Source organism: Phocoena sinus, chromosome 5, assembly GCF_008692025.1.
Source record: "Phocoena sinus isolate mPhoSin1 chromosome 5, mPhoSin1.pri, whole genome shotgun sequence".
NCBI classification, from domain to species: Eukaryota; Metazoa; Chordata; class Mammalia; order Artiodactyla; family Phocoenidae; genus Phocoena; species Phocoena sinus.
Window position 1 is genome coordinate 64,397,765 of NC_045767.1, and position 121,896 is coordinate 64,519,660.

The 121,896-nt window shown below is 41.5% G+C and overlaps 2 protein-coding genes and 1 long non-coding RNA gene across 8 annotated transcripts in view; 1 reads left to right on the top strand and 2 right to left on the bottom strand.

Annotated features, from left to right (window-relative positions):
• LOC116753863 overlaps positions 1-4,783 on the bottom strand; it is a 6,295-nt gene extending 1,512 nt beyond the window's left edge. Inside the window, exon 1 of the long non-coding RNA XR_004349889.1 lies at positions 4,718-4,783. This is a non-coding gene — a long non-coding RNA (uncharacterized LOC116753863). The remainder of the gene's footprint in view (positions 1-4,717) is intronic.
• Positions 4,784-46,018: 41,235 nt separating this feature from the next.
• LOC116753948 (uncharacterized protein C10orf95-like) lies at positions 46,019-77,302 on the bottom strand. Its single transcript, XM_032631976.1, has 5 exons — positions 77,253-77,302; positions 76,933-77,150; positions 76,031-76,735; positions 48,136-48,221; positions 46,019-46,055 (listed from the first exon to the last, which is right to left on the bottom strand). The coding sequence occupies exons 1-5, from the start codon at positions 77,300-77,302 to the stop codon at positions 46,038-46,040; spliced, it is 1,077 nt and encodes a 358-aa protein (XP_032487867.1). The 3' UTR covers positions 46,019-46,037.
• On the top strand, positions 75,942-112,664 carry KLF3 (Kruppel like factor 3). Of its 6 annotated transcripts, XM_032631804.1 has the most exons (8): positions 76,212-76,346; positions 85,974-86,035; positions 91,882-91,977; positions 95,328-96,384; positions 100,094-100,583; positions 101,267-101,417; positions 106,345-106,505; positions 108,671-112,664. In XM_032631804.1, exons 4-8 carry the CDS (start codon positions 96,334-96,336, stop codon positions 108,850-108,852), a joined length of 1,035 nt encoding a protein of 344 aa, XP_032487695.1. In that variant the 5' UTR covers positions 76,212-76,346; positions 85,974-86,035; positions 91,882-91,977; positions 95,328-96,333; the 3' UTR covers positions 108,853-112,664. The 6 variants fall into 6 exon arrangements, with proteins under 6 accessions (XP_032487691.1, XP_032487696.1, XP_032487695.1 ...); XM_032631801.1 differs by lacking the exon at positions 95,328-96,384; XM_032631802.1 differs by lacking the exons at positions 76,212-76,346; positions 95,328-96,384 and adding an exon at positions 84,501-84,832.
• The last annotated feature ends 9,232 nt before the right edge of the window (positions 112,665-121,896 follow it).

Here is a 121,896-nt window from a genome sequence, read left to right on the forward strand (position 1 = left end):
ATAAATAAATAAATAAAACACTTGGTTACACGAAGGGGAAAAAAATCCTATAAAATGCTTGAATGTTTGTGCTATTATATCAGAGAATGTTTACCAATATTCCTTTAGGCAATACCTCCTTGTTAGTTGTTCTATTCAGTTAATAAGTATATATCTGAAGAAGACATATTCAATCAGTAGTTGTGCTTAATTCACTCCCGAGCATTAAGAAGACTAAAAGTGTAAAATTTCCAGAAGTTAAGGGCAATAGAGTGGAAAGTCAGAATGCTTGAATCTGAGTCCCACTTTTATAGCTTACTAAATATTTGATCCCAGGGAAGGTACTCGGTTATTCTGGACTTTATATTCCCCGCAAGGACATTAATAACTCCTACGCTGTCTTCCTCGCAAAAATTTTGTGAAGATAAACTGGTCTGTAAGAAGAGGAAGAAAGTATTACACTTCTATAATGCTTACTTGCCAAGCACTTCACATATTCACTCATTTAATCCTTACAATAATCCCATTTTACAAGAAATCACATCACTTATAAAAGGTGGAGCTGGCACTCAAACCGAGGCAGAATCCATGCATCTACCTCCATATGATAATCAGTTATACAAAGGGCGCTACTAAAATGTTTCAATGCATTAAATGGGGGGAAGAACTTTCGTTCACCTTCTCCCACTTTTAATGGAAATATGGTGAGGGGAAGACCAATGTCTGCAATATTTTTAGTGCATGTAATTAAAATGATTTTCCTAGGTTAATAGCATTAAAATTTCACATTTTGTGGTTTTCTCACAAAGTTATAATGCTTTGGACTTATTAGACTTAAAAATATCATGTATTTATGCAACAATTCCACATTTTCCTCTTGAATTTGCATTCCAACAAATTAAAATGATTTTTCAATATCCCGGCAATACAGAGCGCTGAACTCAAGGGAATCTAGCATCTCATGCTTTCTGCCTGCCTCTATAAAGCAGGCAAAAACTTGAAAACCAGAGGCACCAGCAAACTTCCAGCCAACAAAGGCAGTCATTATGTTTTCTGCACTTAGGAGCTTTTACTCTGCCAGGCAGATACAGAGAGTACTGATCTCCTTCCAAGTCCCAAACCTCTTCACTTCCTCTTTCTCCTTCTCTCTGTCTAGGGCCTTTTGAGCGAGATGGCCAATAAGCCCCTTGTTTCCCATCTCTGCAGGAACAACTGGGTGCTACTCTCAGTGTCCACCAAACCATAAGTCCTTTGAGGATACAGGAAGACATCCACCAATCTCAAGATCAAACTGTGACAAAAGGAAATCTGCAAGCAAAGGAGAGGCTGCCCACCACCCCGTTCTCTTATAAAAATGGCAGAATCTCTGGGGAGAGCAAGCAGTTTACTTCTGCGTGGTATATATACTTACCAAAGGTTCAAGAATACTTAATCTTACGTTTAAAAATGCTCTAATTGTATAATAAACTACACTATTAGGAATTGGGTATTTTGATACATATTCTCTCTCTGAAGTTCATAGTAATCCTTCTATTCACATTAGTAGGAGCCAGCGATAGGATTTGAACTCATGTCCAGCAGACTCCAAGGCTCCTGCCCTTTCCTTAACAACAGACTGTCCCTGATGGATTCCAGGGATCACGGAGTAGTCATTTATGATCATATTTTCTTAATTAGTTTATTCTACATTCTAAAATATGTGTAATTCTACATTTTCAGGCAAACAACACAAAAAAGATCTAGAGAATGGGAGGAGGGAAATTTTTTTCTTAATTTTTCAGGCTTTAATCATGGAAAGCAACACATCCACTCCAAACACACTCTCCCCCTTTGATTTTGTGACTCCTGTAATGTTTCCCTGGCCCCAACTGGTAGGAAGGGGCAATTGGGTAAACCCAGAGAGGGCTGTCAATAGATAAAAAATCAACTGGAAAGATCAGTTTGAAAATAAAATGGTTGAAGATGGCATTGACCACTGGAAAATCAGAGTAGCCGTCTCTTTTTAACGTCTCAGCATGCTGTCCTTTAGCCTATAATTTGCCCGCATTGTCCAACAAAGTAGGAACGCCCCAGGGAACAGGACCTTATCACCTCTCTTGCCAACCTCTCTTGCCTTGTCCCTACTCCCAAGGACAAGCCAGCGGAATTCAATCCCAAAGATAAGAGTTTAGTCCTGCTACCTCTGAACTGGCCCTGGGCCAACACAACAACCCTGGCATCTGTCGCTCCCCTCCACATGGCTGTTTCCATGAAGAAAACATTCCTCATCATGCAGTAGGAACTGGGTCATCACAATTAATAACTCACCAGTTAAAAGAATGGGCTCTGCATTCTCTTCCAAGTGTGAGGGTATCCTGTGATACAGGGTAAAGTGTCCACAGCAATATTCTTCCTCGACAGGGAGGTGGTGGGGTGAGGTGCTCAATCCCCAAGAAAGTTCATCAGGAAAAGGCCAGCTTAAGAGTATTTCATGTTGCCCAACAAGTCTAACTTAAATCAGGAGTGGTTAATACTTGTAGGTATAATATCTATCATTAGTTATTCAGGAAAGCAACATGGGAAGTCACTACCAGGTCAGATGGCCCAAAGCATGCAAGTCAATTAAGCAGCAGAATGAAGGTGACAGGAGGCAAGAGTGTTGCCCAAAGAAGTTGACATGCCCAGCGTGTCTGGATACGAAACAAGCCTCCTGATAGCTGAACGTGTTTTGAAATACTTGTAAACTACTTGGTTAAACATCTCTCATTCTTGTGATAAACGGAAATTACCAAGGAAAAATATACTAAACCACTCAGCCAAAATAAAACGTGATGAAGAATGGTAGCATCCCCAATACTGAATGCCCTTGGAGCTCTTTGATCTGTGCTTTTCTAAGTTTGGCTCAAGGCCCCGTTAAAACCAAGGAGTTCATGTTTGGGCCAATAAATAGAGCCAATAAAAGTCACTCTTGGACCAGGAATGGGTGGAACCTAGGTCATTAATGGTGTTTGATGATTGTGAATGCTGACAGTAGTACTGCTAAGTATATACAGCTCCCTTTACACCCTAGATGAGAAGGGCCAGTCGCACCTAAGAGAGAAAACAAGAGCAAAACCTACCCCGAGCCCCAGCACTGAAATTTTATTTGACAAATATGCATTGAGCATCTACTAGGTGCCAGACAGAGCTTAAGCAGGACGCATCCACAGATGAATAAGAAGTAGACCCAGCCCATGAGACTCCAGACTAGAAGGAAGTCAGTTATGTGCCCCCAGCCATGATACAGGTCAGACTGTGATGAGGGCTAAGCAGAAGAAAGAGTAATTAACTCTACGTGGAAAGATTCTAGAAGACTTTACAGAGGAAGTGCTATTTAGCTGAACCATAAGGAATGAGTGAAAAAACCAACAGCCAGAAAACGGTGGTATTCTGAGCAGAGGATACAAGCTAAGTAAGTCGCAGAAGAGCTGAGGGGCAGAGGCAGCTGGGGAGAGAGTGCTAGAATTCTGACATGGAAGGAATTCAAGGCCTGAGGCTGGAAAGGTAACTCAGGACAGACTGCAAATGGTCTGTGATGACTTGTGACACATGCACTTGACCTTATTTTGTAGGCAGGGAATTGTAAGCATTTTATATATTTATATTTAATTTTTAATTTTTATATTTGAAATATTTATATTGTCAAGTGATTCTTAGGAGGAACTTGAATGCATAGAACAAACAGACGTGATGTTTTATTAGTGACATTTTTTTTTTTTTTTCCACACCGCGAGGCTTGTGGGATCTTAGTTCCCTGACCAGGATTTCAACCCGCGCCTTCGGCAGTGAAGGCACACAGTCCTACCCACTGGACCGCCAGGGAATTTCCTACATTTGCTTATTCTTATATCAACTAATGAGAAAAAATATAATCGTTTGCACATCAATCAAGATTTTTTTTTTCTAGTGCAAGTGACAGATAACCCCATCCAAACTAACTCAGGGAAGAAAAAAAAAGTGAGGGAGGAGAAAGATTTATTGACTAAATCAAGAAGTGTTTCTGGGATTCCAGAATCAGTTGACTGAGGGGCTGAAGGAATACCATCAAAGCGGTCTGTCCATTTCTCATCTCTGTGTCCCTCTCCATGGAGGGGCACGGAGAATGGTGGCTGCTCCATTCTCAAGATGAGCTTCCTCCCTGTGGCAGTCCCTGGCAGATCCAGGCTTATAACCATATTCACAAGTTCCAATCTCCTTCCTAACAGGACCCAACACAATCTCAGAACTAAGCCTCAGTGGCCTGGCCTGACTCACATGCCCATCCCTGGCCCTGTCACTGCGCCATGGACCATGGTACACACTGAATGGTCACAGTGGGTCCTGTGTCCCCCCAGAGTCTCCATGGACTCAGAGGGGAGACAGATGGTCTCAGAGGAAAACTGAGGTGCCATTACCTGGAGAAGAAGGAAAGATGCTGGGCAGGTTAAAATAACACAGTCTACTCTAATTTGCAAATAACATGCAAACATTTTAAAGTTGGGTTAAGGAATGACAATTGCAGGCTTATATCAGCCTTAACATCTAGTTTGCTTCTGTATTTTATTTTATTTGCATGGTATTGAGAAAATCCTGATTCACATAGGTGAGCAGTTCCAAATAGTAACTTTTTCAAACAGTGTACCTGGAACACTTAGGATACTCTTTAATTAAATTTTTGCCAAAGTTTAAAAGCAGGCTGTAAGTTTGAGTAATACACAATTCCATTTCAAAGTTTACTTACCTAAACTGTGAAGAGGCTCCTCTGCTAATTTAAGTGTTCGCTGGGAAGAGGTTTTTCAGATATACCTGCAGCATGTGATGAGAAATTCAACAATATCATTTTCATTTATTTTTTATTTATTTTTATTGAAGTATAGTTGTATAATATTATACAAGTTACAGGTGTACAACATAGTGATTCATAACTTTTAAAGGTTATACTCCATTTATAGTTATTATAAAATATTGGCTATATTCCCTGTGTGGTTCATTATATCCATGTAGATTATTTTATACCCAATAATTTGTACCTTAATCCCCTACCCCTATGTTGCCCCTTCCCTCCCCTTCCTGGTAACCACTAGTTTATTCTCTATATCTGTGAGTCTGCCTCTTTTTTGTTATATTCACTAGTTTGTTATATTTTTTAGATTCTACATGTAAGTGATATCATACAGTATTTGTCTTTCTCTGTCTGACTTATTTCATTTATAAGTCAGACAAAGACAAATGCCCTCCAAGTCCGTCCGTGATACTACAAAGGGCATTATTTCGTTCTTTTTTATGGCTGATTAGTAGTATTCCATTGTGTGTGTGTATATATGTATGTGTGTGTGTGTGTGTGTGTATATATATATATATACCGCATCTTCTTTATCCCTTCATCTGTTGATGAACACTTAGACTGCTTCCATATCTTGGCAATTGTAAATAATGCTGCCATGAACATTAGGGTGTGTGTATCTTTTCAAATTAGTGTTTTCATTTTTTTCAGATATGTACCCAGCAGTGGAATTCCTGGATCATATTAGAGTTCTATTTTTAGTTTCTTGAGAAACCTCCATACTGTTTTCTATAGTGGCTGCACCAATATACATTCCCACCAACAGCTCAGGAGTGTTCCCTTTTCTCCACATCCTTGCCAACATTTATTTGTGTTCCTTTGGGTGATAGTCATTCAATACCACTTTTTTTTTTTTTTTTTTTTTGCTGTACGCGGGCCTCTCACTGTTGTGGCCTCTCCCGTTGCGGAGCACAGGCTCTGGACGCGCAGGCTCAGCGGCCATGGCTCACAGGCCCAGCCACTCTGCGGCATGTGGGATCTTCCCGGACCGGGGCACGAACCCGTGTCCCCTGCATTGGCAGGCGGACTCTCAACCACTGCGCCACCAGGGAAGCCCAATACCACTTTTTTTAAACTCAGATATCTCAGTAACTGTGGTTCAAAGTTTGAACACAGTAAAAGAAATGTTTTGCAATTTGAGTCACAATTTTAAGTGTCATCTTAACTGCTGACAGGTTATCAACAATGGTAGGCGAGGTGATACTGCAGCCCCACATGGCCAGACTGAACTCATTCAGCTTGTTAAAAAGCAGCAGCAAGCTGATGCAACTCTGTTGTATCAAAGCACTGTTTTGCTAAGTTTCTTTTCAGAAAAATTAATTAGTGAGTTCTTGTCTCATTTGAAATAGGAAAAATAACTCCTTGCCCTAAGACAGTGGATAAATGTTACCAGGAAAAAAATGCTGGCACTCACAGCCTATTATGTTCCAAGTAGCTTTGGAAATCTGAAATTTAGAGATCATGTCCTATTAAGCTGACAATGTAGACAGTACTATTAACCACTGTTTAGAAGATGCTATCTCCTTAAGAGCTAAGCCTTCTCTACTCAACCTGCCTGTGCCTTTTCTAAAATCACATTTCAGCAAAGTAGTTCCTCAGCACTTTGTAGCAGCACTGTGGCCATTCTACACTGTTTTATTTCTCTTGGTGTGGATGGCATGCTTCCTTTCCTAGACTGAATGCCCCAAAGTGCTGGGGCTTTGTCTTATTGTGTGCCTTCTCCCCATAGAGCTTAGTATAACATATACTATGAGCTTAGTGTCATGTCTGATATGAGGCAGACTAGATAAATGTTATATATATTTTTAAAAGTGTTTTTAAGTTACAACAAAATTAAAGGAGAATATTTGTCTAGCCATTGTTTCGAATAAAATTTGTGAGATTAAAAGGTTTGATACCTTTATTGATAGCAGACAAAACAATAAACCAGAAATGTACTTCCTTTAGAGAAATGTTCTCTAATTGAGCTCCCTGTGTTTTGAAGTCTGTTTTGGGCACATGCACGCTCATACTCCTCACCAGGCATTCATTCATGAAACAATTAGCATGTACACACTACGTGATACTGTATGTCCTACTTGCTGAGGATGCTTTAAAAAGGCGTAGAACACGGTCCTTGACCTCAGGAGTTTAGTCAGGAAGCATCCTAAAAACGAATCATCATAATGCCACCTGATACGTGCCATAATAGAGATATGAATATTACGTGCTGTTGACGAGGCTCTTTCAGGTTGCCAGGAAAAGAGGCGTGCTCTGGTGACTTGGGTGAACGTGGTGCGTTGTAAGGATACATGAGGAAGTGGGGAAGAACAGGAAGCAGTTTTAGCAGCTGCCTGCCGGAGCTGGGAGTGTCACTCAGGACATAGTATACCTCCAGCCACCTGTTTTTCTTGACATTGCTTCAGCAGTGGGCATCTGTTGCTCCCTCTCTATTGCTCTGCCAATATGGTGACTCAGCTACACTCTGCCTCTGCTTTCTCTGCTTGTACCGCCAAATACTTTCCGTATTTCTTTTCTCTACTCCATTGCTCCTGTTTTGTTGTGGCTCCCACTGCCGTGTAGACAGGACTTTTAGACTCCTCTCTGGGTGTCTGCCCATTTCTGCCCAACCTTTTGGCTTAGTCCCCCCAATAGGTCTCAAATTCAAATTGGGTGAAAGAGGCTTTGTTTGATTGGCCAGTCATCATCCAGGATACAGTGACCACGTTGGTTGGAGTTCTTGCATCAGCCAGTCTCATTGGCTACTGGACATCTCAGGTACAACTGCCTTTGGCTCAAGCATCAATTCCCTGTTCAGTCCACTGTAGCCAGGGAAGCAGGGCTCCGGTTTACATCATGTCAACCCATGCATAGAGCACCGTCTGCAGCAGCTTGCGTCGCAAGAGGGTGTGGTTCATCCTGGCATTCACATCAACTGACTTCTCTGCAGGACAATGTCCTAGTGTATTGTTTGCCATCTTGAGTCTGACTATTTCAACTGTTCAACTTTTTACAAATAATGTCAGACAAAATGCTGTAACAATTATAACTTGTTAGTACATTTTGAAAAGTTATTTTAAATACATAAGAATTAAGAATATTTGAATACCCCGTAAGAAAAAAAATAGTTGAAAAAATTATATTTATAAGAAGGAGTATTATACAGCCTTCCAAAGGATCATGATTTGGAGAATATATGATGACAAAGAAAAATGCTGACTGATGTAATGTTAAATAAAAATTAGTACATATAAGTTATATAGTATTATTAGTGAATTAATTATACATTCAGCTCTGAAATTGAGAGAGAATAAACTGGAGAGATGAGTTAACAGGAACTCTGGATGGTGGGGTGATGTGTGCGTTGAAAAGTTCTTTCATATGCATTTTTGTATTTCTCAACATTTCAAAGGTAAAAAGAAACAAAAAACCACACAACTATAAGATACATAAAGCAGTATAAAAGACCACCCTTACTTAGTAGGTAAAGCCCATAAATTGGTTTGACAAAAAATACAAGATCCTTTGGATCCTGCTTCCAGTAAAAAGTGAGATTTCCTTTCTTATTCATGACCCATAACAGCTAAGAAAACAAAGATGACAATGAAATCAAAAGCATGACAGAATAATGGGATACATGGTGGCTAATTATGCATCCTGTGCTGTAGTATTCTTAGGAGGATGTCTGGGTTGTCAAAATATAGTTCCTGCTTGCCCCAATCATTTATTCATAGACCACAGTGGAATGGGTTTCAGGGGATGCAAAATGGGAGACAGCGAGTCTGTGAACAACTGTAGTCCCAAGGGACAAAGTACTAACAGGAGATAATGTGAAGGAGGGCAAAGGCCCCCAAAAGATGGCTAATTCTGCCTGTGAGAGTGAGGGAGGAATTTAGAAAGTTGCTGACATTTGATGTGAGCCTTAAGAAATATTAATTCAATTTTTAAGGGAGCTGAATAAAGGGCGCCTTACTTCTATTCCTGAATTCTAAACTGGAATAGAATAGAAGCATGAAACAGAAGAATAGGGTAGGTGGGAGACCAAGCTATCACCTTTACTTGGTGAAGTTGATAGTGAAAGATAAGGCTGTCTGACTTCAGGTAAGTGGATTTCCAATTCTAAACCCGGAATTAGACAGATTTATCCATGCGGTCACCAGAAGTGCATTACCACACAGGCTTTCTGATGGAGGGCAAGACTCCTATAAAACCTACAACAGGAGAATCAGAGCAGAATACATATTCTCAGCAGGCAGGTTCACCACCACCACCACCACCCCCAAAAAAAGGAGAGGAGGAGGCTGAAATATAATGTGCTCTGTGCAGCGGGTTGAATGGTGACCCCTTCCCCACCCACTCACCCCCCACCTCAAAAGACGTGTCCGCTCAGAATCTGTGACTATGACCTTACTTGGAAAAAAGCTTCTTCACATATGTAATTAAAGATCTTGAAATGAGATCATCCTGGGGTAGGCTGGTCCCTAAATCAAATGGCAAGTGGCCTTAAAAGAAAAGGGCAGGGCTTCCCTGGTGGCGCAGTGGTTGAGAGTCCGCCTGCCGATGCAGGGGACACGGGTTCGTACCCCGGTCCGGGAAGATCCCACATGCCGCGGAGCGGCTGGGCCCGTGAGCCATGGCCGCTGAGCCTGCGCGTCCGGAGCCTGTGCTCCGCAACGGGAGAGGCCACAACGGTGAGAGGCCCGTGTACAGCAAAAAAAAAAAAAAAAAGAAAGAAAAAAAGAAAAGGGCAGACGACAGAGAGAAGATGGTCAGAGATTGTAGTGATGCGTCTACAAGCCAAGGACCACCAAGGATTTGGGCGACCACCAGAAGCGGGGAGAGGGGCACTGGACAGGTTGTTCCTCAGTCTCCAGAAGGAACCAAACCTGTCCACACCTTGGTTTTAGACTTCTGGCCTCCAAAACTGCAAAAGAATAAACTTCTATTGTTTTAACCTACTCGATTTGTGCTAATTTGTTACAACAATTCTGAGAGACTAATACACTCTGTTTCTTCTAAACTCAGCCATCTGTGAGTAGAGAGAGGAGGGAGAGGCCAGATTATTTCCCTGGTGGAGCTTTCTCCACATAAAAGGAAATATTATGAATGGGAAAGACACATCTTCCCCTAAAATAATAATAAAAGTTGCTAACATTTTTTGAGTGCTTGTCATACCAGCTATTGTTTTGAGTAGTTTCATAAAGAATACAGTAGAGGACTGTGGACAGGAAGGGACTTCCAAGCCAAGGGGAAAACTCTGTGGGGTTTTCCCAGCCCATACACTTCCTCCTCTGTTCCTATATGACTTCCACCCATTTCATGGGCATTTGGTCCAGGGCTGCTGGGATTTACAACCTTGGGTCCCACATCCTCTATTCACAGAGATAGGAGAGCGTTTGTTTAATTATAAAATTTCTGTAAATACCATATAATGCTTATGAAAAAATTGACGTATTAGTTTCCAGAGAAACAGAACCAAAGGCTGCTAATTTAAATGTTAATCTGATCTTAAAAATATCTTCACAGCAACATCTAGACCAACGTTACACAAAACAACTTGTGTGCCATAGCCTAGCCAAGTTAACACGTAAAATTAACCCTCACAATGGGCTTCTTTTCTTTTTTTTTAATTTATGTTTTCTTTTAAATTGTAGTAAAATATATACAACATAAAATTTACCATTTTGATCATTTTTAAGTGTACAGTTCAGTGACAGTACATTCCCATTGCTGTGCAGAAGTTTTTTCATCTTGCCAAACTGAAACCCTGTGTCTATTAAACAGTAACTGCCCATTTCTCCTCCCCCAGCCCCAGGCAACAACCATTCTACTTTCTGTCTCTATGAATTTGACTATCTAAGTACCTCACAGAAGTGGAATCATACAGGCTTTGTCCTTCTGTGACGGGCTTATTTCACTTCAAGGTATCTTCAAGGTTCACCCGTGTTTTAGTGTGTGTCAGAATTTCCTTCTTTTTTATGGCTGAGTAATATCCCTCTGTATGTTCATACCACGTTGTGTTTCTCTGTTCATCTATCAATGGACACTTGGGTTGCTTCTACCTTTTGGTTATAGTGCATAATGTTGCTATGAACATGAGTGTGCAGATTTCTGTTTGAGACCCTGCATTCAATTCTTCTGAATACCTAGAAGTAGAATTACTTGGTCATACGGTGATTCTGTTTAATTTTTTGAGGAACTGCCATACCATTTTCCACCGTGGCTACACCATTTTACTATGATCTAGTCAGCACTTTCAAACTGGTTTCAGGAGACAGGATTAACAGTTGCTTAAGGTAACACACACACATTAACGCTCAGACTGCAGCCACACACCCACCTGAAAGTGAACAAAGCATTCAACAAGCAACCAAAACAAATTGCGGATACTGCAAGTTGACTATCCAGCCTTCTTTCAGTCTTTTTTCTTCCCTAAGAGAATTCTAATTTTATTCAGTCACTTTTCTTTCCTCTACAGTGTCATGTGCCTCAGGGGAAACTAACCTCAATTCCAGGAATGGGTCTGATTGGTCTCAGGTGAATATTGCCCTGTCAGGAGTTAGGCCGTCCTTAGGCATGTGGCTCAATTTGGACCAATAAAATGAGAGTGAAATTGGTAGCGGGGCTTCTGGAAAATTGTGCCTCATTCCTGGGAAAGTACCGTAAGAAGAGACCCTTTCGCTTCTTCCTCTAGACCTTGTCATTTCTGCATGTAATTCTTGGAATTGCTATAGCCAGGCCGTCACTAACATGAAGGTAAAGCCAATATCCACCATGGAACAGTGGAAGAGGATGTAGGTCCTTCATGTTAACATCACTGAAATGCTGAATTAACTCACTCTGGAGCCCATCCTACACACTTTGGTCTACTCGATGACAGAACACGCTGGTAAAAATATCTGGCCTTCCATGAAAAAGTAACGTGGTTATAAATATGTGAATCATGAAAACACAGAAAAGGATAAAGGAGGACAAAATATAAATTGCTCACTATCCCACTGTATTAGTCAGGGTTCTCGGCTGCGAGCATCAGAAACCAGCGCTGCTTCATTTAAGTAGAAAAGGAATGTGTCGGAAGGATTATTAAGGAGCTGACAGATCCAAAGGCAGGAGAACCAGTATTCCTTCCCATGGGATCCAGTACCAAGCTCATCCCAAGGTACAAGATGACACCAATGGAGTCAGAAGCACCACAGCCACTGCCACCATCATCGTTTCTGCTGTCACTAGCACCGCCCCCATCATTGTTCCACTATCATCACCTCCACTCCCACTGTGATGATCTGCTTGCTGACTGTCCAAATGTCAAACCATGGCTGGGACTTGAGGATGCAAGTCAAGAGCCTAGGGAACCAAATTTAAGGAGGCACATACTCTCAGGGTCAGACGAATGCAAATCAGCACTTCCAGGACTTTGAAAATGCATGCCTCCTTAAATTTTATACTCTAGCACCCTATATGCCTCACTTGCCTCACCTTACCCCAGGTCCTGTGTCACACACCCAAGTTTTGAAGTTTCAGGTGGAAGCTTCAATGTACAAGCCCAGTTCATATGACCACACCCTGGTTGCCAGGCGGGGAGCAAGGAAGGGTTTCCCCTTTCAGCTTCCACAGACAACTAGGGCAAGGTACCCTACCAAAACTCAACACAATGGGGAATTGCCCCCAACCAGGAATCACCTCCAAGGTAATCATAGTTAACACAGTTTGGAGGCAGTGCTTTCAGGCTTTCTTCCATGCATATACACTGGGGGTGAGTGCAAAAATTGATTTTATATTTCTTAGTTTTTTGTTCTTAGAAAAGAATATTCTAGGGTGGAATTTACCCAAGATTTTCTCCTAAACAGCATCGTACCCTGGTGTCTGAACTATATCACCCCTGCAATATGTGACTCTGACATAAAAAAAATTAAGTCAATCATATGTTAGATTTACACTCTTGTTACTAATGTTTGATCATGGACCAATTACCCAAGTTGTTAATTCTTTTCTAAAATCATTGTGGTTTGCCTTTGAAAGTCCTGTCATAGATATTTAAGTTGTTGTAGGCAACAGGATTGACAGCCCCAAACACCCCATACCCACAAGCATGCTCTTGGTAAAATCCTATCAAAGGATCAAAATTCTATAAAAGAAACCCAGAGTGTGGGATTCACTAAACGTGCTGGCTGATTTCACTTTAAAAGTGTTACTTATAGAAAAAGGAAAAGCTTTTGAAGTGTAAGCGGTTTAACACAGAGAGAAAAGAGATAGTCAAACAAATCATAAATGGAAGGAAACTGTAGAACAATGCGATTTTCAAACTTGCTTTTCGGGGTAACTTCTTTTTTTAAACTGTGTTTACTTTAAATGTACTCAGTTTAATCTTTCTCGAAGTATGGTCAGAAGTCACTTTTTAAAAAAAATTCACTTTCTTTAATGGTAAAAAAAAAAATTACCCAGGCCTTATCTGCAGGTTTACTTGTAGTTTTACTTTGTCTTCATAAAGCTGATTCAGCTGACAGTTGCTAAGGTGATGGCCTTTTTACAAGACATTTTATTTATGGAGCATAGTTAAAGGAGAGGCATATTTTACTTGAGACTTTCTAGAAAGACGATACTTGCATTTGCCATATATGTCACTCCCGGTCAAATTGGAAACACAGGAGAACTAATAGATATTGTTGTGACTTAATTAAATTAAGGACAAATGTACTCTGTAAACAAAATCTTTAAGGTTTCCTAGCTGGTGGCTGTTTTTTTCATCCCTTTACTCTTTGACTGCTTAAGACTGAAATTCAGGCTTCACCAGTGGCCTCTAAGATTTAAAGAAATATATTTTGTATTACATGGCTCAAGAAGCAGACATAAGTAGTCAAAATAAGAATCACTTTTTTAAAAAATCACTTAACAAGAGTTTTTTTTTTAATTTTTGTTTTCATTTACTTGAAATTTCCTTGAGTCAAAAACTTCCTACTAATTGAATTAGTTTTATGTTTGCACAGATGTTTACCATAGATTGCTGTTGTTGTTGTTATTAAAGGAATCACTGAAAATGGTAAGACTATCCAGAACGATAAACCCAAAGCCACTTTCTGGGTAGAACTACTTGCCCTACATTCAATGTTGCTAAGCCTCTGTATTTCTTGAGGGAAATATATGCATAGCTCACCACCTTTAATTCCCATCTTCCTACCCAAAAGCTACTAATATGACGTTGATAGGCAGACCTTTTCAATCTACTTATCCTCAGGCACAGGCATATGATGTAATGGGACAAAACAGGAAGGCTGCAAGGGCTTCTGGGTAGGTTTTCCTCACTTCTAAAGGAGACACAAGACAGAGCCATTCCATTTTTCTCCTCTGGACTTTGCCATCTATAAGTAAAGGCTGAAACTGTCATGGACAACTTGTTAAAATGTGCACAAAAACCGAACATGCTGGGAACACAGAGTGGAAAGCTGAATACAATAAAAAGCTAGGTCCATGATGGCATTGCTAAGCAGATGAAATAACCCTGTAATCACTTTTCCTCCAAACTTCTTATTCTGTGAGATAATGTATCCTTATTGTTTAAGCAACTTGGAGTTGAATTTTCTGTTACTTAAGCCAAAAGCACCCTGACTGATGGTGACAGATTGCAAAAATGGCCATAGTTCTTCACCCCTCCCAGTTATCTACAGCCTATGCAAAATGCAGCTTGGCCTCTCCTTCTGTCAGGAGGCAATTTCTCTACTCCTTGAATCTGAGCTGGGCTTGTGACTTGTTTTGGACAATGTTGAAAAGTTCAGAGCCTGGGCCTAAAGAGGCTTTGCATAATTGTCTTCTCACTTATGGAATCCTGCTGCCACCACATAAAAAAGCCCAGGCTAGCCTATGGAGGAGGAGAAACACTGTGGAGAGTAACTCAGTTTTCCCAGCCACCTCTACTGAGCCATCAAACTGTCCAGCCCTCACCAACCCACGAGCTGATCACAGATACATAAATGACCTCAGCCAAGATCAGCCAAGCCAGCCCAGACCAGCCTTTCAGCTATCCCAGCCCAAACTGCCAGCTACAAAACCAAGCATTAAATTAGTGGTTGTTATTTTAAGCCACTATGTTGTGGGATTATTTGTCCTCTAGCAAAAGCTAACTGATACATGGATAAAAGTAAAATTACAGATTGTTTCTAAGAACAACAACTTCCCTTAACCATATGTTTCATTAAGCAATCTTTGAATATATATCTGCCTTGGTATTAGAAAGGATACATATGTGTGCTGTCAAAATTAAGTCATTAAATATATAGTTCATGTAAGACTCTTGCACAGTTGTGGAAATGGAATAACTGAAGACAATACTGGCATCCTACCTTCACTACCTATTTTTGACCTGTTGTAAGGTTATCCCTATTAACTGCAGAGGAAGAGAGTATCAAGAAAGGGTGCATGGGGCTTCCCTGGTGGCGCAGTGGTTGAGGGTCCACCTGCTGATGCAGGGGACGCGGGTTCGTGCCCCGGTCTGGGAGGATCCCACATGCCACGGAGCGGCTGGGCCCGTGAGCCATGGCCGCTGAGCCTGCGCATCCGGAGCCTGTGTTCCGTAATGGGAGAGGCCACAACAGTGAGAGGCCCGCGTACTGAAAAAAAAAAAATGTATGGGTGGGGTTTAGTAGCAGTATGTTTACAGGGAAAAAAATTATATAAATTCCATACTTCTGTTTGTTAACCATAAAGTATGTATGTGTTCATCAGTGCAATAACTGATGCTGAAGGGATTGGTCGTATATAATATTAAAAACTATATTTGGTTTTGCAGTGTAAAAAAAAAAAAAAGAAAGAAAGGGTGCACAGAATCTGAAACCATTTATATATGGCAGCAGAAAACCATCTTTGCATATATCTACAAACCCAATATTTCCTTCCTAATCCCTTGGGAGGGCATTGAAGGTAGACTGCATTCTTCATGTACTCCCTAATCAAATGCAGAACTAGGCAACTTAGAAACCTTCTGAATAGTGGGGACAGCCAACATGTAATCAAATGAATCATGAAATCTTAGAGCAGAAACTAGCCTCAGAGAATACCTAGTTCAACTTCCCTACACAACACAGTCTTCTCCATAACATCCAATTCCATTCAGTGATCATTTACTGCGCCCCTCCTGTGTGCAAGTCACTAAGCAGCAGAGAATACGAGAAAAGGAAGGCACATCCCTGCCTTCTAGGAGATTACTACCCAGTAGGAAAGATAAGGTACTTACAGATGAGGTCCAAAAGCAAACTGTTACAGAGACTTAAATACTAGCTTTGGTGAAGTCAAAAGGAAGAGCAATCTCTCCTATAGCAGAAGTAGGAAAGAGGTGACATTGGATATGGGCCTTGATATGAATTGAACCCTTGACAATGGAGTGGAGGAGGAAGCCTCAGATGGAGGAAACATGGTGAGCATAGATATGGATGGGAAAAAACAATAGACCAGTGTATCAGGGGCATCAGATACTGAAAATAATCTTTAAGCATTGATTTGGTGAACATTCTGGACTTTTACCTTCCAAACATGTCCTTCTCCTGTTTTCTTCATGTAAGTAAATGGCATGTCCATTCACCCAGATGCTCCAGCCCAAAGCTAGAAGGTGTCCTTGATTTGTTTCCTTCCCTCCCTCAAACCTCATATCCAAACTAACACAAAGTCCAGTCAGTTCTAACCACCAAGATACGTCTAGAATCCAGCTCCTTCTCACCACCTCTATCACCACCAGCCGAGACTAGTCCATAGTTTTCCATAGCATCCTCCTCATTTAGCTTCTTTTTATTTTTTATTTTTTGCGGTACTCGGGCCTCTCACTGTTGTGGCCTCTCCCGTTGCGGAGCACAGGCTCCGGACGCGCAGGCCCAGCGGCCATGGCTCACGGACCCAGCCGCTCCACGGCATGTGGGATCTTCCCGGACCGGGGCACGAACCCGTGTCCCCTGCATCGGCAGGCGGACTCTCTCAACCACTGCGCCACCAGGGAAGCCCGTCATTTAGCTTCTTACCTCCATTCTTTAACTCCTTCCAGTTTATTCCCCACACAGTAGCCTGAGTGAGCTTTGTAAAATGTAAATTATTTCATATCACCCCCTCCAGTAATTCCTCTCCAGTAGTTTCCTGTCGCACGGGGGATAAAATCCGAACTTCTTACCATAAAATCAAAACTCCAAGGGCTTGTAGGATCTGACTTCTGCCTTGTCTGATATCTCCTACTGCTTTCCCACTTGCCCCTATGCCTCAGCCACACTGAGCCTTCTTCAACAATTCGAGATCCTTCTCTCCTTAAGGCCTTTGTAGGCTCTATTCCCTCACCTGGAGTGCAGATCCATGGCTTGTCCTCTCATTTCATTCAAGCCTCTTCTCAAATTTTCTCTCTCCAAAGATGCCTTCTCTGACCATCTAAAAGAGGCCCCACCTCCATCACCCTCTATCCCTTTAACCTGTTTAATTTTCTTATCATCACCTGCAATCACATTTTATATTCACTTGTTGATTTACTTCTTGTCTGTATTACTATTAGTTTCCTATTGCTGTTGTAACAAATTACCACAAACGTGGTGCCTTGAACAAGGCAAATTTATTATCTTAGAGTTCCGGAGGTCGAAAATCTGAAATGGGCCTCAATGGGCTACAATCAAGATATCAGCAGGGCTGTGCTCCTACTGGAGAATTCGTTTCCTTGCTTTTGTCATCTTACAGCAGCCATTGCATTCCTTGGCATTTGTCCCCCTTCCATCTCCAAAGTCAGCAATGGCGGGTCAAGTCCTGCTCACATGGCATCACTCTGACACTCATTTTCTGCCTTCTTCCATCTTTTAAGGACTTTTGTTATTACATTGGGCCCACCTGGATAATCCATAATATTTTAAAGCCATTTTATTAGCAACCTCAATTCCATCTGCAGCCTTAATTCCCCCTTGCCACGTAACCTAATATATTCACCGGTTCCAGGGATTCAAACGTGGACATCTTTGGGGGGACATTATTCGGGCTACCACCCTCCATACATACTAGAATATCAATTTCACTGGGGGCCAGAACCAGGTCTTTGTCATCATTCTCCTGCACCTGGCAATTGGTCCACATATGTTTGTTAAATGAATTCTTGAATGCAACGTACTGTTATAAGAGCTTTATATGTATCATCCCAATTTCATCTTCACAACTATTCTATGAAGGAAGAGCAGTTATTATCCCTTTTACATTTGAGAAAATGGAGGCCCAGAGAAGTTAAGTAATTCGACTAAGGTCACATAGTAAGGGCCAGAGCCCAAGGCATAAACTAAAGCAAACTCTAAGGCCTTTGCTCTAACCACTGTACTACAACTCCTTCATAAGGGAGTCATGGAAAAGGAAAGGTGCGCCCTCCTAGTATCTGCCTTGAATAAACCAACTGGCTAGTCTAAGTGGAAAGCTCAGGGAGAATACCATCCTCCTTCATACAAGACTATGGAGTCTCTGTCTTGCTACAACACATGAAGACAAACTCAGTAATTTGAGGGGAAGCTTATTTCAGTCTTTCCACCAGGTCTGGTTTTGCTCCAACTAATTACAGCTACCCACAGATTCCTGAGGATACGTTCAAGCTGAATGCAAACTCTTTTGTTTTTCCTGAGTGGGCCTCCCACGTAGAATCACTGTCTGCTTTCTTACTGTGGTGAACTGGATTGGGCATTGAAGAAACTAAAGGACCAACACCACGTTTGCTTCAAGGCTAGATCAAAGCCAGCCTCAGCAACCAACTTCTGTAGCCTTTCCTCTGAATCTCACCCTAGTCTTGCCCAAAGACCAAAGACTCCTCCACACAGACGATACCCAGTGACCCCAAACTCAGAACCCAGAATGCTTCGGAGGAGGGAGAGTGAGAGACTCTTATAATCATTTTCCTCCATTTCTCCCCAAATTTCCATCTCCCAGGCCAAGAGAGGGGGTGGGTGAGGCATTTTCTGTTTGATGAATACCAGGGCCCCTCCCTCAGGAGTCTGGGAAGGAGAATGGAGAGTGGGTTGCCAACAGTCAGTACTTTTCTTTTTCTGGCAAATAATCCAGAAAATGGATAATTCCCACAAACACAATCAAGTTAGCAATCCATGTACAATTTGGCAATATGCTTGTAAGTCACATAATAACTTAAATTGCTTGTGGGATTTTTAAAGGAAAAATTACTAATTTTGATGTTTCTTGGAGACAAATTTTTCAAAGAATTTTGAGGCAAAATAAGACTAAGGTGAAAGTATTATCTCTAGGTCTGTGTCATAACAGCTGCTCTGAGTACATTATCTCCCCTTTAACGACCCAACTACCATACCCACATATCCTCTACCTATCTATCTACCTATCTCTCTCTATATCTCTATTTATCTCTCACAACCTTCTCAACCATGTACACATATCCATTTATATAGACACATACATACTTCCTCCTAGTTTTTCGCTATTATCCAGGAATTCTCCCAGCCCTCCTCCTTCATGCTGACCTGCTCTCTACTCCACAGATAATTCCACTCACATAATGACAGCACTGGAATTATCCAGTTTGATTATAATTATTCAATTATTCATTGAATGTTGTCTATGTAGAGTGTTATCAGTTCCTACACACAAGTTGGTATCCCAGCTCCAACACTTACTATCTATGTGGCTTCAGGCAAATTATTTAACTTCTCTGAACCTCTGTTTCTACATCTGAAACTGGCATAATGATGGTACATACCCTGTGCTCAGTACTGAGCATCAACTATGCACCTGACCTCATTGTAGGTGCTAAGGATACAGCAATAAAAAAAGATGAGGGACTAAGCCCGTGCACCACAACTACTTGAGCCTGCACTCTAGAGCCTGCGAACCACAACTATTGAGCTCGCACCCCACAGCTACTGAAGCCTGTGCACCTAGAGCCCGTGCTCCGCAACAAGAAAAGTCACCACAATGAGAAGCCCGAGCACCATATCGAAGAGTAGGCCCCACTCACCGCAACTAGAGAAAGCCCGCGTGCAGAAACGAAGACCCAACGCAGCCATTAATTAATTAATTTTTAAAAGATGAAATCCCTGCTCTCAGGACACTTACATTCCAGCAGGGGGGAAATGAGTCTCAAGTAAACAAAAAAAGATAATTTCAGAGAAGTGCTATTAAAGGTAATACACAGTAATATGATATAAATTTAATGGGAAGGTGACAGCCAGCTTCAAAGATGGCCCCTGATGACCATCACCTCCCAGTGGTCCCATCTTTGTATACATACATACACAGGTCATTAAAGACATTGCAGGTTCTACCCTGCTCTCTCTTGGATCACTTACTCTTGGGGAAGCCAGCTGCTGTGTTGTGAGAACATTCGAATGGTCTCATGGATAGTACTATGGCAAGGTGGTGATGAAAGGAGCCTCTTGCCAATAGCCAGCGCTGACCTTGCCAATAGCCAATGTCTACCTGCCATGTTGAAAGTGATGACTGCAGCCCCAGCAAACTCATAAAAGACTCCAAGCCGTAACCAGTCAGCCAAGCTGCTCTGGAATTCTGACCCACAAAAACTATGTGACTATAATTGTTTTGTGTGGTTTTTTAAGCTACTAAGATTTGAAGTCATTTGTAACACAGCAATAGATGATTAATACAGGGAGTTTTAGATAGGAAGATCAGGAAAAGCTTCAGTGAGCTTCACTGAGCTCGGGTTATTGTGAGGATTAAACAAATAAGGTGCACAAAATGCTTAGCATGAGGTCAGGCTTTTAGTACCCACTCTGTAAACATCAGCTATGTTTATTTTTATTATTTGTGGTGAGATTAGTCTTCAACCAACACCCTCATATTACAGACGAGGACCTTGGGACCTAGAGACTTTCAGACATTTGTCCATATCACACAAAGCTACTGTCAGCCAAAAAACGTCTGAGGGCTGGATCTCCTAGCTTCTGCTAGAACCTAAGCCAGACTTCTTTCTTCTTATACACTCCGTCTCTTCCTTCCTTGCACAAAATCTAAGGAGGACGTGATGAGTCTGCATACAGATTAAGACTCTACTGAGTCGGCCCTACCATCCACAGTCAACAGAGCAGGGGACAGAGAGAAAGTGAGTGTGGTGTGTGCAGGAGAAGCTATTCAATGGCTCCCGGGGGCAGTGGAGGTGGGGTTCCTTCAGAAAGCAATGGCCATGGCCAGATGAGCATTTCTGAATTGATGTGAAATGCTCTCTTCTTTACTAATCACCACTGGAAATCTAACAGCTGTTTTTAATATTTTGATGCTAATCACCTGAAGGGCCATGGGGAGGAGGAAAGAGAGGAACGCAGATTTTCTGCACAGCCCATGAGCCTACCAGTGCCTCAGCCTAAAAGGTCTTAGAACAGGCTGGCTCCCATATGCTGCTGTTCTTATCCTGCCGTGAGGTCAAGGATATGGCCCACTTTTCTCTCTTGGCGGCCGCCACACCCATTGTCTCCCTGGGCGTTCTGTCCTCCTCTCCATCCCCATGACCAGCTGTGGACTAGCACGTGCCCCCACTCCTCCCTCTTTCCTTGTAGCCTTCAAAGATAAGCTCACAGGCCCTGCTTATTTTAAAGAGTTCACTGCTAGTCACTGTAGAGAAATAGGTAACAGGCAAAGAAAATAACGAAAGACAGGGAAATTACAAAGACTACAGAATCTTTCAACGTGACCATGTCACTCCCTTACTTAAAACCTTTGGCTCACTTCCCATCACCTACGGAACAAATCCCAAGCTCTTTAAGGAGGCACACAAAGTTCTCCAAGACCTTTGTCTGCGTTCACATCTCTACTCTGTACTTGCCAGCAATGTGCCCTTGAGCAAGTTACTTATTTCCTTGTCCCTCATTTTCTTCTGATGTAAAAAGGGAATAATAATACAGGGTTGTTGTGAGAATTAAATGAGTTAATATATATAAAACCATAGGTTAGTATCTGGCACATAGTAAGTGTTCAAGAAATGTAATCTATTGCTATTACTATGATGATGATGAAGAACATCTCTGCAACCTGTCCGTTACTCCTTGTCTTACAGTTGCTTGAAGTGCCCTCACATATGTTACCATGCTCTTAATCACCTCTGTGCTAATTTGCTCAATTCCCCTGTATCTAGACAAACTTTACCCTCCCCCAAGCCTGGCTCACATCTGAGTCTTTAGAGAAGATTCTACTCAAGCAAGCCTCTTTGGGAAGCATTCTATAACCATCTTCTCATCACCACACACTGGCTCAGGTATCTTCCTCTTTTTTTTTTTTTTCCAAAGATTACGTATCAATACTTTAATTTATTATATAATGTTAATTGTTATGTTAATGTAATTTACATAATATTCTTGAAATAACAGAATATAAAACTGACCAGTGCCAAGGGTTAAGGATTGGGTGGAGGTGGAAGGGAAATGGGTGTGGGTATAAAAGGGCAATGGAAGGAATCCTTGTGGTGATGGAAACATTCTATACCATGATTACCTCAGTGCTAATATTCTGGTTGTGATATTGTACTACAGTTTTGCAAGATTTAACCACTGAAGGAATTGGGTGGAGTGTGCATAGGATCTCTCACTATTTCTCACAATTGTATATTTAAAAAAATTTTTATTTTATATCGGAGTATAGTTGATTAACAATGATGTGTTAGTTACAGGTGTACAGCAAAGTGATTCAGTTATACCCATACAAGTATCGAGTCTTTTTCAAGTTCTTTTCCCATTTAGGTTATTACAGAATATTGAGCTGAGTTCCCTGTGCTGTACAGTAGGTCCTTGTTGGTTATCTATTTTAAATATAGTAGTGTGTACATGTTAATCCCAAACTCCCAATCTATCCCTCCCTGCCCAACCCTTTCCCCTTGGTAACCATAAGTTCTCTCTCTAAGTCTGTGACATGTATCTTCTTCTATATTCCTATAACATCCTAATCATACCTCCATCAAGAATATATGTGTATGCTTTAATTATCTCGAGCTGCATAACAGCATATCCCAAAACTTAATGACTTCAAACAACAGCCATTTTATTTGCTCACAATTTTATGGGTCAAGAATTTAGGTTAAGCTTGGTTGGGTGGGTCTTCTGCTCCATATGGCATCAGCTGAGGTCATTCACTCAGCTGCATTCATTTAGTCACTGGACTGAATGGAAGGCCCATGAAGGGTCCACTCACATGTGTAGTGCCTCAGCGGTCCTCTCACATTCTTGCTCCATGTGGCTAGCTTGGGCTTCCTCACAGCATGGTGGTCTTAGGGTATATTGGCTCCTTACATGGTGGCTGTCTTCCAAGAAGAAGCATTTTAAGTGGCAAAAGCCGAAGCTGCAGATCCCTTAAGGCCCAAGCTTGGAAGTTACTTCCACCACATTCTACTGGTCAAAGCTAGTGATAGGACAAGCTCAAATTCAAGAGAAGGAATAAAAAGAATGTATAGCCATCTTGAAGTCACCATGACAGGTCCCTCTCCCAATAAGATTCTGAGGTCCTTGAAGGCAAAGAAAGAATTCTATTAGTCTTGGTACCCCCAGCACCTAACTGGAAGGGGTGCCTGGTATAGAGTAAGTACTTAACAAGTTGATGTGTGAACTCCCACATAAACATGGAAAGCTCTAGAAGCAGATGAGCTGGCTTAACAAAACCCTCAAGGCAGTTCCTCTGAGACCTGCCAAAGCCTCCCACCCATGACCTCTGCTTCTCGTCACAACCATCTTCAGTTCATTCCCAGCACAACAAGATGTGCAAGCAATGCCAAAGTCACTAATCAAGTACCAGTGTCTTTAACTGGATTTAACACAGATAAAGGGCAGAAATGAAAGAAGTTAGTGTAGTTGGAATATTCTACATGCCTATCTAAAGGAGAGATAAAATATGAAATGTATCTGTGTAAACATTTTCAACCCTAGTGCTATGGAGATAGAGAACATCCCCAACCGAAAGGACTCTCAATTCTCCCTGTTTGGGAAAAACCCTCCCCCAAACCTCATGCAAACAGCAATAAAAATCAGTGGCTAGCCCGTGAGGCTCACTCCTGAATTCCCTAAAGAAAGCCCTATTGCTTTTGCCTATGGCTCAGGGCAGCAGCCTGAGATTATAACAAGAATGCCAACCTTCCAAGACCAGGCGCCAGGGGCAGAGCCATGGGGAAGGGAGGGTATGGGGGTGAGTCAGCTCAGGTCACCAGCAATTGTATGTAGAGAGAATGTGCAGGTCTTGTCTGCAGCCAGCATGGGTACAGGCACTCAATTTTTAATTAGCAAACCACTGAGAGGAAAACAAATACAGCTTTAAATATCTGAGTAAGCAGGTCGGCTTCTCTGTTCATCTTAGTGGCCCACATCTTCTCCAACGGGATCGATCAGGTCCATTCCTAACCTGGGATTCCAAGCAGCTGGAAGTACCTGAGAGGAGCACCCACAGACAGAGCCCACCTGGCACTCAATAGAGGTAGAGAAGCAGCTCTCCTTCCCTCACTGTAGTTGGGGACAACTTGACAGAGGCCAGCCATCCTACAGAGAATCACTTATACAAGCTAGGAGTGTTCCAGATGTATGAAAAAGTGACCCATTTAGCAACTCTCTGGAATCCCTGAGAGTGAAAAGTGTTGCCCAAGTCACCATCTTGTCTTCTTATAAGGCAACCTAGGGTGTAGAAGACAGTGTGGAGGCAGAGAAAATACAGACCCCTTTTTCTTCGCATCATAAACCAGGAAGAATCCTGGCAGCTTTAACATGTAGTAAGGCAGGTGAGGGAGGGGCCATGTTTCATATTCCTCAGGTTGCCATGTTCCTTTTTCAGTGCCCTTCATTCCCCCTCAGAAACAAGGTATAAAGTAAGAGCCCCATGCCAAACATCGGTGTTTCCAACCAACAGATATCTAGTGAGCACCTACAACATATCAGGCCCCATTCCAGGCTGGAGATAGCAAAAAGAACCTAAGAGACAAGATGTCTGCTTTATTGGAATTTTCCAACAAGAAAATCAAACATTAATTTCAGCTCACGATAAGTGACATGAAGAGAATAAACTAGGAGAGTGGGAAGTGTAATAGAGAATGGCTTCTTTAAGTAGAGAACACCTCTCTGAAAAGGTAACATTTGGAGCTAGGCCTTCAGTGATGACACAGGGAGAGCCATAATCTGGGAGAGAAGAGCCCCACCAAGACGGAACAGCAAGGGCAGCCTTGAGACAGAAATGAGCTTGGTGTCTTTAAGGCCCAGAATGAAGGCCAATGCAAAAAAAAGAAACACAATGTGAGATAGACTACACTGTGCAGGGGCTACATCATGCAGGGCCTTGAATATCATAGTAAAGCACTTGGATTTTATTTTACTCCATATTCTGCCTAAATATTACTACTCCTGGTAAAGCACTACAATGCTTTATTTATCAGAGACGTGGATGCTCCAAAACAGAGGTCCTCAAGATGTGGTGCCCAGACCAATAACATTGGTATCACTCTGGGAATTTATTAAAAATGCAAACTGCTGAATCAAAAATTCTGAAGGTGGGGTCCATCAATCTGTGTTTAGTAAGCCCTCCAGGTGATTCTGATGCATGGTAGTTTGAGAACCACTGCTCCAGAGAAAATACCTTTCTAGACTGCCAAAACTTCCTTAAGAACAACACATTGTTAAAGAAGACAAGAAAATGTGCATTATATGTTTTATCTTTAAAAAAAAAAGGAAATAAAAACAGTATATTATCTTTTCTGGATAATTCATGATCTTATTGTGTGGACTCTGACATGCTCTTAGGGTCTACGAAAGCTGTTAAAGCTGCTTGTTCCTATAATTAGTGGCCTGAGATGACTATTCTTTGTGAGTTTTTGTGCTTGCTTTTTATAGCTGCTCTATAGCTTTCTTTGTTCTGAAGTATTGGCTTTACTTAATAATAGTAGAACAATGAAATAAGAAATAGACATACCCAAATATAAGTGCAAATTTTTATTAGATTCATAAGGCATAAAATTACTTTGTCAGTTGCTATAAAGTCTTCAAAATGCTTACTCTCAAATTTTGTACTTAACTTTTCTCAGACCATGGCACTGACATAAAAAACCAATGAAAAGTTTTATGTATGTTTAATTGAAGTCCTGCAGGGTGAAGACAGATAATGGAACAGAAATATGACTTGAAGAGGTAATAGCTGAGGCTTTTCCAAAACTAATTACATGTATCAATTGGCAGATTCAAGAAATCCAAAACTGAAAATAAAGTCAGACCTAGTTACTTTAAAGTAAAAGTGCTAAAGACCATAAACAAAGAAAATATCTTAAAAGAAGCCAGAGGGAGAATACAGACTGCCATCAAAGGAGCAATAATTAAACTGACAGCTAATTTCTCAACAGCAACACTGGAAGCCAAAAGACAATGGAATAACAGCTTCAAAGTGCTGGAAGAAAATAACCTTCAACTTTCACACCTTTGTAAAGTCAAAAAATCCTAAGTTGAGCCATCATAAGTCAGGAACCATCTATATACCTATTACATTATATTTATCAAATGCTCAACCTCATTAATGATCAGATAAATGCAATTAATACCTCAATGAGATTCTACTACAAACTCACCAGAATGGCTAAAATTCAAATGACTGACAACACCAAATGTTGATGAGGATAACTAGCACGTACACCGCTGGTAGAAACGTAAACTGGCATGATCACTTTGAACAACTATTTGGTGATATTTACTAAGCAGGGATATATATGTGCATTCTGTATAACCCAGGAATTCCACTTCTAGGCTTATATTCACTAGAAATGCATATACTTCCTGGAGGAAGGATATAAGTGCTTTATGTGTCTGAGGGTACGTAGTGGGGACAAGATGTTTGAAGAGATTATAAAAGTACAAGACAGTCTTTTAGTGCTTTTTCTCTGCTCCTGTGAGACTTTGAATAGAAAAGCTTTGCGACTGAATGTTTTAGAAATGCTTGGTCATCTGGGAGCCTTTAAGGTATGGGTCAGTACTCTGAATATCAGACCTGAATTCAAAATCCTGCCTTTTTACTTTTCTAGCTGTGTGAATTGGGCAAATTCCTTAACTTCCTTGGGCCTCATTTATAAAATGGAAATAGTTATAAGGCTGAAATTAAAGTGCTAACTAGTTCACCTGTTAAGATACTTTTCCCTTCTCCCAAGACAGGTACAGAGAAAAGGAACTAGGATTTGCCCAAAAGTCTGGGCTTTAGGCAAGAAGGAGTCAGGGGATCTGTGAGAGTACAACAGGTGTAAGAGTAGGAAAGATATTTAAGACAATGGAATTGGGGGACAAGAGGAGATGGGTCACAAAAACAGATTAAGAAACTACATGCAGATGCTGAGAACAGAAAGGAAGGTTGGCTTCATAGTCCTCTGAGCTACCAAACCAAGATTCTTTAAATTAACCCTGGCCAGCAATGGTCAAGTGGCTCTAGGAACGAGGAATGGAAGTGTGGTGGGACAAGAAACTAGACAAGGCATTATATAACTCCTCCTTTGTGTGCACACACAACAGGCAAGAGTGTTTTTGTAATTTCATCTGGACTCCCATAGCACCCTTTACGTTCCTCTGTTCTAGCACATGTAAGGTGACTAATAATAAGTCGCATTTCTGTCCGCTTGCCACTACACTATGAATTTCTGAAAAATAAAGACAGGGTAGTACTTGTCTTTGAACCCAAGCACCTAACAGAGTGACTAGCATAAGAGGCTTCCAATAAACACTGAATGACTGAATAGACAAATGAAAGAGTCTATGGTGTCATTTCGCTTGCAAGCATCAGAGATCTGGAACTGCACGCCACCTATGAAAACTCTCCGAACGGAGTGCACTGAATCTCCTTCCCAGTCCCCTTCGGCCTCATCCACACTTCCCCACCACCAACTTCTTCCCAATCCTGCAGGGAGAAGCCTGGAGCCTGAGGGTACATTTCCTGGCTTCTTTTATTTCACCAAACATATTCCATTAGTTAACTGATATTTACCTGAACGTTGCTTCTATTTTATTCTCCAGACCTGGGCGAGACTAGATTCTTGACAGTGACTATGACAAAACGATGTTGCCTTCCTCATGATCCGCCCCTGCCTCCAGTTGAATAACTGGGGTTAGGTCTCAAGGTAGTCCAAGTGGAGAAATACAGTGCCTGGTCCGGAAGAAGATGTCCTATCCTCAGAAAGAGCTGCAGGACTTGGCTAAGATGTACCGGCATGAACTAGGGGGGACACATGTGGGAGCGAGTTCAAGGATGATAAACAGGAGAGGAAGGAGGGGAGCAGAATACAAAGGCGAGGGAGGGGTTGTTGACTTGGGAACCCCCTTAAAGTTAGGATGACTGTATTTCTGAATGGCTCCTTGAAGCTTGGACATGATGCCTTACAGTAAGTTACAGGGAGAGGCTACAGTACAATGGCAGAAAATTGAAGAAGGGGCTGGAATGCTCAGGGAGACAGAAATGTTCGAACAACATTTATGTGAGATTTATGCTTCCTGGGAGGGTTCAGAGGACATTTCCCTGCTTTAGGCAATAAGGAGTATGTCAGTCAGGGGCAACTACATCTCTGAGAAGCTTAGAGATGACTGTCCACTGTAGGCCAGGGTGACAAGAGGTGACTCTGCCATATAATTGGGTTCCATAGTCTCTGTGGGAATGATGGGATTGCAGAATAATAAAGGCCAGAGGTCAGTGCTTAACCATCAGAGTCAAGGTGGACATAAACCACAACAAGCCCAGAGGGACAACCAGAGTGCCTCTGCCCACAAGGGTTTTGATGATGGCTAATAGACCATGGTGTTCCTGGGACTGGGATAGACGATCAGCCAATAAAGGTATTACACGATTTTATAACAAGAAAAAAAGTCAAGAGCTATCAAGGAGAATGTTGATGTGCCCATAATCTCCAGATCTGAGTCAGTTCTCAGACCCCAAACCTGGGTTCCCTTGAGAAAGGATCCTGTAATGTCTCCCACACTAGTGAAGTTTTTAGGGATTCAATGATCTAATGCATGTCAGGATATCCCCTCCCAGATAAAGAACAAGTTATTACACTTTGGGCTTACTACTACAAAGAAAGAAATCCAATGCTTGGTAAGCCCCTTTGGGTTTTGGATAAACATAACCTATAGTAGGGAATACTGCTCCAACATATGTACTGGGTGATTTAAGACATTCATGGTTTTGAATGGAGCCCAGAACAAGAGAGGGCTCTGCAGTAGATCCAGGCTGCCATGCAAGGTGCCCTTGGTTCATCTGATCTGGCAGATCCAACAATGCCAGAGGTATCTGTGATGGATAGGGATGCTGTGTAGAGTCTTTGGCAAGCCCCAATAGGAGAGCCATAGGATAGACTCCTATGGTTCCTCTGGAGCCACCTTCTTGAGAAGAGAATGAACTTCTGTTTGAAAAACAGCTCCTAACAAGTTACGGGGCCATATTAGAGACTGACATTTTTTTTTGCTTCTCTTTATACCTAATTTCTTGAAAAAATTACCTACATCTCCACTATCTCCACTTACTCTTTTTCCACTCTATTTTGAAACTACTCCAAATTAGGTTTTCATCCCCACAATTCCACTAAAACTGCTTTTGTGAATCTCATCAATGACTTCCATGTTCCAAATTCAATGACTAATTTTAAGTCCTCTTTGTACTTGATTTCTCAGCAGCATCTGACCCAATTGGATATGCCCTTCTTGAAATAGCTTCTCCCCTTGTTCTCTGGGACTTTCCTTTTTCTTCCTGTCTCACTGGTTCCTCATCACCTTGGCTGGTTCTCCTCATATCCCCAACCACTAATGCTGGGGTTCCCAAGGCTCAGCCCCAGGTTGCTTTCTGTTCCATCTATACTCTCTCTTCCTAGGTGACCTTATTCCATCCATAGTTTCAATTTCTTTTATGTGCTTCCCACTCCCCAATTTATACTTCTAACCCTATCCTCCCCGCTGAACTCCAGGCTCATGTATCCAACAGTCTATTAGACTTCTCTACTAGGCATCTGATAGACTTAATTCCAAAGCCAAATTCTGGCTCCCCTATCTCCAAACCTGTTCCTGCACCAGGCTTCCCCATCTTAGTAAACAACAGGTCTATTCCTCCAGCTGCTCTGACCGAAGACCTTGACTCATCTTTGCATCTTTCTTTCCAGGCTCACATTCCATTCATCAGAAAATCTTGCCAGTTATTCCTTCAAAACATTTAGAATCTGGTAAATCCTTAGTCTAAGTTACCATCATCTCTTGCTTAGATTATTGGACTTGCTTCCTTCAGTCAGCCTCAGGGCTCACTCCCTCACTTCTGCTCCAACTCCACTTCCTCAGAGATACTACTCCTTTCCATCTCCTGGAGCCCTCTATATTTCTCTTCCTAGCAGGTCTCACTAGTTGGTAGATTATACAACACATTAATTTTTTTTTTTTTGCGGTACGCGGGCCTCTCACTGCTGTGGCCTCTCCCATTGCGGAGCACAGGCTCCGGACGCGCAGGCTCAGCGGCCATGGCTCACGGGCCCAGCCGCTCCGCGGCACGCGGGATCCTCCCGGACCGGGGCACGAACCCGTGTCCCCTGCATCGGCAGGCGGACTCTCAATCACTGCGCCACCAGGGAAGCCCCAACACATTAATTTTATTGTCTGGCCCACCCCAGTAGATTGTAAGTTCTGGGAGAGCAATAGCTTGTTTGATTTCTTTGTCCTCAGCCCTTAGAACAGTGGCTGGAATAAGATAAATGCTCAATAGATTTTTGTTGAGTGCATGAATAAATAGCAAGTCTTTTGTAAATCCTAGGGTATAGGAGGGGAAATGTAGATAAAAAATGCTTAAGACCTATGTACACAATGGGATATTACTGAGCCATAAAAAAGAATGAAATCTTGCTGTTTGCAACAACATGGATGGACCTAGAGGGTATTGTGCTAAGTGAAATAAATCAGACAGAGAAAGACAAATATTGCATGATTTCACTTGTATGTGGAATCTAAAAAACAAAACAAGCAAAACAGATACAGACTCACAGATACAGAGAAACTGGTGGTCGCTAGAGGGAAATGTGCATCGAAATAGGTGAAAGAGATCCAGAGGTACAAACTTCCAGTTATAAAATAAACAAGTCAAGGGGATGTAATATATAGCCCAGAGAATATAGTCAATAATACTGTAATAATTTTGTATGTTACTAGACTCAGCCTGGTGATCAATTTCTAATGTATATAAATGTCAAATCACTATGTTGCACACCTGAAACTAATATATTATACATCAACTATACTTCCATTTAAAAATTTAAAATAAAAAATAGAAGTCAAAAAATTGTTTAAAAACAAATGACTAAGACTTTTGGAAGCTCGCAGTTTGGTACCCTTCCCCACAGCATAGCGTATATACCTTTGTAGGTCACAACAAATAGTTTTAACCAGAAAAGTGTAATCAAGCATACCAAAAACTGGTTTTATTGCTTTTGCTGGTCTGAACGTAGGATATTAACTTGTTTTGGAAATTTGACACAGATCCATTTGCTACAGCAAATTCAGACGTAAACACCCTAATCCACATATATTTTCTTCTTCCCTGTGAAGTCCCACATGGCCAGGTCTGGACTCACAGACAGACACCAAGAGTTTCCTAGATGCCTGAGTGCCACCATCCATCCCCCTCAAAAGTCCCCCCTACCCTCGTTCAGCAGAACCTGAAATTACACAATTTACAATTCATTGACCTCTGATAAAAGCAAGTCACGCCCCAAGGAGAGCTGCAAACAAAAGCGTTCCTGAGCCAGATTCCTTGTTGACACTGGTCTCTGGTTACACCCCAGGCATAAAAACGGAGGAAGTTCGGTCTTCAAAGCTAGTGCATCCCCACTTTTGTCTGTCCCCAGCGGAATCCCTTCCCCCACTCCATCCTCCCCATGAGGCACACTCTGGGAGTTCAAAAACACAAATGTTGCCGGGGATTTTCAGGTTACACAGGATAGATGATAGATAGATAGACAGATGATAGATAGATCGATCGAAAGTTACTTATAGGTCCCGGCTCATGTTACTTGCCTTGGCAAGGGTTTAAAGCCTTAAACAATTCCTCTCAAGTATGCCCTGCTGTGAATCCCCTTTCCTGTTCATAAACCTTTCTTGGCCCAGACCCCAGGAGTCACCTTTCAGAAGAATCTGGCCACTCCCAGCACGCCCTCTTTCAGTCTCCTCACAAAGCAGAGACTTTTCCCAAGGAGCCAGGTCCGCCCCATAGGGGCAAGGCCACCAGGCTGACATCTCACGGGTAATTACCTTGTCCCCAGAATTCCAGAGAGGGCTCTCCTCGGACCCTTCTCAGTGTCCTGGACTGTGAGTCTCCTGTTTGCTTGGGGCTGGGTCAGGGGCCTGGATGAAGCACCGCCCTCATTACACACCATCGGCAGATTTCACTCATCAACCCTGACTTCTGTTCTCTTGGCCTCACCAACCTTCTCAACACAGTGTCACAGAGCCAGGGACCAGGGGTAAGATACAGTGGTACTCGTTACTCCCAGTTTGGGCTGGTTTGGTCCATCTATGCTAACCAAACGAATCATTTTTACAGAAGCCCAGAAAGTGGAGGCCAACGTGCTAAAGGGCAAAGAGCCTGTTAGGGTCAGAGATGCGGCAGGAATCCCCACCTTACAGACCCAGACCAGGTTCCTCCTGTGGCACCAGCCTCTTCACTTACATTCTTCAGAGTTTCTCTCTTCCTGTTCCTCTCTCTCGTCCTACTATTGAACCTTCCTTAGGGAGTTTTTTTCTTCCAGAGTTTCCATCCAAACCCAGCCCACAGGCACATCTCAGTAACTTCCCCTTGTCCTCCGTAAAAGCGCACAGCTCTGCTCCCCCAGCATCCTCAGCCCACTTGTTGGGCTCAGAGCCTCCACTGCTCCCTTCGTGCCTTCATACATGTTCTGTCGTAAAGAATTTTGGAGTTCTTAAAGCATGTTTATGTACCGCACCTCACTGATGATCACAAAACATCTTGTGAAGATGGGGAAGTGGGTTCTTTTCTTCATTTTCACAGGTGCTGGGGTTGAGATGCCAAGTAAGGGTCTCGTCCACAACCACCCAGTGGGTGAGTCACAGAGCCCAGGGGTAGGGTCTTCATTCCCCATCTCCTCTCCTAAAGGTCTTTCATGTTCCATCTTGTCTCCCTCCATGGAGTGGTTCCCAGGACCCCATCCTCACCCAACATTTTCCTGTACACACATTCACTCCCCCGGACTCTGTCACCTGTCAGCTTCCAAGTTTCCAAATGTGTATATTTCTATTATTTCCTAGACATCTCCACACTTGGAAGACACTTCAGGAGCCCTATGCTTCCCTAAGTACGCCTACCTCACTTACCATAGCATGCTGTCAGCTTAAGGGTGAAGAATCTGAAATCAGACAGACCCTTATCCGTGTTCCGGCTCTGCTTCTTACCTTCAGTGTGACGTTAGTCAAGTTATTTAACCTCTGAGAGCCTCAGTCCCTTCATTTGTACATTGAGAGTATGACTATTTATCTCATGGGGCAACTGTGAAGATTAAGTAAGGATATGGTGGCACGTGGTAAGTACGCAGTTAAACAGTAACTATCATCTTTATCATCATCATCAGTATCTCTTACCTGAGATGGCAGGAGTCGCCTCATCATTCTCTTGCCCCCAAGTGTGCTACACCCCAGCTCCCCTCTACACCTCTACCATCACCCCCAGCGCCCCACCCCATGTCCAGGCTGTCTACAGGTTACCTTTCACAAATACATATGCCTAGAAGAAAAATTAAGGAAACTTTAAGGAAATGTTTGCTTCCACACAAATACAAGCAAAAGAATAAAAATTAATTAATTTGAAAAACTGAAAATTCACTACACACTCCCACTCCTCACCTCCCATCTCCCACCCCACCCCCACCCCCAAAAAAACCATCTGCAAATTCTGACCAGATTTTTCATTAGGAAACATATCACTCCCCAGATACAAATGAAACAATCTCCCACCACACCTTCGAGAAACAGACTGGGCTCTAGCTCTATCAAGCCGCTCGGTAGTCCCCAAACAGCAGGCCCTTGCTGAAGAGGTTAAGAACCTGAGCTCTGGGGTTCAGATCCCAGCTCTCCCACTCTCTAGCGTGCAGCTGTGGGCAAGCAGCATAACCTTGCTCTGCCTCAATTTTCTCTTGATTAAAATAGGGATAAAATCTGCCCCAAAACTTTCATGTGAGAATTCAATGAGATAATCCATGAAAAATAGTTGGCAGGGGGCTGCACAAAATAAACTCTCAACAAGTGCTAGGCACTCTTACTATTATTAGTGTTCATATGCCTTTTCCCTTTGTCTGTGCTAGTTCCACAGGATCCCATCGCCACCACTAGCTCCTCACTTCCTGTTTGTCTAGGCATCTGCAAGACACCTCCTCCGTGAAGCCCTTCTGGATTGATGCTTCTGAATTCCCTTTGTGGCAGGTACATATCCTTTTCTCTATAGCCCTTTTCACTCTGGCCTATCTGCATTTTTTTGCCTAGAGGTCTCCTTTACTATGTCACAAGCATCTTGAAGAAGACAAGTTTCTTGCCCATTGCAAGAGAGAAGCTGAGAAGAGAGGAAGAAGATGGTGGGGGGAAGAGGGAAGGTGGGAAGTAATGCTGATGCCTGAGCTGTAAACTCTCCAAATTTTAATGGTTTACCTTAACCAAAACTTATAATGTTAAATAGCATTATATTGACCCATAGATTCTCAGTATTATCCTCCCAATAAATATTTTTAAATATTTAAGAACCCCCATTTACATCATATCACATCTGCCTCCAACTCCACCCCTCAGACTAGAATCCATTTGAGGGAGGGTACCATTTTGGTGCCACTCTTTCCTAACATTCTCTTTTTAAATGGCTCTTGTAAAAGAAATCATTAATTGTTATGAATTTATCATATCTATTCTTCTTTATCCAAAGATCCTGGTCTAACAACAAGCTGCTTTGCCTTGGAAGAATATGCTGTGCAGGGGGAAGAACCACAGAAGCCAAGGCTGTGAGAGCTGTAAATGCACAAACCTGCACCTAGCCTCTGTGAGACTCGTAACACACACTCACAACAGATATTCTGGCCCCAAAGACCAAGACGTTTTATTTGCCATTATATATGTTCTTTCCAGGAATTAAATGCCTCATGGCAAATGAGAAAGAAATAGTTTTCCCACATCACCATCTTCTCCTCTCAACATCTCCACCAAATTCATACTTTCCACGTATCTATTAAAAATTGGGGCTATGGGGACTTCCCTGGTGGTCCAGTGGTTGAGAATCCACCTTTCAGTGCAGGGAACACAAGTTCGATCCCTGGTCAGAGCACTAAGATCCCACATGCAACTAAGCCTGTGTGCCGCAACTACTGAGCCCCGCACTCTGGAGCCCACGCGCCACAACTAGAAAGAAGCCCACACGTTACAACCAAGAGTACGCTTGCTGCAATGAAAGCCCCCGCATGCCACAACGAAGATCCTGCATGCCACAACTAAGACCCAACACAGCCAAATTAATTAATTAAAAATTTTAAATGCTCATTTAAAAAAACATGGGGCTATAGTTTATACAAACAGCCCAAAGCAAATGAGGAAAGCTCAACATCTCCTGGAAATGATACTTCTGCATTTTACAAAAACATAAACACATCTCATATCCTCCTTTGTTTGTCATGGCACCAAAGAAAGAGAGAGAGAGAGAGAAAGTCTAGATTCTGTTCATTTCAATCTGGAATGCAAATGACAGACACCAGCCTTCCCATCTCACAATGAATGCCTTGGAGAATGGTGATGTGCCAGAGGTGGGGGAAGAGCTGTTTTTAAAGAACCAAAGCAAAATTGCAGAAACTGGAACGCCCAAATGTTTGCAGTGTCTAAACTGGCCGAGAAACTGGTTTGAAAGCCCACAGCCCAAGCTTGCAGGTACCTGAGTGGCCCGGAAGTACAGAGCTCTCTGGGCTGAATACTGTGAACTGTAGGTGCAGGTTACAGATGGGAGGTTTGGCTCTGGGAACATGCCAAGTACATAACAAAACTCAGTTGAAGGGAGCCAAGTGTAAGATCATAACCCGAACTTGAATACAGGAGGCAGCGAATTCCATAGTATTTAGGTATAAAAGGAGAATTGTCATATTTTTCTTTAAGAGTTAATTTAAATACTGAGTAGGAGAAGGTAGCACCATATTTACTTTTCACTGAGTACATTTTCATGATAGGATCAGCCCTACAGAAACAAAATTCTCCTGCATGTCATTTAGTTCTCTAAGCATTATATCAGACTCAGTCCTAGCTTCATCAAAATAAAAACAGTTTAACTTTGTTTAAAGAATGTTTATAGAAACTTGTATATTTAAAGTCCAAGTGTAAAATGAAGCAGCCAGGAATATCCTAACACTAAAACAACACAGTTCTAACTTAGATCACTGTTTTGCCTATTTTAATCTCCAGATTGACTTATACTGGTGGAATGGATTGGGAAAGATGAGAAAGGAATGAATATTGATGAATGAATGATGAATATATATATTTTTAATATTATCTCATTTTAAAATGAATATTTTTTTAAGCCTTTACAAAATGCTAGGCTCTGTTGAGATTCCTTACAAATGTCTCTGATCCGTACAACAGTCCCATGAGATAGGTATTATTATTCCTATCTTACTGATGAGGATACTGAAGCTCAGAGAAGCTAAGTAACTTACCCAAGATCACACAGCCAGTGAATGGCAGAGACAAAATTCAAATGTTTATACGTAGGATTTTTCCTTGCCACATTTAATAAGAGCCTTTATATATATCACTGGATATTACAGAGAGTATGATGCAGACATTGGTATTAATGAAACTTCTTAAAGTGAAGTGATCTGGGATCAGATTTTACTACTCATTAGAGAAGAATTTCTGGGAAGGTGTTTATGTATTGTATTTTTTAACATGTCAAAATTTGAACTTGGGATTTATACTCCAATTTGCAATACTTTAAAAATATTATCTCCTCTAATTTAGAGATATTTTCACGTTTTCCTTTTTCATTTTTTTTTTTGATCTAGTTCTGGAATTATAAGTGAAAAAAGAAATCCTAATTTAGCATGTTCTCTGCACTTCCAATTTTTTTAGCCATTACTAGTAGCTCCTATATGCACAAACACGTGAGAAATCTCTAAAGTAAATTTTCAGTTTTGAAAAAAAACAGCTAATCACATCAAAGAAAAGTAGGCACTGGAAGACACTTTCTAGAAAACAGTATTAATATATAATTATTTTAGGAGAAACTATGACTCTGTTAACAGCCTCCCCCCAAATTAAATGACCTAATCAGATCACTTAGAGAAATAAGTGCTTTTCCCTGTCCTACCCAAAGCTCATATTGCTATTTAACTTGCTTTTAAACAAACAAGAATTTTTAAACACTTTCTATCCTTTAAACAAATGTTCTTTGCTTGGCTAAATGACAATGTTCCAGAAATGCCTACCACAGAAGCATAAAAAACCCTTGGCAACATTCCAGAAGAAATTCACCCTGCATAATGTGTTCCAGCAAACGCTCAATAGCTTTTCTGGTGAACCTGCTAGTTCTGTGTGCACTTGAACAGGATCTGAAAAGAACAAAAGAAAAAACTGATAGACATTTTCCTTTTTGTTAGTCTGGTGAAGTAGCCCTCAGCTCGAATGAGCAAACTTTCCAAACTTGGAAAAATGAAGACATGTATGGCTAACCTAAACCCGGCCCTGGGCTCTGATGTAAACTTTGTTTTACTACATTTGATTCCCTGAAATTCAAGTATGATTATATTGTCTGTCTTTTTAGCTAATAAAATGTACATTAGCATTTGGTTCTCTTTGGAGTGTAGTATTTGTTTCTATGAATGTATCCATTCAAATGATTAGTAGTGCTGTCATAATGAGAATGCTTTAGATTAGACATAAACTGTCGATATAATATTAAAAAGAGGGAGACTAGAGGGACAAACCTCTTCAGAACGTTTCAGAAGTGTGTTCATAATTGGCTAAGGCTATCAACTTCTCCAGATACTTATGAGAATTTCACCAAGTGCAAAAACTTAAAGATGAAATCCATTTCCCTTTTATAAAGTAAAATAGATGCAAGTTTTAATATTTTATGCCCCTTTGCAACTTTTTCTTGGGGTGAACATTTCCTACTTAAAAAATCAAATGGTTGGACATTTTACAGTCTATGAAACTGTACCAACGATACATTTAACCCCAATTCTCTTTGAACATGGGGGGAGGCAGTGTTGGGCTGGGCTGACACAGTGTGTACTGAAAGCCCGTTTGACCTTAAATGCCCTGACGGGGCCAGGGGAGGATGATTGGAAAGGTGAAATTTTCTCCATTTGATGTTCTAGGACACATGCATAGAGCTGAAACTCAACCCATTTTGCAGGTGAGACCTATAGATACAAATGCCAGGCCTGGGGGAAAACTCGAACCCTGGGGAAGGACTGAAGGCACTAGAGCTTGCCTTCACACGCCTCCCACTATCATTCCATCAGCCTGCTTCACGCAGAGCCTTTCTCTGGTTCACTGGAGCCACTTGGAGGAGTGCAGCAGGAGGACCATTGGCCCAGGATTTAAAATATAGACTTTTGATGTTATCACAGAGATACCCTGATAGGATTGAAGAGAAAGGACTCATTGAACAACTTTAATGGCTAAATATAAACATTTTAAATGTACTGTGCTGATTGTAGCATTCTTCTGGCATTTCTTCATTTATTACTGTGCTGGAAGCCTCAAAATAATGGAAGAGACCCAGCTCTCGGGACCTCTGAGAGGCCCTGGCTACCAGGAAGTCATGTGGTGTATTAAGAGAAGGCAAGAGATTTACAAAACCCTCAACTGCTTTCTGCAGAAGAAAGCTGGGCCTCTCGACTCCCAGTCAGCAGAGTAAATTACGAAATGCAAAATCAGCACAAAACACATGGAAACTAAAGAGATTTTGGACTGACATCCTTATCCTGATCTCCTCTCCATCCTCAAAAAGTAACCATGATTATGAGTCAAGGTGTTTCCTTCCAAATCTTTAAAAAGAAATACGCACACAGAATAAATGATGTTATTTTATGTGTTTTTCTTAAATATGTGGTATAATGCTATACATATCCTAAAGATTGCTTTATTTATTTAACAGTATTTTGAAACTTATCCATGTGGCTTCATATAGATTTATTTCAATACTTTTGGCTGCTGAATGGTTTGGCTGCTCCATGGTTCGAAACCACCACTTTTATTTACTCATTTCCCTATTGAAGTACTTTCAGTATTTGTCTGTTGCTGATCTAATGCATTCTTCCAGGCTATTTAAGGCTTCCCTTCTCAGAAGTCTGACTGTACTTTATTCTCCTTAGTTTGTTCCACGTATGTGAGGTCTGTCTCCCAGACTAGAAAGTAAACTTCTAGAGAGCAACTTCTATGGCCAGTATCTAATAGAATCATTGCATCTATGTAATAATTTGACAAATGATAAACTTTGGCCTTTTGACTCTCTCAGAAAGCTTAATAGGAGCTTTGGACTCACAGAGGCTCAAAAAATTCTATTTATTTATTTCCGCTTGTTCTTAAAACAGAAATTCTGTATTTTCAAAACAGGTTCAGCTAAAATTCACTTCCTTTCCTAATCTATATTTGTGGTGGTCAACATCTCCTTAAGATGTTCCAAATCCTAACACTGGTGATAAAGTTTGCATCTTTTAAAGATGAGAGAGAGAGAGTGTGTGTGTGTGTGTGTGTGTGTGTGTGTGTGTGTACGCACATGTGAGAGAGTAGAGAAGAAAGAGTGGGAGGGGAAGGGGGAGGGGGGAGGAGGGGGAGGAGGAGGAAGGGGAGGAGGAGGGGGAGGAGGAGGGGGAGGAGGGGAGGAGGAGGAGGAGGAAGAGGAGGAGGAAGGGGAGGAAGAGGGGGAGGAGGAGGAGGGGGAGGAGGAGGGGGAGGAAGAGGGGGAGGAGGAGGGGAGGAGGAGGAAGGGGAGGAGGAGGGCAAGGAAGAAAATGAGGAAGAGACTGAAAGGATCCCAAACCAACCTTGGGGCATGGCCCTGTGGCCCCTGCTGGCCCAGAGGCAAAGCCAGGCACAAAGGACTGATTCTCTTTGCAAATGAAATCTGGGTAACAAGTACTTTTCCTTCTTTTCCTTTAAAAATCTTACCCTGCCACTTTTACTTTACACTTCTAAGTCGCTGTTGTCAAAATCAGTTTTCATTTCTTTCTCTGGAAATGCTATTCTCTGACTCTTTAGTCTTCCTAAAGAAAATTTTTTTAATTGTTTTTAATTGTTAATGCTCTTTCTAGGTACAATGAAGAAAGTGCAAAGTCTTCACATCCACTCACCAGAAACCCTCCAGACCGTTCAACCAGACTCCGGATCATGCCATGAAGAGCTGCTTGGAAACTGTGAAGATCTTGCCAAAGAGACTCATCCATTGCACTGTTTGTTAGAGGAAAGGAGAAGGTGCGGACCTATTAGAGCTATGGAAGCAAACAGGTATTCGGGGATATCTCTGTGTTTGCGTTAGACCATTTTTTCATCTTGTGAAGTCATTTTAATTCTTTCCTAGTCTAAGACACATTCGGCAGCAGTTCTTGGCTTTTTTGAGTCTGATCCCTTTGCTCTGGCCAGGGTCCCCACCCCGCCCCCGCCTCCCAAAATGCACATACGCTTATATACATGCAATTCTGCAAAGAATTTCAAGGACTTCAAAAATCCCCCGAGACTAGAGGAGTCCAGGTTAAAAAGATCTAAAGTAAGGAGAAGTTGCCAAGAATCCAGATGTTGGCAGAAACAATAAAAGCGACACGCACTATATGCGAGATAGTAGCTACAAAATAAAAGCAATCTCCATATTTGGGTTTTGGAGCATATTTGGGTTTGATCCTGAGTTGGTCTTTTCAGACACGCCCATATCCACTATGGATAGCAAGAGGAACAATATGTCATCAACATGCCACCATCTTTGAATCCAGAGAATGACTGCATCTGGAAGCTAACATGCTGGACAAGGCACAAGACAATACTGACCATGAGGAGATTGTCTCATTGAAAGTATCTTGAAAGTATCTATACCTGTAGTAAGTGCTAGAAAAAAAGTGAATAAATGATCTTGCCCATCAGTGCCCTTCACCTCAGTTTCTTATCACACCCTTGGCATCATTTCTTTCAGTAGCTACCCTATCCTCAAAATCATTCTTAGTCCTATTTCAACTTCAAAGACTTCTTCACATGCCATCTTCCTTAGATCGAATCTATTCCAAACCCTTATTCCCCAAACCATATACTCATAAGATCACTGTCATCAGAGTAACTTTAACCATTTACAGAGTGGTTCCTCTGTGTCAGCTATGCATGTAGCATTACAAATATGCTATGTGTGTGTATTAAATCCACACAATAACTCTGCTAGGTAGACTGTAGTATTTTCATTTAAAGATGAGAGACTTAAGGCTCAAAGAGAAGTGACTTGCTAAAGGTTGCAGAGCAAGGAACTGGCAGAACTGGGTTTATCCTTAATTCCATTTGACTGCAAACTTTATCTCAGTCTTGTTGGCTGGTGCCACCATCCCATTCTTCCAGAAATTTCTTAAAATTACAGGATTCTCAGTTTAGATGGGTTCTCAGCCTTCTTTGGCTCGTAGAAAATTTGAGCAGGAAAAGATGTTAGAGGCAATCTTGTCTGAACTTCACACTTTACAAATAAGGAAACTGACAGTCACCTAGGATGGGTTACTGCTCCAACCATGACCTTCCCTTTTCTAGTTCTCAAGGAGGCAGGAACCACATCCTTTGGGAAGTAATTTCATGCTTCTCCTAGCATAGCTCTAAGTGCAACAAAAGTCTGTATGTGGACATCTGATGACTATTCCACAAGAAGCAGAAACTCAAGCCCAAAACACCTAAAAGAACAGAAAAAAGGAGGGCCAGGGTCAGATGGCATCTACCTCAAAGAGAATAGAACAATCCAAGTGTGCCCCTTGCCACTCCCCCCAGAGGAAGCCAAGGATATTGCCTGGTCCTTGAAGCCAGTGTAGCAATGAAAACAAGACATATAAAACCACAGCAAAGGGGGCCCCCAAAACCAACACCTGCATCCCAAAGCCACTTCTACAAATAGCAGTGACCTGCAGCCCAATTAAGGAGATAATTTCAAAGCCCTTCTCTTTAAGTCTGTAGTAGCTGGAATGAGCAGGGAGAAGACAAGTCAGTGCTTGAAAGCTTGCCTTTAAGTTTGTTATCAAGAATAACAAGTGATTGCCATATTTCAAATGTGTTTAAAAGTCCTGAATCACATAACTATCCTGCCTTGCATTGTCCTTGAAAAGGCAAAAATAGAAATGGAAGAAATTATCTAAGGGCAATAAAGCAGGGAAACAGAGATTAGGCAGGGGTGTGGGCTGCAATTCACTATTACCGATGCTTATAAACACTTACTGTATGACGGTAGTTGACAAGACCTGTTAAGAACAGAGTAATAAACATGGTTCCAATCTCTCTCCTGGAGAGAGAAATAATAATAGGCCAAGAGAATAAAGAGTGTAACTGTTTAATAGGCATTTTTATTTTCTAAAGAAGGCAGTTTAGGTGACCCAAATGCTTTTAACATTCATTTTTGTCACTTCATTATATCATTGGGTTACACCAAAAACACAAAATGCTCTATTTAATATATCACATGAAACAAGAGAGGACACACTGGGTGGGTCAATGACCAAGGCTTGCCTGAATTAGCTTTATTGATTCATTTAACATCTCCAAGCTTCCCTGGGCTATTTTGTAAATAAGTATGATTAAATACAAGGGGCTACATAAATACTCAATGTAAATATACACACACACATTCACACATATATATGTTGCATATATGGTGACCATTTGCTACATCCAGGTACTAAGCCCACTGACCAGCTAAATTAATCAGTTTGCTGGGCTCTCAAAGTATAAATCCTGAGCCCTCGTAGGGCACAGGCACTGTTTGTTCAACCCGTAAACACATCATTATTGAACTTGCCTTCTAAAGTAACACCACACCCTGGATATGATGCAAAACCCAGCATTACAAGATAAGCTCTGTCTCAAGTTTCTGCTCTCTGTAGTGTCTGAAGTGTTTGCTCATACGTTCAGGGACCGAAGCAGAAGCAAACAGTCAGGCCAGTATTATAGGGACACCTGTGTTACAAAATTGACTTTATTGTGAAAGCAATGAATAAGTTCAGCAGGACTCCTGTAAGAACGCAGATTCATCCTACATCACGTTGGTCCAACAGGACTTCATCCTTATCGCCGGCCTCCCTCAGCTACCCAGGGCAGTCCCCTTCCCTGGGGTATCAGATCCAAGCTCCAAGTCCCGGCTGCCACACCTCACCTCCTGCTTGTCTTCCGTCTGCGCCCTCACGCAGCTCAGTTAGCCAGGCCTCCAATGAGGAGGCTCAGATGCTCCAATGCTCAGATCTCCAATGAGGTCTCTGCACGGTGCTCTGAACCTGCCTGGACTCATGAGTCTCTTTACCTTTAAAACTCTACAAAAATCACTTCTTCTGTGAATCTTTCTCTAATTAGACAGAACACAGTGTCCTGCACGAGAGGCTCTGGCTCAACCTTGCACGGCACTTAGGTATGATTTTTGATACCCTTCCCTCCCCACCAAGATGTGATATAGCTGAGCGATTAAGAGCCAGAACCTGCGAGCCAGACTCCTGGGGTTGAATCCTGATCCGCCACACACTAACTGTGCCTCAATTTCCCTACCTGTAATTCATGGGTAGATATCTAGATGGATAGGTAACCAAAGAGCTTAGACTAGTGCCTGGTATGCAGTAAGTGCTACCACCTAAATGCAAGCATAATAAATGTGATCGTAAATGGTAGCTCCTATCTGCCTTGGTGTTCAGGAGACAACGGGGGGGTGACAGGGCTGCCTCTGGACTGGCCTGTCAAGGATGTGCCTGAAATGGCTGCAGCTGTATTGCCAGCTCTCCCTGTGGAGGAACCGGCCTGGTATGACCAGCTGTTCACAATTTCAAGAGAAAGCAAAATCCACATCTCTGGATTTTAAGTTATTTGTTTACATTGAAACAATTAATGTTTGAGCCAAAGAAAGCACATCTAAAGGCAGATTTAGCCCTTAAACCACCATTCTGTGACCTCTGACATTTACAAATCTGTAACAGTGTGTGTGTGTACTTTCATTTTTCTGTGTTTATCCTCCATACTTTTTCCTCAATTAAATATCCTAGGGGTAGTAGAAAGCATGTGGAAGGTACTCAATTAAGATCAGCTGACCAATGAAGGCTTATTAATGAACAGACACCAGTGGAACTTTTCTGAAAGGAAACAATGAATAAATTAGTGTCCCCCACGTTCAGTGCCCTCTGTGGCTTCAGTTCTGGTAAACAGGACAAGCCCTAGGGACACAAATATGAACAAGATGTAGTCCCTGATCTTAAGGAATATACAGACTTGTGGAGACACAGCTGTGTAGACAACTGCAATGTTTACAAAACACATGGACACTTCTCATCTCATTTACATCTCAAGAACCCAAGGTAGTTGGTAGAGCAAGTGATTGTATACCCACTGTATAGAAGAGAAACCGAGGTTAAGTGACTTGTCCAAGATCACTCCAGTAGTACATGGAGTTGTAACAAGAGCCCAGTTCTGCTGACTCCAAACCCGGGGCTCTTTCTGCTGTACGCTTACATTCTAGCAATAACATGCCTATTTCCCAGTGCCTGTGACACTGGAAAAATCGGGCTCATGAAGAGGGTTGATATCCAGTGAGTTAGAGGGAGGCATTGATACCATCAGGGAAGGCAGGCTTTGAAAAGCACCTTCTTCTCATTAATTACAATTTACCATCTACCAAAAAAGAATTTGAGGCTACTTTCTACAAAGCATAATGCCATATATATATATTTTAAGTTTAAAATAACAAGATACTGAAGGGAAACAGAGATGAAATCCCTGTTTCAGAAAATTGAGGGTAAGAATAGGTAGCACGAGTGGACATAACTCTGAACTTCCTGAGAGAAAAGGCAAACTGGGAAGTGACAAGTTTCTTGTTTATAAAAGGAGGTGGACTAATTTTAATTTTAGCATATATTATCACCATTTGTTCTCTGATTTCCGAATCACACAGCGAAGATCAGTATTCTTATGGAAAACATTGATTTGAAAGTATAGCATTTTACCAAAAAAAAAAGTGAATTTATTATACTTGTAAAGTCTGTGGGTTGATCAGAAGATTTGGAAATTTTGTAACAACATACTCACTAGCACATGATTGCCAACATTTATGGTTTGGCCTGTTCTCTAAAGGAAAATGGGAGAACTGGCATCCAGTTTAGAAGGACTGTGTAGCAGAGTATCAGAAGTGTGATGGGGGATTGGGGGTGGGAAGGGTGAGCAAAAGGTTGCCCTCTTCATAAACAGCACACATTTCAAGTTCTTAACTGGGTGAAATACAGGCAAAATGGCACATCAAACACAAGACGACATTCACCGGCTATGAGGCTATTTCATCATTCATTCACTCATTCAGCAAATAGTTACTGAGGGCCCACAGAGTGGGCATTCAAGCCCTGTCCTTAGGGATGGAGACAGCAGTGAAGAGCACAGACAAAAATGCCTGCCTGCACCAAGCTTCCCCGAGGCAAAGTCTAGCATGTTGCACAAATTAAAGATGGATGTGTACTTTGTCTGTGAGAGAGCTGGGGTTCCCACAGTCACAGTGGCATCCAAATCAGCCTCCCTAAAAAGGCGACAGCCCTATATTTCTGCAGACGGTGAAATAGATGCTTGGCTTTTGTCACGGAACTATCTAGAGCATAGGAGCAGCTAAGAAGGGATCCTAACGTCCATAAAACAGGGCTGATGCATAGCACAGGGAGATCAGCTTGGTGCTTTGTGACCACCTGGAGGGGTGGGATAGGGAGGGTGGGAGGGAGGGAGACGCAAGAGGGAAGAGATATGGGAACACATGTATAACTGATTCACTTTGTTATAAAGCAGAAACTAACACACCATTGTAAAACAATTATACCCCAATAAAGATGTAAAATAATAATAATAAAATAAAATAAAATTTTTAAGCAGAAAAAAAAATAAAACAGGGCTGAAGCCTAGGTCTCACCTTTCGAAGCTCTCAATGGATGGAGGGTGGGTCAACCCTCCTGCGCAGAAGTAACCGACAAGCACCTCCTTCAGTCTGAGGAAATGGTCCTCTCCTGGCCTAAAAATGGCTTTAAGAAGCAGCTGGAAGAAGGGCGAGGGGGAAGCTACAGCAGCCACAGACGCTGTTCGACAAGGTAAAAAAAAAAATAAGGTTTTTTTAAGATCTATGCATGCATTTATTCAACTTATTTTATTAAATCCTCACTACATATGCAAAAAGCACTGTGCTAGGAACTAAGGAAACAGAGATGGGGGTGGAGACATGGCTCCTGCCCTCATGTCTCTTACCTTCTAGAAAAGGAGCCAGACATTGAACAATTAATTAATTAAAAGTAGGACAACTACTAGGAAGAACTGTCAGAGTCTATAAGAACTTTAAAAGGACAAATTAACCTAGTGCCGAAGATAACAGAAACCCTTTACACAATCCCACTCACTTTCTCTCTCTTTCTCTCTCTGCCTCTCCCCCATCCCCTCGCCTCCTCTCCCCTTCTCCCTCCTCTCTCAGACACACACATACATGCACACACACTCGTGTGCACACAGGGACACACACAGGCATACATAGCTGTGATGGAATCAGGCACCTCCTGTCTTCCTCTTTCAGAGAGAGAACTTTTGAGCTGCAAATACTAAAGATACTGTTCATTCTGGCTTTTAGGCTGCAACCCTGGCAAAAGCCATGGCCAAAATTCTTACTCCGAGCTAAGATGCAGCCAGGTCTAGAGAAAAAAAAGAATATTTCAACTGATTACATCTTCTAATGTTTTCTAGATCTTTGAGTTTATGGCTGTGCGTGTCCTTCTTGATACTTAATTAGAATGTACAGGCCTCAGATGTGAACTTGCAGGAGAACACAGTGTTCAAAATGAAAATGACAACTTTCCATTGGATTGTGTGCTGTTCTACAGTAGCTCAGTGTCAGGTGCTGAAGTTAAGCTAAACTACATAAAAACAGAAGATGTAAAAGCTAAAGTTAAAAAATTATAACAGAGTTTCATATACTGAACTTTGATTAGCTATTAAATTATAATGTCAGATTTTTCAGTTATATAAGTACAAAATGTTTGTGGTAGATAAAAATTAGAAAATACAGTATAGAGAAGATAAAAATACAGCCATATTTAACAACCAAAGCACTTTATGTAAAATGACTAGATCGAAATATTTAACCAATTCTTTATAACTGGACATTTATTTTTTTCTAATCTTCATTAACACAAATGTTTTAATGAATACCTTTATACATGCATTTCTGCATGCATCTTTAATTACTTTATTATAATAAACTTTTAGAAGTGGAATTTTTTTGCTGGACAGTATTCAGATGTTTAAGATCAGAATTACATCAATAGCCGAATCCAAAGTCTCTTTAAATTCTTTCTTTAAGGTGCTTAGAACACCTTCAAACTTAAGAAGCATCCAAAACTTGAAAGAAAACAGTCTTTATTTCCATATCAAACTCAATATTAATATTACATGGATATAATTTCAAGACTCTGACATTTCTTAAAACCTCACCAAATACTGACAGACAGCAATGTCATATGGTTATAGATACTTCTCAGAGAGCAAGCCTGTTTCTGATTATAACACAACAAATATGTTAACTGATTATTTCATTCCTTAATTTAAAATGCTGAACGGAAAACCAATCACAACAAACATAGCTATAAAATTTTTGAATGTACACAATTGCATTACACACAACAGCAGAAAGATACCAGACTGGAATGTTTATTTCTTGGTTTGGCTGTGAGCAGGGCCACAATCTCTCTGGGTCTTAGTTCTGGGGGGAGACACAAGGGCTGGAGTTTCCAGAATTTTTGATTTAATAGAACAATTAAAACTACAAGCATATAATTCATAACTAACCTTAAAATGAGAGGGAGAGATAATCTCAGAATAAGAAATATTATTTAAACTGAATGCATTTAACCTGAATTTTTTAAAATCTGCTCCATTGCTCATATTTTTCTCATTTTTCCTTGGAGTGTGGAAACTTGCACTAGTCTACAGACTCTTAATTGAAAACAACTCCTCTAGATAACTTCTAAGTCCTTTCCGTTTAGAAAGTTCTGTGGTTTTGTGATTCTAAATTTCAATTTAGGCTCCATGTAAAAAAGTAATTCGCATGAAATTTTAAAATTCAGTGTCTCATACTTCTCTGAGGATCCCGGAAAGGGGGTGTGGGCATTTTACCCTCCGACTTAGTGGGGGCCTCCTGTGGCCAGGCACCGGGAACACAGTGACACAAAGCACAGCTTCTGTCCTCAGGGTGTTCTCACCTAGAAGAAACAGATACTAAAGTGGCAGTAGGGCACAAAAAGTGGTATAATATGGGAGGTATGCCTCAAGACACGAGGCACTTAGCAGCACTCTAACCACTGGGCTGGAGGTGGCTAGGGTGTCAGATCTTCTGGAGAAGGTGATGCTGAAACTGAGTCTTGAAGGACAGGACGCGTGTTAGGCAGCTGAGGATGTCATTATAGGCAAACGATCAGCCTGTGAAAGTGAACGTGTATCAGAAACCATGGAGAATCCCAGGAACTCCATGCCCTGGTGAGTTCCAGTGAGGGCAGAGTCTACGTGTTGGCAGATGGCTGAAGACACTGGGGAGGCTGGCAAGGGGCCAAATCCAGGACAACCTACAGTGCTAAGTTAAGGAGTTTGGATTCAATCCCCAACACAATGGGATGTCACAAAAATATCATAATCAGAGGAAGAGACTGAGCTACATCTATGGCTTGTCTCTTCTTCCATCTCAAAGTTTAAAGGAGAGCTGTACAGTTGAAAAGAAGCTCAAGGTGAGAAATTCCTATGTTACCTTTATTTTTTAAGAATTAAGATCATGTAATACAGGCTCGTTAAAATAAATTCAAACAGTAGAGAAGTACATAAAATAAAAGAGGAAAATTTCATTTCAAGCCTGACTTCTCCCCATCCCCTCAACCAAATCTTACTCCCCAGGGTTAATCACTATGAAGAGTTTCATGTAAATCCATGTATATATGTTCTAAATATATACAAAAGCATTTACATATAACACAGATCTTTTTGTGAGTTCTCCAATAGAGAATGCATTGTGCTACATATCTTGGTCTGCAACTTGACTTTTTCACTTAATATATCGTCAGTCCAGATTGATCTCATTCTTTTGGACTGCACAGTATATTCCACTATACGGTAAGGGTATGTTTCAAATGTATTTATCCATTTCCCTGTTGGTGGTCATTTAGGCAGTTCCTAATTTTCTGTCATTGCTGCAGTGTACATCCTTGACTATTGCACACCTATGTTTGTGTTCTTAAAGGATGTTTTCTTAGGATTGGAATTACTAGGTTAAAGGACCTAAGAAGTTGTTTCATTTTGTTTTCATCCAGAGTATACAAGAGTGTTCATTTCCCCCAACTATGGCCAAGCTTGGTATTATCAAGTTTTGAATCTTTACCAATCTGATAGATGAGAGATGTTATCTCATGGTTGGCTCAACTGATTGTCAGTAAGCTTGAACATCTTTCATATATTTATTGGCTAAATGTATTTATTTTTGTCTATGAATTGACTTTTTACAAACTCTACAGGTCAGAGATTCTTAAATCTGGGGTTCCAGAGCCCCCGATATATGGTATGAAATTTTCTGTGTGTATTGGATGTGCCTTATTCTCAGGATAAGGTCCAAGAAATATTGAGAACCACTGATCTTAAACTCTGTAAGCTGAGAGGAACACGTGAAAAGAAAGAAGCAGGGAGAGAAGGAAGGATGTGAAAGGGGTGAGGGCAGGGTTCCGTGATTGGTTATATGCATGTACACACACACACACACACACACACACACACACACACATACACCTTTTCTTATCTTACCCTCATCAATATCAACTTTCCCAATAACATTCCCTCGTTTCCCTCCCCAGAAGGACCCCCAGCCACATAGGGGCTACTAGATCATTGTAGATGGGGCTCACTTCTTACTAATATTTGGACACATATCACAGAGAATGCTGACAAACCACTCAAGATGTTTCTTTATTTACATTTTGGTTCATCAAAACATCCAAAAACCTTACACATACAAGCCGTAATTTATTTATTTGAAACCACGGAAAAGCCGCTGACTTCAATTTTATCTCATAAATATTTCTCTACTCTATGCATGTCTCTTCATTTCCACTCCAACCATCACATCTTGCTTTGACCACTGCAGCACCCTCCCAGCTTGCCTCCCCACATCCTATCTGCCCTCCTCCCTTATCCTGTCTGCACTTTAACCTGAGCTATCTTTTCATTTCAACATCCACCAGCTTACAACCCACTCAAGGCTCCCCTTTGCTCTTGAACTAAAAAGCCAGCCACTTGACATGTGCGACTACCTGGAGCTACCTGGTCTGCTCATCTACCTCTTCTCTTACGCTAAGTCCCTCCTCCCTCCCTCTGGCTATAGCCATACCTGGAAGACTAGAGGCACTCTCTCTCCTACTCTGCAATCTTTGTTATTCTGTTTCTTCTGCTCCAGTGCTCTCTCTCCCCCTCCTCTCTTTCCTTGAGTGAACTTCTACTCAGCTTAAAAATAACTTCCTGGATCATCCAGGCCAAGTCATGTGCTGCTGTCTCATGCTTTCATAGCACCCTCTACTTTTTTTCTAAGCACTTATCCCAAATTTGCAATTACATAGTTCATTAACATCTGCTTCCCTCTGGCAGGTGAGCGCCATAAAGATAGAAATAGGATCTGTTCTGTTCAGCTCTGAAATCCCAGTGCTCAGAGTAGAGTTGACACAGAGCAGGTGATCAATAAATACTGTTGAAGGGAGGGAGAAAAATGATGCTATTGTCAATGGTCCCTTGTAGGCTTTTATTTTCCTATACATTTTCCTTCAGATATGAGTGGATAATAATTATGTCCTCGATACAGAAATTGGCTATTTCAGATCATTCCTATTACTTATCAGGGACCCACTGTGTGTGTACTAGGCACTTTTCCAGGAGCAGGGGGACACCACAGTGAACAAAATAGACCAATCTTCTCCTTTCTGAGCTTACATTCTAGGAAGAGGAAACAGAGAGTAAACATAATAGATAAGTAAATTATAAGGATACTTAGAAGGTGAAAAGTGTCTTGGAGAAAAATAAAGCCGGGTGAGTTGGATAGGAAAAGAGAAAGAGAAGGGGGAGCTAGCACCCGTTCACTGTGTGTTAAAAAAAAAAATAGGGAGACCGAAATAGAAGGGGTGTGAGTACTCTCATGAAGTCTAAAATAAATTTGAGAAACACAGGGGAAGTAGATACAGCCACACATCAACCCCGGTATCGTGTATGCCTGTGCGTGAGCTGCATTGAGGGCATGGCCGCCAGATTGCAGTAGCTCCTCCCACCTTCTGTGCTTCACCGTCCTTCTCAAGAACGTCATAGTACTTCTAAATGTTACCCTTTTCATCTGAACCCTCTGTTCCTCCCCCGCAAAGTTGGTGGAGCTTTCTTCCACGTTCCTACAACCTTTAGATCATCTCTGTACGACGTCACTCATCTCCTTGTCCTGTAACGATCTGTCCACGCATGTGCCAGCCCTACTGAACTACAGAAACTCCTTAAGAGAGGGGACCAAGTCCCAGCACCCAGTATCTGATTGGTTCCAGCACTTGGTGATATTTTGGGTTGGCCAAAAGATTCATTCGGTTTTTCCTGTAAGATGGCTCTAGTAGCACTCAGTTGTCTTTAACTTCATTCGAAACAATTCTGTTAGATTGTATTGTGACAGCTGTCATATCAGCATGCATTAAAAAACAATCTTATCAAAATTAGTGAATTTTTGTGTAGCCATTTTAATACTGAAGATGGAAGAAAAAACAACATTTTCAATGTATTATGCTTTATTATTTCAAGAAAGGTAAAAACACAACTGAAACGCACCAAAAGATTTGTGCAGTGTATGGAGACGGTTCTGTGACTGATCGAACGTGTCAAAAGTGGTTTGCAAAGTTCCGTGTTGGAGCTTTCTCACTGGATGATGCTCCATGGTAGGGTAGACCAATTGAAGTTGATAGCAATCAAACTGAGACATTAATTGAGAACAATCAATGTTATACCACGCGGGAGATAGCCAACATACTCAAAATATCCAAATCAAGCACTGAAAATCATTTGCACCAGCTTGGTTATGTTCATCACTTTGGTGTTTGGGTTCCACATAAGTTAAGCGAATAAACCTTTCTGACCATATTTCTGCATACTATTCTCTACTGAAACGTAATGAAAACGTGCTGTTTTTAAAACAAATTGTGACCGGCAATGAAAAGTGGATACTGTACAATAATGTGGAACAGAAGAGATTGTGGGGCAAGTGAAATGAACCATCACCAACCACACCAAAGGCTGGTCTTCGTCCAAAGAAGGTGATGTTGTGTATATGGTGGGATTGGAAGGGAGTCCTCTATTATGAGCTCCTTCCGGAAAACCAAATGATTAATTCCAAAAGGTACTGCTCCCAATTAGACCAATTGAAAGCAGCACTCGTCGAAAAGCGTCTGGAATTAGTCAACAGAAAACACATAATCTTCCATGAGGATAACGCAAGACCGCATGTTTCTTTGATGACTAGGCAAAAACTGTTACAGCTTGGCTGAGAAGTTCTGATTCATCCGCCATATTCACCAGACATTGCACCTTTGGATTTCCATTTATTTCGGTCTTTACAAAATTCTCTTAATGGAAAAAATTTCAATTCCCTGGAAGACTATAAAAGGCACCTGGAATAGTTCTTTGCTCAAAAAGATAAAAAGTTTTGGGAAGATGGAATTATGAAGTTGCCAGAAAAATGGCAGAAGGTAGTGGGAAAAAATGGTGAATACATTGTTCAATAAAGTTCTTGGTGAAAATGAAAAATGTGTCTTTTATTTTTACCTAAAAACCAAAGGAAACTTTTGGCCAACCCAATAGAAAGTGCTCAAAGGGGCTTCCCTGGTGGCGCAGTGGTTGAGAGTCCGCCTGCCGATGCACGGGACACAGGTTCATGCCCCGGTCTGGGAGGATCCCACATGCCGCGGAGCGGCTGGGCCCGTGATCCATGGCCGCTAAACCTGCGCGTCCGGAGCCTGTGCTCCGCAACGGGAGAGGCCACAACAGTGAGAGGCCCGCGTACCGCAAAAAAAAAAAAAAAAAAAAAAAAAGTGCTCGAAGTATTTGATAAATGAGGGGATGAAAGAATGGATAATAAATGAATGAATGAATAGAAACAGAGTTGGAATGAGTGTGGCTATGACAATCAGAACGCATGTTCTCCTGCACCTGAGTTCTCTAGAGATTCTCCATATTTGTGTATGCTATTCTTCAACACTTCTGGATCCCAGGAATATTGGAATGGTCAGATAAGTTATTCTCTAAAGCAAATAAAAATGCTTGGGTAGGGGCTCATTTGTCAGTTACAAAATCTATTTAGTAGGTCTGAAAAGCATTTTTAAAATTAACTATATTTCAACTTAAATATTTTTAATTAACTAGAATACATGATAAAATAAGAGTGCATCAAAGTGAATAAGGGTAAGTGGTTTTGTTACATGTGGCCCAATTTTCCCATAACAACCCCAGTTTATTCCTGTTGGCTCAGCATAGTTACTTTAAAAAAATAAAATAATAACTTTCCTAGTTTGTACAATAAACTAAGAGATCATTTTCATTATATATACGTATGTGTATAATGTGTCTACTGGTTTGTGAAGTAAAGTTATTTCTTACTGGGGACAATGGTCCAGAAAAGTCTGAAAATGGCTTTTCTGGAGAAGGTCAAACTTTTGAAACTCTGAAGAAGCATCACAGAGGAGAAAAGCTAGGGAGAAGCAGAGAGAAGAAAAGAATACCTGGATGCCTTCCTCATCCTCACACTATCCCTTTCGGGAGGCAGAACCATTCCATCTTACAAATCTGAGAACTAAAGGCCAGAGAGCTTAAAGACCTTGCCCAAGTCGTAGTGCCAGCATTGAAATCTAGGTCTACACATGGGAAAAAGTAAAAGCATTTTGTCCTACACATAAAGAAGGGAAAGTATTCTTTCCACTTCTTGGAGATGGCAACATTTGTAGCCACATAAAAACTTAGGAGGGTATAATGCAGCACATCTCCCACTCTAGTATTATGAGTTTTATGGTTTAATAAACATACTTTTATTTTAGAAGTATTTTGCATTTGGAACTGCTTAATATTTTGACTCAGATGGCAGTTCTTAATTATGGACTGAAAAAGTGGATAAATGTTTAGAAGTGATGAAATAAGTCTTGCCAGGCAAAAGCACAGAAAATGAGCTGTTCTGTGTAGAGAGTACATTAGTAAAGAGTACAGGATCTGGAGACAGACAACAAAGGTCCAAATCTTAATAGCTATGGGACTGTGGACAGGCTTTTAAGTTTTTCTGTGCTTTAGTTTACTTATTTATAAATGGTGCCTACCTCACAGGGTTCTTGCAGAGGCTAAATGAGATAATTCACATACCACTCTGAACATGCTTCCTGGAATGTGGTAAATGCTCAGAAATGTCAGCTGCTCTAAACAAGAATGGAAATCAAGACTATTGTTCCCTCTTTATCTTTACTTCTCGTTGGCATACACCCCTACCTTCAATGGTCTTCCTCTAGATTTTCTTACATTCCTGAAATAACCCTTACCCCTTTGGTCATGATGCATTATTTCTTTAAGAGATTGCTAGGTTCAATTTGCTAGTATTTTGCTAAGGGTTTTTGTGACTATGTTCATGAGGCATACTGATCTCTAGTTGTTTTTCTTTTTTTCTCTCTTGTAATGTTACTGTCAGATTTTCATATCAAGGTGATGCTGGCCTCTTGAAATGAGTTTGGAAGTATTTCATCCTCCTATTTTCTGAAAGAGTTTGTGAAACATTGGTATGCTTCTTTCTTAAATATTTGATAGAATTCACAAGTGAATCCATGTTTTCTTTGTGGGAAATTTTTTAATTTATACATTTAATTTCTTTACTAGATTTAAGGATATTCAGGTTTTCTACTTCAGTCATATTTGGTAAGTTGTATCTTCTATAGAATTTGCCCATTCATTTAAGTTGTTAAATTTATCTATGTAAAATTATTCATATGTTCATTTATCATCCTTGTGATGTCTATAGCATCTGTAGCACATCCCACTTTCATTCCTGATATTGACAGTTTGTGTCTTTGACCTTTTTTTTTTCTTAATGAATCTAGCTAGAGGTTTATACATTTTGTTGAAATTTACCAACCAGCTTTCAGTTTCGTTGACTCTGTTATTTTTTTTTATATGTCATTAATTTCTGCTTTCGTCTTTATTTTCTCCCTTCTATTTTCTTCAGGTTTAATTTGTTCTTTCTTTCTTTTTAAGGTATAGTCTTAGATTATTGATTTTAGACCTTTTTTCTTTTCTAATATAAACATTTAACTATACATCTCCCTTGGGATTCTGCTTTAACAACTCATAAATTTGATACATGTTTTTATTTTCATTTTCGTTCAAAATGTTTTCTAAATTTCCTTGTGATTTCTTCTTTGACCACCCATGTGTTGTTTTTTTATTCCCGTGGCCATGCCAGACAGCATGCAGGAACTTAGTTCCCCAACCAGGGATCGAACCTGTGCCCCCTGCAATGGAAGCACAGAGTCCTAACCACTGGACTGTCAGGGAATTCCCAATCCATATGTTGCTTAGAAGTGTGTTGTTTAATTCCTAAATATATGGAGATTCCCCAAATAGCTCTTATTCAATTCTAATTTAACTTCACTATGGTCAAAGGACAAATTCTATGATTTCAATACTTTAAAATTTGTTAGCACTTGTTTTATGACTAAGATATGGTCTCTTTTGGTTAATTAAATGATTTCCCCAATGCCACACAACTTATTAATTTCAAAGAATTTAAGTGATTCCCAGACTTCTGACTCATTCTGTCAGGTTTTGTTTCATGTATTTTGAAGCTCTATTACATTTAAGATTGTCATATCTTCCTGATGAATTGACTCCTTTATCATTATGAAAGCTCCTTTCTTGTTCCTAGTTGTCTGCTTTGTCTAATACTAATTAGCTACTCCAGCTTTCTTGTAATTAGCGTTTGCATAGTATATCTTTTTCCATCCTCTTTATTTTAACATATCTGGTCTATATATTTAAAGTGGTTTTCTTTTTTTGTGGTACGTGGGCTTCTCACTGTTGTGACCTCTCCCATTGCGGAGCACAAGTTCAGCGGCCATGGCTCATGAGCCCAGCCGCTCCGCGGCATGTGGGATCTTCCCGGACTGGGGCACGAACCCGTGTCCCCTGCATTGGCAGGCGGACCCTCAACCATTGCGCCACCAGGGAAGCCCTAAAGTGGTTTTCTTACGCAAAGCATGTAATATAATCTTACCTTTTAAATCTAGATTGACAATCTCTGACTTTTAATTGGAGTTTTTAGACCATTTATATTTAGTATAATTATCAATATGGTTAAGTTTAAATCTGCCATTTACTATTTGTATTCTATTTGTCTCATATTTTCTTTTTACTTTTTTCTTCCTTTCCTGCTTCTTTTGAATTAATTGATACTTCTTAGTATTCCATTTATACATAGCACTGTCAGTGATACATATTTTTCTTAACTTATTAAACTTTTAGTGATTGCATTACCCTTTACAATATCTATTTTTAACTCATAATATATATTCAAATAATATTATATCCCTTTGTATACAACATAAAACCCTTACAACTATGAACTGCTATTTTCCTCACCCTGTCCTTCAAGTTATTGTCATACATTTTACTTCTAATATTTGATAATTCTCAAAAATACATTAATTTTTCTTTATACAGTGAAATTAACCTTTTAAAGAAACAAAATCTTGTATATTTGTCCACATATTTAGCACTTCTGGCACACTATACTCCAAGTTTTCATCTGGTATCATTTTGTTTTAGCCTGAATAATTTTCTTTAACACTCTTGTAGTATGTATCTGCTGGCAAAAAAATTCCCTCAAGTTTTGTTTGTCTGATAAAGTTTTTATTTCACTTTTGTTTTTGAAGGACATTTTCAATGGATACAGAATTCTAAGGTGACTTTATTTCTTCAGCACTCTAAAGATGTTATTTCATTGTTTTCTGGCTAGAAAAGTTTCTGAGGTGAAATGTATTGTCTCTCTTATGTTTGTTCCTCTTTGTGGAATCTGTATTTTTCTCTAACTGCTTTTAAGGTTCTCTTCAATGCTGGTTTTCAGCAATTTGACTATTATGTGCCTTAATTTCTTTATGAGCTTTTAAGGTTTTGGATTTATGAAATATAGTTTTCATCAAATCTTAAAGTATTTCAGCCATTATTTCTTCAAATATTTTTTCTGCCCCCTCTTCCTTTCCCCATTTACAGTAGATAATTTTATATTATCCCACGGATCACTGAACCTCTTCTCCTTTATTTTTTTCAGTCTGTTTTTTCTCTCTGTGGTTCATCTTGGATCAATTCAATTGCTAGGTTTACTAATCTTTTCTTCTGCAGTGCCTAATCTGCTGTTAATCCTATCCAGCAAAATCTTCAGTTCAGATATTGTAGTTTTCATCTCTAGAAGTTTCATTTGGTTCTTTCTATACCTTTCACTTTTATTCTGATTCTTTTATTGTTTTCCTTTAAATACTTACACATAATAATAAAGTCTGTTTTAACACCCTTGTCCACTAATTCTATTACCTTGTCATTTCTAGGTCTGTTTCTCTTACCTAATTCTTCTCCTTGTTGTAGGTTTTTTTTTTTTTTGTCCACGTTTTAGCATGTCTAGCTATTTTTAATTTGATATTGACAAGTGTCTGCATTGTGTTGTCTTCTTTGGATCTTCAGTCTAATGCTCTCCCAACTGACCTATTTTGGCTACCCTGTGTTGTCTTCTTTTAAAGAACATTGGACTTTATTTTGGTGGGTGGTGAAGTTAATCGCTCATCAGTTTGATTCCATCAAGAACTGTTTTTAAGAGGTTGGAGTTGTGCTATCCAATGGTAATCACTATGTGGCTACTGAAATATTACTAATCTGAATTAATATGTGATATAGGTATAAAATACACAATAGATTTTGAAGATTTAGTATAAAAAAACGCAAACATTTTCATTAATAATTTTTATATTGATTACATGTTGAATTGATAATATTTTAGATATACTGGGTTAAATAAAATATATTATTAAAATTAATTTTACCTATTTATTTTTACTTTTTTATTGTGGTTACCAGACATTTAAAATTACATATATGGTTTGCATTATATTTCTCTAGGTCAGTGCTAGTCTAGAGCAGTGGTAAAGCTACAGCCCGTAGGCTGGCCACCTGTTTTTGTTAATAAAGTTTTATTGGAACACAGCCACACCCATTCACTTATGTATTGTCTGTGGCTGCCTTCACACAATAGTGACAGAACTGACTAGCTGTGATGGAGACCATATGAACCACAAGCCAAAAATACTTGCTATCTGTAAATTTAAGAAAATATTTCCAACACTGTTCTAGAGGGTCTTTCACTCCAAGGATAGTTCAGACTCACTACTAATGTATGATTACTTTAGGGTCTCCACTGGATGTTCCAAGGATGAACAAGGACTCACCCCTTTGGCTAGTCAAACCCCGAACATTTTCTCACTTCATGTGAGATTTATTCAGTTCACAATTCATCAGTCTTTTCTGCCCAGCCTTGTGGAGTGTCATTCTATACATTTGTGTCATGGTATTCAACAAAAACACAAGACATCCCTACACTATATGTTCCTGGAGCTCTTTTTCTGCATAGCTCCCTCCTTCCCAAAATTCTGCCTTACTACAGACTCCCAAAACTCCAACCTCCATCTCATCAACTCAGCAAGGCTGCCAGGATCTGTTTGGATCTACAGTCTAGAAATTGCTTCCAGGCAGAAAGCCAGGGCAATTATCAAGCTCACTATGGTTCTCTTCTCTCAAGGATCACAGTCCTAAGCAGACTGTTGTCCAATGTCTGAAAGTCAGTGTTTCATATTTTATCTAACTTTCTAATTATTTATGGTGGGCAGTTAAGTCTGGTCATTGTTATTCCACCATGCCTTGAAGGGGAAATCCCCTCTACTTATCTTTTGATAGGTGGAATTTTCTAGATAGTGTACCCTAGCCCTTCAGACTTTCCAAAGGACATTTGTTGGATTTAACTGACTTGTGTGGAAACAGAGGGGTAAGGTAGATCCTTTCCTGGTGGATTTGCCTAAGTAGTTGATGATACACTATATTTTTGCTGACCTGGATTTCACATGTCCAGGTTGTGACAGAAAGGACACAGATAATTTTATAGGAGAATCTGAAAACAGGTTAATCTTGGGCTGCACATTTCTGAATTCATTTCTACATTTATATCAGAGGTACAACAGACACATTAGTAGACCCCCAAAGATGTGACTCTTAAAAGTTTAAGAAGTTATTACCGTAAGTTCCAGATGCTGTATTAAATTAAACAGATATAACTATCTCCAGGAGTTTATAATTAAAAAGAAAGAAATGATCCAAAATATAAATAGGTGATAGATGTAGGTAGATATATAGATAGATGAAAAAGGGGGTTTGTTTTATATTAGCAGCATCTCTTTATTAAGGGATGAAATTCTAATTAGCTGGCCACAAACACACAAAAAGAATGTATGATTAATTTTTTTGTACCTGATTAGAAAATTAGGTACAATTTTTTTGTACTTGATTAGAAAATTTTCAGAAAAATGTGGGGAAACAACCTATTTGTTGAAAATAAGATGAGAAGTGATAGTTTAGCCAAAGGGGAGAGGAGTGACAGAAAGGACTGGGAAGGGTGTAACACTGAAGATGTGGGTCAAAAATAGGCTATCCAAGAATCAAATAAAGGGGCAGAAGGTTAAAACGGTCAAAGGAGAGAAAAGAAGAGGAGAGAGAAGGTGGAAAAGTAAGGGATTGGGGGCACAATAGTGCTGGGGACATTGTAGATGTTCAATGAAGATTGGGTGGATGGACGGATGGGTGGATGGATGGATGGATGGATGGATGGATGATGGATGGATGGATGGATGGACAGTCAGAAGAATATAATAGAAAAGGATAAACTGATGGCTGAGGGTGAGAATTCAGTCTTATTACAGATAAAGAAGGAATAATGAAGATAGAGGGAATTATAGTGTTGGATTTTGTAGGATGTCAATTTGTAACTATTTAAAGTGCAGATAAGTTTTCCTCTAGCTAACTCATGTGTAAGACCACAAGTTAAAGGTCACTTTCTTAAAGAGGGCTTTTCTGACTATTAATCTAAATTAATTCACCCGTTTTTTCCTCTCTTGGCACTCTATATTTTTCCTTTATAACACTTACCACAGTTTGTAAACAATATTTTTGGCAATTATTTGTTTAATATCTGTTCCCCACTAGACTATAGGCTCCCTGAGGGAAAGAACTATGCCTTTTTTTGCTAATTACTCTGTCTTTAGGGCCCAGCACAAAGCTTGGCACATGTTAAGCTCCCAATAAATATTTGTTGACTAAACGCACAAATAAGTGCATGAATCCATGAACGAATGAGGTTGGGACATGGGGAAATGCAAAGCTGTGAGGCTTATCCAGCCTCATGAGGATTGAGGCCTATTAATTCAAGGAATGGCTGTAGTGCAATATAAAATGCCCTGGAAATAGCCAAGACACAGAAGCAACCTACATGTACATCAACAGATGAATGGATAAAGATGTGATACATACATACAATGGAATATTACTTAGCCATAAAGAGAGTGAAATAATGCCATTTGCAGCAACATGGATAGACCTAGAGATTACCATACTAAGTGAAATCAGACAGAGAAAGATAAATACCATATGATATCACTTCTACATGGAATCTAAAAAAACTGGTACAAGTGAATTTATTTACAAAACAGAAACAAACTCACAGACAGAAGACAAACTTATGGTTACCAAATGGGAAGGGGGGAGGATAAATTAGGAGTTTGGGATTAACAGATACACACTACTATATATAAAATAGATAACTAACAAGGACCTACTGTATAGCACAGGGAACTATATTTAATATCTTGTAATAACCTATAATGGAAAAGAATCTGAAAAAGAATATATATATATATATATATATATATATTACTGTACACCTGAAACTAACACAGCATTGTAAATCAATTATACTTTAAATTGAAAAATAAAATAAAAATTTAAAAACAGCCTTGGAATTGGAATCATAAAGTCTGAGTTTAACACCTGCCTCTGTTGTTTACTTGTTGTCTTAATTAGGGCAAGATAACTTATCCAAGCTTCTGATCTCTCAAATGAGGATAATACACCTCACATGGTTGTTATGAAGCTTAAATGAAGAAATTATTCAGAACTTCTCAAAGGTTTTCTCCCAAGAACCCCTCAGGAAAGTGGGGCGGGGGTTGTAGTTCACATCTCTGTTGAACTGAAGGCACACTCAAAACAAAAGCAACTTTTTTGAAATAGGCTTCATCTTGAAAGTTTATGAAAAGTTTGTATTTTATACTATAATATATACATATATTGTTTCAGTATTTAAATTATGTTTTAAATTGTTCACTGCTAATTTACTTAAACTTTTTCCCATAAAATAATTGAACAAAATGGATGCTCATAAAAAATGTCCTGTATTATCCTTTGGTTTTCCATATTTATGAGAAGCATGGATTTATGTGAAGTGGCCTCCCACATGATGGTTTGTCCTCCATAATTTTGCTGAACCTGAATCTGTCCACCAGAGGAGCAGCAAGGTTAGTTCAACAGGCAAAACAGATAATATGAGGAGGATTCCCTCCATAGAGGCAGTGCCAAGGCAGGTTTGCTAGTCTGGACATAAATCAAGGGTAAAGGTTAGAAAGGATTTATAACTTCATTTAAACCTATATAATCAAAAGGAAAATGATCATTGCTATGTAAACTGTAGAATTTATATACTAGATAATTATATATTCATTATAAATAATTACATTTATTTATAATAAATATATTATTTATATTTTAGTTATAATAAATATATTATTATATATAATGTTATCACATAATACAACATATTGAACTATCTTCAGAGAGAAAATTATCAAAGATTACTCCTATCTTTTGTTTTATTCCTAGGACCAAATGTAAAAAAAAACAAAACCTCCACCCTCTATACTAACAACTAGAAATTGTCAGTTCTAAATCTGAATTAGCCCTAAATATATGCTCTATACATTTAGCCGTGGCTCACTTTCCATTTCCAAGGTTTCAATCCAGTGAAAACATTAAACACAGTATCACTAAAGCAAACCCCCATATGAACTAAATGTGGTCTGCCCTCAGTTTCCTCATTATGAAGTGGGGTCAGCAATACTTACTTCACAGGCTGGTTATAGCACTAAATGCAATGATGCCTATGAGTGTGCCAGGTACAGTGCCTGGCACACTGTAACCAGGACCACCTGAGTTCTAGGCTTCATTCACTGCTCTGTCATCAATGCCCACCTGTTATGGGCTGAATTGTGTCCCATGCCCACCCCCTTGGCCAAATCCATATGTTGAAGTCCTAACATCCAATACCTCAGAATATGACCATATTTGGAGATAGGGTCTTTAATGAAGTAATTAAGTTAAAATGAGGATTAGGGTAGGCCCTAATCCAATATGTCTGGTGTCCTTATAAGAAGAGGAAATCTGGACACAGACAAGTACAGAGGGAAGACAATGTGAAGACATAGGGAGAGACCATCTTACAAGCCAAGGATCCAGGAACAGATCCTGCCGTCACGGCCCTAACAAGGAACCAATTCTGCAGACCACTTCATCTCAGATTTCTAGCCTCCAGATATGTGAAAAAATAAACTTCTGTTGTTTAAGACACTTAGTCTGTGGCATTCCTAGCAAACTAATATACCACTGGAATAAAAGCTCCATGAAAGCAGAGATTTTTCTTTTCTTTTTGTTCAGTGATGTACCCTGAGTGCTTAGAACAGAGCCTGACACATAGCAAGCACCTAGTAATTGTTGAACTATTACATAAATGTCCAGTCCTGTACTTGGCACAAGATATTTAGCAAATATCTGAAGACTGAATAAATGATTCTATTTCCCAAATACCAAATCAGGACATAGGTTGAAAAAAAACTTCTGTAAGTATATTTATGTAAGCAGTGTAAAACTTTCAATATTAAATCACACTTGACAATCACCTCAGTTGAAGAGGGCAAATGTCATGAAATTCAAGCTGGTCTGGGAAAATCCAGCTTTGGTAGAATAAGTTGCCAACTGTTTGATGTCCCTACCCCTTGACCTAAATTGAAGCACCGTACATACAGCTCTCAATTACTTTTCCAGCCTCTTTTCTCCAAGTCTTCCACACTTTGCTGGAACCACTGTGGTCTCTGTATCTGTTCCAGATACACCAGGCTCAACTCAAATCCCTCCTCCCACGTGAAGCCTTTTCTGACTCTCTGAAGCCAAGGCTTATTTGGCTTCAGTTATTTATTTATTTATTTGGACTACTTTTTAAAAAAACATATCATCTACTTCCTCATATCATCGGTTATCTTTGGGTGAAGATATCTTTCTTGTTTCCATTTTAGATTGAAAGGTCTCTGAGGACAGGGATGTTGTAAATTACTTAATTCCACCCCTATCTAAGTAGCGGTCCAGCAAATATTGTAGATTATAAAATTATGTCATTGGAAAACGGCATAGTCAGCAGTTACGCCGAACCCCAGTCCTGAGTCCAAAGAGTCAGGAAAGGCACTGGCAAATCCAAATCTCTTTAACAACTTGGGCACAAGTCCTACTAAAAGTGGGAAATGGAGAATTGCAATTACAGAGCCATGGTGCTGTTAATGTCGCCATTAACATCACTCTAATAAACATACATCAGGCCCTATTTTTGAATAATGTCTATTTGACTAATGCTGGGAGTTTCCTTTCCAAGGATTCTTACTATTCTTTCCTTTGGCTGGTTTTTTGTTTTATTTTTTTGATTGACTAGACACCGCAGATAACCAAATCAGCAGCAGGGTGCGGAAATATGTTTGATCTCTGCCTCTGTGGGCTTGGCAAACAAGCTAGAGTGTGTTTATGCAATCCTAGGCAAAAGAAATACTGCATAGAATTAATTACTCTTTTTTTTTTACTATCAGTCCTTTTTCTGATTTTCCTGATATGAAACATGACCCAGTGTAAGGAAAAGTCTTTCCTCTTGATTTAATGCAAAAACTTTAGGAAAAATAAGTGTGATATTCCTCAGTTTGTTTTCTGACCATTTGATCTCATCTTCATATGACCTTTAAAAAAATCCTGTTGTTATGTTTCTTTTCATTTAATTGGATCCAAACAATAATGATAAATAAGATAACTGGAGAAAGGAGGGTCCTAACCTCACAGGTAAGTGTGGATATCACCGTCTTTGACTATTTTAATGTGCTCCTCATTGAATCCCCAGTCTAACTTTCTCTCCATTTTTATGTGATGTAAGAGGACATGTTGAATGGAATTTTTATTGATAATAGTTTGAATAAAATATTTAATTATAATATTCCCCTTGGGAAATTAGACTCTAATAACACTATTTTGAGTAAAGTTTATATTTTCAGGAGTATAACTCAGAAATACTAAAGCAAGTGATACGGAATAAGGTATAAAATATCAAAATACAAATCAATACTACATAAATCAGACTGTGGACATCCTTTTATAGATAAAGAAATTCAAATGGAAAAGATCATTTACGTGGTCAAGGAAATTAGTTGTTGGAATAATATAGAATTGTCCATTAAGTATAAAGAGTTGAGACAGGAACTATAAAAAAAATAAAGCCCTTACCCCAATCAGCTTACAAATAACTACTGGAGTGCAAGCTAACTAGAAGTATAAACTGCACGGGGAGCTGAGGAGGGAGGTAATTCTACTGATAAAAGCAATTTTTCTTTAATTTTTGAAAGATGCCTTTTTTAGATTCAAAAAGAAAATTTGAACTATACACATTTTATTTAAAAAAGTGATACAGGAAAGGTTTTCTTTAAAATAAGATAAACAAACTTTGCCTTCCTTCTTTAGTTTCTAAAGACTATAGAATAGAAAGATTGCTATCTAGAATTGAAATAACATAATCAACAGTGTTATTAGGGAGGGCATCAGGCATAGCAATCACTGTGTCTGAATTAGACAATACATCTTTGTCAGGTCATCTGTACCAAATGGTCTAGATTAAATTAACTCTTTTTTTTTAAAGAATTTAAATGTACTTTTCCTTCAAGTACAGAAGAAAGTCAAAGGGAATACATTAAGAAGTATGACAAATTTTGTCATACAAATAGCACTACTCATTTGATAGCACTACCACCTAATCAAAACCGCAAAGTATCAAGGACTGGACTTTGGAAAGGTTCTTTCAAATGCAGCAGAATGGGGAACACCTCGAGATATTTGGTGAGGGAAAGCAAACAGATTCTACCAACAGTATCTCTCCTGAAACATGGTAAATAAATCCTCATCAAGACGTTTCCTGGGAATTTCTGGTGGCGCAGTGGTTAAGAATCTGCCTGCCTAGTCAGAGGACAAGGGTTCGATCCCTGGTCCGGGAAGAGCCCACATGCCGCGGAGCAACTAAGCCCGTGTGCCACAACTACTGAGCCCACACTACGCAACTACTGAAGCCCGCACGCTCTAGGGCCCGCATGCCGCGACTCCTGAGCCCATGTGCTGCGACTACTGAAGCCCGCATGCCTGGAGCCTGGGCAACAAGAGAAGCCACCGCAATGAGAAGCCTGCACACCAAACGAAGAGTAGCCCCTGCTCACTGCAACTAGAGAAAGCCCACGCGGAGCAAGGAAGACCCGAAGCAGCCAAATTACATATATATAAAAAAAAGACCTTTCCTGTATCCTCCTGAATCTTGGGAACTTCTCTAAAATGCCCTCATCTTCTCAGGACTAAGTGAAATACAGTGAATTTTATTTGAAAATTGTACCAAGTAAACACACATATGGGAAAGGAGAAAAACTTGTGTGAATCTGGGGGAAATCTTCATTTTTCTGACAGCCACAAAATACTAAGCGGAATGAGTTTAGGAGTCCACCGTTGTTAATTTCAGCTTCTTCTGAATCTTTATATTTCTTATCTCCAGCACAGAAAAGGAAATTGGTTCCATAAATTACTGTGTAGCAAAAATTGTATTCAATGAGTTTTGAAAGTGTTTCCCTCTTTTTTTTTTAGAAAGTGAATTTTCTATGAAGATACTGTGACTACTAGGCAGAATTGTATATTCAGTGGTACTGATGACTTCTTTTATGATGGTATTCCAAAAAATTTTTTAAATATTTCTCATAAACCTGCTAAACTTAAGAGGTGCTAGAATCTATAATGTTCATTAAGTAATAGATCCATTTGCAACGATAATGAACAAAATTGAAATGTAAGTCTAAACAGCTCATGTAAAAGTGCTGACTGGCTAAAATATTCTTTAAAATCTAATAAACTAAAGATTATACTGATAGCATAAACACAGTATACATTGTAGATCTTTCTTGTCCATATCATAACTGAGTAACTTTAAATAGGCAAAGATCACCCAAAAAGTATTGTACATAGTTCAAAGTTCCCCCATATTTCCTTTTTATCCCCTCCTGAAAATACAGTGTCTTCAAGAAAAGGGGTGGAGGGAGACAAACACTAGAATACACACTGAGACATAATTTAGAGGTATTCATGATAGAAGAAAGCACAAGTCAGTGAATTAAAAATTGAATATATGCCGTGCCTTCTTTGGTATGAGAACACATAAAAATAGAAATTTAAAAGTAACTAACCAAGGGAAGAAAAACATGGCTAAAAGGGCCGGTAGCTGAGTTGGGGTGGGGATGGGCTGGGGGACAGAGTCAGGGAGACAAACAGGATGCCAGGAGGTGAGAAATAAGGGTGGGGAGTAGTGGGCAATCTGAAGAGGAACTAACAAGGTCTGTTGCTTATAGTTACCCAGAAAACTTTAAGAATAATAACAGACAAACAAATGTAGCTTAAAGAAACCTGAGAGAAGCTAGCCCTTGCTGGCTGGGACGACAAGCCCCCCTGTATTAATGGTGCTTGGGGAGGCGAAGGTAATCTCCCACATATTCACATTCAGCACAACTGCTGACACTCCTGTTTCCCGTTGAATCAACAGATCCTGGCGAAAGACCACGGGGAGAGGGTGAGTGGACCTTGTGCTCGGGGAAGTATATTTCTGTCTCTTGAGAAATAGGAACTTTGGCTCTATTCAGTCCAGTGTGCTGGGTTTTCTGGTTTTTCGGTTTTGTTTTGTTTTTTAACTTTTTCTCTTTGGAGTCGCTTTTAAAGCAAATACACGCTATTTTGAGGAAGAATCTCAGTTCCAAGAACGTGCACAGATTCAAGCAGCAGTTAAAAAGCCAAACAGTCAATAAAGGAAGATGGTCACCCTGTCCCGCGACCTCACCTCCTAGAGCCCCTCCCTTTCCACCCACAGCCCCCCATACGCCCCCCCCACCTCAAAACTCACAGGCGCAGAACCACACCTCTGACTCCGGGTGCCTTCAAGGGGCCACCTTGTAAAACTGTGCTTCAGGCCCTACATTTAATTACACACAGCGTGCACATTACTTTCTTAGCTATTTAAAGAAGCACACTTCTTATAACAAAAGTAATATATGCCCACTAAAGAAAAAAAGGCACATAAGAGCATTGAATGGCAAAAAAAAAAAAAAAAATCACCTTCACTCTTATCACTTTGCTATTACATTATTATGATTTCAATATTGTCTGCTGTTAGCAAATCTTTTTCTATTACAAGGGCAATGAAGAATTCTCTACTGTTCATGTGATCCCACCATATGCTTATTATTTTTCTAGACGTATCAGCAAACTTGTAAGGCACTTGTGAGCGTGGACAGGCTTGCCAGATTGGAAAGCTAAGGAATGAAAGTTGAAGCCTTCTTCCCCAGTAAGTACCAGGGAAACTGGTGCAACTGGGCTTTTACACAGAGGGAAACGCTTCACATGTCACAGTTCAGGATTTGGAGGTAAGCATGCAACACACTTGGAATCGGCTGAAAAAGGAAGGCAGCAAGGCCACTTCCCTAGAGTATAATTCGCACAACATCTCTCTGCTGGCTTAGTTACTGAAGAGGGAAGATGTGTGAGTGTGTGTGTGTGTGTGTTTAGAGTGAAAGAGATGGTGTGCGCACACACACATATATATGTATTTCTCCCCACGACACACGCGCCATAGTTGCTGCCTCCTGCACTGCACTGGTGGAACTTTCCATTAGAGTTATATTTAATGTCATTTTATATGCTATCATGCATCTCACTTGTTCAGAAACCTTCCACGGTTTCCCAAAGTCTGCTGGAAAAAATTGCATCTCTTTGGCATTGCATTTTCCCCCCCAGCACAGCCTCAGCTGACCCTTCCTAGCTTGCCTTACACCACGTGGTTCGTCCACCCCACCCACCACCCCTCCACCACCAAATCCTGGGCCCCTGGGCACCTCTCCAGACTCCAAAATGCAGTGTGGAGCCCCCTCTCCCTCCAGCAGTGAAGTTCTGTCACTGTTTATCACCTCCTCCATGAAGATTTTGGGGATTTTCCTGACCAATGTGATTTCTTTTGCAAACCTATAAGCTCCTTGAAGACAAAGCCCAAACTGCACAAGAATACTCGTAGTTTTTGGATGAATCAGTTTACCTTTTTATCCTTTTAACACCCATATAAGGGTTCTTTTCTAAATTTGGCTCATTATATTCTGCATTGTATAATAATTAATTAAGAATATATATATATTCTTTCAAATCTCTTGAACACAGGGATCATATACATATTTCTTGCACTCCTACACCCACCCCAGACCTATAGCAAATATTCAACCAGTACTTACCAAACTAACCCAAATCCAGGATTTAAATGCCAATAAATTTTCCATAATATAGAGGAGAGGTTTGGAAACATAACGAGTAAGGCTCATTCCAAAACAAGCTGAAAGATGGGAAGTAGTTTATCTTACTTTGTGGGTCTCCCATTCTCTTAGAAATAAGTTACAACTTAGAAATAAGTTACATTCTCCATTTTTATATGTGTAGGTCATTGATTTGGAAATTACAATTCATTTCCCTTTGAAATAAATGTTATAAATAATGTTTAAGATCCCTGATAAGTCCCCCAAAGCCAATCTGAACACTCAGCAAAGCAGAAATAGTATATTTGCAATAAAAAGTAGAAAATAAAACTATTGATATATTTTACTAGTACAATAACCAATAAAAACAACCAAATACAAGTGATTATTTTTAACTCGAATAATCATGATTTAAGGAAAGCAGATTTCACTATACAAAAAGGAGGATATATCTAATCATTCTCTCCTGGTTGCTATCATTCACCTGTCTCTTGGGAAATCAAGATGTGGCCTGAGGACCTAGGTCTTACTCTTGATTCCCCAATCTGGACAAAATTATGAGTAATTTCAGCATCCACATGGAACCACATTTAATACCCCATTCGTTCTGTTCCTTCGTCTCCTCATTTTCAGGGATATTCTCCACCCATCTCTTCTCCCACTCCCACAGGCACACCCTGAACCATGCTACCCCTGGGGATAGCATGCATCACCTTTAAATGTTAAACTCATATATCCCCACTCTCTGGGAACTCACCTTCTAACCTTCCAGGTCATTCATTACATTATTCCCAACACACCCATTCTCCGACCTACTTGAAATGTCCAGTTCACTGATCCTTTGCCCAGATCTTTAGAGTATCCTTCTGTTTTAGCTCTCCAGCTCAGATTCCAATATCCAACATTTCAACTATTTTTGTACTACTGTCCTTCAATTGCATTGTTCTGTCAAACATAATCCAGGACAATTTCAATTGTCCACCTGCATTAGAAATAATGAGAGCTCCTGGGTTGGGTGTGCAGGACACATACCATTTTGATCTTTATTAAAAGTCATGGTCACCTAACTCAACCTCAGTATTTCCTGGCAATCCTAAATTGGATGGTTGGTTGGATGGATGGATGGATAATATTAGTGAAAACTTGTAGAGATGCTAAAGAGAATCTCTGCACCCTTTGTAATGCTTTTGAGATGGGTGACCCTTAGTCTAGCATTTCTAATTTTACTTCAAAACATGTGGCTTTGCAATTCTGAGAAAGAGTAAAGTTGGAGGCATCACAATTCCTGATTTCAAAACTATGTTACAAAGCTATAATAATCAAAACAGTACGGTACCAGCATAGAAACAGACACATAGAACAATGGAACAGAATTGAGAGCCCAGAAATAAATCCACATGTAGATAGACAGTGATATTTGATAAAGGAGTCAAGAATACTCAGTGGGAAAATGACAGTCTCTTTAATAAAAATGGTATTAGGAAAACTGGATATTCACATGCAAAAGAATAGACTGGACCCCTATCTTACACTACACACAAAAGTTAACTCTGAATGGATTAAAGACTTAAATGTAAGACATAAAAACATAAAACTACTAGAAGAAAACATGAGGAAAAATCTCCTTGACGTTGGTCTTGGCAACAATTTTTTGGCTATGACACCAAAAGCGCAAAGAACAAAAGAAAAAATTAACAAGTGGGATTACATCAAACTAAAAGGCTTCCACACAGCAAAGGAAACCATCAACAAAATGAAAAAGCAACCTATGGAAGGGGAGAAAATATTTGCAAACCATCTATTTGATGAGGGGTTAATATCCAAATTGAATAAGGAACTCATATAACTCGACAGTAAAAAACAAAAACAAACAAAAAATAGTTTTAAAAATGGGCAAAGTACTTAAATAAACATTTTTTCCAAAGAGGACATACAAATGGCCAACAAGTGCATGAAAAGGTGCTTGACATCACTAATCATCAGGGAACTGCAAATCAAAATCACAGTGAGATACCACCTCACACCTGTTAGAATGGCTATTATCAAAAACACAAGAATAACAAGTGTTGGTGAGGATTAGAGAAAAGGGAACCCTTGTGTACTCTTCTTGAGAATATAAATTGACACAGCCACTATGGAAATCAGTGTGGAGGTTCCTCAGAAAACTAAAGATAGAACGACCATATTATACAGCAATCTCATTTCTGGGTACATATCCAAAGGAAATGAAATCACTATCTCAAAGAGGTATTTGTACTCCCATGTTCATTGCTGCATTATTTATAATAGGCAAGGTATGGAAACAACCCAAGTGTCCATCAACAGATGAATGGGTAAAGAAAATGTGATACACACACACTCACACACACGCACACACTGGACTATCACTCAGCCATTAAAAAAGAAGGAAATCCTGCCTTTTGCAACAACATGGATGGACTTCAAGGGCATTATCCTAAGTGAAATGTCAGACAGAGAAAGACAAATACTGTATGGTCTCACTTACATGTGAAATCTGAAAAAGCCAAATTCATAGAAACAGTAGAATGGTGGTTGCCTGAAACTGGGAGGTGAGGGAAATGGGGAGAAGCTGGTCAAAGGATACAAACTTCCAGCTAGAAGATGAATAAGGTCTGGGAATCTAATGTACAGCATCGTGTATATAATAAACAAATTGTATTCTATACTTGAAAGAAGTTGTTAAGAGTAGATCTTAAATTTTATGACCGCCAGAAAAAAAAAAGTAATTACGTGAGGGGATGGAGGTGTTAACTAACTTTATTGTGGTTATCATTTTGCAATATATATGTGTATCTAATCATCATATTGTACCCCTTAAAATTACATATGTTATAGATCAATAACATCTCAATAAAGCTAGAAGAAAAAGAAAGGAGAAAAAAACACATACATTTCCCTTTAGGGTAGATGTGTCTGTGTTGATCATAATTTCACAAGCACGTGACAATTTTCTGCCTTCATAACTCAGTCCATCATCACACAAGGAGGAGAAACTTTCCTGGGGAAAGAATGGAAAAACTCTGAAAGAGAGTGGAGGAGGAAGAAAGAATCTCAAGAATATGTGTCTGTGTATCAGAAAGGGATTGCCTGAAACGGAACTAACTGTGATATAAGCCCTGAAAGAGAAAGTGGAGGTTTATAGTGGCTTGTATCCACTAGGCTCTGAATCAATCTCAACACAGTGTTACTGTTTAGTTGTCATCTGTTAATCAACAAATATTTTTGGAACAACTTATATCTGCCAGACACTGTTCCAGGAGTTTGGGAAACAGCATTGAAGAAGACAAGAGGGTGCAGAGAAAAGGAAACCCTCCTACACTATTGGTGGGAATGTAAATTGGTGGAGCCACTATGGAGAACAGTATGGAGGTTCCTTCGAAAACTAAAAATGGAACTATCATATGAGCCAGCAATCCCACTCCTGGGCATATACCCAGAAAAAGCCATAATTCAAAAAGGAGTGAGGAAGACAGTGTCCTTGCTCTCATGGAGCCCAGGTTATAATGGGGAGAAAAGGTTAAAAAAAAAAAGCAAGGAGAACTAGACATTGAATGAGGAAGGGAGGGATATTTTAGATTGTGTGGTCATTCCTAAAGATGTAATATTTGATCTGAAAACTAATGTTGAAAAAAAGAACTATCTGTATGGAAATCCGAAATCTTGCTTTCCCCTCATGACTACAAGATGGCTGCCATAGCTTCAAGCATCACACACCCTCACATAACTTCCAAAGCAGGTCTGGGGGTTTATCCTTACAAGAGTTTCCTTTCATCAGGAAGAAACATTTTCCATAAGCCCCAGCACACTTCCCTACAGGTCCCACTGGCCAGAACCAGGTCACATAGATATGGTTCTCTCCACTCACCAGCAAAAACGATTGCAATGATTGGTTGGGAGGAATGATGATGGCTCCAGGGAGGAGTACCCTTCCCTGAGCACATGCTGCCCCAAACCTAAACCAGACTAGCCTGCTATCCTCAAAGAGCAGCAGTGAAGCAGCTACTGGAAGGACCAAGCTTGAGATATTTCATTTACCCAGGATATATGGATTTATCCAGGACCAAAGCTTGTGCCAGGCATTGTACTAGTATTAGGAATAAAAAGAAGACCTAGACACCACTTTGTACCACCTCCTTAAAAACAGTGAGGGGAACTCCTTCTTCCCTCTGCCTCACTATTTCAAAGGTACAGTTCATGGCCACTTGCCACCCTGAAGCCCCCTCTCATCTTTTTGGTCTAAATGACTTCTTCTCAATTCATAGTTCACACTTACTCATTTTACAAACATTCATTGAACATCTGAGCCATAAGGATACAATTTTGCTAAAAAGACAAGGTCCGTGCCCTCACAGAGTTTCTATTTTAGTGACATAGAGAGAGGTAAAGAGTCAATTACAAGAAAGAATAATAAGAGGTGAAGCCTGGGTGCTATCAGGGTACCAAGAAGGAGCACCTCCAACTCATCCAAAGGTGGGGTGAGGGATGGTAGTAAGAAAAGATAAATTTCATTGAAGATGTCATTTAAAGGATGAATAGAATTTAGGGACATGAGAGTGGAGGTCAGGAGTTGGGGAGAAAGCCAAGGAGGCTAGTCCATCTAGAAAAATGAGCGTGTGCAAAGGGCCAGAGGTGGAGACAGAGAGTTGGAGGAAAGCAAAGGAAAGAAGCTCATTGTTGCTGGAGAAAAGAGTGGGAGGGGAGCACAGGTAGAGATGAGTTTATAATGACAGGTGAAGGCCAGGTCAACATTGGGGCTAAACTCTTGGACTTTATCCAGAGAGAAGCCATTGAAGGGTTTGACATGTTTAGGTTTGCATTTTAGAAAAAGGCATTCTTAATCCTTTGCTCCAATCCCTTACCCACACTTCAGCCACGCTGCAAACAGGATGACCAACAAGACACTGTGGCAATAGGCTGGGCCAGGGTGGTGGCCAAGGAGTGGGTGTTGATTGAGGAGGTCAGGGATTCAGTGAACCACAGGACTGTGACCAGCGAGGGAGGGGGGAGGAGTTAAGGATGACTTCAGGCAGTTCTGGTTGGGGCACCTGGAGGGATGGTGGTGTCCTTCACTGGATGGATTCATTTTTGGACAAGTTATGTTGAGCTGCCTCCCACAGGGCACTGAACACAGTTGTGTTCATTAATTAATCTTTTTTATGACTTCTCTCCTCCCTCCCGCATCTTTCATATCAAAGCCCCTCCCTATCGGATAGACCTACTTCAATCTTCTCTTCAGGTTTTCATTACTCTGTGTCCCCTGAGTGAAGCCTGTAGTTTTTGAGACCCCACTATGAGAGAGGCACAGAAATGCAAAACAATTTCACCAGTCATCACTAATATGTTGTTGTTTTTTCTCAGCTAGTACAAATCTAAGTCGTCTAATCAGACATTTAACGGTGTCAGTGATCAACGGGTTGCAATTAGTAATTGACCCGAATCCAACTTTTTCCATTGTATTTGTCTTTATTCACTAAAACAAACAAACAAACAAACAACCTCATCCCTTTACATTTTAAAGATTAATCTTCTGGGACAGTATGATGGCACATTCTGGGTGTTTTCCACGTGGTCTTTTATGTATATGCATTTTTTTTTTTACAACAAGCAATTTCACTATTTGAGGTTTCCCGGTACTAATTTTATAATATTGTGTAGTTACATGCCGGGGCTCCGAATATACTCTATCTCTACGTTTTAAGTAGTACCATGCCTGGATGAAGCATCAAAGAGAGAATAGTGAACTTAAAGGGACTTTAAAACATCTTGAAGCAATAACAAGCCATAGACTGCAGCTGGGGCATTTTAAAACAGTGCACAAGACTAAAACAATTGAACCAATTTGTCCTTTGTTCTCTTTATTGCATTCTTTATTACATTAGTACTGCTGAAAAAGAAACTCGAAAAGCATTAAACTTGGGTACCAAGCTCTCCAAAGTCCTTCCAGGGGCCTGGCTGGGACAGAAAGCGAGTTTCCGCCTCCCGGCTCCTGTGAACTCCCCCGAGGACGCTCGCGCTCGGTCCCAGGGAGGCGACACGAAAGGAAAGGTCGCCGCTGCGAGCCCTCAGCTCGCCCCGAGTTCTCCCTCTGGGCGGGAGGATCTGGACCGAACTTTGCCAAGTTTTCCGACAGGCCTGGCTGAGCAAATGCCGCTGCGCCCGTCGCCGTTACGCTCCAGCGGCAGGCCCGGCCGTGGGAAGTTTGTTCGAGGGTCTCCCGGCCTTCAAAGAAAAGTCCCGGGAGGTGGGGGCACCGCCCTGCCGGGCCGCACCCCCGTGGAGCGGGCGACAAGGGGGCCCCGGCGCCCCCGGGCACAAAGAAAGCGCGCCAGAGGATGGCTAACGACCTTGGAAACTCCGGACCATTTTAGGGTTTAAGTCACCCTAACTGCCCTCCCTTTCCTCGCCGCGCTTTCTCTCCCGAATCCGCCCCCGTCCACCCGCTGCTTCACCAGCGGTGCCTTTTTCTGCTTTTTCTTTAAGAGTTGTCTGCGCTGGGCCCAGGAGGGGCCGCGCTGGGCGCGGGGCCCAGCCCTTCCCGCCACGCCCCGGGGCCGCCCTTCCCGCTGGAGCCGGCTGATTGATGGCCCCGACCGTCCCGGGTCCCCCGCCTCGGCTCGCCCGCGAGCCCGGCTGTGTGTTTTGGAAGCGGCGCAGCGGGCTGCAGCGCTGTGACGCCCGGAGCGGCCAGCGCCGCCCTTCCTTCCCCCCGGGCTCGGGCGGCGGCGCGGCGGCGGGTCCGGGCCGGGCGGGGCCGCGGGCTCCCGGGCGGAGGGCTACAGGGAGGGGACTTTGGGGCGGGGGCTCCAGGGCGGGGGCGCAGGGCCGGGCGGAGGGCGGAGGCCGCGCACGCCCAGCCCCACGGCCGCACCGCGCCTCGCGGGACAGGTTGGGCAGGCGGGGCGGCGCCCGGCTCCGGGGAATAATGAGTGTCTGTCAGGCCGTCCCCGGGTGACTGGGCGGGGCGGGGCGGAGGCGGCGCGGGAGGCGAGGGTGGCGGGGGAAGGGCGCAGGGCGGGGTGCGTGTTTGCGCTAGTGACTCGACCGACCCCTCCGGCGGCTGCCTCCACCCAAGTGGGTGGGGACCCGCCCAGCCCGGGCGGCCGCGGCGGCTCCCTCTCCCCTCCCTGACCCTCCCACCCCGGGTCCCAGCCTCTACTTACCCCGCCAGCCCTGGGAGGCTCGCAGAGCGAGCGGCGCCGGCGTCATGTGACTGCCCGGAGTTGGTGCCAGGAGCCAGAGGGGAGCCAGGAGCGGAGCCGCGCGGAGCCGGGGCCCGAGCTGGAGCGCAGCGCGAGCGCCCGCCGAGCCGAGCCGAGCCGCGCCCGCCGCACGCGCGCCAGTCCCCGTCCCCTGCGGCCGCCACCGCCAAAGCCGCCGGGACTGGAGCGCTGACACCACTGCATCCACGGGTTTCCAGGCAGCCCGGATCCGGGCCTTTATTTCTCGCCTGCAGCGCTCAGCACCGCGCCTCGAAAAGTAAGTCCCCTCTCCCTCACCTTTCCTTCTCGCCCCGACTCCCGCTGCCCCCCTTTTCGGCTCGTCCGGTTTCCTTTTTTTCCCCCCAAGGGGGGGCGCGCAGCGAATGGGTTGGGGGTGCAGCGCGGAGGTTGGGGCGCTCCTGGGCTTGGGAAAGTGCAACAGCTCCAGGCAGCCGGGGGTTGGGGTGGAGGAGGAGGCGAGGAGGAGGGGGCCCCCGGGTTCAGCGGTGGAAAGTGTGGGATTGGGGAGAGCCACCGTGCGGATCGGCGGGTGCGGGGAGCGAGGCTGGCGGCGCCTGCCGCGGCCCCAGTTAGGGCGCGGGCGGGGGCTCACCTGTGTGGTCCCCCGACAGCCGCCCGCCCGCCCGCCCGCCCGCCCGCGATTCCCTCCAAAGCCCCAGAAATCTCAGTTCCCTCCGCGTGTGGCAACGTTGTTTGGAGAAAGGTAGCGCAGAGGCCGCGCGCTCCCGCTCCTCCCCCTCCTGTTCCCCCACCCCCCGCGCTCTCCCCCTCCACCTCCCCGCCCTCCGCCTGCGCCCCCAGCAGCCCCCCTCCTCGGACGGGGCGTGCTGTCGCTCACCCGCCGGCGGAGCAAACTTGGAGCAGCTTCGCGGGCCTTCTGGGAAGAAACTTGGGGCGATTGGGAGTGAAGGCAAACATCCCAGTCTCGGTGCTGGAGCCCAGGAGCTGCCAGGGCGTCTGGATTCCCGAGGGCAGGAGAAAGAGCTGGCCGGGTTTGGAGAGTCCTCCTCCGGTGCAAGGAGAACCTGCCGCAGTGTCTGGAGCAAGGATTGCAGCGTGGCTGGAGGCGGAGAACGCCTTAGTCAACTGCCCGCAGTGTTAGGGACCCGAGCCGGGTGGGGACTGAGGGACGGATCCCTGGACCCGCACCCTTGGGACCTACCTTTCCGAGTGGCTTTTTTGGAGATGGCAGACAATACCTGGAATTGTCATAGCTACTTCTTTGGCAGATAAAAGAGAGAACACTCTACGCTGCTTTAAATTTTACAGCAATATACAATAATACTAGATGAAGAACGTGTGAATGGGACTTTTTTTAAAGTCAGGTTAAACGGAAATTGGTAATTGCTCACCTTCTTGTATTTCACTAAAATAAACATTTTACACTGAATGTTTTTTTTACTCAATGTATTTTTCCATTAATGTCATCCAAGACACTTAAATGTATTTATATTCTCACAAGAATCTAGTATATGGAGAAAAGTATGAAGTAGTATTCTGACTTCATTTAGATTTAGTATCTAATTATTAAGCAAAATCAAGTGGGGAATAGGGCAGTTGTTCACTATAGGTTATTCCACAGAACAGTTTTGTGCTGTCCTTTTCTGAGTGCTTTATGTATGAATTTGAGGAGCATTTTTAAGAGAGAAATCCATCTGGATGATAATCTGCCTAGCCCAAGAGAAGACTTGCTTCTAGGGAAAAAACAATTTAATAACACTAACATCTTCAAAATTTTGTGAGTTAGTATCTTTAAAAGAGTTAGTAGTATCTTTAAAAGAGTGGATGAGTTTCTTCCGACTTGAAACATGGATTATGGGAGTTGCCCTTATTCTGTTAACAGAACCTGAAATGGGATGTTTGATTAATTTCATTTAGCTCCCTAGAGAAACTGATATCTCAATTTCTACAGTCAGTGGGGTTTGCTGCAGAACTGTTAGAAGAAAGCAGCCTAATGTACTGTGGTTGAGGTCAGTGAAGATAGGCTGTAAGGAGCATTCTGTTTGCATGAAGAATGCAAGTATGAAAATCCTAACGTGAGAACAACGAAAGTAACTGCTTAGACCACAGAACCTTGTCAGAGGTAAAACATGACAACATAGCTTTGGAGAGAGCTATTGTTTTTTTCACTGCAAAGTTTCTAAATTAAAACCCAATCTTCTGGTTGCTATGGACACAGTGATGCCTTTTTTTTCTTCTTCTTTTTTTCTTTTTTTTTTTTTTTTTACCTGTAGTTATGTCTACACACAGATTCTTAAATCTCTGCTAATAGAAACCTGAGTTAAACAGTACTGGCTAACAAAATAAAGAGAAAAATCAGAAAAGGACTAGTGAGTGGATTTTGCTACCTTAAAAATACCTAAAGGAAAAATAGACATTTTAGGATGTCTTATACAAATTGATACTCTATTCTGCAGATTGTATAACAATTTTGGATTAAATGAAATATCAGGAACAGAATCAGATTCTCAAAAGGTGGATTTTTGTAAATGTGTGTACATGTAGAACAGATGTGCAGCTGTGTGGAAGTATCTTTGTAACTATGCAGTTGAAAAAGACAGTGAAAATTTGGGGTGACTCTAGATGTCCCACACTCTTCATCTTAGAATTTAGTTCTGTGGCTCAGGGACACTTACAGTTGGTCCCACTTCGGTTATGTGGGATGACCCCAGTGTCAACTGAATTCTCAGCAGCTGTGCTGTCTCATTTTCCTCTTGATGCTCTGAGGCTGAACAGTGATCATTACCCTGTTACCTTAACCCAGAATTTGATCGTGGCTAGAGACCATCCATTAGGATGGGGGAGAAAGAGACAAAAGAAACTGGTAGGGAGGCTGGTGTTAATTAGGAAGGTTTCTGCTGCTTGAATATGATAAAATCACATGTTCACTTACGGTGTTTACTGTATGTGGAAGCTCCTATTTGTAAATAGGGCAGGTCCCCTGTATAAAGCTGGTGTTATTATTCACACCCATAGAACAAACACCTCCACCCCCCTGTTGTTGTCTTAAAAAACTCCAGCTGCTCATGAATATAGGGTCAGGGAGGGCCGGCTAAATGTTTCTCTGTGCTTTCTCTCCAGCACAGCCAGCAGAGCTGTTTCCTGTTCTTTGTTTCAAGGCTGGGGTTTGCGTCATACATTCCAAGTGGCATATGTGTGCTCTTTCCTGTTTCAGGCTGTTTTCTGGTAGATCAGTAGCCCAGACCAGGCCATGGTCCCTGCCCCTAAACTCCCTATCCCCACCCAGGGAGTTATCATGTCTCTACACACTTACGATTGCCTAAGATGCCTGTGTTATGTCATAATGAGAAGTCAGTTAACCTTTTCACATACACCCTTTGCTCCCATGTGTTTATATGGGTGAATAAATACTTTTACCTTTTTTAGTTTATCATTGCCAGCTTGTGATTTTAAGAAATGTGTGTGCATGTTGGCTAGAAATCTAAAGGAGGTTGTTTTGTTTGTTTGTTTTTCATTCTTGTTTTGAGATAGGCATTTTGCCCTGAAGCTGTCAATTTTGGATGGGGTTACCACCTTACAGTTTAGAAGATCTAGCATGATCTGAAGGATGTGGCTCACCCTTGCATTTAACACAGGACATTCAAGGCACAGGAGGCTTCATGGGATGGAGAACTCAAGCAGCCTTGGCAGCTTGGACTGACTTGGAAGTCTTGCTTATGTTTTAAAGGAGAAATCTTCTATTGAAGCAAAACATAAGATGTATTGAGAGTACTACAGGATTACTTCTTTTTAAGGACAAAGATTTTACTGTATGCTACATCTGATTTCCAAACTGTTCTAAGAATAAGAAGCTCAAAAAAAGGAGAACTGGAATAAGTTCATTTAATGATAGTTTGGAAATTTTTAACCTTATATTTTGAAGACAGAAGGAGAATGCTCTTGTTTTTATTGTTTTACAGTAACAACTTTCTCATAATCCCCCCCCCCTTTTTTTTTGGTATATTCTGTCAGTTGTGAGTTAGCAAATTTCTGGGTTAACCATTTAAAACCTACTTTAACAAACTATTTTTCTGTTGGTTCTCCAGAAATGAAGTTTTAAAAACAAGGTTGGAAAAGAAAACTTTTGACAAGTTTCCCCCTTAAATGTCTTCTTTGGGGATTTTCTCTAAAATCTAAAGGAATTATCTGCAGTGTTCTCTAATGGAATTAATGGAATGAGTTGCCGAGGAAGCACATCAGGCCCTACCTATTCTTCCCCAAATCCGTAATAATAATAATAATAATGCTTTGGTTTTAACATATCTTCCCATCACGTTTTTCTTTGATAGATAAAAGGGAAATGCACAATATGCTATTAAGAAAGCTGCTAGGGTCAAATAGTAGGATATTGACAACCTTCCAAGAAAAAAGATGGGAGTTTGGAAAGTTTCAATAAGATTTTTCCTTTCTTCTTTGGAGGAAGCAAACTTGAAATACTAAGCTGCTTGTAGGACAAGAGGCCTTTAAACTAAATTCATAAGTAACCCAAATTGAAGTAAGTTTTTTTGGTTTAGTTCCAAAGTTGTGAACAATTCAACTAGATTTGGTAGACTGAGTCTTTATTTGGCTTACCCCAAATCATTCTTTCCTCCCTATTTGTTGGGAGAGGGAGGTGGTTAATAGAGGTGATTAGGATCTAATATGTTCTGTCAGGAAAAATTCTGCAGGCTTTTAAATGTAAGCTAAACAGTTGGGAAAAATTGTACCAGTCTGATAGTTATTATAATTACCAAAAAAGTGAGGGAGGTGAACACAATAGTTTCATCTCTAAATCATGTAAATCATTTATCTCCATACCCCCCCCTTTTTAGATACTTGCCTTCTTAATTTGTCCAAGTCAACATTTCTGGTATAAAATGAACAGCTTTCTTAAGTGGTTCTTACTCTGTTTTCACACCCAGTTGTGTTTAAGAAAAATAAATACAGGCAACCTCGTCCTTTAAGTATCAGGAATTACATTATTCTGGAAATTGGGTTTCTTTCTGAAGTGCTTCAGTTATCATTGGTTATAGCTTTTAAAAAAAAATCCTAGAGACATAAAACAATTGATATCTGGTTTGCTAATATGTAGTATTCCAGCCAAAACTCATGATGGAGTGAGTTGGAAGGGAAGGATTATGATGGCTTTTAGCATTCTCATTTTCAAGCCTGATCTGTCCCTTTCTTAGACCCCGTTTCTCATCTGAAGCAGTAATGCCAGAGCTCGAGACAGGAAACCAGACAGCAGTCTGCCCTGATAAGAGAGGGCATTGTCTAAGGAAGGTAGCCCTGCTTTCCCCCCCTCAATTCTCCTTCCTTGAAATTTAGTAGTAATAAGAGACACAATGCTATAGACACAGTTTCTGAACCAGAACTAGGACTGTTTTTTCCCACAGCAAATATATGTATGTATATACATATATACACATACATACATATATATATATATATATATATATATACACACACACACACACACACATATGTATGTCTCTATGTATATCCTTTTAACTGGCTCTGTGCGTTTTCTGGAATATCACCATAGTTAAATGGCACATTAGAAAAAATTATCAGTATATTTTGTATCTATTGGTCAGAGTATTTAATAGTAAGTTTCTTTCTCTAGCAAAGCAGATTCCTAGAGCTATTGGAAACTCATTCCTTTGTGTTGGCAGGCCGAATACATTATCACTTCCCCCATCTCATTATTAAGGGGAGCTGGAGACTGCTAAGTGGCCCTTCAGCCCATGCATTCCGTGTAACCCTGGGTCTAGCTCTTACCCTCTTCCCAGAAGGGGGTGCCTCCTGAGACAGCCCCCTTCCAAGAGGACCCTGAAGGAGCCCAGCTTAACCTGGGACATGCTTAAGATGGTTGCCAATCTCTAGAAGGCCTGGGGCTCTCCAGAGATGGCCTGGAGCTAGTCTCAACCCAGATCAGTGGAGTTTGGTCAAATCTAGACAGAAGAGGTCCAGCAGACACTGAGGTCAGCGCCTTCTACCCTGGAGAGCGACCTGTGATCCAGTGTGGGGTTTTTCTCCTTGGTCCCATATGCTCTTCATTCTAACTACTGTTCTCTGAGTCTAATCACTGAAATCCACTCTTGTGTTTGTTCTTGCACTTTACACCCTGGTACCTTCCAAAGCTTTGCACCTCCAAACCGCTAACATTAGGAAGTTCAAGTTCCTGTTCCACTTAGTTCTCCAGACAAGGGTGTTTTGTCTCCCAAGCCTCCTGTGTAAAGTTTTCACATTTACTTTGCGTTTCAGGTTTTAGAAGATGATTTTAAGGCTAGCTGCACTGGCCCCTGGGCAAATTTTCCTTGTGTGAACCCCTTGTGTACAGTCACTCTGAGGCCCTTGCCCTTCATTTTATCCTAGCATGTAAGAAGGGTAGTTTGACATCCATTCATGTATTCATCTCACAAATTTACTGAGCACCTACTCATTAGAGCTAATCTAAGATTGCAGTCATTTTTCTCAGTTATGCCACAAAATGGAGTAGGTCCAGAGTGATCTAACCTGAAAAGTCACTTGGAAATCGTAATTGTCCGCTGGAACCTCCCCATGGCACTGCCTTCCATGGGCCAGTGTGGCACACACACCCCACGCCCCTGGCCCCAGGGGAGTGCCCCAACTATAAGATGATTCTACTTGAGAGTGAGTCCCATAGCGTAGAGTGGAGCAGAACAGAAAGAGCCGTGGGTCTGCAGTGGACAGACTTGGCTTCTTGGCTGCAGCTCCAGCCAGCTCTGTGAATTTGGGCAAGTCTTTTCACCTCTGTTCCTCCATTTCCTCATTTCTAAAATGGGGACGAGGACCTGACCCTTCCACCTTTGTACAGTTATTATGAGGATTTCCGTATTTACTTGGGTGAAGCTGCCAGTTTTTTCTGAACAGTTTTATGGATGCACTGGCTAACAATCGGCTAATTTGGGGCCTTTAGAATGTGTCTTTTGATGTTGCGTCCAGGCATGCACTGAGACAGGGGAGGCATCAGGGACCAGTGGGAAGGAGTTGAAGTCACCACTGCTGTAAATACACTGCCCCTGGTTCCAGATCCCCGAATGACAGACCTGTCTGCAGAACTCTCCATCCCACTCTTGATGTGTGTTGTCCCCTGCCAGGGACACAGCAGGGTGGAGGGCCAGGTCCACCACCAGCCTTGAAGTCTGACTACTTAGGGTTCAAATCCCAGCTCTACCACTTTACCAGCTGTGTCATCTTGGGCAGATTAATTTACCTCTCTGTTTCGGTGTTATCAGTAAAATGGGAAGGTAGTACCACCGCACCTCATAGGAATGAAATGACACAGTCCATGTAAAGAACAGCCCCCAGAGAGTGCCAGTAGGAAACCTGTGACATCACTGAGCCCCTGGCTTTCCTTGGTCAATAGAAGAGGCTTAAAACAGAACAAACCGAGTGTTTGTTACACACAAACACACACACCTTGAAGTCGCCTCTTTCTCTTCTCTCTTGCTGTCATTTTTTTTCCCCTTATATTAGGTGTTTTTTTTTTTTTTTTTTTTGCGGTACGCGGGCCTCTCACTGCTGTGGCCTCTCCCGTTGCGGAGCACAGGCTCCGGACGCGCAGGCTCAGCGGCCATGGCTCACGGGCCCAGCTGCTCCATGGCATGTGGGATCTTCCCAGACTGGGGCATGAACCCGTGTCCCCTGCATCGGCAGGCGGACTCTCAACCACTGCGCCACCAGGGAAGCCCCAACCTATCTTAGGTTTTAAAACGGAATAGAGACCTTGACACTAGACTTGTTTAGAAGATCTGTGGGTGGGTTAAAAAAAAAAATCGGGCCGATGCTGATAAGGTCTCTGGAGGACCCGGAACAGGCAAGGTTAAGGTTTGGAGCATACCTTTTTTTGGAGGAAGTTTGGTTTAATAGATTTCCTTTAGGTTAGGTCCCCTTACACATATTACTTATTTAAGGGAGGTTTGTTTGTTTGTTTTTATTTAAGGGAGATTTCAAGTGCATTCGAAGGGAAAGGGAAGTGACTGTGGGACTCCTCATACCGGCTCAGTGCTTTTATATTCACTCCTTTGGGCCTGGCAAAAAACTTAGTGGACGTTCCTGATCTCCTCTGGGGAGCAGGGAGGGAGCCCCTCTAAGGGGGTGTAAAGCACTCCTGTCCTCAGGTGCTGCCAGTCCGGGTGGTGGTCCTGGGCAGACCATTTGTAAAGTAGAAAGGCGCAGCCTATCTAGGTAAGAAGAGGTGGCCTCAGATTGGTCAGGGAGCAATCAGCTGGCTCCGCTGAGCGGCGAGGGCCTTGAGCTGGTCTTTGAAGAATTAGGAGGATTTAGATAAGCCGGAAGGGGACGGGCATTCCACCCTGGCTGCCCAGCGTCAGGGCCGAAAATGAACAAAGGCGGGGTAGGGAGGTGGGGGGGGGGGGGCGGGGGGACAGGGCAACCAGCGTGGAGGGCGCCTGGTGGAGCTGGGGCCGCTGATAGGAGAGGGGACGCTGAGCGTGGTGCTTGAACCGACTCTGCTAGCCCTGGGGGTCCCGTCGGAGGAAGGTTTGGGAGCTTGGGAAAGACCAGCTGAGAAGAGGGCTTTGAGAAATGTAGGTGGCAGGGGCGTCAGGATGGATTCTCCATCCTGGGGTGGACTAGTGGAGGTGAGACCCCAGTAACACAGTCTTGAGGTACTGAGGGCCTGGCCCCCTGGTGGCAGCGGTAGGTGTGGAGAGAAAAGTTGGGGAGGAAGGCTTAAAAGATGACCTCTAGGCTTCCACGGTGAGTGACGAGAAGATAAGGCAAATGGGGGAGGGGAGCAAGGGGGAGGAGGGTTTCCGTCTGGGAGGGGTTGAATCCTCTTACATAGCACTGGTGCAAAACGCTTTTTTGTTTGTTTACTTTTGAAGGAAGAGGGCAGTATTAGCTCAGTTCCACATCCAGAGGTTCTTTGGCTCTGAAATAAACGTTTAATGGAGCATCCTCAGGAGCTGGGGGAAATACCACCACTTGTTTCTGGTTATTTGCAAGGTTCCAGCCGTCTCCGCTCTGACTGGAATTTCCAGGAACTGTCAGCTGACCTGAGCCAATTGGTCCCTCCCAGTGCCCCCCCCCCGGCAGGGCGGGGCCCCATGGGTGGAGGCCCCTTAGGGTGGAGTTGGGTGGGTCTCCAGTGATAGGGCACCCAGCGGAGAGGCAGACAGAGGCAGTGGCCTCACGCAGCCCTTCTGGGTCTGATTATATAACACTTCACAGAAGAAAACTGAGGGCTGAGGCAGATCTTGTAAGATGTGTACACAGCAGGAGTACACATTAGAGGTGCTTTTCAATTGAGTTGAGGTTCCTCGCCCTTAAACCTAAAATACAAAATTGTCCGAGAGCGTGAAGGACGGAACTGAGTATGTAACCTCAGTAGGGAAAATGATGAGTGTTTGCTAAAATTTCTTTAAGAAAGATGTTGTAGGCCACTAACTAGGTGGCCTTGAACTTGAGAGTTTACTGAAGGGTATGGGCTTGGGTTTCCCCTCCCCCACCCCTGCTCTGCTGGGCTCCAGCTGGAAATGTGTAGGGAGGTTGCTTGGTTGTTACCTTTGCACCTGTCCTTATTTACATGCAAAGGCAATTGCTTCACTTGGTCTTTCCGAAGTACAGGGTGTGGGCAGAATCTTATCTGAAGCCATGTCCTGTTTGGACAAGTCAGACTGCCTTGGCAACTCTCCATAGGGTGGAGCAGATGGGCGGATGCAGGAAAGTAAAGTTGGGTGGCTTGTTAGCCAAGAGGGGAGAGGGCGGATTGTTTGCTCATGGGTCATTACAGTTAATCTGAAACTAAGTAATTAACTTCTTCCCCATTTACAAAACATTTTCATGTAAAATAACTAATTTATGAGGGGCAAAGATTCAGAAGTGTTCCATGGAGTTTTTCCTTTCGCACCAGCGATAGAAGACTGAGCTAGGAGACAGATCACCGAGTGACGTGAAAACGAGACGCCTTTCCAGGTAGGTGCCAGCATTTGGCTGTCCTGAAAGGAGGCTCTGACTTAGAAATGCCTGCTTACATCTGTTGTCTGGCCTCTTGTATTTCTGGCCAGAGCAGCTTGCCTTTAAATATTCAACTCCTGGGAGCTCTTGGAAGAGTTTGGGTACAAAAGTAAAGAAAGAAAATTTCTTTGGAAAGGAAGTTTAGCTACAGGGATGTTGCCTGCCTGCCCTGGTCCTCCTCCTGACCAAGAATTACACACACACACATTTTTTGTTTGTTTGTTTTAACTCTTTTCTTAATTTTTTTCCCTGAAGCTCCTTTGGGGAGGAAGGGGTGAGGGAAGGCAACGTGCTTCCCTCCTTTAACATCCAAACACTTGAGAGAATTGAAAGGGGTGCTTACAGACGGTGTGTTGGTTTGACCATCCTGTTTTTCTCCTTACACCTGGCTGAGGTCGGCTAGGAAACAGATTAGCTTTGAGGGAGGCAGGTAATCTGGAGCCTTAGCGTCAGGCTGGGCTGGGGGAGAAGAATACAGGGACCCTTTGAGTGCATTAAACAGGAGATGAGAAGGGACAATGTCAGAAGCAAATCCTGATATATCACCAAGAAATTGACTTGAGATGCACACACTCTCTCTCCAGACCCCCCTCCGTCCCCTGCCTCACACCTCTCTCTCTCTCTCTCTGTGTCATGCTTCTAAGGAAGGGGCAGTTATTTATAAGGTTGTTTCTGTAATAAAATGAGCTGTAGCTTCAAGACAAGCTACTTTCAAAGGAGGCTGGCAACATAACCTCCTCTTACATTAAGGCCTGTCTGTATTTCTAAGCTCTGCGGCTTATTTGTACCCTCGTAAAGCAATGGTTGAGTAGGCCTCTTGGAGGGCTGGAAAGGAGACGAAACTGTATTGCTTGCGAGACTTCATGTGAGTGATTCACCAAAGCTTTTTAAGACGTAAACATGCGGTTGTGCATTTTGGCAAAATTCTGAGCCTTCTTTTGACATCTGAAAAGTCAGAAGTATAAGTAGAGAGAGTGTGAAGGAAAATCTGTTTCTTCCTTTTGGAGGAAAATTCAGTTGTATTGGCCCTTCCCAGCAAAATAACACGGTTAGGGGAAGATGACATTTGTTCCAGTGATGGAAGATTATTTTGGCAATGGTGATGTTCCTATATTTTTGCTTTTAAGCACTTTGATAACTTAGAAGTTTTTTTAAACCAGTTTTGCCACTTTTTTTCCTCTTGTAAATGCAGTTGTGTTATCCTGGGATTGCTAGTTTAGAATGTATGTTTCCTAAGCTAGTTAAACACAACTAAGATGTAAATGTGTTAATGTTTGGGAAATAGTTGTAAGAAAAAACAGAACCATTTTTGGGGGCCTTCTCATCTCTGTGATAAGAATTCCTGAGCCTAGTTAAATCCCCACCACGTTTAAAGACCTTGATGTTGTCAAACTCAATTTACCGCCTCTGTCCTAGTCTTTATACTTGTTTTAGCGCGCCACCTAATGGTTCTACTTGGGACTGCTGTTAGGGTTGTGTAGTAATAGTTCTACAGCATTTGTAGTTTACTCAACATTCTTTTAACATGATGGTAATAGCCCCAGAGCACTGAGTCGCCCAGGCGTTAACAAAAGCCACTAAGTTTAGGAACCCTAGTTCTTCCAGTGTGTGAGTTACTTCCCAGTTATATGGAAGGCCCTTTGGAGACACTGCGGTCACTCTTTTATGATTCTAGATCAGAGCCCAAAGACAAGATCAATGCTCATGGCAAAAAGTGGTCTGTTCAGGGACAGAAACAGTAGGTACAGAGTCTAGACGTTTTCTGCAGTAAATTAACAAAAGCCTGATTTGTGTTAATGTGTTTGATTCCCTTCCTAAATTTGGTTTCTTTCTAGCTTAGCTTCCGTCTTATTTTTATTAAAAGTTTTAATTATAGAATTAATAAATTTTAAAATGGGCACACAGGTGTGTATAAAGCTGCTGCCCCACCCCTCCCAAGAAGCTCTTGTTAGGGGTTAGGGTGTGTCTTTTTCTTTTTTTTTTTTTTCCACCACATGACCGCCTCCGTATCCTGTGACTATCATTAAAAGTATAATCAGTCATTTTAGAAGCTACCAAATTCAGACCAAAGTGCTGTTAAGCCTGTGAGTGGACAGTGAGTTTGGTTCTGTTCATAGTGGTATTTGAATTTTGCACAGACTTTTTATTGTCCGGTGATGCATTATTTAGCTAGGAGTTTCAAAATGAGGTATTCTCAATTGTATCTTGCTGCTTCATTTATTAATTAATTCTGATACTTGTGTATGAGAAATATCCCTTCATCAGTGATTGAGTTACTCTTTGAGGTACAGTTCTGAACAAATAAACATACCTTTACAATTTTTTTTTTTAATAAAATGAATCAGGTTTTGTTAGAAGGGATGCTTTATGTTAGACGATTTTTTCTCTTATAAGTCTTTCAAAGCACTAATTTCCCTAAATTTAGATAAAACAAAAATTAAAGAATGAAAGTAATTTAAGTAATGTCTTAAAATGACCCAAGCTATAGCAGGTTAATGTGTAATTCATTTCTAAATGGGTTCAGTTCTTATGGCTATAGGCGTTTGAAAAAGTTATTGAAGGCTTTATGAGCTAAATGATGGTGTTAAAATTTGAATCAAAATGAGCTACAGAGCCCATCATCTTAATTCCACCGTGCTGCTCCTGCTTGTAGGAAAGGATTCCAGGTAAGGCAAGGTGTGGAGATGCTAGGAAGCTATTGCGATGGTACAGCAGTCAAGTAAGTGACGAGGCCCTATGTAAGATCTCATACAGGGTGTAGGCAGCTATTACCTTTGAAACCGAATTTAGTCTGGGTTTTTTAAGGGTGGAGGAGATTGACCTCTAAGGCTAGGTATCTTGGCAAAGAGACAAGTACCTGGCATTTCCGAAATCGGAACCAACAAATTTAGTGCTGTTTGTACAGTATATAGATCCCAAAATTGTGTGCATGTTCAGTGATGTAAACGACTTAAGAGGGCAAAAAGAGGTTTTTTGTTTTGTTTTGTTTTAATCTCATTTGATTTTTCCCAAAACCTTGAAGGTAAGTGTTTTAGGAAGTAGGCAAAGGAGGTGTCCTCTGCATTTTACATGTGAAAAAGGGTCTCCCTCCTCCTCTCCCTCATGTCAGGGGTCAGGTGCAGATCTCCTGCTTGAGTCTACAGATCAGGACTCTTTCCTTACACTCCTGAGAATGTGAGTACTTTTGTTTAGAAAGATTTGCAGCAAGATACTGTCTAGTGGAGTGGATGAATCTGTAAGAGTAAATTAAATTTAAAAGGCTTGGGGGAGGATGACCAGCTGTGGGTCGAGGCTGCTGAATTATCTGACCTCATTGATATAAGGAGGCTATCTCACATCTTTTGTTTACGGTCCGCTGTAGGGCCCTGGATAGCAATTCTTAGAACCATATCCATCTGTACAGCTGCTAGCCTGGGAACTGGTTAATAATAGATCCAAAGACACAAAAGGGGTTTTCATCCTTCATTATGAAATCATCCATTTTTCACTGGCTGTGGGGTTTGTTCTCGCTGGGATACAGAAGAGGGTGGTAGCACCATTGATTTGAGCAGCCTGGTATCAAATTGTGTTCACAGATTATAATACGTCCTGTGATGTAGGAAAATATAATTTTGAAGTCAGGGCCTTATGTTGAGTTAATGATGATATTCACGTGTTGTCACAAGACCCAGGACGGTCTTTCTTCAGTGAAGCAGTGAAGCACAAGAACTACACAGTATTACTTTTATAAGTGTGTGTGATGATATCTTAGTTTAACCCATAGAGCATGGACACCACTGGCTACAGAATTGCTATCATGGAGGTGGGGATGGGATGTTTAAATACTGAAATACAGGAAGTAATCTAAACCAGGGATTTCGATACCTTTTTCTGGTAGAACTCAATCTAGAACTTGTTTACGTTCCCACCCAAACCAAAGTAATACATAAAGACCTCACTTCTAACCAAATTTGGATAGGAGGTGCCTGAAGGAAGTTGTTGATGATCTGGGTAGTATGCGGGCGGTGATTCTATAATGTATGAAATGCAGTTAAATGTTCAGCAGGCTGAATATTTTGTCTTGTGAGGAAGTGATCTGATGTATTTTAGTGCTAGAAGTGGACAGTGTAGAACACAGGAGGAAAGAGATAACGCAAGCATAACAAAAGACGAAGAGAAAGATCCAGCGAATCAAGATGGACATTTTCTTTACATGAGGCTAAAGATTGGCTTATTTCCTTATGAGGAGAAATTAGAGTAAATACAAGGTAATAGTCTTCATATTAAAAAAGTACTTAGAGGGCTTCCCTGGTGGCGCAGTGGTTGAGAGTCCGCCTGCCGACGCAGGAGACACGGGTTCGTGCCCCGGTCCGGGAAGATCCCACATGCCGCGGAGCGGCCGGGCCCGTGAGCCGTGGCCGCTGAGCCTGTGCATCCGGAGCCTGTGTTCCGCAACGGGAGAGGCCACAACAGTGAGAGGCCCGCGTACCGCAAAAAAAAAAAAAAAAAAAAAGTGCTTAGAAAGCCATAAGCAGGGACCGGGAACTCAAGACCTGAATATAGGCATTTCTCAAAAGAAGAAATGTGGGGAATTCCCCGGTGGTCCCGTGGTTAGGACTCTGCGCTTCCACCGCAGGGGGTGCTGTTTCGATCCCTGGTCAGGGAACTAAGATCCTGCGTGCTGTGCAGCGCGGCCCCCCCAAAAAAAAAAATCAACTTGTAAAAGAAGAAATGTAAATGGTAAATAAAGATGAAGAAGACTCAGCTTCAGTAATTAAATCAATAGAGAATAAAAATCATTTGTCGTTTTGATATTAACAAATTAGCAAAGTTTTCATTTTTTTTTAAATGATCATGCACATTGCTGGTAGGAATTTGGGGAAACAGGTTCTGTTTTACTGATGGAAATTATAGAGTATCTTTGCTGGATGATACAGCAAATGCTTTGGTAAAAGTACATGCTTCTCACTCTTAGAATTCCCCTTCATAAAATTTATCCTAAAAATTAAGGATGTGCAGGAGGATGTAAGTATAAAAGTGCTCATTGCTATCTGTAATGGTGAAAATTTAGAAGCAACTTAAGTGCCCAATAAAAGGAATTTTTAAAAATCTGATTGGGGACTTCCCTGGCGGTCCAGTGGTTAAGACTCTGTGCTTCCTCTACAGGGGGCCTGGGTTTCATCCCTGGTCGGGGAACTAAGATCCCCGCAAGCCGCAAATATCTGATTGGTTCACACAGTGGCACACTGAACTTGATGGTATGGAACCACACTTACCGAAAAAGAAACATTTTCCCAGTAAACTGTTAAGTGAAATTATGGGTACTATGTAGTACGCATATTACAATCCACTTTAAAAGAGAGTTTGGAGGGATAAAGACAGATTCACGATGGTTGGTTCTAAGTTGTCTTTTTGCCTGCCTTGGTTTTTTCTGATTTTTCTGTAACAAACAAAAGGGGGAAAGGAAAGGTGTTTAACATTCATATATAATGTTAACTTCTAGTGAGCTGCACGGTAATCTTGAACAAGCATGGCTGCTCAGAAGAGGCTGTACCTATTGTTCCAGAAACACCAGGGTTTATGTATTTGAGTTAGAAATGCCCGTTGGCTCTCACCCGGTTATGACCATGGAGTCTGGTTTTAATTATATAAAATGGCATCTTTCATAGGTAAGGGAAACAAATTCCGGCCATTCCGGGGGCAGGGGAGGGGAAGGAGCAGAGAGGGGGGGAAGGGTTGGGAATATTATATATATATTTTCTTTTTACTGATTTATATTGAAAGTAACCTTGGGATTTAGACAAACACTTTGTCTTGTTTTCTAGGCCAAACACCAGAGCACCCTAGAAAGCATAATTAAAAGAATGCTCATGTTTGACCCAGTCCCTGTCAAGCAAGAGGCCATGGATCCTGTCTCGGTGGTAAGTTTTCCAAAACCGAACACCTCTTCTTACTTATTCCAAGTGGTAATAACTCTACTGTGTGTTGTGTTATTCCTTAAAGCCACTCGTTACTGGACAGGCATTTGATAGGCAAACTTTTCTGAAAGCCCCTGGTAGTAAGTGAGGTAAATACCCTCCTAGCAACTGTGCCCCATTTAATAACTGGGATCCATGTTTCCTTAAGCCCTGTGCCCCAAACCCCCACCTGACCCCAAGATGTGATCAGCGCAGAACTTGGGCCACAGGAGCACCTGCTCACAATAGAAGTAGTTTTACAAAACCCCCTCCGTTACCAGTTTTTTTAGTTTGAGTTCTCAGGATTATTGGTTTTGGCAAAAATAAGTTTGGCCAGATTAATTTTTAAAAATTAACGTGTATTTAGGGATATTTTTTAAAAACTGGTATGCAATGTTTATCATGATTAGGAAGCAGTTTCCAAATGTACCTACAAGAAATCTGCATCAAGAACGAGTTTACCCATAATTCAAAAAGAGTCATGTACCGCAGTGTTCATTGCAGCTCTGTTTACAATAGCCAGGACATGGAAGCAACCTAAGTGTCAATCGACAGATGAATGGATAAAGAAGATGTGGCACATATATACAATGGAATATTACTCAGCCATAAAAAGAAATGAAATTGAGTTATTTGTAGTGAGGTGGGTGGACCTAGAGTCTGTCATACAGAGTGAAGTAAGTCAGAAAGAGGAAAACAAATACCGCATGCTAACATATATGTATGGAATCTAAAAAAAAAAAATGGTTCTGAAGAACCTAGGGGCAGGACAGGAATAAAAACACAGACATAGAGAACGGACTTGAGGACACGGGGAGGGGGAAGGTAAGCTGGGATGAAGTGAGAGTGGCATGGACATATATACACTACCAAATGTGAAATAGCTAGTGGGAAGCAGCCGCGTAGCACAGGGCGATCAGCTCGGTGCTTTGTGACCACCCAGAGGTGTGGGATAGAGAGGGTGGGAGGGAGACGCAAGAGGGAGGGGATATGGGGATATATGTATATGTATAGCTGATTCAGTTTGTTATATAGCAGCAACTAACACCATTGTAAAGCAATTATACTCCAATAAAGATGTTTAAAAAAAAAGAAGCGTTTACTTAGAGGTGTTTTTCACTTGAAATCACCACCCAGACTATATAGAAGAGTTCCTTAAACATGTTTGTGAATGTCGTTTTTTTTAATACTGGAAGAAAAAAAAGTACTCCATTTTATCTCATGTAGTGTTTAAGCTGTCCTTCAAGGAGCTGATGAAAAAGATGAAAACTGGGGGACGGGGGAACTCCTTGGTCCTTTTGCATGTAAAAATATATTAAGAATAAAGTGATTTGCTTAAACTTCTAGCAGCCATATGGAGCTGTGACTGGGGAGAAGCTAGGGAAAGAATGAACTTGACCCTGATGATGGAATTTCGTATCACTCAGAAGAGTCTGTGACTGGGAGGGAATTACGTTCACTGTTTTTTTCAACACCTTAGTGCTAAGCTAGCCCCTCCTGTGAGCCAGGCGCCTCTACATGCTTCTCGGCCACCAGGAAACAAGTAATTAGTCCAGGTGTTTATAGAGGTGCAACACCAGTGCTGTGGAGGTGGGACATGGGTGACAACAGAAAGGTGTCCATGACTGCAAAGCAGGGAGTGGCTGAGACTTGAGGAGATCTGGTTTAGTGAATATAACAAGGCCACGCTCCCAATTCTGTCCTGCTCTTTTCTTCCATGGGCTTGGAAAATACAAAGGGAAAAACTTGGCCTGAGTTGTGTATCTGAAGGTTGGTAATGACACGCTTGCAAAAATTAGATCATCCTTATGCACTGGCTGTGGAGGTTCCTGCCAAAACTGTTTATACAAGACACAGGGGTCACTCCGAGGCCCTTGGAACTGAGTTGCCATGGAGATTACTGTGCCAGTGAAGTGTTTACCACTGTGTACAGTGAAAAGTTGTCAGGAAATAACATTCACCTTCCTGCATGATAACTGGATAACTGCGTGTCTGAATATGATAATAACAGAGCAATAAGAATTACATTAATCAAAAACTAAATTGACTTCCAATGGTACTCGTTTTGTCATCAACCCCTTCCCCCAACTACTGCATGATCCTATTGAAGGAATATTAAGGTATAAAATTTCCCCGTTAATTATACCCTTGAAATATGAATAGGTTTTTAGTACTGACGAATATGATTAATTTGATAAATGATGCAGGACCATCCGTGATGCCTTTCGTAATCAGGCATGAGAATGTGTCACAAGAGCCTAATTTAAAGCTAAAATGAAGTTGGTACAATACAGTTAAGTGCAAGGAAATACACTTTGCCGAAAAAATGGAAATAAGATTAATTTGAAGTAACGGTTGTACTTGTAATGCTGGAACTTCTGTTAATACATGGAGTTAAAATATGTAGAAGTACTTTTGCAATTAATGGTCTTTTTCTCCTTCATGCTCTAGTTTTCAACTTCTGCAGATGCTTATAGGATTTAATTACATTGTCTCACCAAAAGGTAGTTTCAGTCCTTATAATAAAGTTTCTTTTTCTTAATTCAGCAAAACCTCAGTTAACTAAAACATTTGGGAAGTAGGGCATTGTGATTATTTTACATAAGAAAATTAAAAGCTTTTGTTTCCACTCTTAAATCTTCATATTTTGTCTTTCCTGCCTTCATAGGTGGAGTATATGAAACCTGATTTATTGTGCCTTTTTTCCTTTTTCCTTTTTAATTCTGTCTTTGACCTGAAGGTTGAGGTCTTTGTTTATTCAAGTCAATGTTCTAAACATTAAGCCGTAGACGTGTGTAAGACTCTTTTTGTTTTAATTCCACATATGAATAAAAATATTTTACAGTGACTTATTCCCCTCCCCCACTGCAGAAGCAATCTGCCTATTTGGTATTTTGCTATAGTTTAGAGAAAGTGAGGAGATGTCATTTTTCTCTTGCTGAAGTATAAGCCTTCATACTTCCCACTAAACCTTGTGCCTTGAGGCACATTAGACTTTGGGTTGTCAGTCCTGTTAAGATTTGCAAGAATGGGGAGCAGAGTACACCCGCCTCTGTGCCATGGATCTCTGTTACTTACTATCAGTGCGATGCTGGCAAAACCATCAGCAGCTCCCTGAACCTCCAATTTTTTTTTTCTTATTTGTGAAATTGGAGATTTTTAATTTGTAAAATGTGAAATGGCAGGTGTATATAAAATATGCCCATAAAGGAGTTGTTTTTACCGATACTGCCAAAGAAGTTTGAAAATTAGAACTTAATTCAGGAAGTGAGAAAGAATTTTTAAAAGTATTCCCTCATATTCTTTTCCTACAGGAAGATTACTTTTGAAGAACGTGTATTTTTTTCTTTTTCTTTAATGAAAATTACCATCTAACGGACTCCTTAAAGATTGAGAAGTACTTAGAAATCAGTAGTCCCTCTGCTGTGTTCTAACAGAAACTTTTCATGACTTTTCTGAGCCTGGTAGAAAGAGAGCTCTCTGCTTTTGTTTGCATAGAGGGGCATGACATTGGCTGTTTCCAGCGAGTTTGTTTATAAATGCACCACGCCTTCCTGCACTTGGAAGCCCACCCTTGGTATGAAGATTCCTTTGACTTGCCATCGCCCTGTAACGGACGGCACATTTTTTTCATATTAATGAACAGTGAAACAGAGACTCATCCACGTTTCATGGAGTCACTCCATCCACTTAAACCATCTTGTAGTGGAAAACTCACCAAAACTATTTCCAATAAAATGAGAAACTATTAATTCTCACTTTCATATGAAGTGATAGCACTGGAAAATTATCCAACCCCTGTGCCTTTTTCCTCACCACACTTTAAAAAAATCATGTTTTTGAGAATCAAAGAATTGGTGTTATCCTGAGCCTTGTCAGTAGTAAAACCTTGCTGGACGAGCCTGTTGATTCACATCATCCATTCGTCCGGTGTTCTTTGAGCACCTGGGCTGGACCCTCATCTCCCAATCCAGTGACAGGAAGCCGCCAGCAAAGAAATAACCCACAGCGCGGAGGTGTGAACACTTGAATGCGTGTTACAACAGAGGGAGAGAACTTTTCTTAACAACAGATCTTCTGGAAAAGTAAACCCATTGCCGCCGCTAGTGGGGGTCAGGAGTGGGGAAGCCCTGCGTGAGTCTTGTCTGCAGGCTGCTCTGTTCCCGCGAACAGGGCTCCTTGAGTAAGCAGTATGCATATGAGCCAGTGGATGCCTGGCAGTGACCGGAGGCCCTCTTTCTGCCTCGTCAGTACTTGCCTCTGATTTGGATTTCACTGGTGCAGCCACACTTACCTACATGGCTTTGTTAGAAGACAGGAATGGTCTGGAACAGAGAAGAAGCAACTATTACCAGGGTGTATCCACCCAAGGTACACACCCCAAGCAAGCCCTGTATCGATCAGTCCTTACACTGTGGAGAACCAGACTGTTGCAGGCTGATTGCAGTGGCTTATGTGCTCCACCCAAATAAACATGTCTCATAGAAGGTTCTGGTAAACATTGCTATGAAATTTGCTAGTGAGACAGTTTGAAGAACCACATTTCTTCACCCTTTGGCAAGGCAGTCAGACTGGAAGTTGTTAATAGTGTACTCAGTCATGTGCCCAGGTCCCAGCAGTCCCCCTGCTTTTAGCCCTAGAGTCTTACAAAAACCACATGTCCAGTATAGCTGGCAGGGGGCATTCACGGGAGGGCAAGCTCTCTGCAGAACTGTGCACAATGTTTGTAAAACTTAGCTCTATGTGTGGATGTTTCTTTCTTTATGGCTTGAGAAACCTGAGACTGTTATTAAATTTGCAAATCTCCCAGGTTCTAAATTCCTGCTTTCCTTAAACTCACCCCACAGATAGAAAAATCCAACAATGACAGCAATAAAAGTATGTCCTCATTTTGCTTCCTGTGTAGCTGCCAATAAGTTGGCATTAAAATCTAGGTCATAGGAATGTCTTTGAAGACTAGGGCTGAAAATAAGGGAGAAGCTACAATTCCGTGAGTAGAAACAATGAATACTGCCTCCCATTTCCTGGAGTTTTTGTTTCTCATACCAGAACTTTTGCCCTTTAGAAAATTATATCAAGATGGTTAAACTTTAGAACCAGGAGAAATCTTTTTTTCCTCCTATAGTTAATTACTTCCTTAAACCCTCATTGTACAAAGTTTGTAATTTTTTGTTAGCAAACCTTGTGCCTCTTTTTCTTTTGCCTATTTCAATATTTAAATTTAAATCTATTTCATATTAATGTTACTGTATATTTTGGGCCTCTCACCTTGTGTTGCACCTGTGTGTGTCTAGTTCTAAAGAAAGGTAGAAACAGTCTTTACCTCATTTGATCCTTAATATGTAATTCAAAGCTATTTTAAAAAACCAATTTGTATATTTTTACAAATTCATGTTTCCTGATTTTATATCCTCATGTCCTTGTTTTTAAGCAGTATTATTCGTGAAAATTCTCCCCGCCCCTGTCTTTAAATTGCATTTAAACAGTATACCATTTTAATAATAAAAATTAGTATTTTTATTCTGTATCTCTGTCATTTAGAGCCAGGCTGTTCCAAGGGTGGTCTGTGGCACCTTAGGCCACTCCGCAGTAATTCAGAACCTGTCTTTTAACAAGATTCCCAGGTGAATCTGTGTGCTCAGTAAAGTTTGAGAAGCCCTGATAGGGAGCATCAAAGCCCATTGCAGTGCACACCTCTTGTATAAGGAAGGAAGACAAGGGACTCCCAGGACCATGGTGTGTGTTAAAGTTCATCACATAGGTATCTCATTGAGTCCAATTTTAATCTTAACCTCACAACCTCCTGGAAGGTGGGTATCCAATACCACCTTGACAGATTTTGCCATATCCTCATGGCTCCTGCACTCTTAATATTTATTTAGTAATTTTTCTTGCCCTAGAGATAGAATTGCTTTTTAACATAATAAAGTTATTTTAAAAGGGAACTTTGTATCACTACTGTAAAAGTTATTTTAAAAGGGAACATAAACATAGTTTTTTCTTAATGCACTTAAATAAACACATAACTGTTCTAAAGCTCTGTGTCTTATCAGAGAGATGTACACCAGACTGCAGGAGTCACTGTTCCATGTGGTTCTGTAGGTTACAAATGAGGATACAGGTAAAGAAAGAAAGGACAAAAGAACAAAGCGCATCTTAACGATGAGAAACTGACATCAAAACCAGATTAAGATAAGTACCTGCCTGTCCCCTTACTTTCCGATACTCTGATGCTCAGTTGGCCCAGAGAAGGAATCGGGCATCTGGAATTTTAAAGCAGCACAGCTAATTGTGACGCATAGTCAGGTGGAGATTTACCCAGTGAGGCCCAGAGAGGAGAAGGGTGTGATCTCAGTGGTAATCCCAGTCAAAAACACTGCTATTCCACAGTTATTTAAAACTCAAATTAGTGGCCATTGGAGGGGCTGGGGAGGCTCAGAAATGAATAGTGCGTTGAAGCTGTTTCATTATAAGGCCCCACTGGTGGGTTTTCTCAGTTGCATCATGAGCTAGTGTAGCCTCAGAATCACAAACACATCGGAATTTAGAGCTGGAAGAGAGGCACTGTATGCTACTCTTCACTTTCACTGTAAAACATTAAAATACAAGTAATTTTCTGCAGGCAGACTTGACATGTTACCACTAAAAATTTCAGTTTCCCTAAAATGCCTACAAGTAAAGAAAATGACTTATGTTGAGTTTAATTTGTTTTAAAGCATTCTACAACAAAGTTTTCTATTTTTTAATTTTAGCTAAGGTACAGAAGTAATTTTGGTGAATTCCATGGCCAAGGACAGAACCCATAGTGTGCAATTACGATTGATTTATATTTAAAGCTGGTAAATGAGTTAGATTACCTTGATATTATAAGAGAGAAATGTACTTGAAGATAAATCAGGTCAGTTGTGGAACAGATCTTAGATTATCTTGTTAGGTTGTCCTGCAGCCTCTTTTGATGAGGGGGGTAGCAGGGTGGAAAGGAGACAAGGCAGGACCTCGGCTCGTGTGCAGGTCCCTTCCAGTGTCACGTGTCTTTATTTGAGTGCTGTTACATTAGCTCGTTCTTACAGTTCTGTGTCATCCACAAATTTGGAGATTAAGTCACCTTCTACAGTTTCATTCAAACTGTGAATAAGTCCATCGCACAAGTTGGAGCCAAGAACATAATCACCCTCATGTGGGTGGCCTTCTACCGTGTATAGGTGTGTAGGGTGACTGGCCATCCTGGTGTGCCTGAGATTGAGGCATTTCCTGGGATGTAGGACTTTCAGTGCTAAGGCCGGGACTCGTAGCATGTATGTGTCAGTGGCTAAAGACCATCCTAAGGTACTACCATGCAGCTCCGCTTGTCCCTGTTATACACAGCGTATGAGAAACATTCAGTGTCTTTCTGCTGAGCTGGAGGGCACTAAAGCCAGGGAGAGTATTTCCTGCCAAGTAAGAAACCTCACCAGAAGATCAGCAAGGTTAGTTGGCTTGGCTGATTCTTGGTGAACCTCAACGCCAACTCCTAATGATAAAGGCCCACAAGCCTTCTGTTTCATAACCTATTTTAGAATTTTTCCAGGTGTCATCCTCTGCCTTAACATTGGACATGGCCATAATCGTAGAATTAAATTTGAGATTTTTCGTGTGACGCAGTTACCACATAAACTGTATTATTTTATTTTATTTTATTTTTTTGTGGTACACGGGCCTCTCACTGTTGTGGCCTCTCCCATTACGGAGCACAGGCTCCGGACGCTCAGGCTCAGCGGCCATGGCTCACGGGTGCAGCCGCTCCGCGGCATGTGGGATCTTCCCGGACCCGGGCACGAACCCGTGTCCCCTGTATCAGCAGGCGGACTCTCAACCACTGCGCCACCAGGGAAGCCCACCACATTAACTTTAGTACTTACGTTTATTAGACCAGCTGTCTCTCATAGCATTGTTTTAGGGTCAAGCATGTATCTAAACCCAAACCACTTATTAAAATCCATGTGATTGAAGGTGACTTGTTGTACTTTTTTGTCTTAATTCGTGTTTCAAGCAAACACACTTACTTGGCTATTGACACGTTTACGTCTTTCTTTTCCAATAGTCATACCCGTCTAATTACATGGAGTCGATGAAGCCCAACAAGTATGGCGTCATCTACTCCACACCGTTATCTGATAAGTTCTTCCAGACCCCAGAAGGCCTGTCGCATGGGATGCAGATGGAGCCGGTGGACCTCACCGTGAACAAGCGGAGCTCGCCGCCCTCTGCCGGGAACTCCCCCTCCTCCCTGAAGTTCCAGTCCTTGCACCGGAGACCCTCGCCAGGGCTGAGCCTGCCCTCGTCCAGCCCACCGGGGAAGAAGTACTCGCCGCCGCCGCCGCCCGGCGTGCAGCCCTTCAGCGTGCCGCTGTCCATGCCGCCTGTGATGGCTGCGGCCCTCTCCCGCCACGGCATCCGGAGCCCCGGCATCCTGCCCGTCATCCAGCCTGTTGTCGTGCAGCCCGTCCCCTTCATGTACACCAGCCACCTCCAGCAGCCGCTCATGGTCTCCCTGTCGGACGAGATGGAAAATTCCAGTAGTAGCATGCAAGGTAAATTCTGCCACTCGCCCACACTGCCGCCCCCCTGCTTAGTCCGGACTTACCGGGTCTTCACCAGATAGTCTGTGTGAGGGAGCAAAGGAGGCAAGGGGCCAAGAGCTCTTGCACTCTGAAAAGGAAATATTCGACTTAGAGTCTGCCTAAGGCATTTGCTTTTTTTTTTTTTAAGTGTTGACACTGGAAGATCTCCCAAGAATCAGGCTGTCTGTTAAATGCCATGAAATGATTAGTTTCACCATATACTTGTCAACTTGGGGATAATAAGAATCTTGACTTTATATTTTGCTTTATTGAATACCAGCATGGTTCTAGGTGCAAAAAGTCATTTAAGAAATACCTTTAGACCATGTGATAACTAATAACTATTAAAAGCCACCTTGTTTACTGACTGGTCAGAGGCAGAAGGCTGGGGTAACAAGGAGATAACCAAACGTCATAAGGAAGAAATCCTTTGGGGGCTGATGTCTTAAAAGTCCAGCTTCCTCCATACGGTGCTTGCTGACAAAGTAATCGTTAGGAGGAACAAGAAGCACCCACCGATTCATTTCTGCTGTCATTTTGCCAAAGGCAAATAGATACACATCAGTGTGGTAGCTAGAAGCCGTGCAATAAGCTTTTAAAGGCTGAAATCGGTAAATGGTACATAGAGTAACTTTTCTATTTTTATTTTGTAGTCCCTGTAATTGAATCATATGAGAAGCCTCTATTACAGAAAAAAATTAAAATAGAACCTGGGATCGAACCACAGAGGACAGATTATTATCCTGAAGAAATGTCACCCCCTTTAATGAACTCAGTGTCCCCCCCGCAAGCACTGTTACAAGAGTAAGTATATTGAGGTCTGCCTGGCATTTACCTAGCGGCGTGCATCTCGGAACTGGAATGGAAGCTGGAGCTTCCCGCTCAGGATGTGGTGTGAATTGCCAGACGGGACTGCCTTGTCGTTCGGGGCAGCCCCTGGGCCAGATGGGAGAATCTCTCCAAAAACTATGTGCTCTGTTACACGCGTTACGTCACGTTCTCAGTGATTTGGTCACACATGATTTTGCCACTTTACCCCAGAAATCATTTTTATCTTGTTTTTTTCCATCGTTCCAGACTATGTGTATATAGTTCTTCCATCATCTTTAGCCCAACATGGATTGAATTTGGTGTTCTAGATATTCTACTTAAGGTTGGATCCTGGAAATGCTTCATGGGATCACATATCGTCCTTCCCATTGTCAGTTCTCATAAAGTATAGTGTTTCTGCGGTGGGGAATGGCTTTTAGTCAGAATTTTCCGGGCCAACCGCAAATCCAAGAAAGATACTCCAAAACCAGTCTCATGGCAACAGAAAGCTGACCGTGTTGCTCAGAGAAGCTCGGCGTTGAAAGAACTGTTTAGTCTCCTGTCTTTCTAATTGTGACTGCCCTAGAATGTTCGGTCTGCTTTAGAACCGCCATCCAGTAGGAAGTTTACACTGCTGGTCGACATCCAGGCACCTGAACAGTGGTTTAACTTGCTGTGTGTGTCGGTGTCACACACTGTCTAAATAACATCATTACTGAGATTTGGCACTAGAGATGCCCTTGACTTCTACCAGCGATTACACTGGAGGCTGTGTCTGCAGTAGGTACAAACGTGGCCTTTGGATCCAACATCTTGGATCCCAGCTCTGCTCTCCACCATGTGTATGACCTTGGCCTAGTCACTTAATCTCGTTGCCCCTGCTTCCTCTTTATTTTCATTGTTGGTTGTAATTATTTTTCTTGTGTTATGGTCTTTACAACATTGGATTTAATGGCCAGCTTCCTAGTACAAAGGAAGTTCAACAATTACTGTCTCCTCAGGGTCCCTTCTATCACCTTCCTCCCCACATACCCTTTTCTCCAGCATTTCTGCCCACCTTTCTGCTTTATCTACTGCACTCTTCTCCCTTACGTAATGAATTCTGTAACAGGATATGAATCCTCTGGTTTTAGAACAGCTATTTTCTGGAACTTAACATGTATTCTGGTTGTATCCACATTCAACCCAAGTAGGTGCCTTCATAATAGCTCATATATCAATCGCCATTTGCATCAAATCCGTCCGCTTTTTTTGTGGGGGGTGGGGCAGTGGGGGGTTGTCATCTACTCCTTGATAGATGAAGAGAATGAATCTTCCACAGCCACATTAGTAGGCAGGCTGTCTGATGGTCTTGTACATTATTGCCCTTCACAATTGCATAGTGCCTCCTTACCCCCAGAAAGGAACTTTTCCAAGTGTTTTCAAAGGAGTTATTTCATCCTCCCAAAACAAGCAGGTGGGAGTCAGAGCAAACAGCTGATGAGCCAAGACATAAATAACTTGCCTGTAATCACACCATTAACAGCAGAGGGGGCCTGGGCTGATCTCCTGCTTCCAGACGAGTGGTCTTCCTGCTATTTTTAGGCCATATCTAGCTGATTGCATCTGCTGCTGCACTAAGGGAAAGGAAAAATAGACTAACCGAAATGGACACATCTTGTAGGCTGAATTACCTTTTTTTTAGGATGTCAGATGTCTTTGGTGAGGTAACTGGCAACATAGCTTGTACCTGTAATTGTTCCTGCACAGGTGATGAAAAAGATGCTATAAAGCCAACTGCCCACATAGCAAGGGATCCATTGACTGAAAAGGGGGTTATTCCAAAGTCTAGGTTATTATAAATTACAGTGTAACACATTACGGAAGAATAATTGAAGGCAATATTCTGTGCTCTGGATGCTGCTGGAAAGAAAACAGCTTTTCCCTTTTCTTGCTTATTTTAAGCAACGTTCTTTTGATGATCTCGAGCCCAGTGGCTTTTAATGATTAGTGAGGAATGCGCTTATTCTAATGCTGACCTAAGAATGCATTTGCCTCTCAGAAAATTGAACCGATTAGTCACAACTGGGACATGTACCCTTCAAGTAATTCTCTCACAGATGTGATTAAGTAATGTCTTGGAGTGTGCCCAGTAGCAGCCCACATAGGAAACCAGCTAGCCAGGAAAGAATCACTGGGATACCAAGCACCTGGTACCATGTCCATGAGGCAGCCCCAGTGATATTTGTCTTAGGAAACCCTTCCTTTACAGGGGCGGACTTTAAAATACAGCTTTGAGATCCATTTGTTTGATCATAAAGTTATAGCTTTAGGATTATTTTTAAAGGCACTCAAAAGTATATCAGATTTCTTTTGTTATTTACATGTGTGAAAATTTATTTAGGACAAAAAGTTTGAGGATCAGATTTCCCCGTTGAGTTGTGAACATGAAACTGTAGCAAACATAAGAGGGATCAGCTTAACTCACAACAATGACCAGGTCTCTGATATTTACTAGGTATTCTAACTTCTTGGTTATAATGATCCCAAACAGCCTCCTAAAAAATGAGCAGTGAGGAGACCAAGAAGAGTGAGTGAGATCCCAAGATCCTGAACCTCAGCCTGTACCAATATCCGGCTCTTTAGAGATAGACTGCTGACCCCTCTCAGAGTGATGCTGCCTTCCAAGGGAGATGTTGGCTGGAGTAGAGATTTCCTGATCTGGTGTTAGGACATCCCAAAAAAACTCCTCATGAAATTAAACCACTGTAGGGGCAAAGTTTGCTAGTGGGTTTCTGCACCTTGAAATAGTAACAGCTACTGTTTAGCAGATTTGCATCTGGAACAGGTGTTGTTCTGAAGCGTTTTGTGTGCATTCCTCACAACAGCTTTCTGAGATCGCGTGATTATCATCCCCTTTTACAGAGAGGAAACTGAGGCACGCAGAGCATGAATCCCTTGCCGAGGGTTATAGGGACGATCGGGACAGAGCCGGAGCGCACAGCCTTTTAGGGTACCTCTTTTTAGGGTAACGTTTTCACAAAATGAGCAGCTGGAACAGCAGTCATAACTACTACACAGAAACCATTAAAATCCCAACTCATAAAATCGAATAACTGGGAGAGACTTCTAAAGTTATCTGGGATTCTCTCCCAGGGTCCCAGAGGCACATGAGATATATTTAATTGTTCATTTTTTTTTCCCCCTCAACATTTTACTTCCTGAAGTTCCCTTAATGAAGATGAAAATTTTCAGTCAATGGCATGGAAGTTGAAAGTTTAAAATAAACTGATAAACTGTTTTCTTTTTATTAAAGGGTCTTAATAATCGAGCTTTATAAAAACTCTCTCACTTCTCCATTTTCTCTGCTATTTGTTTGTACATTTATATAATTGAAGTTCTTGTTCTCCCCCCCCGCCCCCACTAGTTCATGTTCCCTTTTCCATGTATCTAAACTTTGTTCTTTCATATCGTCCCTCTAAGCATCAGGGTAGGAACGTAAAGTGATACTCAAAACTGACAGTTTTCTTTGCTAATCATAAGTGAGAAATTAGTGAAGTCACTCAAGATAAAATGCACCTTTTTATTCTCTTCCTGGGCACTTCTTTGGGTGCTTGGAAAAGTTGTTGATAAGGGACATGTATTTACATTTTTACCAAGATAAAAAAACAAGCTTCATTCAGTGACTCTCTTGATTTTTATGTCTAAATTTTATTATTCTTTATCTCACAAGACTGTTTACCCTCATCAAATTCTTTTCACCAATCTTTTTTCCCCCATACACTCTTGTATAAAACATTCACATGTTATTTGGAATATTTTAAGAACTTTAGATTCAAATTTAAAAGACAGAGAAGTCTTTCATTGCAGTTAGAGGCCAACCGTCGATACATAAGCTTGTAATGTATCAAGTAATTAGTTATTAGGAGAGCAAATGGATGGATTAGAACTTGTTAATTACATCAATCAGCAGGGGAAGCCTGAAAAAACTACAGATTTTTCCTAGCTCTTCCCACCTGCCATTTCTCGCCACCAGCTTCCTTTCTGAAAAAGAGAAAGTTCATAGTAATGATGTGTGACCTGATTTGATTTCAACCCCCCTCCCCCCTGGAAAGGTGTGCAGGTGCAGGAAGGGGAGTCTGGGTGAGGAGCCAGGAAGGTAGGGAGGATGGCGGGCAGCCAGTGAGGGAGCCGGTGCTGCACCTGGAGCCTGGGTCTTGAGTCCTGAGTGAGGGGCTTCCTCGCCTGACCACTAGCACTGCCTGAAGTTCTCTCTCAAGGAGGAATAATAGTGACAGTAAAGGTTTGAGTTTGTGAAGACAGTAGTGCCAACTTTTTTTTGGGGGGGTGGGTGGGGAGATAAAAATCAAATGTAAGTTGAGCCTCTTTAAGAGACTCAAACTAAATGCCAATTATGTAAAGGATAAAATGTAGATACATCCTACAGCGTGGTTGCCTGAGACTTAGGAGTTTGACCTCTTACATTTTCCCCTAAAGAATAATAAATGTGAGAAAACATAGTACAGCGTTCAGCCTAGTACCACAGAATTCTACAAAAAAGCAAATTTCTATTAAGGGAAAGAGACTCTCCTAGCACTTTGCACCTCCCTCTAGTGTAGCCCCTAACCCTTCTTACTGTCATTACTTATCTACATGTCTGTCTCCCCCTAGAGTGTGAGCTCCTCCAGGGCAGGAACCCTGTTTTTATTCATCTTTGTGTCCCGGTGCCAAGCACAGTGCCTGGCTCATGGTAGGTGCTCACTCCATGTTTGTTGAATGAATATAGCAGTGCTTCTTGGGTTGATCCGCTAATTTCTTTTTGTTTATTTTGTTGGGTTTTTTGTTTGTTTGTTTTTGCCCAGTGTTGTTAATGCTTTTGGTACCCTGAAGGAAAGGAAGAGCCTTTCACTCACCATTTTGCATTTGGCATCGGCTTTCCTAGGAATCACCCTTCAGTCATCGTGCAGCCTGGGAAGAGACCTTTACCTGTGGAATCTCCAGACACCCAGAGGAAGCGGCGGATACACAGATGTGATTATGATGGATGCAACAAAGTATACACTAAAAGCTCTCACTTGAAAGCACACAGAAGAACACATACAGGTATTAGAAATACAAGACTCGCTTCATCTTTCTTCTTAAGAAGTACTAGCATGGAATGTTAAGACAAATGTTCTAGCTTTCAGAGATTATTGTAATGAAATTTTTTCAGGCATCTTGAAAGTTACCATAGCTACAGATGTCGCTTGTCAGTCGTGAAAAATGAAGTTTTCGATAACGATTTGTTTTTATAATAGAATAGATTCAGGGTTATCTGTTCAAGGCCCCTTGCCACCACTTCCAGTTCTGTGGTCTCTGTAGTAAGAGAGAGAGAGAAGGGCATGAAACCTCCACTGAGAACAGAGGGAGAAATTGCCCTTAACCATGGGCCTGTTGCATCAAAGATGTGGCCTCCATATGGGCTGTCACTTAGTAAATGTACGTTATCAAATTCACGATGGCAAAAAAAGAAGAAAAAAGTTCTTTATACAGAACAAGTCAATGCAGCAGTTTATAGAAATGGAATTCAAATGGAAGACAGTCATCGAAGGAAAGAAAAGTGAAGATATTTGGGTAATTATCGTCTTCTAAAACTGAGGGAACTTGTAGGCGATTGCCTGCCATATTTGTTGTAGGATATTTCCAGTTTGCCAGGTGTTGCATATAGAGCGTACAGACAGGTCTTATAAAAATTGTTAAATAGGTGAGGAAAACATAAAATTGTCCCCTGTGCTCATGAACATTTTGTAGCAACACATCTTAAGGAATTCGTACAAAAATGATTCGTACGAATTCGTACAAACCTGATTAATTGCAGTTGGTATTGGTGATGAATGTTTATGGAAAGCCTCATCTGAGCTGACCTCATACTCTTGGATGTGAAATTCTAGTGTAACAACAATTTCCCTCTCTGTACATTTCCTTAACCTCAGAATGTAGAATATTTGGAGGTTTGTGAGTCATTCTTGTTAGGAACATTTACAAAGAGAAGAATCCGGGGTTTGGAAGAGGAGAGGCAGTAAAGTATCTGGCAGAGTGGAAGTGAAGGTTTGCCGTGCATCCTGGGAAGGAGGCAAAGGAAGCCGAGGGGATCCAGCCTCATACAGTGTTCCTTGGCCTCCTCACAGTGTTGCCACGGAGAGAGCTGAGGGTGACAGCCTTGCAGTTAGAGGACCACCCAATGGGCAGTGCCAGATAGACTCATGAAAGCCTCCTCAGGGCACGAACGGGACCTGAGAGGTGGTTGTTACCAAAGGCCAGCCTAAGAGTAAAAAGACATTGGATATTTGGGTAACGATTCAGATGTAAGAAAAAGAACTCATAGCATATATATTCTGTGCAACAAAGCAGAGAGTATAAATTCTGAATATGTCATTGAAATGCCAAGGAATTACAATCCTTTAAGGTTTCTAGAAAACAAGGGATAGTAAATGGGAATGAATCTGTCATGCCCATTACCCAATATTACTGATTTAAACATGTAAAATTACCGTTAACTGCCTTTTTATTTGTAAAGGCCTTCATACTGCTGTCCTCGTGACTTTCCCACAAAGGTCGTCTTTTTCTCACCTGTAAGTTATTGTCTCACAGGAGAGGGTTGTAGAGACCTGACTTCTGACAGCGTGGGGAGGAGTTTACTATATTTTCCGTACGTCTGAATTAAAGCATTATACTCAGACGTTGTTGTTCTTGACTAAACAAAAAATAAAATGTTGAAATCCCTGATGAATATTTGTTGCTAGGGACTCAGGGACTTCACATTTTTAGAAAACTATTGAAAAGAATAAGCAAATCCCATAACTTTCAGTTTGGACTTCTCTTTGAATGGATAGCGCTGCATGTAGCTAAGCTCCTAAGTAAGTTTACGACTTGGAGGTCAACAAATACGGATCACCGGGTATTAAAAACTTGTTCATTGCCTCCTTTGAGGGCAAAACCAAAATTCTTTGATAGCCCCTCAGAGTGGATTTCAGTGCCATAAATATGCTTTAGGAACTCTTAAAATCCCCCTCCCCCCCCTTTTTTGGGGCAGAAAGCCAGTTTCATATTAAGACAATTAATCTGTGTCTCTCATTTGTCACCTAGTGGTTCAGGGGACAAATGTATGATCCTGTCTTGGAAATAATGTTTGTCAAGAGCTTTAGCTCAGAAATATTTACTGTCTTTAATTATTAATATCATTTTGCTCTTAGAAAAAATCAGCTCCTTTTTCCCCCACCTTTCTGCAGGAGAAAAACCCTACAAATGTACATGGGAAGGATGCACATGGAAATTCGCTCGGTCTGATGAACTCACGAGACATTTCCGAAAACACACTGGAATCAAACCCTTCCAGTGTCCAGACTGTGACCGCAGCTTCTCCCGCTCCGACCACCTTGCCCTCCATAGGAAACGCCATATGCTCGTTTGAATGCCTCTATCTCCTGCCTCAGCGTGGCTCCCACTCTCCCAGCTCTCTCTCTGTCCTCCCTCCCATTATCTAACTCATCTTTTTACATGTACATTTTAATTTTGATTCAGCTGGTCTGAATCTCTGAATTTATATCATTCAAACTTCCATATGGTCAGTAGTAAATATTCTCTAATCTTCCCTCTCCTTGCCACGGGTCAGACCTAAAGAATGTGAACAATTTTTTTTTCTTTTTTTTTTTTCCGGGGATGCTAAGCAAACCCTTCTTAGAGATACGTTTAATGTAATGAAAGCAAGGGAACATATAAACTAACATAACCAATTGTTTCTCCATGTAATCCTCAAAAGAATGTCAAAGTAAATGTATTAGAAATACAGTATCCAGCCTGCTAGTCCTTGCCAGAGGCATCCAGACCTCTGTGCTCTGTGATCGAGTTTGGTGCTCCACAGCAAAAAGAAGGGTGGAACCTTTCACAGATTAGCTAGACGTGCAACAGGCTTTCAGACTAGTACAGTCAACTCTTCCATTGTCCTTCACAGATCTGGCTGGTCAATTTGGATTTAACACTTCATCTAAATGTACATCCGTTACCCTCCTTTGTGTCTGCAGCTACTAAGGAGGTCTTTGTCACCAGGGAGGTGAGCCAGAGCTGCTGATTTAGGTGGATGATGTCTGTCCGTTGAGGGGGTGGATACTGTACTTGCTAGCGTGGAGTCGGAGCAAAGGGGCATGCAGCAGGGGCAGAGCAAGGCGGGCAAAGGAGGAAGCCAGCCATTCCTGCTCGCCTAGGGCTTTTTGGAGACAATTCATCATTTGGTTCGCTGGGCAGTACATTCCCAGAGCTTCAGTCTCTATGCACGTTCAGCTGTGCGGAACCCTACTGCAAACCCAGATACTGATGGGGTTCTCCATGCACCTGTCTCTGTTTCTACAATGTCCTTAATGTCGATTACCAAGCATTGATAGGGATGCCACAAAACTATTTGCTCAGTAATGGGAAAAAATCTTTTGGATAAGGGTATGAATGGTTTTCTCTAATGGCCTTCTTTTACCCTACCTACTTAACAGCTTTTTTTGCAAACAGGGAAACGTTGAGTGGTAATTGTATTCCCCTATCAAATTAATCATGGAGGCTTCATATGGAGACTTTTCTGTGTGAGCTGTAAGGTGCCAAATTGGCTGTCATCTGTGTACATGACACATATCATAAATAAGCATCTGCTAACGCTTTAGTAGATTCCTTCAGTTTAAGACCTGAGAGACACTATTTGTAAATATAAATAGTTGTGAAGCACACATACCTTTCTTGGGGGACAGATTTCTGAAAAATCTAGAAAACCACAGTTCAGGGATTCATAAATGTAGCTCAAATTCCCAGATGTTTACTGTTGGAGCCGGCAATCTCCTACCACTATCAAGTATCCTGTCAGAAGAACAAACTGAAAATGACTCGTGTTTATGTTGAAGATTAATAGCACCATTATTTAGGGGAAGTTTTTCAAAAGCAGGCTTTTGAGCATCATAGTGTAAATGCCAGTAAAAATAATTTATGCGTGGAAATGCCATTGGTCCTAAATTTGAAGAAAGTGGGCGACGGTGGTGTAGTGTGGGTGCATTTAAGCAAATGCACCTTCATCCCTCGATAAAGGATGGAGGAGCAGAGAGAAGAATGGAATCCTGAAGATTCATCCCAGCCACAACTCAGGATCCAACACAACCTTAACTGGGAGGAATACACTGTTCAATTGTTTTTTTAAGACAGTGCATGAGTGGTTCTGGAGGCCTGCGAATCGTGTGGGGAGCTTACTTTGATGGCGCCGTGTTAATAAAAGTTAGTTGTAGGGACTGCACACCTAAGAGAACCCGCTCGTAAGCCCTCGGATCCAACTGAAAGGAGATGTAGTTGAGAAATGCAAAGTAATTTGTTATTGTGGCACTTGGTTTTTCTTTTTTTTTTTTTAAGCACTGCAAAATTTGTTTAGACTATTAAAACATCCTTATGAGGCTTTTTTTTTTTGCAACTATAACATGAATTGAGGGATAAAAAAAGAATGGCTCTTGGAAAAGTAGGTATTGTCTGTATTGTAGATGCTTAGTCCCATTCATGCCAAAATGTTTATTGCTTGAAATGGTTCTTCCACAACACACCGAAGAGTTAAGTTGGAGTGTAAAGAACATTTTTGTTTTAATGGAGATAACCAGTTTGTGTGTGTTCTAACCCATCTTGAAGGTGGGAAAAGGGGCAGGAAAGGATAGAATTGATCTTTGAATAATTAGCTGTGAGTCTAAGTCCAGCTGATAGAAAGCTTCGTGGGTTCTCATGAAATTTGATGTGTGTGCTATGGCATATTGACATTTTTTTTTTTTTCAGAAAAGCAAGCAATACCCTGCGAAGACTTACATTACTCTTCAGCTTGCTTAGATTATACTAACAGTTCACTAACAAAGATACATTTCAACTCAAAGAAAAGCAACCCAGGAACCTAGTCTCTGTTCCCATGCTGGTCTATATACTTTAGTTACCAATTGGCTCTTAACCAAATTTTCCTTTTTTATATATATATTTGTATTTTACTATGATAGTTGAGAAATTTAGTCTCTTAGTAATTTTTAGCTGTTATTGTGGAAGACCTCCAATACAAGATAAGGTACCCTTGAACGTGTGGTTTTAATGATATGCCATGTTACTATCAACGGTGATTTTAATTGCAATATTTTAAATTGATGAGAATGATTTGTAAACATGAAGTTAGTGTTGTGTAAATTCTGTTTATTATAGAATTTCTTTGATTATTATCCAAGTGTCATCTTGGGGGAGAAGTCAGAAAAATTAAATCTGTAACCATCATATTTTAAGAGTTCTAAAAGTGTGAATCTACATCGCAAATGGGCATTAACATTCTGAATCGCCTGGTTTTGAGAATGTGTTAGCAGCATAGCTATGTTCAACTAAGGAAATGCTAAATATCAGAAGTTTCAAGAGCCTTAGAACAGATTTACAGGGGAACTATATATGAATGTGTATATTTTATTAAACACCCATCTGCACTATCAGTGTTGCACTAATGTGGAATTTGAAAAACTATATTGCTGATACTGTATATCTACACATCATTCCTGATTAGATTGTTTTAAAGACAATCTCAAAGGTCTAAGGTTTTAAAATAATTTGATTGGTTTGGAAATATACAGTCATCTTGAAGGAATTGCTGTCATACATGAAGTTGCTCAGAGTGGCCTTTATTCTCTTGTTGGTCTAGGTTAACAAGTTCTAAATGATTGCAAATTCACTTAAATAATACATTTACGAAGCCATTTTACGTGAATTAAACGAGGGCTACAACAATATTATGTTTTACAAATACTAGCACTTTTTTTTTTTTTTTTTTTGCTGTTATGTACTTAGTGTTAGAGGGTCAAAATAATCTTTCTGCTTAGCATCTCTTAAACCATACCTGCAAGTATAGCAGGATTATTACATTTACAGTACTTTAATACTTGTATAAACTATGCAGAAATTTTTAATAAAGTGTAATATATTTTATAAGCTAATAAGACTGAATGGGTAAAGGTTTTTAGCATGCATTAGTATACTTGCAAATACTGAAACATTTTGGTAATCTTTCTTACTAAAGATGTGAATGTTTAATGTTCTTTCTCTGTTTCTACTCAGTAGTCCAATGGGAATTCAGTAATGACATTTTGTCATGTCAAACTGTGAACATAAATTTGTACTGTACAGTCCTCATATACTATATACAGTATGCAATATATGTATTATATACTTGTTAATAAAACCATCCGAATATTACATGTGCTCATGTGATTACTATGTATGCAGTGATCACTAGGAACAAACCTTAGCAAAGTAACATGTAAGAGGCCCTTACTTAGAAATTGCAAAGTAAATCACCCTTTGATAGGCAATCATTAATGGAAGGAAAGAAAAACAGATCTAACTGGAAAATGCACTATATGAGTTAACTCAGCCCTAAAGCTATGTCCCTGGTTTTCTGATAAGAAGTTTTCTAAGTACAAACCATAAACTTGTAGACAACCCAGCATAAACCTACAAATTCACCTAGTGGATTCTTGGAATATTTTATTGTTTATGACCCTATCTGCTTCCAAAAACAATTTTCAGTTTCTTATGTGTAGTACTTTAAGTTTTTTTTTTTTTTTTTTTTAGTACTTTAAGTTTTTAAATAAAGATCAGGATTCGTAGCTTGGGCAGTGGGGAATCAGAAATTAAGGTAAATAATTCTGGTAAATAAAAACATGATTTTTCAAGCCTTCAGGAAGCCATGTCCGTGGACACTGCTGTGTCCTTAGCATCACAGGAACAAGTAGTTTCTGGTGGGCATTTAGAGTTCTTGTTTAAGACAAAATGTCTACTCTCTTGCTCCACCTAAATGTAATTGAAGCTAAGATACTGGCTTTTTAGGTCTCTCAGCAGCTTCCTCCAGCCAGACTACATCTTAGCATAACATGAAATAATGTCTGACTGGCGCTTGTCACGTGACTCAACTTCGCAGGTTGGAGAGGGGAAGGAGGACTGGGTGGAGGCTTTCAGCCTTCTGCGCGCTCTCCCTCAGCCTTCTCCAGGGAACTTCTCTGCTTTTATACTGTGATAGTTGACTGCAAGCTCAAAAGGTATTTATTATGTGTGACTATGACATCCTAATGGAATATCACCTTGGATTAGCCCAAATAATTGGCTGTAATTCTCCCACTATATTTCATATATGGGTGGGATGATACTTGCTTATTTCAAAATGAGACCCAGCCTTCTAAGGAAATACTTTCTTACAGCTGGATTCTGCCTGAGTGTGTGATCAGAATGGTGACAAATGTAGATTTTATGAGAAACTAAATTCTTTGAGGAATGGTTGAACAAATCAAGATGTTCAGCACACACACACAAAATATATAATCATTGGCCAATATTTTTTTTTGTCTTTTACTGTACGCGGGCCTCTCACTGCTGTGGCCTCTCCCGTTGCAGAGCACAGGCTCCGGACACGCAGGCCCAGTGGCCATGGCTCACGGGCCCAGCCACTCCGCGGCATGTGGGATCCTCCCAGACCACGGCACGAACCCGTGTCCCTTGCATCGGCAGGCGGACTCTCAACCACTGCACCACCAGGGAAGCCCCATTGCCCAATATTTTAAATGCTGTCAGGTCAAAGAAGGAATTAGGAGCCTTGCTGGGGGCAAGTTACCAAGTCTAGTATGCCTTCAAGGAAAGAAGTGGCTTTCAGGGATGGGTTGAGATGGTAGTGAAAACACATATCTATAGGTGTCTAAGTTGAACTATTACAGACCAGAGTGACCTGTGTGTATGTACCAGACAACAATGAATTGCCTTTCAAGCGTACATTTATTTTAAGATGTGTAAACCGATCCTGTTACCATTTCCTATTATCTGAGCTGATCACAGTCATGGTGGCTGGAATGAGACTGTATATGTAGAGAGTGACCCCCAAGTAAAACTGACGTGCCGTAATTAGAACTCTCTTTAAACTTACTACTTTGGTGAGGGGGCGGTTCTCACCAACTTTAGACATATTTATTGCTTGTTTGTTCTGTTCCTGGGTTTGCATTCCCCGTGGGTGTCCTGAGTGGTCTGGGTTAAGGATAGAAGACGGCAACTGGATCTGCACGTTCCTAGACTGTATCTCTCTTTTACACTGAATACATTCAGTGTTTCTTCCTTCTCAAGACTCAGTGTATTAGGGTTCTCCAGAGAAACAGAACGAATAGGATATATAGATATAGATTAGGATATATAGATATAAAGAGATTTTTTTTCTTTTTTTTTTGCTGTACGCGGGCCTTTCACTGCTGTGGCCTCTCCTGTTGCCGAGCACAGGCTCCGGACGCACTGGCTCAGCGGCCATGACTCACGGGCCCAGCCGCTCTGCAGCATGTGGGATCTTCCCGGACTGGGGCACGAACCCGTGTCCCCTGCATCGGCAGGCAGACTCTCAACCACTGCGCCACCAGGGAAGCCCTAAGGAGATTTTTAATGTGGAATCAGCTCACATTATTAGGGAGGCTGAGAAGTCCCATGATCTGCTATTTACAAGCTAGGAGACCCAGGAAAACCAATGATGTAATTCTAGTCCAAAAGCCTAACCAGGGGAGCCAATGGTATAAAGCCCAGTCCAAGGGCAGGAGAAGACCAGCGTTCCAGCTCATGAAGACACGAAGCAGAAGAGGCAAATTCCTCCTTCCTACACCTCTTTGTTTGATGCAGGCCCTCAGTGAATTGAATGATACCCACCCACACCTGGGGAGACAGCCTACTGAGTGCACAGATTCAAATGCTAATCTCATCCAGAAACACCCTCACAGACACACGCCAAAGTACTGTTTAATCTAGGCACTCTACAGCCCAGTGAAGTTGACATTAAATTAACCATCACACTCAGGAATTCCAACAGCCCAAGGAATTGGCTTCTAAAGAATTCTGTGTGGCAGAGGAGGGTTTTGAGGACCTTCAAGGCTTACCGATCTGCTCTAGATTTCATCTCCTGCTACAAAGGCAGCTGCTTCCCTGTAAGTTGCACAACTTCACAGCTACACTCATGCAATCCCCCAACGAAACTAAAATCCCACCACACATTCAAACCAGCATCCTCAGCCCCTAATTTTTGCTCTACACACTTGACCCTGCCTCCTTGAGATCACTCATTACACTCTAACTATTTGTCCAAGAATCTCTTCCCCACCAGAATGAGAAACCCCACGGTCTGGGATGGGACTTCTTCCCATCTGTGTCCTCAGCACCACACACACAGTGAATACATCATTAGATAGTGGTTGAAAGAATAGGTGAATCTGAGTTCTAGTCTTAACTTGGGCACTAAGATCTTTCTGACCCTTTCATATCAAAGGGACCACTTCTGAAACTTCTCCTGAATTTGTCCTCTCATGTCCATTGCCATCTGCTGCCCCAGCTCAGGCCTCTGGGACTATCACAGAAGTCCCCTCACTCTCTCACTTCAATCATCCTCCTCCACACCAGCTACCAAGACCATCCTTCCAAAACAAAGATCTGATCATGTTATTGTCCAGCTGTTTAAAATCCTTCCATGGCCCTCATTGCACCTGAATTGGTTCTTCTAAATTCAGCCCTATTCCCTTTAAAGCCTCATCTATTACCATAAATTTTTTTTTTTCTTTTTCCCTAAGAACCTTCAAACACTCTCCAGACTCTATGACTTTGATAGTTGCACAAGATATTCAGGGAGATACTCAACAAACTCCTACTCATCTTTCAAAACCCGTCTCAAAAGTAACCTTTTCAGGCTTCCCTGGTGGTGCAGTGGTTGAGAGTCCGCCTGCCGATGCAGGGCACACGGGTTCGTGCCCCGGTCCAGGAAGATCCCACATGCCGCGGAGCGGCTGGGCCCGTGAGCCATGGCCGCTGAGCCTGCGCGTCCGGAGCCTGTGCTCCACAGCGGGAGAGTCCACAGCAGTGAGAGGCCCGTGTACCACAAAAAAAAAAAAGAAAAAGAAGAAAGAAATCAACAGATACTAACAGACAGAAGTGTTGAATTGTCTCACAAAGATTTTAAAGGAAGTTTCATAAAAATTCTCTGAAAAGCAATTATGGGCATTCTGGAAACAAACAGAAAACTGAAAATTTCAGCAAAGAAATAGAAGATATAAAAAAAGAATCGAGTGGAAGTTTAGAACTGAAAAATAAAACACCCAAAATAAAAACACTCACTGGGTGAGCTCAATAACAGAGACCACAGAGGAAAGAGTCAGTAAACTTCAAGATAGATCAATACAAATTATCCAGTCTGAACAATATAGAGAAAATCAATTGAAAGAAATGAACACTGCCTTGGGGACCTGTGGGAGAATAACAAAAGATCTAACATTCATGTCATTGGAGTTCCAAAAGAGAAGAAAGTATAGGGCTGAAGAAATATTTGACGAAATAATGTAAAAACTCCCCCAATTTGTTGAAAGACAAAAAGACAACAACAAAAAAAAATCCCTCCAGATTCAAGTAGCTGATTAAATCCCCCAAACAATAAACCCAAAGAAATCCCCACCGAGACCCTTCATAATCAAACTGCTGAAATGAAAGACAGAAAAAAACCCGAAAAAATAAAACAAAAAATCTCAGAGTTAGATATAACATGGATGAAACATGATATTGAATTTTTACATTGGCAACTAAATAGATAATAAATACTAGAATTGTAAATGGTTTGTTTTAAGAGATTGTCTCGGCAAGTGAGAATGACAAAAAAGTCAGGGAGAAATACAGCCTTATTGGAAGGGGTGGGAGGAAGAGAGGGAGGGGCTGGCAGCCATATGGGAAATGAGTCTCAGAGATGCAGTATAATTTACTCAAGAGTAGGTATAGTTTTGTGGGATCTGAAGCTTCTCCATTTGAGAGGGGAGAGGCTTTTAAGAAAAGAATACAAAACTATGAACACAAATACAAAATATGAAATCAGTTATGACTGTGAACGTTTATTTCAAATGAGAAAAGAAATCCCAATAAACTGTAAATTTTAAAAGCTGATAGATATGTTAAACAGTACAGAATCTCTAACAATATCATACTGCCTCTTCACAAACCCCCTTGACCATTACAACAACACTTGTTTTCTACATTTTTTGGCTGCATAGCCTCTTTCTATGACAACAATTTCATAATTTTTCTATAGAGCGAGAATAGAAAGACAAATCAGTCTTTCCCCTGGTATGGCTGATTAAAATTTGTTTTATTATTATTAATCATTGGATGTATAAAACATGCAGCTTCACACACAGATGTACTCACTTTTGTAGGAATGCTACAGGTTTGTGCCTTATAAATACAGAAATTCTGAAAAAGTCTATTTCATGTGATTCCATCAAAAAGAAAAGACACGATATGCTTCATTTTGAATGATACTCATTGCACTATTGAGTAGATTCTTGACAGGAAGGAACTTTTGTTTGGACCAGGGGTTGAGGAGGAGAACTGAGTCCCATGCTTATGATTTTACATGCCTGATGTCTGGGAGCATTTCCCCTGGATTAGCTTCTGACCTGTACATTTCAAAACTTGCTTCTCTTCCACTGGCACATCTGGGCCAGATGGCACAGGATCTTCTCTTATTGCTATACAGCCTCTGGCCCTGCAGCTTCACATTGCCACCAGGTTGAGCCAGTCCAGTGGGTGATAAAAATATTCCTGGATGTTATTCCCACACTGACAATAACGCAGCACAGAAGTAACATGAAACTTGAATACATCCTACTAAGCCCAAACAAAATGACATTCCCCAGTTAGTAGTCCTTTAAGAGGGTCCACAAAGTGTGCAAAGCTGCTCCAGTCCCACTAACCTTAGCAGAAGTCACAAAGGAAGCAGACAAGAGTCTTGACCAATTGCAGTCAAAACATCATACTTCTGCAAATATCAAAAAAAAAAAAAAAAAAAAAAAAAAACAAATGGCCAGGGAGCAGGACACCGGCTCCCTCCCAGGACTTGGAAGGGCCCGTGCAAGTGAGGCCCCGGAAGCTTCATCAGCTTCACAGCAAATCCAACTGGGACCCTCCTGGGCTTCAAGCCTGGTTGACAAGCCAGCTCATCTGCAGACCTGGTTAGAGAATACAGACTCTAAGGCCTCACCTCTGTAGATTCTGACCCGAGAGTGGAAAGGGAAGTGGTGTCTTTAGAAGCTAAGTGGGGTGGGTTGAAGTGGGCGTGGAGATGGGAGGAGGGAGAGGACAGAGAGTACCCACTGAGCCCTCATTATCTTATCTTAAATAAATGAAAAAATCCCTCCGGGGGACTTCCCTGGTGGCGCAGTGGTTAAGAATCCGCCCTGGTCCGGGAAGATCCCGCATGCCGTGGAGCAACTAAGCCCGTGAGCCACAACTACTGAAGCCTGCGCGCCTAGAGCCCGTGCTCCGCAACAAGAGAAGCCACCGCTCGCCGCAACTAGAGAAAGCCCGCGTGCAGCAACGAAGACCCAATGCAGCCAAAATAAATAAATTAACTTAAAAAAAAAATCACTCCGGGACTGGTCCCAGCAACCTGTAAACTGCTCTTCATCTTTTAAAGTCTCCTGGTTTTCCAAGAAATGGGGACCAGGGTCAGCTTCTCCAAATTGCTGTCACTGACCTTCTGCCACAAATGCACATACCCTACTTCTCCTTTTACTCCCCCATTTAGACCCTTTTTATTTATTCATTTTTAAAAATTTATTTATTGAAGTATAGTTGATTTACAATGTTGTGTTAGTTTCTTCTGTACAGTAAAGTGACTCAGTTATACATATATACACTTTTTCATATTCTTTTTCATTATGGTTCATTACACAATGTTGCATATAGTTCCCTGTGCTATAGAGTAGAACCTTGTTGTTGTCTCTATATAATAGTTGGCATCTGTTAATCCCAAACTCCCAATCCATCCCTCTCCCACCCTCCCTCCACCTTGACAACCACAAGTCTGTTTTCTATACATTTAGATACTTTTATAAGGCACAACACACACACACACACACACACACACACACACACACACACACAGCCCTTGCATCTGCTTCTAAGTTCCTGCCACCAGGGCAAACACTAAGGAGCTGAATCTATTGATTGGAATTTGGGACTGGCCACTTCAAAACTAGAAATCTCTGGTCTCCTCCCTGTTATAAAATCTCCACTCAGCTCCCATACAGAGAGTTGAGGTGAGTAATCACATCAATGCAAGCCACCTAGGGTGCATAGGAAGAAAGTTCCTTAAACCCTAAGGATGATTTTCCTTCTAAAAAAAAGAAGCCCTTATTTCCGTACTACTGGAGGGTAAGAGACTTGATGTTTATAACCATGACCTTGAACTACCATTTGAATCATCAACAACCAACTAAATACTATTTTTAAAACAATAGTAACCCTTGTCATTAAATCTGGCTCTTGTTTTGACATGTCTGCTGCTCCTAAATGCACAGGTTTTGGCACAGGTCACCTTTGTTCACATTCCTGCTTTGTTCCTTACCATTCTGAACAACTGGAAAGCATTTAAACCTCTCTGAGCTTCTGTTGCCTGGTCTGTAAAACAGAGGCAGCTCATATCTATCTGATAGTGTTTCAGAATTAAATGACGTCATGTTTGCAAAGTGTCTAGTGCAACGTAGTACTTCGCTCAATAGCTCATAATTATTATAGTTTACTATTTGCGCTTTCAGAATAAATAAGGAGGACATGCAAATGAAATGAAGAAAGAGACCTCGGAATTGCTGAGGTTATGGGAAAAGGACCTTCTCCACCACTGTTAATAGGAGAATGGATAATGATCCTTTAGAAAGTAACCTGAGAGTATTTATCAAAATTTAATATGTACATATCTAATTTCTAGGAACCTGTTGCAAACTGATCTGAACTAATTTGACTAGGCGACAACTGTCAGGTTCTGTTGCTAAAATTCATTTCACACCAGTGCGTAGAGGTAGATGATACATCTTTAATACTGAGCCACATACCTCGACCGTGGGTTTCTGATTAGAAGACTTCAGATACTAACTGCCCTGGGGTGTAGACGGGAGATAAGCTATCACACAAACTACCAACACTCAAGGTGGACACAGGGAACTGGCCCTCTGCATTCCATGCCACATTTTTCTAACACACCTTTCTGTACTACAGAGCCTGGAAAACTAAAAATTACATTTCCTGCGCTCTCTTGCAGCTGAGATTTGGGATGAGAATCACGTCTCACCAAAGGCATGTCAGATGTGGTTCAAAATATTCCGTTTCTTACTGATAAAGGTTAAGCCGAGAGCATGCTTGGTGTGCGGTCCAGATGAGCTAAGCCCAGGACTGGGCTAACTTACCTGCGCCATCAGGGTAACAGAGGACTGGAATGGCCTTCCCACACTGGGGGAGGGGGGGAGGTGGGGATGACCTGGCAATACGTAGGGCAGAAGAGAATTCTCTTGCAGACAGCTCACTCTCAGGAGGAAGAGAGGGGAAAACCTGAGGTGAGCACGCTCAGTAGTGGTCCCAAATCCACCAACTAGGCTAAGCCACCTCCCTCTTCTAGCCACGGCAGAAAATGAGAGGAAGAGAGAGGGCAGGAGTGTCACAAGGTCACATGGAGGAGAGACATCAGGGAGGGTAAGAAAGATTCACCCATAACAGTCACCTATTGGCACGCAGAAAGTCACGAAAAGGGGCCAAGAGAACCATCACAGTTACTCCATCTACTCCCATTGTTTTAAATTAATTTTTTTATAAAGAGATGTATTTGTGTACAACTTGCATAGTTAAAAAGGACATGAACGTAAAAGTCATGTGATTTCCACTTCCATTTAGGATAGAGTAGTGTACAGCAGACCAAAGCCTCTGCCAGGAAAAACTGGAAAATCTAGATACAATTAAAAAAAAAAAAACAACCTTCGACAGCATCAGAGGGCTGGATGAAGCAATAAGTCTTCGGCAGGGCTGATTCTGGAGATGGAGAACTGCAGGGGGATGAGCTGCTAATCGGCAGCCACTTTCCCTGGGGGCCCCCTCATCCCACAAGCTGCAGAGGAAGAGTCAGCTGCTCAGAGGAGGAGGACCCTGTCTTAAAGCAGCTCTCCACCTTTATTCTTTGTCACAGGGGTCTCGTGGCGTGCGCTACAATTTGTAATTAAATGTGGATTTAATTGTATTTGTATCTGTCTCTACCTTTAGACTATGAACTTCTTACAGGCAGGAGAAAGTTTTGCCTATCTTGTTCACTGCTGTATTCCTAGCTCCCAGCACAGCGCCTGGTACACAGTAAATGTTTAGTTGAATATGTTGAATTCAGTTGAGTTGAGCCGAGTTGAATTGAATTGGATTAAAGCAATGAATGTTTTCTGGCTCTTTCAGATTTCCTGGATTCCACAGGCACCTTTTCCCAAAACCTGGAGGCCCTATTCTTAACAAGACTTCGTCAATAGGGTCAAATCCAAGCTACTTTCTAACTAGAACTGCAACCTCTGGCTCTTGCTCTAATACCTCGAGGGCTTGGAAATGGGAGGGGTTGGGAGCCTTGCCA

Coding starts and splice junctions, on each gene's coding strand:
- KLF3 (XM_032631800.1), top strand. CDS start 91,921: ATGCTCATGTTTGACCCAGTCCCTGTCAAGCAAGAGGCCATGGATCCT. Junction 100,584..101,266: donor TTCCAGTAGTAGCATGCAAG/GTAAATTCTGCC, acceptor TTTATTTTGTAG/TCCCTGTAATTGAATCATAT. Junction 101,418..106,344: donor CCGCAAGCACTGTTACAAGA/GTAAGTATATTG, acceptor CGGCTTTCCTAG/GAATCACCCTTCAGTCATCG.
- LOC116753948 (XM_032631976.1), bottom strand. CDS start 77,302: ATGACAATTCCAGGTATTGTCTGCCATCTCCAAAAAAGCCACTCGGAA. Junction 77,151..77,252: donor CAAAAAAGCCACTCGGAAAG/GTAGGTCCCAAG, acceptor CTCCGCCTCCAG/CCACGCTGCAATCCTTGCTC. Junction 48,222..76,030: donor AGCCTCCCAGGGCTGGCGGG/GTAAGTAGAGGC, acceptor TGTTTCTTCTAG/GTGAGAACACCCTGAGGACA.